The 121,866-nt window shown below is 37.5% G+C and overlaps 7 protein-coding genes across 20 annotated transcripts; 6 read left to right on the forward strand and 1 right to left on the reverse strand.

Moving 5' to 3' along the window:
- Window positions 1-16,594: 16,594 nt before the first annotated feature.
- On the forward strand, window positions 16,595-58,199 carry ccbe1 (collagen and calcium binding EGF domains 1). The gene is made up of 11 exons (XM_056731844.1): window positions 16,595-16,833; window positions 16,987-17,067; window positions 44,344-44,396; window positions 45,295-45,429; window positions 46,171-46,308; window positions 48,251-48,357; window positions 50,893-51,001; window positions 51,274-51,413; window positions 55,811-55,846; window positions 57,577-57,612; window positions 57,769-58,199. Exons 1-11 carry the CDS (start codon window positions 16,727-16,729, stop codon window positions 58,027-58,029), a joined length of 1,203 nt encoding a protein of 400 aa, XP_056587822.1. The 5' UTR covers window positions 16,595-16,726; the 3' UTR covers window positions 58,030-58,199.
- An 8,695-nt stretch (window positions 58,200-66,894) lies between these two features.
- Window positions 66,895-76,564, forward strand: lman1 (lectin, mannose-binding, 1). Its single transcript, XM_056731619.1, has 13 exons — window positions 66,895-67,116; window positions 68,147-68,301; window positions 69,182-69,289; window positions 70,003-70,064; window positions 70,367-70,466; window positions 70,576-70,699; window positions 70,822-70,880; window positions 71,075-71,207; window positions 71,722-71,909; window positions 72,126-72,196; window positions 75,307-75,466; window positions 75,601-75,722; window positions 75,982-76,564. The coding sequence occupies exons 1-13, from the start codon at window positions 66,924-66,926 to the stop codon at window positions 76,016-76,018; spliced, it is 1,512 nt and encodes a 503-aa protein (XP_056587597.1). The 5' UTR covers window positions 66,895-66,923; the 3' UTR covers window positions 76,019-76,564.
- A 3,621-nt stretch (window positions 76,565-80,185) lies between these two features.
- Window positions 80,186-83,543, forward strand: cplx4a (complexin 4a). Its single transcript, XM_056731770.1, has 3 exons — window positions 80,186-80,349; window positions 82,583-82,670; window positions 83,316-83,543. The coding sequence occupies exons 1-3, from the start codon at window positions 80,186-80,188 to the stop codon at window positions 83,541-83,543; spliced, it is 480 nt and encodes a 159-aa protein (XP_056587748.1).
- Window positions 83,544-85,744: 2,201 nt separating this feature from the next.
- rx3 (retinal homeobox gene 3) lies at window positions 85,745-87,608 on the forward strand. The gene is made up of 3 exons (XM_056731628.1): window positions 85,745-86,136; window positions 86,314-86,540; window positions 87,180-87,608. The coding sequence occupies exons 1-3, from the start codon at window positions 85,887-85,889 to the stop codon at window positions 87,606-87,608; spliced, it is 906 nt and encodes a 301-aa protein (XP_056587606.1). The 5' UTR covers window positions 85,745-85,886.
- A 1,850-nt stretch (window positions 87,609-89,458) lies between these two features.
- grp (gastrin-releasing peptide) lies at window positions 89,459-94,804 on the reverse strand. Of its 2 annotated transcripts, none has more exons than XM_056731065.1 (3): window positions 94,708-94,804; window positions 90,073-90,332; window positions 89,459-89,704 (listed from the first exon to the last, which is right to left on the reverse strand). In XM_056731065.1, the coding sequence occupies exons 2-3, from the start codon at window positions 90,322-90,324 to the stop codon at window positions 89,663-89,665; spliced, it is 294 nt and encodes a 97-aa protein (XP_056587043.1). In that variant the 5' UTR covers window positions 90,325-90,332; window positions 94,708-94,804; the 3' UTR covers window positions 89,459-89,662. The 2 variants fall into 2 exon arrangements, with proteins under 2 accessions (XP_056587043.1, XP_056587042.1); XM_056731064.1 differs by lacking the exon at window positions 94,708-94,804 and adding an exon at window positions 91,186-91,343.
- znf532 (zinc finger protein 532) lies at window positions 94,789-109,682 on the forward strand. 13 transcript variants are annotated; one of them, XM_056731058.1, is made up of 10 exons: window positions 94,789-95,009; window positions 95,701-95,837; window positions 100,299-102,579; window positions 102,816-103,000; window positions 103,713-103,889; window positions 104,899-105,061; window positions 105,819-106,118; window positions 106,699-106,811; window positions 106,939-107,071; window positions 107,601-109,682. In XM_056731058.1, exons 3-10 carry the CDS (start codon window positions 100,324-100,326, stop codon window positions 108,108-108,110), a joined length of 3,837 nt encoding a protein of 1,278 aa, XP_056587036.1. In that variant the 5' UTR covers window positions 94,789-95,009; window positions 95,701-95,837; window positions 100,299-100,323; the 3' UTR covers window positions 108,111-109,682. The 13 variants fall into 13 exon arrangements, with proteins under 13 accessions (XP_056587036.1, XP_056587039.1, XP_056587030.1 ...); XM_056731061.1 differs by lacking the exon at window positions 94,789-95,009 and adding an exon at window positions 95,527-95,601; XM_056731054.1 differs by lacking the exons at window positions 94,789-95,009; window positions 95,701-95,837 and adding exons at window positions 97,346-97,413; window positions 98,864-98,969.
- A 741-nt stretch (window positions 109,683-110,423) lies between these two features.
- Window positions 110,424-116,080, forward strand: oacyl (O-acyltransferase like). Its single transcript, XM_056731699.1, has 15 exons — window positions 110,424-110,571; window positions 110,942-111,075; window positions 111,224-111,302; window positions 111,437-111,572; window positions 111,842-112,077; window positions 112,280-112,447; window positions 112,544-112,646; window positions 113,466-113,567; window positions 113,645-113,810; window positions 113,905-113,984; window positions 114,067-114,177; window positions 114,294-114,417; window positions 114,635-114,821; window positions 115,074-115,216; window positions 115,389-116,080. Exons 1-15 carry the CDS (start codon window positions 110,424-110,426, stop codon window positions 115,488-115,490), a joined length of 2,019 nt encoding a protein of 672 aa, XP_056587677.1. The 3' UTR covers window positions 115,491-116,080.
- Window positions 116,081-121,866: the final 5,786 nt, after the last annotated feature.

The raw sequence follows: 121,866 nt of genomic DNA on the forward strand, positions 1-121,866 counted from the left end.
GTGTGAGAAGCATTGCCCGGTGCGTTCAAATGAATGGTTTTGGCCTTTTCAGTTTTGAGGGCCTGAAGGAAAAGCATTGAAGCATACACAGAGGATTCTGCTCGAACTTTAGATGTTTGTTTGATGTCAGTGAACATATATATGTGTGCAGGCATATACACCTCTTGTCATATCCATAACATTTAGAAGATAATGTAAGGTGTTGGATTAATGTAGGCTGTAGCCTTTCTGGAAGAGAGACAATTTACTGTTTTAGATGTTTACATTTCATTAAAAATACAAAAGTGTGGGGTTTAGTTGTCTGTGTTAAAGTCAGGGCCCTATGGGGAGCAATCTTGAGTACCTATAGAGTAGTTTTGCTCACTTTGTATCTTCGAAGAGTTTTCAGTTTGATCGCATTTATAAAAGGTTATTTCTGAAAACAGACGAGCTCCTGGAATACAGGATCTTTTATTCTGCTGTGTTTCTGTTCTGTTGGTAAGTTGCTTTGGGTGGTTGCCAGTGTGTTGCTAAAGTATGCAGGCGAGGCTGGAGGGCAGAAACTGATTTTTCTCCATAAGAATTCACTATCACAAACACAAAGTACCTATGTTTAACAAACTCAACAACGACCAGGAAAGGCCAAATTTCTGTCAAAACCTTACTTTTGATAAACACTTCTGTTAAAAGAACGAGACCCTTTTCAGACGGATAAAGTGAAAAATCTTGCGTTTAGCGATTCTTCCCCATAGAATAATAATAATAATATTATCTATAATAAGGAAACCTCTTAACATACCAAAACAACAACCAGGAAAAACTAATATAAAAACATTTGTTAATCATTGATATCAAACATAAACATGATAACAGAAAAGTGTTATGTTCTCAGTTTGTCGCTGCTTGAGCCACGTTATCTGTTTTCTTTATAATTCAATTGAGTGAAGAACAAGCTTTACATTAGACAATTCTCATTCCTGTAATAAGTGCTTGTTGTTTTAACAGTAGCTAGTGTTTATAACAGAAATTTGTTTTTACGTGGTCTTTGTTTCGGTATGTTAAGCCGGTCCATTATGGATTTATAAGGGGGAGAAATGTTTAACGCAAGATTTATCACTTTATCCGTTTAATCAGGACTCGATCTTTGCAGCTAGTGTTCATGACAAGGTTCTTGAGCAGTAAATTTGAGCTCACCTGGTCGTTGTTTAGGTACATTAAACCTTATCCCGACTTTCAGGTTTTCAAGCCACGTTTCTCTCCGTTTCTCAGTCAATATTCGCATTTTCCCCCTTTATGAACATCAACTTTTGCTACACAATAAAAACATCCTTTCATGGTTTGATCAATTTGAACAGTCAAAAACGATGCAAAGCAAGGGTATTTTGTTTTCGTTATAGTGAATTCCTATGGCAGTGATGTCATGTGCAAACAACCTATTGCTTTACTATTGCTATTGCTAAATTACTATTTGGTTGCTGTCAATGTGTTGCTATGGCGCTCATTGTGTTTTTACCCTATTGCTGTGCTGCTGCTAAATGATTATTCAAAATGATCTGATAAAGGTTGAGAACTCTCGTCATTTAGAAAAGTAATCTGTCCAGATTCATGTCCAGAGCACATTTTGTGTCAACTGAGTTAAAGTTTATTCAATGCCAGCCATAAGTATGAGCAACAATAATAGTGACGCTTGTCTTGGCAAACAAAACTAATCGTGCAACAAAAGATTTGTTTGTATATTTAAATGAGAAACTTGGCATTTACAAGTTGTTTTTCATCCCAAACAATTCAGAGTGTGCCAAGCGGCGGTACAGTCCCTCTGGATATAACCACAGTTAAGTGATTTACTCAAGAGTCTGAGGTGCAAGACACCAATCTGCAGTTTATCCTGGCACTTCTGTATGGGCTGATGCAACTTTGTTTTTCTCTGTTACGATTCTTCATTATTAAGCCAGCAGTGGTCTTGTTTGGATGATGATCAATGTTAATGAGAAGTGGGAATGAAACATGCAATGACCAAGCACATTCAAGTCTTCGCCAGGTCATTTGGCAGTTAGAATCAGGACTGCATTGGCTGTCACATTAATCCAAGTCTTATTTGAGGGATTGGTTGTGCAATTGTTGAGGATTAAGGAACCGCTGATCTTAGAAGATGCCTAAAATAATTACAAATATATTTACATCCACATTCATGCATTTGGCAGATGCTTTTATCCAAAGCGACTTACATTGCATTATCATATTCGCAATCCCTGGGATCGAAACCTACGGCCTTGGCATTGTAAACGCCATGACCAATAGTCATTCAACACATACTAGACTGCGTCCTGTTTAGATCGCCTTTCTCTGCTCCTTATCAGCCGCTTAATCGTGCCGCACTAAAATCCCACCTCCATCCCCATCTCCTCAATATCTGCCTGCATTTGTCGGATCATTTTAATCTAATCCTGTTACGCATGATGACCTGTTCCAGTTCCCCAGGTGGGGGGACATGTACTGCTGCGCTCCCGCTCTGTCCATGCAAGGCTGCATGGACAGGTGGAGAGTTTGCCCAGAACAGTTTCATCCCGCCAACCTTAAATATTGCAATTGTTTAAACATTTGACGACAGTGGTCCTACAGAAAAGAATTTATTGACTCCTGTTTTTTTCCTGTAATTTTCTTTATCAGATTCCTTTGGATTGTCATTGGGACATGTGCTTTCGTATTTCTGCAACGGCTCCATGGATTAGGGTCTATAAAGCAGCTTTGTTTTTATTCTGCATGTGTTTGTTTGTGGAGGTGAGTGTGAGGGCAGACCCTGGCATGGGCTGGGCTGGTTGGATTACCGCGTGCCCTGTCTCATTGTTACCGAGCTGGGATGTGTTTACACACAATTGAAACACAAGCCACCTCACCTGCCTCTCACATACACCCACAGGGTTAGACTTACCGGGGTCTGTGTCTGCAAACAACAGCATTTTATTTCCTGTGTAAGTGTAAATAAGATTTCCTTCAGGTATTTTTATTCCTAAACAACAGAACACATCAGCAAGGTTAAAACTACCAACTGTATGTATCTGGCAGAAAAACGCAAAATACTTCAAAAGCTGTGAGAGATAATAAGAATATTTGACGACATCAAACATACACCGAACCCCACACTGTTGCCACGGTGATGAGAACGTATCCTCCAATGTTATGATGACTTCCTGTTGGGAGAGGTTTCTTCCTGAATCAAATTAGAGCATTAGGGTTGGCAAAGTTGGTTTTGTTGAATGTGCAGATTTTCAAGCTACGCACAAACGACGTAAAGCCTGGATGTGATTTATGATGTAGTTATCTAGGCTGGGGTAGATATATCACCGACACCAAGCCTGCTGAATTATGGCCCTGCAGATTGTGACGACAACCTCGTGTAAGGCAACATATATGGGCCAGAGAAACAAATGACCCGAGGACTCAAAGACTTAATGCAACATTATATGCAGCGGGAAAGGAATTTGTACCTTCTGTTTTTCCATCTCTTTGCTTCAAGTGATGTCTTTAAAATAGCTCTGCTGATATGACCAGCGTTGAAATTTTGTTGAAATTTATGTTGGTTATGATAGTCCAGCATTTGGCCAAAACAGCTTGATGTTTCTAGGTAAGTACAGGTTTTTGTAATTCTTTGAGAACATGAATAGATGTTATCATTGTGTTCATAAAAACATGCTGTTTTTGTCTGAGACATTACTTCTGTGTTTTTCAATGTGAAACATGATTAATTTCATATTATTCACTTCCATTGCTAAGGGTCCAGGACTTTCTACTCTTTTTTGCACTGGCCTTGGTTACAAGTTTCTCTTTTTCTCATTTCTTTTCATTTCACAGCTATACATTCCAGCCTTGTAAACTTTACAGCATCGCCCAGCTGAAAAAGACAGTAGAAACCTATTACAAAATTATAATGGTTTCCGTTAAAAGGCATTTGAACTATCACGTTTTTCCATTAAAACAATTACGATTACATTCCTTTTGTAGTGTTTTATGGGCATTATTCCAACAAGATTAATCTGCCAGATAATATCCCACCGAATAGAATCCATCACACACCAGTAGACATCATTATAGTTTCCATAAAAACCAATACAATTCCCCATTATAACCATTAAATCCATACAATTTTAGATTTTGTTTGGGCAGGGTTCCATTGATTTTTTTCAGCAAAGTACTAATATACGTAAAAACATACCTAGCACATGCAAACATTGGGGATATTAGACAACAATTGAAAAGATTGAGCTTTTCATATCAATGTACATTGTGAATCGTACACAAATGTACAATTACTATTAAAAAAGCAAAACTGAAGCCCCGCCCCTAAAACGGCAAAATAGCCATATCGTAAAATGTAACGTTTTTGCCGTGAGAGTGTGTATGCTTTTGTGTGCAATTTCTAAAATGTAATTGCAACATCTTTTGTTACTTCTAATGTATGTTTTTACTGCATTGCAGTCAGTCAGGGAGAGCTTTTCATATTCCTGTGACTGCATTTTCTTCTCTGAAATGCCTCTTATGGCTTCTTGATCCTGCTTATACCAACATCATCCTGTAACTTTCATCCTGGCCCTTTCCAAACCCCTCTTTCACTCACTGCAGATTTTTGTCACCTATTCAGATTGCGTGTATTGGTATGTGTGTGTGTGTGCGTCTATGTCATTGTATTTGCATTGAAGACATCTGACCTTCGGCAACATTGTTGTCTCACAACCCTGCCTGTATCAACCCCAGCATTAATACACAAGTTTTTTTTGTCTCTAATCTCTATGTCTCATGCACACATCATTGAAGCAGATGGGAATCACCAGATGTTCATGATTTCAAAGAATACAAAATGATTCCGGATAAAAACAGACTTTTGGCCTGGGTACTGTGAAACAGACAAGGATGCCCTTCATGTACGGCTGTCATTTAATCACAGATGATTATATGGAGAAGTCAAACCGCTGCTCAGCAGATGTTATGTAAAGCTGGACAGAGAGAGAAAAAAAGAGAGAGAGTTTCCTGTGGCAGGACTTCTACAATGGGTGATTTTATGCCATGCTGTTCCACCATTGGTTGGTACCCGGAAGAAACTCGTTGGGAGACAAAAATAAGACACCCAGAGATGGTCAGACATAAATTATCTATGTGTGTGTAATGCACCTTGTGTATGATATTCTAAGCAGACTGTAGGAAAAGTCTCTCAAGGTTTATCAAGTAAATCTGTTTTTTTACTTTCCCAGAGGAAAATGATTGATTTTGATTATTAATATTTTAGAAAAATGGACACACATGACAGAATTAGCTATTATTTATTGATAAATGAAATGTGTAGCTTAAATACTTTATATATATATATATATATAATATTTGATGAGAAATGTTTTTAATGTTTTTTATATTTCATTCCAGACTTTTGATTTTGTCAAATCTGGGCAAAATTGCGAATCTCATTTTTTTAACATTTTCATTTCTCGCTATGAGGAAAACTTTCCCTCTATTGAATCTCGTTCATCTCGCAAAAACAATTTGGATATTAAAGACATTTAATTTTTCTTCACAAGTGGCTGCCTCACACCAGTGTAATTGCTCTCCTGAAAGTTTCCCTAATAAAACCGTTTTGTGTAATGACTGACCCGAGGGCAGTCTTTCACAAGATAAAAGACTCCTTTGACGTCTTTACTGACCACAACTGAGCTCTTTCTCCCTCTCTCTATCTGGGGAAACCGCAAGCAAGCGTCCAGAAGTGTGGTGGGTTGAGACCTACTTAGAGCCTAAAAATGTCTCTTTGAACATTCTTATTAGCATTTTGCATTCAAAATCTTTCATATAGTTGTTCCGTGTTTAGATAATTATTATTTAATTTTGAAAAATTATAAATTCATATTACAATAAATGTTTTTGGGGATCACTTTTAAATGTAGGTTATATCCAATACAGTATATTTACAAATACAATCTACATTCAATAACTATCTACTATCTGGTCTGACCTTTTTCTGAAACCTTGTATTTGATTCAAATTTTTGCTTTTTTAGTAATATAAATAGAGTAATATTGCTTGAACTAAATGTGAATATCAAAAATATGATATGTATCAAAATATTGTATATATCCCTTACATCTAGTAGGCCTACATGACAAAACACTGTAGGGTTAAGCTTCACCCTCAAGGGCAGTCATAGGTGGGTCCTTCCGGAATTTGAAAACACACAAGCCGCTGAACCAACACCCTAGGAGGTGTTTTTTAATTACATGAATTGAGAACGGGATTTACAGATAACCTGGACTTTCTTATTGCGTAACTGTAAAATGCAAATACACACACATTTACACGCACATATACTGTCTGAACAGAATTGGCGTGTGTGTGTGTGTTTGTGTGTTGTCTGGTCTTCCAGCCAGGAATGTCACATTAATGTGAAAGAGGATTCATGACTGACAGTCACCTACAGCCATATTTCACCATCCTGCTCTGAGAAACCGTGGCAGACGTCATGCCGTTCAACAAATGACTTTCACACACAACTGAAAGCGGAAAAGTTAATCAGGAAAAAGGTTGATTGCTGATTGGGGGAAGCTGAGTGGTTGCTAGGGGGTTTTAGACGGTTGCTAAGGTGTTTTCAGTTGTTGCTAGGGGTTCTAAGTGGTCATTTTGTCTGGTTGCTAGGTAGTTGTCAAGATGTTTAATGTGGTATAAAAGAGTTGCATGAAGGTTGCTATGTTTTCAGAATGGATGGACAGACATACACGCACACAATCAGGTACACAGTGTCTGTTTCTCACACTTGACCTTGTCGCTCGAAGCACCTTGACCTAGTCTGATCAAAGTCTAGAATATCTGTCTAACTGATTTAGGTAGAGATCAGATGACCTGTCTCTCTGACACAGCATTCTCACACCAGACACCTGCGAGACTGTAAGTCGTGAATTCCTGGGGCCAATGAAAAATTCAGACTGGTGTGAGAAGTCACTTCTTCCAGTGCAACGGGCCCTGTGAGAGGACACATCATAGAAACACAGAGGATATGCTTTTCCACCTTGAGAAACTGATACTTCTCACATTTTCCAGACACTTACGTCCAGTCAGAGCATGTAAAAAGATCATGTGTATCGCCATCCTGGACCGGCCTGTTTTTAACTGGTCTAGTGCTGGTCTAACTGGGGAACAATTTTAGATTAATTTATTAAAACCTAAATAAATAAAAGCCGTTAGCCAAGAATGATTGTTTTTAGAATTGTTAAAGAATATATATTATTATTTTTTAAATATAAAAGTCAGTTAGCCTACATGTTATTTGGGACCTGACAATTTATTGTCTAAAAAAGAATCAAGGCTGATGATTAATTGTCTCAAATTATTATTATTATTATGACAATTATTTCAGTGTTTTAAGACTTTATTATTACCATTATTGAATCCTGCGATTAGCTTAATTATATACATGATTAGGCAGTTATATAGTAATTGTGACTATTGTGAAAATGTTTTAAAAAAAAAAGCTCAAGCCATCCCACATGTACAGTATGACTTCCTTGTTTAGCTTAACACATATGGCGTCACATTACTTAAAAATGTAATCTTATTGGTTCTTGCATGTCTTATGACAAAGAACGAATGAGATCTGTACTGTATGTTACTATGATTAGATGACATAACAATCTAAAAAATCTAAAAAATCTCAAAATATTTATTTTCTGACAGATTTTCTACTTTACAGAGCTCGCCCAGTTTACCCCATATACGAAGATAACAGATACATTTAGTCATTTATTAGACGCTTTTATCCAAAGTGACTCACAAAGATTTTAGGGAGCATAAGCGATGTCATATTGGAGCAGTAATACAATAGGTGCCAATACAAAGTTACTGGTTCCAACAAAAGCTAGACATCTACCTGTTGAGAAAAAAAGAGAGGAGGGTTAGTGTATTTTTTTGTAATGTGTATTGTAATGGCAAGCATTTGTGACTTGAATCGGTTACGGGCTTCAACAGGTAGCCAGTGGAGAGATGATGAAAACATGATGCCGTTTTAATATAAAATGATTCATCTGTGTTCAGCTGAAAAAAGATCATGTACATCTGGAATGGCATGAGGGTAAGCAAATTATCAGAGAATTTTCACATTTCTGTGAACTATTCCTTTAAATGTTCCAGCACACGTTAACGTGCAAGATATACGTGTAACATCGCACACAGCACATCTTGCAAACACATGTCACACCACCCCTCTTCTCTTCTAGTGTGTGGTAAATGCGGTGACCTCCAGGGTCAGGTGAACTTAAAAGCTCTCCAGGGGTTAGAAACACTCAACCCTCAGGCAATATATGCAACAGTGAGAGGTACAGCCTTGACTGAAGGGGATTATGGGATATCACAAATGTACGTTTCCTTCGTCTGCCAGATGAGCTTTCATATGTCCATTCTCGTGGGGAGAATAGAAGGAGAAGCATAGCTGTCCTCGAAAACCCTTTGTGCTGAGAACGTTAGAGGTGTAAAAGGTTGTGTTTTTCATTGCCTTCGTCTGGTCAGGATGTTACTAAGGTGTTTCATTTTCTCTCCGGGAGCTGTTAAATTTCCCGAGGACAGAAACACAGGAGAGCCGTCTTTCAATTTGTGTTGTGTAAGGTAGAAATGTTCACCCATAGGAACAGAAGCTTGTCACGGGGTAGCAACCGCACTTAAGCCCTTTGTACACCAGACAGGATGTTGAATTGAGGTATAAACCATCCTGTCCCTCTTATGATTCTTTTTGTTTATCTGCATATGTTATATAATAGTATATATTTTAATAATCACCTGATTAGTCCACCTTAACAGTGTGTGCGGTATATATTAAAGTTGTATTTGGATTACATTTGTGAACACAACTCATTTTATAATTTTGCACAGAGCCTATAATGGAGGAGGCGGCAAACCTGCAGCTTGTGATTATGTTTTGTTATTCTATTTTAAATGATTTTTTAAAGGTACGGCATCATAACAACTTGCTACGTGATGTCAAATAAATTGGTAATGCAATGGAAAGGTCATGGGTTCGATCGCAGCCATAACACACATTGATAAAAGAAATGTATACAATGTGGGTGAAAACTGGTGTGCCACATAGGTAAATGTACGGGTTAAAAAACAGATCGCCTCAATATGTCCAGCCTTGGATCACTTATATTATTAATTTAATGATACAAAAATTCCAATATGAAAAGTTCAAAGCATTAAAAACTAGATCTTCACAGTTTCTCTGGAAGAAAATTGCATGAAGGTTTAACATGCAAGAACAGATCTGACTTGTATGTATTTAGAATTATTGTATAAATATATACATCACACCATATTCAGAAAGACCACTGAATAGATCCGATCAAACTAGGTCAAAAGCCACTTTGGTGTAATTATAAACATAGACACCTGTAGGTCTGCAGTCAGGTGTATTGATTGAGGTTGATAGAAAGGTCACTGCAGTCTATTATAATGTAAATCATTCATTCAAACGCACAAGCAGGTTCTGTGTGGATATTTAACGTGTTTTATAAACTCACTCTTACAAACAGATTTTCAGTCTTTGTTAATTCGCTGTAATTGTAATTGTTCGCTGTGATAAATCTGGACTTGTTCTTGCTTTACTTTTGTGATGAGTTTCTGTGTTAGTTTGCTAATCATTACTGTCCTTCTGATACGTTGTATCTCCATATTTCGTGATTTTTATTTTTTAAGATAAATCATTATTATTGGTCCCGTTTGTCACTAGGTTTTGCAAATATCTCACCAATAAAATGTATTAAAAAGTGCTCGTCAACTTTGTACTTTTGAATTGATTAAGTAATGTAAATAAATAAATAAATAAATAAATAAGTAAATAAATAAATAAATAAATAAATAAATAATAAATAAATAAATAAATAAATAAATAAATAAATAAATAAATAAATAAATAAATAATGTGTCGTCATTGTTTTTTCCATTTTCTGAAAAACGGCAAATTTGGACATCCGAGGTTTCGGAAGGACAGTAATGTTATACTGTTTTATACTGTTTTACTGTTTACATTCATATAAGCTATCAGATGACTGTTTTAAAGACCCAAGCAAACATGCCTGTTCTATTGGTGCCGTCAGTGTCACTTTTCTCTCCAAAACATGTCTTTGTATTACACTAAACTATGAAACAGAACTTCAGTTCGAATGATGATCAATCAGTTTAACAATCTTCAAATAAGTAAATGAAATAGTTTGATTGGAAACATTAGACAATAATTTACTGTAACACATATCGGCCTAAAATTGTCATTGGGCAACAAAATATCAAACCCTACACGTCGAAGAAAAATAACTTTCCATTTTTTGAGTAGACAATATACTATTCCTGACAAAGTACACTATAATATACAACGTGAGAAAATGTCTAGTTTTATTTTTAAATGAGTATATTCAAGTGGCAAATAGTTTTTAGCCTACATAAACTTTAAAGTTTTAAATTGTTTATTTTATAGTTACATAACCATTTCATTGTCCTGTCTTCCAGAAGACCTCTCAATTGTGGAAGTGGCAGATTTTAGACCTGCGCCTCAGGACAACAAGCAGACGGTTGTCTTATTCTTGAGTTACACAAAGCAACATTTAAAGTGGGCTTATCTTTTTCTCTCACTGTTCAAAAACCAAACAATTAAACTGTGTACATGATAACAAATTTATATATATGTGACCATGGACAACAAAAATAGTCTAATGGGTACATTTTTCGAAATTGAGATTTTGAAATCATTTAAAAGCTGAATAATTAAGCATTCTATTGATGTATGGGTTGTTCGGATATGATCATATCTGGTGGATAAAATACTTAGGAATCTGAGGGTGCAAAAGAATCAAAATATTGAGAAAATTGCCTTTGAAGTTGTGAATAAGAGGCACTATTACTGGCCACTCACTCACAAAAATAAAGCTTTGATATAAGTAGCATAGGAAATTGACAAAATATCTTCATGGAACGTGATCTTTACTTAATATCCTAATGATTTTTGCCATATTAAAATCATTTTTTTTACCCCTACAATGTATTTTTGGCTTTAACTAAAAATGATCCCCTGTTAGACTGATTTTGTGATTCAGGATCACATATATTATACATATTTGTAATATATAAACATGTTTTTGCATCATTTTAATAAAGTATGATTTAAAATATACAACTACTATGAAAAATGCAGTTAGATGCACTCCCGACAGCTACCAGAATCTTGACCCCTGGTCTGTTAAAAATAATGAGTCAATAGAAATAAAAAGAGCGAGTTGATAATGCTTCCATATCATCATCACAATGGGAATAAAAAAAATCACACTGCATTTTGGAATATGTTACTTTATGTTAGGTTTTATTACCACAATCACCAAATATTAAACATCTTCAGGTGGCCATCCAGTCTGTTGGTTTGTGTGGGTGGGTAGATTGGTGGGTGTTTGGGTGGGTGGATTTCCTTGGCTGTAGGAGACTGGATGTTCATCTGAATAATGCCACCATGGGTTGAACCCACATATTTACTGACAGCTCTGTATGACAATGATGGATGCTGATGTTATGACAGCATCCATTTGCTATACCAGCACTGGGTAGATCTACAGTTTAGCAGGAGTAGAGCTGGCATGTTTACAAAGAGATGCTGTAAACAGATTACCATGCGGTTCCGTCTCTGCCCAGTTAATCCAAGAATCCTTACAGCGTCATCCTTCTAGAACAGATTTCTATATTCGTCGCCCTTCTATAACAGATTTGCAAAAGTCAAAACCCATGTTGTAAACAGTTGCCATTTGTGTCCATGGTAAAAATGACATTGAGATAAATAGCTGATACCAGCATTTACTCTGTATGAATAAAGACATTTTAATAAACATCAACATAAACTTTCTAAACAACTGATAACAAATGTTCTAAAAGGAGCACTTTCTTTCAGTAGTTTCACTTTATAAAAACTAATATAAAAAGAATATGCAAAATGTCAACCCTGTTGTCGCATGGGTTGAGCTCCTTCCTGATTCTGCCCTCTCTCCTCCCCATCGCTTCCTGTCTGTCTAAACTGTCCACGCAAAAATGGAATAGCATAAAAATGTCGACCCTGTTACCATACTATGCATGAAACCTTAAATGCATTATTAAATGTATCCCATAAAAAAATGTATTCATAATTCCACATTATTCTGATTATTTTGCAAAAAAAGTTTTAAATCACCTTATTCAACTTTAATAAACTTTAAAGAGTGGACCTCCATGACAGACAAAAAAGAAAGTGACTGTTGCAAAACAGAACAGAAGGGCAAATTGAAGAAAAAAATCATTAGTTTGTCCAAGTGTGTGTCCAAAAGACAGCATGATGCCCGGCAGTGGATGTGCCAGGCGTTGTGTAATCACCTTATGCCCACCAGAGAAAAGCTTCCCTGAACACCCCAAGGCCATATGTGACAGAGAATATGAGCAGCCATGAGCATGGGCAAGAGAGAGAGAAAGAAAGAAAGAAAGAAAGAAAGAAAGAAAGAAAGAAAGAGAGAGAGAGAGAGAGAGAGAGAGAGAGATTTGCACGTAATGACTGCAGGCAATAATTTGGTGAAGTACAGCAGTTTGCACACAAGCTCTGACACATTTTGTGGGCAAGGGGAGTTCAAATCCAATACCTTATTTTTGCCAGTTATTTGCACTCTCTTTTAAAAATGCAGTTGTTGTCAGTTGCATTGATTATTTTCAATGCAGTTTTGCACCTCGAAAATAAACGGGCTCCTTTCGTAAACACTGTCTGTGTGAGAGATGTTTGCACCTGGAGACATAATGGCCTCGCTCACTCTATTTATCTGTCTTCGATTTTCCTCCCCTCTGCTGAGCCATCAAAAACAGCAGAAACTTAAATGGCACAGCATGCACCTCCCTAGCCGTGACGCACCCCGGTATTAATAACACCGGTCATCCATTTTGTCAGTGACGACCGAGGAGCAGCTCTACTTTGAGGTTAAAGAGACACCTGGTGGCCTTCAGTGGGACTGCAATTGCAGCTGTTTTTTATGCCTGGTCAAGGGGCCTTTTGTCAGAATGATAAACAACATCAAGAGTAAAAATGTGTATCCTAGATGATAAAGTGCACATGTACGACAAGGCGAGCATTTTTATGGGTAATAACTGGATGTGTGTAGCGACAAGAAGAGTTAATCTTAGTTCACAGATTTAGTGTCCTCTGTGGGTCACGTGAGGTGGAAAATCCCACAGATTGTGAATCTCAAGATTCTAAGGAAAGCAGGTTTAAGCCCTATATTGTGGGAACCGCTACAAGGAAACATACTTAATGATGTGACGTCTTACATGTTAAAAGGTTTGCGTGAGTGTGAAAAAATGATTAGATAATAATATTTAATAAACTGAAGTTACTGGAAGGTGACCGAAAAGTGAAATGTGTGCATTACAGCACACAGTGTGCTCAATATATCATAGGTCTTGTCCTGGCCTCAGATTGCATTGATGCAGAGTGGTAATAAATCCCACAGTCTCATTTTCTATCCACAGACTCTTTTAACATCGTTCACATTGATTCACAATACAGAGCAGTCATTTTAATGTGTCATCCAATGAGATGGTGTGAAGAAGAGAGAGAGAGAGAGAGAGAGAGAGAGGGAGGGAGAGAGTGCAGCACCCCAGGTTGACCTTGATTATGGACCATTGATTTAGGTAACCTGAAGGTCAAAATGGCAAATGCTTCCTGTTCTCACGCACACACATGTAAATGTCATTAGGCCAGTGATGCAGCCTGTATGATGTGCTTTTTGTGAAAAGGAAACATTTCCAAATCCCTTTCGTATAAACTATGATTGTCAGTGCATTTAATAACAAAATATTTCAAACTAAATTAAAGTGATAGTTCACCCAAAAATGAACATTCTGTCATCATTTACTCACCCTCTTGTCATTTCAAACCTTTATTACTTTCTTTCTTCTGGAGAACACAAAAGAAGATATTTTGAAGAAAGTAACCGAACAGCACCAGCATCCATTCACTTGCATTGAACTGCGCCATACAATTCTATTGTATGGACACAAAACCGGTTACTTTCTTAAAAAGACCTTCTTATATGTTCTGCGTAAAAGTTTAAAATGACAAGAGCGTGACTAAATGATGACAGAATTAATTTTTTTGCGTGAACTATCTAGAGTTGATTGAACTTGTCCGCATAAGTTATGCCTGAAAACTTTGTGAACTTGAAGGGAACTGACTTAAAAGTGCAAAAAATGTCAGTGATAAATACTGTTAGTTCTGGGAAAAGCTCTACTATCATTTGTTGGCTGATGCCAGTTTAAACGTCTACACATTTGGTGGTCTGCTCAGAAAATGTGCCTAGACGTCAGATGTTCACAGCCAAGTAAAAAAAATGTTTTTGCACAAAACAAAGAGGCTTTATTCAGAATCAAAACAGCACTTTATTTTAAACTTGGCTCTCTGGAGCTCGAACCGGAAATATTTACATGTCACATTAACATTCAAATAATAGACTGTTTTAATGGCTGCGCATATTTTCCTACATTATTTCACGGCTCTATTTCTTTAATTAAAAACAAAACTACAACAACGGATGCGAAGGGCGTTAGTTCTCATAAGCACAGTTTCGAATTTGGCTGACTAATAACTTTGTGTCAACTCAATTCTTCTATTTGATGTAATAGAGACTATCCCTTTTGAAGCACAAATGTTAAATTGTTGTTTTATAAGTAATGCAGTTCTGTTACACTGAATAAAATGCCTAGTTAAACCATATAAACACAACAAATAGCTCATCGGCGTTTGATTAGATTTTTATATCCTAAAAAAGAGCAGGTGTTCTCCGTCTGAAAACAATTTGTTCTGTATTTATTTGTTCTGTTCTGTGTTTGGATGTTTGAACAGCGCAGCATGAATAATGTAACCACCTGAGACATTCAAAGGATTGTACGTCAACAGCTGGACAGAATTTAAAAACGGGGTCAGTGCAATTAAAATGTGATACCCACCCTCATGCTTCATCTGACAGGTTTAGAGAAAGTCTTCTGTGTTTTATTTTCCAATGTGTTTGACCTAAATTCTGCTCAGATATGCCAAGATACCAAAGTCAGAGGTTTTACACATGTACAAACACAAATCAAACCTTCTATGGCTCTATATTGTATGGTATTTGTATACTAACTTTAAATTTAGAAAGATGTAAGACTGTATCGTACCATATCACTTTTAAAATGGCAAGGAATTGTTAAAAAAAAAATGCAATACAAGCAGCTGCATGACGACTCATCTTTTTGCAAGTAGTTCTAGGATGGCCTGTTTTGATACATTTGGTCATACCGGATGATTCTGAAATGAGATGTGAGATTATTCATCAGGAAGGATTGCTGCTCTATGGACTCTTGTAAAAGGAATGAGATCATTTTTAGTCTGGGCTGCAAACAATGCACGGATGCTGCTTTGTGAGCCACTAGAGGGTGACACTGTGTCCAAGAAAATCTGGCCCTGAATCAACAATGAAATATGTTATGAATGAAAAAAGCAACTCAAACCTAAAAAGGAAAATATATCATGTAAAAGAGAAAGTATATGAATAATCACTTTTTCTGATAGCAGCACATTTTTGTGACCTGACCAGGGCCGTCAGACAAACAACCTCATTCAAAACAATCATTTAAAAAGGATTTAAACATGCAAACTGAGAAATGATGTTGTTATTCTGGTCTAATCCGTTTTGCACTTCATTTACGATTTAAAAGCGTCATTAAATAAGATCACAACCTGCACACACATACACAAATTACTGAACGGCCTAAACACTACAGATCTCACATGAAATAGGCAACAAATGACGTATGTCACGTACAGGTAAGGTAATATTTAAGAGTATATCAGTGAACTGGCATGAGGGATGTAAATTGAGCTTTTTCACCTCATGGATGCCCGGATTTCTTATACCGTACATACAAGGACACATTTTGTGCAGACACATGCAGGAGAGACACCAGTGGCCGAGGCGCCTGATCTGATGCGCATGCGCTAGATCGCAGCATCAAACGTATTTTCTCAACCTGACGTTGTAGGAAGCAGAATATAGTCAATTAACAAATTAAGGTGATTTTATAGCTGCATGACTTATTTGAGGCCATTTCTGGTTTATGCTGTTTATTTACGCGTTGAATCCCTAATGGCGAACACATGTAACAGCGGCTGAAGGTTTAAAACGTAATATCGTAGTATTTTTAATCCATGAAACGTTAATAAACTAAAGTGCTTAAAACGGGGTGTTCCAACAAATTAAAATAATTAGAGACAAAACAAAAATGTCTTATTATTTTCAGATTGTTATGTTGTATTTAGGGTTTAAAAGTAATGGATATTTGTTTAAAATTTGGATCAGTATGTAACGTTAGGGTTATTAGGTTAACTAAATTAAGTTTTTGATAGTCATTATGTCAAAATGTGTTTATTTACCTGAATGTATCCGGTGATGCTAGAAATATAAACGCAATTGTTATTTGTCAACAGCCTCAAACCGTTGCACACAGTACATACATACAGGTGTAACTTTTATACATGTAATAACTTTGGTGTAGAAGTTGATAAAGTGTGGCAGTGGGAGGGGCCGGACGATATTCGTGAACTGAAGAATCTGCGCTCGTGGCTTCGCGGGAGGTAACCGATCAATACTCTCCCAATTCCAATGCAACGCAACGCTGGCTTTAAACGGACAAATATCTGTTTGCGATGAGCTACACGGGCAGAGGAACTCTTCTCGGTCTCGCTGCTGTGGCAATATTGTTCTCTTTGGGGACGTCGTGGACTTTCCGTGAGGAGAAAGAGGATGCAGACAGGTAAAGTGCGCGCGGAGGGCGCTGGGTCTCCAAAGACGCGCGCGGTCAGTTTGCTCTTACCGCAAACTCAGAGGGAATTAAAGTTTGTCTGCTGTGTGGCAGATGTGTTTATATGAAAAAGAAACAGCTGACGGATCATTTGTGTTATTGCAGAGATGTGTGTTTAGAGAACAACATCGCAACGACGAAATATCCGTGCGTAAAGTCCACGGGAGAGCTGACCACATGCTACAGGTACGAGACTGTTTCTTGGACTAGTTTCAATGTTTCGCATTTTCTTGAATTACCTTGTTTATATTTTCTATAAGCTTTCTGTGATTTATTTAATACTGTGTTTATGTGAGCTGGCGGCTCTAGTACATCACAGCTTTTCCTGTAGGATGAATTTACCTGTGAATAAACTTTTCTCTTTATATTCAAAGTGCTGCATTGTCAGAAATGTCCTGTTGTACTTTAAACGCTTCATGGTTTTTATTGCATAAACTTGTGTTGCCTGAAGGTTATCTGGAAATATTGGCAGGATAGCTTCCAAGAAATTATGTATTGTAATAGCTTTGTATTTGAGATTTAATTTAGGTCATTGGCTTCATTGCCAATGGCTGGTTTTAGTTTGTTAAATGTATTGGTTTACCACAGTTGTGGTTCACATATTTTGGTATTCTATATCACCAAAACATTTTTTTTAGAATGAAGCAACCATGAGTTTATTTTAAGGTGAGATGGTGTCGTCTTAACAGTTTTGCTCAGTGAGTGTATTGCTATTCGCATAGTTTTAGTCGATTTGTTTATAAATAAGACAAGATGAGACTTTATAGACGGTCGGTCACCAAGCATGTTCTCAAAGAAGGGACATCTGTCATTTCCGTCATTCAAGTCTTTATTAAAGTCTTTCTTTGTAATGTTGTTGTCTGTTAGTACTGTGTTTGTGTCCTTTGAGGCAAATAAAATAATCCGTTTTTTCATCCTCTGTGTGCGTTCAGAAGTAGTTTAAGAAAGCTGTTACTCTTTGAAGGTTAGGGATTATGATGCTGGAACTTTAAGCTGGCTCCAGGTCCAAATAGACCCAGGCTCATCCAATTTACCATGGTAATTTACTTAAGCCAGTTTTTATAGCTGGTCTTATTGTTCTGGTCTGGACTGTGTTACCTGGGGATGGATATTATTTTTGAGGGGTTATTGTGTTGCAGCTAATCCCCTCAATTGAATAGTAATTTATCTGAAGTTGTTGAAGTAAGGGTTTTGTTTTCTATCTTTTACTCTCTCTCTCTCTCTCTCTCTCTCTCGCTCTCTCTCTCTCTTTCTCTCTCTCTTCAGTGTTCCAGTCCACCTGCATGCCAGAGGTTGCACGTTAATGCACAAACTACTACAAGTCTTTTATTTCAGCAGGCGTTGACGGCAATGCTTTGAAACTCTTGCCAAAATCGTTGTTAAGCTTGTTCTTGTTAACGTTGGGCGTGTGTGGTGCGCCGGCGCTAGTGACCTCCCGAGTCCCCGGTCTCTCAAGCGTGCAGGGCGAGCATTTGTGCGCTGCGTCTGGAGTGAGAGGGCCTGTCATTACCATCTGGTCTTTAGCAGATCACTGAAATGACTCATGGGAGTTTTAATGTGAGCTCATTGTAAATCATCAGGTGCATTTAATTTTACCCACCACACCTCTGTTAGGTTGTGGCTTGGCAGCTCTCAAAGTCATTACACGGTTGGTAAATATTTGTGTTATTGTTCAATTCATATATTAATGCTTTAATGTCTCGGGTTTTGTGCATTAGGTTTTTGAGCATCTTTCATTGTATACCGAAGAGCCGGGGTTGGTCTCTTTAGTAGATTAAAATGTCTAACAAAGGAGCAGTCCGCTGTATTGCGATATTGTTGCTTGGTTGTGATCCATTTTGGAGTTTGACGGCTGTGAAATCTGGCTTGACATTCTCTTAATCATAAAGATGGGGTTACGATTTTTACTGAATATGAAAAACACCTCTGCTCTGTAAGGGACAGTTCAGCCAAAAATTAAAATAAACTTGCATGGCTTTCTTCAGCAAAACACAAAATTATTTTGAAGAATGTTGGTAACCGAACAGCATTGGCCCTCATTTACTTCCATTGTGTGGACGTAAAACCACAGAGACATTTCTCAAAATATCTCCTTTTGTGTTCCACAGAAGAAGGAGTCATATACAGGTTCTGAAGAACAAATTTTATTTTGTGCTGACCTATCATTGCCTGCATTTTTTAGCATTCGGCTGTTTTAGGACAAATAGATCACAAAAGTGATTTGTATGACCCATCAGTCAACAACTGCAAATGTGCAGTTTTGTGTCTTTACTCAATCATTGAGTGGATTTGAGCTTTCCTTGGCTTCAGTAACTTCTGTCCGGTCTCACAAACTACCTACACATGTGTGCTAGTGTAAAGCTATTTTTAGTGCTTTGTTGGTCCAGTATGAATGCGTTCGTCTGCCAATGCGCGATTGCTAAAACGTGTCCCAAAGATTAATTGTGCAGTCAATGCTAGGTTTTATTGAGGGTTTGAGTTTTACAGAGGAAAGCTCGGTTCTCTCAAAGACCACTGTGCAGGTTGTTGATATAGCTAATCCAGACTAATTTATAGGCCTGCCGTTTAAATGATCCACAGCATACAAAATGAGTTAGCGTTATAATTTTTGGATTAATAGATGTATTGTTTCTAAGAACTTGAATCAAGGGAAGTATTAAAAAGTCGGATGAAAAAGATCAGGATAAGCCTTTCCAGAACATATGAGAGGTGTTTCTAAAAAACGGCACCCTTTTCAGCACTGCAGCTGACTCGTAATAGAAATACGCTTGGTTGTTCTTCCAAATATTTCTGGTGGTTACAGGCCTGTTCTGAGTTTTGATGTTGAAGAATTCCAGGCCAAAGGCAAATAGATCCAAAGACAAAAGCTGTATCGTATAAAACTTCATGGATATCATTCATTTGATTCCCTCGCAAACTCCCCCAAAACAGCCTTGAACTTACACGAGAAGTTCATCTGACCACAATCACTTGTTCATCGCCAGCTGAAAGCTTTTTAATTATTCGCTCAACCAACAAACTAGGCGTCCAGGCGTCCTTCTCTGCGAAAGACTTCATCTTTATGTCCAATGATATTTCAAGAAAGTGTTTCCAAAAGCAAAGGCGAATTGAGACGGGACCATCTATTCATATGATGTTTTTCAGGTCAGACATATCTAAAAGCTCTGTTGAGTAAATGCAGATGTGTCTGTTCTATGCACAGTAAACTAAAACCTGTTAGATGGCTTGAAAACAGTAGTGGTTACCTACCGCTCAACAGATTCAAGGTTGGTGTTCAGGCAATATAAATGTACTTTACAAGATTGTAGCATATGTAGCCATTCATTTTAGCCTCCTTTTTATTTAGTTGTTTGCAGGGTTTTTCCTGGCTCAAAATGAGGCGGAGGTGGAGCCATCCTGATCTTGTACACACTATTTTGAATCAAATAATCAAATAAATGTGTCATTTTCAACTAACTTTTCAGCCCATTATAGCCAACTGAATTAATAAGTCTTACTAAATGAGCAAAGCTCATTCACATTTCGTATCTTCTGTGGTTCACTTTAAATCATTTAATGATCTCTTTTATTAGCTAGTGTCTCAAATGACTTTTGAACTCAAAGGTATTCATAACTTTTATTTCAATATTTGCTATTCTTTTTGGCATTGCCAATAATTTAACGTCTTTTTTGTGTGTTGGTGTAACTGGATGTTGCATCACATGGCATGCCTGAAGTGTGATGTCCTGGGACAAACTGTCTATGGATGTCACAATGAGGCTAACGTTTTATTGTGAGGGGTAATGTCATCCCACCCTATCCAGAAACCAGAAAGAGAGACAAAAATTGAATCAATGCTTGAGATGAGGAATGTAATTGTCTTGTTTTTTAGTTATTTTTGGAAGATTTTCTTTTATGCTTGTGGTCATACTTGAGTTACTTTAAGGTTATCTCAGTTCACAGATGTAAATGAGGTGTGATCAGACGGAGCGTTCAAGCGAAGTACGCACTTTATATCGGCATGATTCTTGCCCAAATTTGCGCCATGTTTCCTGTCTGTGCATAGCAGAACTGATATATTGCAATTGTGAGTGAGTTTTACAATCGATCACTTTTAATTTGTGTAGACGTTGCCATCAACAGTACACTAAAACGATTGAACTTTGGCAGCTATTAACACTTGTTCGCTTATGAAACGGAAGAACATTTGAAGCATGACATTCCCGTCCCAAATACATAAGACATCTTTGCATGTTAATTGCCAGAATATTTAAGGATGATTTATTTCCAACAAACATTTTGGGAGGTTTTCTCTCGGCTTTAATATATTTAACAGACACAAGCTGGAAGCAGTGGATGCAGTTCGCTCTCCGAGCATCTGCCCTTCGGATTTCCAGTATATTTAGTTTTACGACTTGGGTCAGAAATATTACGCAATTTTACAGTGATTAATGCCGTTCTTTGTTAACTCCAGCAGATGGTTCCTATCAGCTAAAGACTTCATCCATCGGTTCAAGTGGTCATCAGGCAAGTTCTTAAAAACGTTGTCATCCAGACGAGCTCGTGAAAATTTGGCGGATTCGGATATTAGCATTGTTGACTCGTGTAAGAGAAGGGCGATTTGTTTAACAGGAAATCCTTTGTATTGTTCTCTGTCTCTTTACGACATCTGTTGGAATAAATGGCAGCGGATCAAACCATGCTCTTTGGGCCCGTGTTTATTTGTGCTATTGTTTTTTGAATTCCATAGGCATTCCTGTTAGTTTACTCACGCAGGACAACTCTTTAAGAGAGTTCAGTGGTCCAAATGCTCTTATTTCGGCTAAAGTATGTGAAGGACACAAATGCACTATGGGTGTTTATTTACCTAAATCAAACGCACCACTGACCACTAAGACAACACCACTTGAGCATATTAACAGGCCTTTTAACTTGTCGGTATTTATGACAGGGATGACCCCCTATCTTCACCATCGGTTAATAAATGTCCACTGGAGAACGCAGGTTTTCAATAACCCAACACCGAATGTTGAAGAGAGAGTTAGATTGAATGTCTGATTGTTGTCGACGCAGCCAGAGTTTACTCAGGATCAGTTGAGCCGAACTAGTCAAAGCATGGAGAAAACTCAATGCATTACCCAACAACCTCTGGAATTTACACATGGTGCACGCAAGGCCCCGATGGAGTCGGTGATAATTCGAAAGAAAGCGGTGCCAGTGGAAAAAGCCCTTTGTTTTTCAGTGCGCTCCTTGAATCATTTTTTCTCCCTGCTTTCTACATCTTGTCACGACGGTGGTTCTCACAACGCCGGGTTGAGCGCTGATGTGTGTACACAGCTGTAAGCTACACATTCATGAACTTTCTTAAAAATATCTTGAAGAAATGATTCAAGGTGAAAAATTGTAACGGCCCATTGATATCTAAACAAATTGTGTCAAGTTGAAAGATTAGCTCATGCGATCTTATAAATATGAATTTGGCGTGTTATGGTATTGGCGATGTAATTGTCTTATTTGACCAATTATTCGAATCTGTCATAATAAAACACATAACGCATGAAAGGCATCTGAGGGAAAATTGGCTGAATTAAGAAACAACCACAGTCACTTTTGATGTATGAATGATGTGAACATAATATTAAAAAAGCTCATGTTTTGACTACAGCTACAAGCTCGCCGGACTGTACGTGAATAGCTTTTGAATGACCCAATAAATCACAGTTCTTTGTCAGAAGTAAAGCATGCCGATGATGAAAGCGATTTAATGTTATTATAATATGATCTGATGATGTCACATACAAATAATGGCCATCTCTCTTGCATTCTTGCATTCACAAAGGTTAATTTCAGAAACAGTTTTACAAAGATTGGCTATTAGTCGCTGTTCTCATTTCAGTAGTTGGAAGCAATGGTGGTCTGTTTTGTCTCACTAGTCAAACCGATACAGACTCTTGGTTTGGCGGGTAATGGTTTGCTCATGCAATTAGAAGGTCAAAGGTCAACAACCTGAATAATTGTGGCCTGCTGTTGTAAATCCAGTTAACCATGTTGCAGTTTAACCAAAGTTCTCAACACTTTAGATCTCTGTTTTTAAGGAGCTAATGTTGAAGTTAAACTTTTACATAAAGAAAATAAAAGTTCTATTGAAAAATAGTTCTGTTTAAAAGTTGAGATTGTATGATCGAGGAGAGGGGTTATCGCTAACAGAACATAACTGATGACTCTCGGCTCTCAAACCCTGTCGCCAGTTGGCTGAATCCTCCCTTCTCGACTTTTGCCAGTCGTTGGGTGATGAATAACTCCACATCTCAGCTCATTGAGAAACCTCTCGGCTAAAGCAAATCTAAAATGCGTCTGTCTCCATTCTGGCATCATTTATCCCCTTTCCTCCAGTAGTTGACTGAAAAAAGCATCTTTTCATCACACTCTGTGAGCTCGATTGAGCCATGCGGAGTCTGCAGTGTTGCTGTCGAGTTATCTTAGCAGACATGCGGGGGGAGAGAGAGAGAACGTGTTGTTTTTGTTGTGTTGCATTCCTCAGTGATGTATCAACTCTGGTCTTGCTCTCGCTAACATTTGCTGATTATGTGACATGATTTTGGCCCTCCATCCCATAATATCCACATCACTGTCTTTTTTCCCGCTCATGTCACATGATCCGGGTGCGCTCTTACAAGTACGCTGTGGTTAGGAAGACGTGACGAGAGCCTTGAGGCGGGGCCGGTGGCGTGATTGATAGTTTGAATCAGCTGTTCCGGGTTTCGGCAGCAATTTAACGAGGTTCAATAAAAGGAAGGAAGGAGGCGGGAACTGGAAGACACTTAAACAAAGTTTTAATATAAATAATAACAGCCGGCGGCCCCTCACGGCCGACCGCCGGCGAACAAAACAAAAACACGAAAGTAAAACAGAAGAACATAAATACAAATACAAACATGTTCTGGCCCGGTCCTCTCTCGTCAACAGTCCCGTCGCTCGTCCTCTTATGTTCCCAATATCCACCGTGAGATATCAGGGACCGTTGTGCGCACAGCTGATTCAAACTATCAAACACGCCACCGGCCCCTCTTCCTAACCACATGCACAAAAGTACAGTTTTCCAAGTTAGCCATTTATGATTTCCAACTTGGTAGGTACAGATAACTATTATTCCAAATAATATTAATAAGTATTATTATTAAATATATTAATATTGTTAAAATAAATGTTCATATCTTAAATATAATATTGTTATTCTTTTTTGTCTAGTAAAAGTTTGAATTTGACCTCAGTTCTGTGTAGAATATTATTATTGTTCTCATGTCATTCTTGTAAAAACAATGCAAGCTTCAACAAAGCGAAGGCACTAAAAACCTTGTTGTATTTTGCCCAGGTTTGCAGCTGTCCACTTAAAAATGGCTTTAACTGTAACCAATCACAAGGCTTGGAAATTGTTTATACTCTGTCAGTGTTTGTTAAAAGATAAAATCATTGCATAAACTCTGGATTGTGAAACGCTGTTATTCTACTGTACGTTCTTTGTGCATGAACCTATTTTCTCTGGACTTTCATAGCTGTAAAGATTTAAAATGCCTTTTTCTTGATGTTTTTGGATAGCCTTTGATAATTTATTCTGTATTGTAACAAAAATTATAGTCTTGCTTCCTTCTGCAAAGAGCCATATTTATTGAATTAATTCCATTGCGGTTTATTTCGTTCATAAATGAAATGCACAAAGACATACGCATTTCTGCTTTTATCTAGAATTCTCCTGGATTTATTGATTCATTTATCATCAGGAGACGCTTCTGCATAAAGAAATCCTTTTTGAGCTCGCATCAGATGAGGTCAAGCAGCATTTATCTGGGAGACGGAGGCAATGATTGATGTTCCCTGAATTTAATAACGTTTTCAGAAAGAGCCGTTGGCAGGGCTAATTTGAACACTTAATCGATTAGAAATTTGGATGAATGTTGCGTTTGACAGGTATCTTACAAACGAATGAATTTAATATTGTACATACAGCAGTGTTAAATCTTGACAGACTGATCTCTTTGGATTTTTGCCTGAGCTCATGTACTGAAGTGAACTGGTACAGAAGAATCACAGCAGGATATCTCATCATATGCCAAAGCATTGGCAAAACCACTGCAATAAATGTCATACACGTCTATAAAGTCATATTTATTATCAGGAGTGTTCTTGGTTAGAGCTGTAGGCAATGTATATTTTATGTCAGTACTATACCATAGCATGACTATTTATGGTAAAGGGTTTCAATATGAAAAAAACATAATCCAGTTTTAAGTTGTTCACTGTAGAGAGGTTCAATAAAAGGAAGGAGGCGGGAACTGGCAGACATTTAAATACAGTTTTAATATAAATAATAAAAGCCAACGGCCCTTCATGGCCGACTGCCGGCAAACAAAACAAAAACACGGATGTAAAACACAAGAACATAAATACAAATACAAACATGTTCGGGCCCGGTCCTCTCTCTTCGACGGTCTGGTCTCTCGTTCTCTTATATGCTCCCGATCTCCTACGTGATTTGAGGCCCCACCTACTCCACTACATTCACCTTTGGTGTTTTTGTGTTTGTTTAGTGTGTAGAACAGAAAAAGAAAGTTTGGCTCTATTTATAGGCACTGTTGTATCTTGGAAGGTTGTAGTACAGTATTTATGGCATTACAGTAGTGGGGAGGTTTAAAGTGGCCGTGCAACAGTGTTTCATGCATTCTGACTTCTTTACAATGTTAAACGTGCTTAACATGGTCAACTTGTCAAAAACGAGTTGGGCGTATTACGTAATACTTGTGTGCTCAAAAAACTCCCCCAGCGATCGTACAGGTTTCAGAAAGTTTTTTTTGAACATTTAAAACTGTTTCATAACAATTTTTCTTAGTCCCTTATTGGAGAATTCTCCCGGAAAAGCATGCGACCAGGAGAAGGAGCATGGGCAGATGTCACTTTCACTTGTGTGCAGGAGAGAGACCAAACGTTCGCGAAGTTCAGCTGTTTGTTTGATCAATGCATTTGGGTGATGAATATTATATATAAACGGTGGATATAACGCTTGATTTTGAGATCGTTTGAAACCGATATATGTAGCCGCCCCAGCGCTAAAAGATGCCGGACATGAAATGCATGCTGTGAGTGAAACTGATGACTGTGTTTTGTTGTCAATGGGTGCGCACGTGCTTTAGTTCAGCCTACCCCTCCCCCCGCACGCACCGTATGCTTTCGGAAATAATCGTACAGCTGTATCTATCTTTTATAAATGTGATCAAATGAAATACTCTTCAAAGATACGAAGAATGCAATACTACTCTATAGGCACTCAAGATTGATATGAAATAGGCAGAAACCGAGTGTGTTACGGCCGCTTTAATGTATACAGAACTGCCATTATAGTGACCCATTAGCTATTTTTTGTTTGTAGCTTATTTGTGATATAGTTTAGAGGTTTTAATAATGAACTGTCACATCACTTCTACTTAGCTTAGATCAACATACCTGAAGAGATTCCACCGCACTACACCGTTGTGCCGGTGAGTTTTTTACATGTATATATCACTTGTTTTTGCAACATATCTAAAAATGCAGCATATCTAAAAGTTCAGTTATTATATAAGTACCCAAGTGACACTTTTAGGTTAGCTTTGATTTCATTGTTTGTATTCAAAGCTCAAGGGAAAGTTTTTCTCTTTATGAAGAAAAAACTCCCATTTGTCCTGGCCGGGGTCCTGCCAACTCAATTTCAGGGCCAATGAAGTGAAGTGCAGCTACAGGTTCATTCATATTACAGCTGCAATCTGTGACTTTTATTGGTTAAATGAACAAAAACCATTACTGAGAAAGTCAATCATCATGGTTTTAAAAGCAATAGTTAAGATTTGTAGCTTTTTGTGAGCAGTGGCCTTTTCAAGAAACAATATTAACACAATTATTTGTAATTTAAAACTAATAGAATCACCAGTGTTTAAAGTAGTTTTTATATTCGTTAAATAAATAAAAATATTTTTAGTTGTTTTTGGCGCACCATTACCTCCACCACCCCTGGTATTATAATACATTCATTTATGCTTGTGTTTTTATAAAACACTGTTTATAGTTAAGTTGAAAACAGCTACTCTATGTAATCTAACATGCTTCAGCATCATTATTGATTGTACCAGACACAACTTTAGCTGTCCAGACCTGTTAGCCGGACACTGAGTCATCTTTTAATCCATGCCGTTAGGGGGCAGGTCAGATGGGATGTGACAAGCATGTCTGTAACTTTAACCAATAAGACACACACGCCAAGCCATGAAACTCTGATTCACAGTTGTGCTGGTTTATCTTTTCAATGCTAGCCTCAAGGTTTTGGCTTGGCAGAGGACCACTCACCCCAATTTCAAGCTTCTGTAGATCACGGGCAAAGTCATGGATGAAGTGCCTCTCGCTCATTATTCACAGCTACGAAGGGCATGTGTTTTTAGAAAACTAGTTTTATTTGAAGTATGTTGTCATAGGTTTATTTACTCTTGTTTGGACTAAAACTTCCTCTTTTTGACAAATATTTGTGTCCTGCTTGGAAAGACTGAGGCGCATAGCTTTGTGACCATTTGCCTGACATCAGTTTGTCTGGGAGTTGTAAACAGATGTCGAATGTTCAATTGAAATCTCTTTAATCTTTGTCTTTGCCCTTTTGGTGACTAATGGTACAAAGAGTAGCCAGAGTGCATGAAAAGAGGAGAAACTGGAAATGGCGTTGACGTTGCCCATGTGAGCTCCAGAATGACAGTATGTGTTAACTTTTGGGATGGTTCACCCCAAAAATTTCTCATCCTCATGTCATTCCAAACCTGCATGACTTTCTTTCTTCTGGAGAACACCAACAAGATATTTTGAAGAACGTTGGTATCCAAACAACGCATACATACAGTTGATAAGTTTCATCTTTTGTGTTCCACAGAACATATAGAAGTTTGCTATAATAACTTTTTAGAAGTAATTTTTTTATTTTAATAGCACCGTCATCCTGATTGTGCCACGTCGTGCTTATCTGTTTCTGACAATATTAAATTTCCCCTTGCCATGGTTTGAGGGGGTTCATATTGAATAGGTGCCAGTAGTTTGAATAAAAGCTACCCAGTGGATTTGGCCATGTAAAAAGAAACAGATGTGTGCATCAGTCTCAATTAAAGCAAGAGGGTCTGAACACAGGTTGATGATGTGTAGGGCTTTGTACTGTGTCAACATGCTGCATATGTGCGTTCATTTGGTTAAGCGTGCTTTGATGGAAATAGTACCGTGAACCTAATGATAAGCTGTGAATTCTGGGATATCCTGAGAATATTAGAGGACTGTGATTTGCATCAACATGACCCCCGCGTGCACCCTCTGAAAATGTGGTATACATACTCGAGTTAGCAGCATTAAGCCCTAAAACTAAAGCTGAGTTCTTGTGCTTTTGCTTGATGGAAACTTTAATTGCTTTTTCTAATTTATTGTTGAAATTGGCTTTTTGTTATGATTTTGGAAGGAATTTGAGCGTGTAAATGAATTGCATTCGGTTTAAAGTTTTATTAATGTGATTTACATTTGCACACATCTATACGCAATTGGGAGGCACTTTAATCCAAAGCAATAAACAGTGATTTAATGCTATATAATTTTTTATGACTATGTGCATTCCCTGAAAAACAAACCCATGATTTTGCCGTTTCTATCGCTGTTCTCTTTAAAAAATTAATCCGTAGGAAACCTTGACAATTTATACAAATTTTACTGGACTTGAGCTTTTTCCCACCAAGGCTATAAAACCTTGAAAATTAGAATTCTGATTAAAAAAATGAGAACATTAATGTGAATATTGTGTGATTGATATACACCGGATGATTAAATCAAACTTTGCGATGTTTATGTGCACAGGAAATTATACATGGTCTTGCAAAACCGCAGTCTGCTTTTCTTCTCCTTTAGGTGGTTAACCATTCGCATGTTATGGGATTTACAGCACATATTTCACTGACTGAATGTTTGGCTGTTTTGGTCTTCTTTTTTTACAAAGTTCGTGGTCATTTAACTTTTTATTTACGCTCCCATTAGGAGAAAAGAGGATAATTTATCAGTCCTTTAGGATTTTAGCCAGCAATAAGAAATGTTATGAATGGTAAAACGCCACGGTACCAATCCTTTTCTATTGCTAACATCTGGATATTCAAAGTTAATAAAGAATTTGCATGCTGTAGCAAATTTTGACGTGACTGACATCGTAGCGCTATTGTAATCTTGTACGCTTCTGAATTTCAATATTTTTGTCCGTCAGATAGAGTTTGCTGTAAATGCCAGTTCGTGCATAAATTTGGAACGTCAAGCTGTTCTCTCAACGAGACATACGGGTCTCGGTTCTGGACATGCAAATCACAGTCGTCTCGTTGTTCTCTAGCGCGAAAAACGCTGGACATTCGATACCTCGTAATCCTGTGACTCTCTGAAGGTTAGATGTGAAATCTGTGAGAATACTTGAACAGTGCCCATCTTTAAAATAGCCTTGTTGATGTGTAGAATGTATATTTTCCCCTTAACCGATTTGTCCTGATTTGGTGTTTTTGTAAACTTTACGTTCCCAAGGTCAACGCTTGGGGACCAGTTACCATTCGATCAGTTTCTCTGCTTTTCTGTTAATTCATTAAGTCCATCGTTTATTCACGTCGACCACAGCGTGTCCTCCGGCAAAGGAAGGTGTCGCCGTTTAGGTGGTCAGTCCATGCACTTGACGTTTTCCTGGAAATGTTGCCCATTACTGAGAAAATGGGCTGCCTGTTGAGGGCTCCACTAGTGAAAGCCGTCTCTCCGCAGCGAATATGGCCCCGGGCCAGGGGTGCAGTATGGTTCGAGTTAAAAGTATAAAGGCGCAGAAAGGGACGTCCGTAAACGTGGGCTCTGTTGAACAACTTATAGACAGACGTGTTCTCTGTAATTTCCGGGGTTGTCAGGGTGAGAGACATCACGCAGATTCGAGACAGTGCCAGGCCTGCTTAACGTGCTTCTAAAGATACCTCGACTTCCTCCTCCTGTCGTATATTGAAGCCAGACGCTGCAGTTCTCAGCCCTGTTTATCGCGGTCCGTGTTCGAATCGAAGACGACGGACATCTTTTCTTGGTTTTGTTTCATTAACCTTCTCTCTAGAAGGCATCGCCTTGTGTTTAGATCGCGCGGATAACGAAATTGGTTACTGAGTGTGAAGACACAGATAGACATCGCTCCATATCAAATTTGTGTGATTTCTGGCCAAAGCGAGATTCAGAACTGCATCTAACTACAACCACATGGGCTTTGGGGGGTCCTTTCTACAACCACCGACTCTTGTCAAAATGAAATAATCCGACTTTTTTAATGCCAGAGAGCATGTGCAAAAACAAAAACGAGATCTTTTAACATGTGAGTATTAGGTTGTAATTCGGATATTTTAAAGCCTTCGAAAAACAATACCTCACACAATTATGATATAAATATTCTGCATTTGTGGGTCGGGAAGAGTGTCATTTAGGGCCAAAAAGTGGTTATCAAAGTGCTTTATAGTGTCTGTTTTCAATGACATGCTAGATGTGTGTGAATATTGTAATGTTTTTGAGCGCAGTGGCCGTGATGTGTTCGGACCATTCGTCTGCACACAGGTTACACATGAGAGAAAATATTGACAGAGCGTTTGATGAATATGAATCTCTCTTTAAGATGTGGAAATGTAGTTCGTCATATAGTTGCAGTTTGTCGACCATTTTAATAGAATCTGCATCTGACAGTGTTTCACTTGTGAATGCGCAACTGAGCATGATGTGCATGTTAAATTAAATTAAACCAACCATTCATGCAAAATTAATATATACATAGTTGCTTGTTTGAGATGAGACCAGACATGAATAGGAATTGTTGAGAAGCTGCCAGGGTGTGTTTTTAAAGTTGTGTTTTATAACAGATGTTACTTATCGTCCACGACACACAAACATAACTAAAGTTTAACTAAAAGTTCAGTTTTCGATTATTTATGTTTTTTCTGTTTTTCATTCAGGAGTTTGTCCTCCGGTCTGTGTTTGGTTATCAATCTGACTAGTGGCTAGTAATAATATAACAATTATTTTATATTTATTATATATAAATTGAATTAAATTAAATTAAAACTACTCTACAAATGATTCTTTGCAAAGGTCTACCGAAAGTTTAGTATAGGCATTATAATGTTTCTTGATGTTGTTGCCACTGAAACTATATGATGTTAAAATCTTTACAAACTGAGGACAACTAGAGACTTGTACAGAAACTATAACATAAGGTGCAAACATTTGCTGATGCTGAAGAATGTAACACAACACATTAAGAATCAGGTGGATGTAAAGTTATGAACAGTATGATTCATGTCAATTGTTTTATTTTCTGCTAAATATGTACTGTAAATACCTTTTTTCAGCTTGTTCAGGATATTTCTAAAGGAAAAGATTTTTATCAAAATTATAATTTACACATATTACCCATATTTCAATATATAGAGGTCCGAAGGTTGACATCACGCAATCTAAACTCCGCCATTTTGGCAGGCATTCAGGACAACGCTAGAACCGCTGTAGCATTGATATCGACACTGGTCGAACAATAATTTAAAACCAGACTGTTAGACTTACTATTTCAACATGATGTACAGTTGCTGTGCACAAGGATACCCTCACAAGCGGGGGGAACGCAAAGGGGAAATCGTTTTATTTTGATTTCATGAATGATGTCTACTGTAAAGTTACTCGGTGCAATTTAGCTTCGCTGGCTATACAAACAAGAGGGTCGATTACGTTAGCTAACAACACAGTTGCCCTTCCAATGAAGACAAAGCAGGTTTTAGCCGGCAGACTCCAAACTGTTTCCATTTGTACCTCTCCAGGCTTTTGTAGGCTTTTTTAAAGAGTCTCCGGAGTAGGACGAGGGAAAGTTGATGAGGTAGTTGTTGGATATCAGGATAGTGAAGGTCAGGAATGATATCTGTTTCTTTAGCACAGTGATTCTCAAATCTGGCTTGTGACATTTTCCTGCCGAAGTGAGCCCCAACTCTGATAAAACACACTTGAACAAGCTAACCGCGATCACTCTCGTGTCTCTTTATTGTCATATGCCAAGCCATATGCGCAGCCCCGCATTAAGTCGAACGCAACATATTCTTTAACATTTTGATAAGTTTGTTCAGGTGTGTTTTATCAGAGTCGGGGCTATACATGGCAGGAAAATGGATCTCGTGAGCCAGATTTGAGAATTACTGCTTTATTGATACACGTTAAATGCATCCCGTGGGCATTATAGGGACCTATTACGTTTAATCTATTAAATTTTGCTATGTACATGCTTTGTCTTTTGAATTAAAGTGGCAATGCACTCTGTTGCTTTGAAACTCATGCTGGTGCCTTTCATTTCATATTCGCTCCCGGCTGTCCTTGCCTAACAGCATGGTTGTGTTAAAGAGAATGGGTCACATGACCTCCGGAGCTCTGTAGTATGTATAATGCAAGTTTTATTGGTGACAGGTTTTTTAGATTTTGTATTGGGGAATAATAATGATGGATTATTTTTATTATATACCACTTACTTAAAGGGATAGTTCAGCTAAAAATGAAAAACCTACCATAATTTTCTCACTCACATGTCATTCCAAACCTGTATTACTTTCTTTTTTCTGCAGAACACAAGAGAAGATTTTCTTAAGAATATTTGTCACCAAAACATATTAGAATCCATTAACTTTCTTTCTGGGAACACAAAACCACTGAGACATTTCTCAAAATATCTTCTTTTGTGTTCCACAGATGAAAGCATCATTTACAGGTTTTTGACCTTTGTAAAGTGCCCCATGGAGATTAAACAAACAACCGTTGCATGCCTAGAAAATTCAGAAGCCCAAAGATCTGATCTAGAATTATTGTGTTACAAAAGAGCAAAAGCTACACGGTCAGAGCCTGTTACACACCAATCTGTGCACAGCTGGTCTTCAGAGTCATATCCTTTTTCATGACAAATTGCCTTGTCCTCTGTACCTCGTACAATTATATCATAAATGCCAAAGTCAATTCAGAGTGTTGGGTTTATGTAAGAATCCCAAGGCAACCTTGCTGACTGCAACTGGACTACGCAGAATCAAAGACGTGAACGTAACAGGAAAACATTCTGCTACAGACTCCCACCACCAAAAAAAGACTAGATGAATTATACCTTGCATGTGTAGTTCCTTCAAAAGATTATCTACAATCTGTGATAAAAGGTATTTTTTGACAGTTTTCTCTGGTCTGCGAAGCATCCCGCAGATATATTTAGCAGGGATAGGAAGAAGGATTATAAAAAAGATCGATAAAATATAAAGAACAGAAAGGTATCCAGCTTTGGTAGCTATGCTTTGTAATTTATGTCTTCCTGTAACAGTATTCCCAGAAGTCTGCGTGTTTAAAAGACGAAACACTAGTATTTTCCACTGAAATCCTCCTTTCTGGAACGATCTTGTGAACTTTTTCTGGCATCGACTTTTGTTCTCACAGCTCGGTTGAGTAACCGGCGTAACATGGCAGGCACTTCGCTAACCTCTGTGGTGAAGATCAGTTTATACTTAGAAGTTCATGTTTTGACAGATAACTCGCTGTGGTTTTGCCATTGATTACATAAAGCGAGTTATCGGAGCAAATCGACCAAACATGACCCCGTTCTACTATAACACATTGGGGTCTTGAGATTGTATTCTTAACCTGTGTGACGATGTAACCAGAACATCCAGAACCGCCGAGGAACTGTGATGGATATCAAACTTTACTCGCTTAAAATCAAACAAGATTTGGGGGATTCCTAATTATTTGAACATAATATGCCCTGTGGTTTTACATGAGCCTTCATGAAAATAACTTATTTCGCGAGGTATATAAACCTTTTGAATGATTTTTGGGATAGTTGAGCTACTTGACAGATATTTTGATGTTTATGTATAGGGTAGACTTTCCAGACAATTCCCAACGATGATCACATGTGTTTACTGGCTCCTTGTTTTTTGGCTGCTTTATTCGTGAATGGATCATAGACATAAACATCAGAAAAGACCAAACTGCGAACATTTGTTTAAAACAGCAGACAGATTCAGTCATTTCATGCAACCAATATGTTAAATGTAGACAGTTTCTGTTGAGCTGTTTATTGCAAATAACATAGAACAATGCAGGGAAACAGAGAAATGACTCAAAGAGAAACAAAGAAATGACTCAACACTGATATTGGATTTCTTGAATCTCTCAGGTTTCCTGAAATATGTCCAGCTTGCCAGTCTTGCATTGGAATTTTCTCAGACTCAAATTTCTTTAAAGCCTTGTCTTCCCTTTTCTTTTTTTAGATGTAATATTATATGTGACTTCTTATTATATTAAAGATATCCTTAATATCCCTTTCATTAGTGTCAATAGAACAGATATGTTCATCTTCTGGTAGTTCATTTTCCCAAAATTTGTAAATTTAAAAGTTTCCAAAACCATTCAAACGAAGAAAACATTTCTTACCTTTTCATAACCTAAAGAACCTTTTTCCTCTACAAAGCACCAAAGGAAGTGAAACAGACTGGTTCGTTGGATGTTAAAGATGGGGTAACACTCAGTTTCTGCAAATCTCATAATCTTGACTACCTATACAGTACTAATGCATACTTTGTAGGTATTTCCAGAAAAAGAAAAGATTTTGGAGTTAGGCAGGGGAGACTAAACTACAGCACTAGCATACAATACATCATCGCATTATCCCTTCGTGTTGTTTACATTATGCCGATTTCCAACAAAACGCAGACATATGACTTAGTTTGACTTAGCAGTTCATATCTGGCATCTTTTAGCGCTGGGACTGCGCCATTTATCAGTTTCAAACGATCTCCAAATCCAGCAATATATCCACCATTTATATAACATTCATCACCGAACATGCAGTGACCAAACAAACGCATCTAAACTTCCATCAGCCGAGTGAAGCGGCATTGATGGGCCTGCTCTTTCTCTCACTGTAGGGTGTGGGCGTGGTCTTTCACTCGCTGAATGACACGTGGGCGTGCTTTTCCAATATAATTGCCAATAAAAGGAATAAAATCCCTGTTACGAAACAGTGATCCAGACCTATAAAAAACTTTCCGAAACAAGTTGAAGTGCTGGGGGAGTGTATCCAGCACAGACATACTACGGCATATCTCCAACTTATTTTTTAACAAGTTGACCATGTTAAGCATGATAAGCCTGCACGATTAACAGTGTGAAGATTTCAGAATGCATGAAATAGTATGGAAACCCATCTTTTAAGGTTCTTACAGGCAAAAATGGTTCTTGTGTTGCATTGTGTAGCATCTTTATTGTAAAGGATATATAGCCACTAAATTTAAGAATATCATAAATATTTATATTATTAATAAAAATATTACTCTTTTTTCTGCAGTATAGCTATGTGATTCCTTTTTAAATTATTGAAACCCGCTGTCAGACATTAAGTACTACAGTACTGCCCTAAACCCACACTACTGATGCATGTTGGAACTCTCAAAGACATATGGCTTTCATTTTATTCTGCAATGTGACAGCGACCCAAACAGATTTAGCATCTTTAGTTTTTATAGGACAATGAAAATTGACTTTAAATTGAACTGCACTGTCAAACTCTCTTTCAAATGAATTTGATTTACAGCAGTTGCTGAATAATATAACGTAAAGAGGCGTTGAATATAAGTGGATTATATGGTGCCAATTCTAACAAAAGGCCCAACAATCTTTCTGAATTTATCATCGCTTAAGCAAAATTTAACATTTACAGCCCTTTAAACGAATGCTAAATGAAGCCCCAGTGAATGCTTGATACCCGATTGAGAACCAGAGGACTTCAGTCCGGTGGGCTACCAGGACAAACAGACTCCCCACCCTCATAAAAGAGCCGTGGGTGGTGTTACAGTACGCATGCGAGAGATGGAGATGTGGAAAACAAGGACTCACATCTGGGGCCAGTGTGGAGGAATGTGCAGAGGGTATTAATGTGTGTTTGTGTCTGATGCTTGATCAGTGCTACATTATCAAGATTCCTCTAAGCATTAGAGCAGAGAAGGTGAAGTGGCCTTCTGCGTCAAAGCTTCATCAAAACATTCAGACCCCCCCTGAATACACACAAGCACACACACACATTTGGCACACAAGCACAAAATCGAACCCGTTTTCACAGGTCCATGTCAAGAGCACACATACGATTCACAAAGGAATGAGACCGGCGGTTCTTCATTAATAAGATCAATACTCTTGTAATATTAAAACTTCAAACAACCACACGTCTATCAGGCCTCCGCTGAGTTATCCACTCATTATATATCATGAAATGCTAATGGACGACTGTATAATTTAAAGGTTCCAGCTGTAGAGCTTTTTGTTCATGAGGAGGGGAGAGAGATGCCCGCCATAAATTCATATTATAGTTCGACCGCACTCCATGTACAGCTGCTAATGACTCAGGCATCAGGCCAATAATCTGGATGTTAATTATGAAATAAATTTTCGGTGGTGTGTTGCAAGTCTGTGATCTCCAGCTGTGAGCGTTTGAAGACTTTTACCGCTGTGCGTGGCTTGATAGTGGTCCTCATTTTAAATATTTTCCCAGGTTTCCCAGACGTTCTAAGTTTAAACTGATTCAATAAAAAAAAAATTATGAAGCACTTGTCATGGGTTTTACAGAAAACACATTGTAGAATAAGTAGTGGAGAATTAAAAAAGAATTAAGAAAGTAAATAAATAGTGAAGACATACAATGAAATAATAGAGACAAAGGGAAAAAAGAAATCATAGAAAACTGCAAAATTATGAAATAAATAGTGGAGACATAAGAAATAAATAATAGAGAAATAAGGATAAAATAAATAATAGAAAACAGGACAATTATGAAATAAATAGTATTACAGAATATATGGTATAATAGAACATTATAATACATGTATGCATTCATACATCCTGCGCACGTAGCGTTCAAAGGATTTTTCACTCGACCACTTCAAGATGCTTGTAGGATTCTGGTCGACAACGTAAATCAAATAATCTAAACACTACGTCATACATCGACAACCAAAAAGGATGTACTTTCTCAAGACTTGGTCACAGAGCTACACAGCAATTCTCAGCTGTAGAGCTGTCGGTTTGCTGAAATTCTAACGTTTTCTTACTAAACACATCATTATCATTGAGAGCAGAAGTGGCTTAGCTGGCTGAGATTTTAGTGGAAGAACATCATCGCCCTGTGTGCACATACCCCATTGTGATGAGGTGAGGAGACCCGTTTACATTTTCCTCAATAACTATTTTTTTCACAAAAGTCCCAGTTTGCACCTTTAATTGAATTTGAATTGAAGATATTGTTGATAAACACAAAATGTCATGGTATATTTCTCAGTGTGTCCAGTATAATGTCATTACCGCTGTGTTTTGTAGTGTCTGTGTGTGTGTTTACTTCAGGCCTTTACTCAGTTTGTTTTTAAGGTAATTAGAGATCCAAGAGCCCAGCATGTGGGGTTGAGGTCACACTAATCCAGACCTGATTTTCTCCTGGTAACCAGATCTCCATCAGCCTTGGAAGTCAAATAAACAGAACATTAGGAAAGCACAGGTGCTACCGAAGCCGCTAATAACATCTGACGTTCTTAATGGCTCTAAAGAAGAAAGAACTATGTGGGTGTCTGTGTAAAACCAAATGAGACTTGTGGTAAATGCACCTGTTTTGTTTGCTAATAGTCTTGGAATGTCACTGCTCATTCATTGAGTTCCCGTGCTTTGCGTCTTTTGTTTAGCAGAGGTCTCTACGTCTACTAGTGTATCGAAGCAAAACATTCCCAGGTCAGTTTTGGGCTGTCTAACATGTCTCAGGACAACCTGACTTGGCAGAATAAGTAAACTTTTCTGTTTCCCCTGTGAGTATTTTGCACCTGTGATATCACCAGAAAAAATTATATTGAACCTTTCTCTTCCTCCTTCCCTCTCTTTTACTCTCTTCCTCTCATATAACATGGATTTAGTTAGAAATCTGGTTCTTTCTGAGTGAATCAACCTGAACTAATCCTTTTCATCCAGTTTTAAGCCTCCTGAGGTCGTGTTCACATCTGGATTGGACCCCTAACACATGCACACCGTATCAGAATAATCGGACCACACTGCAATGCCCCACTACTTTTCAATTTGATCTTATCTCTGTGATCTGGCCCTGAGAGGATGTTAAACAGTAAATGACGCTGTGGTGTGCTATTGCAAAGTTTTTTTATTTTTTCATTAGCATGTTCTAGTTTAATAATCTATAAAACTAAAACATAGGTTTTGCGAGATTTCTAGTTGCTACACTTCTTGCTATCATGAAAGCAAATAAAGAATGATGCAAAGTTTGTACAAATGTTGTTGTTTGTCCTTCTCAATAGGGTGAATGCAAATTTTTTATTAATTTTGGTTAGATGTATTCATTTGCAAATGCAAGCATCACTATTACTATTTTTGACTATGCTACAAGACGGGTGGGTTTTTTATCCAATTAATTTTATTGACAAATTGGGTAGGTGCTAAAAACCAAAGCACTTTTTCTGTCAAATATCATACAGCTGCTTTTCTACGAAACAGGTGCAATGCATGTTCTCCTGACAGAGCCTTGATTCCCACTTAAAGGAACAGTTCACCCAAAAATAACAATTCTATAATTTTTGGAAAAATGATTGTAGCCTTACTAAAGAGTTCTTGGCCACCATTGACGTCCATATTAAGAAAAATGACAATGGAAGTCGAAAGTGCCCCAGAGCTGTTTGCTTTCCTACATTTTTCAAAATATTTTCTTGTGTTCAACAAAACAAAGACATTTATATAATAATTTCTCCAACTATGGTAGTCATTGGTGACCAATAACTGTTTGGTTACAAGCATTCTTCCAAATACCTTTCTCTGTATTCATCAGAACAAAGACATTTATTCAGATTTGGAACAACTCGAGGGTGCATAAATGATGACAGAATTTGCATTTATGGGTAACTGTTCCTTTAAATTGACAGATATAAAGACAGCTATACAAATAGCCCACAAGAGTGTTGTCTATATAATTCACCTGAACGTAACCAGGTCAACAACCCAGTGATGTCGGTAGCACATTTTTGAGCATGTAAAAGATGACAACGTTGTCTTTTAGAAATGTAATCTAGGACACATTTAAACACTTCAATAAGCAGTTTCAAATTCTTACATAATGTTATGAATTTGTACAGGTTGATGACAAAGAAACCATTCTTGAGTCCTGTGGTGTGACAGCAAAAATTTAGAAAAAAACTAACAATGCCTTTCTATGTTATAAATATAAATATGTTTTATTAACAGTTTTTTTCTATGTTTGCTGTCACACCATAGGACTCATGTATGCTTCCTTTGTCAACAACCTGTACAAATTGATAACATTATGTAAGAATTTAAAACCCGTTTAACTATACAGTATGTCTATGAGCATTTGTGAAGACAGTAGTGAAGTGTCTTTTCAAGGTCTGGCCTCCATCGGCCTGTCAACTGATAAACACTTTTAAAACAGGGAGTGATTCAGGGGTTTTACATCATTATATGCTATTCTGTTAAATGCTGCTGTCATTGACCTTATGTTCTTGTTTCTTGGCTGTCTACATATACAGCTTATTGTTTAGCCACACAGTCAGGTGTTTGGTTTTCTGTTCTTGTGTTTTACCAGCGATGTGTTATAAAAAATACTCACCAAGTAGTCGTAGTGTATGGCGTCCAAATGAACATCTGTGGTCGCTCAAAGCAAAGTATAAGAACCTTGTGAAGATTTGTATATTTACGTAGTTTTGGATCGTGTGATGTTTAAATTGTAATTTGATTTTATGTTTGAACGTTTCTGCCTCTGTCTGTATCTAAATCCCATTATGTTCTAAACACAGACTTATAAATGTTCTCCTGCAGTCCAGATGTCTTGCGCAAGAGCTACGGTACTAAATATTTATATAATGCTACATATTTTGTAACATCCAATACATTAATAATAGCCAAAGGGTCAATGTGGTTATGCATATATCATAAAGATGCAGGAAACATCTTTGCATTTCTTTTTTAAATAATTTTTTTATGAAATAATAATATTTGGGAGGCAGTCATGTTGAGATCACATGTCCAACCGACTGCAACTCCCATCTTGCACTTTTAAAAGTGAAGCATGCCGTTTCTGCACCACCAAACAAAAATGCATGAATAATGGTTGTTTCCAAACTGCTTTTAGATGCTCTTTCCATCTGTTGTTGGTTGAGCCAGTGTTGCTATGTCCATCCCCTTCGGGACGTTTAAACAAACAGATTTTCGCTTTTCTGCTGATGCAGAAAGGACACAATTCACATTTAAAGAAACCAGCTGTGAGCGGTACAATATTAATTTGATTAGATATTGTCTATATGATGACATCATCGATATATCATCATGACATTTTAGATCGTAAATGAATTGCCAGACCCTCAAACTGTAACCAATTTGAAGGCACCAGATGGATGGAAACCTGGACGTAAACAGCTCGGAGAATCAATAAACAAAGACCTAAAAATATTTTTGGAAAGCTTAGCTCTGCAGACACGGGTCCAGGGTCAGTTCTGAATGTTCTCTCTGTGTGTGTCCTCATCTAAATTTTGTGGTGCTTTGCTTGTTTGTTAAATTGCATTTGAGTTTTTAAGGGTTCGGGATTACTTTGCAGTCAGCATACCAGAAAAACGAACATCTTTTGAATCTCAGCATTTTTTGTGACTTGTGTTTACAACTCTCCATTCGCACTCATTGAGAAACAGTCGACACATTAAACAGATTTGTGTATAATTACAGCTGTCGTGTAGCACGTGCAGTATACATTTGTGTTTGCAAATTGATTTTGAGCGAATCTGACACTGTAAGCCACTGTGTGCACATGACTACAAACATGCATAGAAGTGTGAAATTCACCTCCTGCTCAGATCACCATCATCACCTCCCACAACAAGAGATTTGTGCGTCTTCTGTTCTCTTCGGCCCTCCTCTTTTACTTCTCAACCCTTCTTCCCTATGGACTCTCTCCCTCTTTGCCGATATCCACCATCTTTCACATTAAATGTGAGTTATAGTGCATGCGTGGAGCTGCACAGTTAGTATTAGAGTTTGCCTGAGTCAGAAGAAGGATCTCAAGTATCTTTTCAGGATCTTTAGTTCAGAATTTTTCGGTTTATTTAAAGATTTAGGTTTCCCGGACAGGGATTATCTTAAACCAGGACTAGGCCTTGGTTAAATTAGGGTATTAAAGTCGTTTTGAAAAAACATACCTTACAAAAAAAATACTTCAACATACATTTTCATGATAATTTACTCACCCATGTTGTCATCCAAGATGTTTATATATTTATTTCTTTAGTCGAAAAGAAATTAAGGTTTTTGATGAAAACATTCCAGGATTTTTCTCCATTTAGTGGACTTCGACGGACTCCAAACGGTGTCCTAAAAAGTACAGCTTCAGGGGCTTTATACGATACCAGACAATGAATAAGGGTCGAAACGATGGGTCATTTTTAAAAAATATAAAGATGTATATGCTTTATAAAAACAATGCTCGCCTTGATTTTCTCTACGATGTGCGTTCCTGCTCTGCTCTGTGATGCGTGTTCATGACTTCACTTAATATGCAATTACGTTAAAAATGTCAACGCTTGACGAAGGCGAAAGTACCGAGTTCCGCCTACGTCAAGCATGACCTTTTATGATGTAGTTACGTATTACGTGAAGTTTTGAACGCGCATCGCAGAACAGAGCAAGGCGAGCATTTGTGTTCATAAAGCGTATACATTTTTTTTATTTTTAGAAAATGAGTCATTTTAATAACATTTTAATAGTTACGCTTTAAGATAATCTGAGGCTAACCCAGTCCGGGAAACCGCTCCTTAAAGTATAAAACAAAGTATAACATGTCCTGTTTAATAGTTGCTCTGTATCTTCTGTTAGCTTTTAAACCCTCCTGGTCTTTCTGAAGCAAGATTTAACCCATGGAACTTAAAAAAGGTTTTACCGAATTATAACAAGACATTTAAAATGTTCTTTTGGCATCTTATGAAGTCAAAACGGTTCACACTATAAACCTTTTTTGGAATGGTTATTTGGAATATATAGTGGGCAGAAAACACCTTGAGTCGAGGTCTCCGTTGTGTGAATATTACAGGTTGTTGTTAACGTTGTGGGAAAAAACTGAGTTTTTTATGGAGGTCCATAGACAGTCATTAGTTCTGGGCAACATGCAGCAGAAAAAACGAGCAGGATGTGGAAAAAGGGCAAATCTTGAAAGCTGCCACAGATTGTTCTGAAAACAAATAAGAAAGTTTTTCCCGTCTGTTAAGTTTAATGCAAATTGTGCTTGATAATTGTTTTTAATAAGCAGTAATTTGTGTAAATGAAATCTTTATTGCAAAACATATTCTCTGTGAGTGCATGGTCGTTGAAGTCTGTTCTTATTATTATTGTTATTTTGTGCCTTATGATATTGGGAATAGTGTTTTTGTTTTGAGTGTGTATGAGTGAGACTTGTGAATGATTTGCTTCCCAATTTTTTCATCTGAAAACATCAAACCAACCGGTAAAGCCTTCCCTGTGTGAATCGGACCAGCTCCATGAACACAACTCAGATCGCCTTATCTTGATCTCGCCCTCGTCTCTGGCTGTGAAAGTGTTTGTCTGCAAATATATTAGCTTTTTATTCGCTTAATGCTCGTACTATGACGCATTTAAAGGTTTATCACGGTAATATTCTTTACAATACCCCATTAAATTCTGTTTATCAAGTTGCATCCAGATTAGACCAACAGAGCCACTCAGACTAAACATCCCTGGAATTGATGAGTAATACATTTGGAAATGTTGTTTTACATTACTTATCCCCCTGGTTGTGGTTTTTTGTGTTTGCTTTGTATTGTTGGGAAACATTCGGGAATCGTTGTAGCATAGTGTTGAAATGAGTCATTTGTGTTGAGGCTTCCCTCGCGGTGCCAAAAGTAAAACCGCTCCACAATGGACAACCAGACAAGAGGAAGGGTTTGGCACAGATGTATTATTGTTTTTTAAATGTGTTACCTTGGAGGTGAGCAGTCCATCACTGTCTAGAAGAAGGTTTATGGGTCTTTTTTTTGTTCTGGCTCTTCATTTTGTGAACCTGGATATCAGATTAAATGTCAGGACAATTCAAAACAGAGGAGACACTTATACATATTAATAATGTCTGTATTACAACCATATGCTGTGTTTCTTTAGACTCATACTTGGCTTAAAAAACAACTCTAATAAATATGACTATTACTCTGAGTTAGGATTTGAGGTCTGACCAAACACCTTTAAGTATTAAATTTAGATGCAAACATCATTTGTGACCCTGGATCATAAAACCAGACTTAAGACGTTTATAGTAATAGCCAAAAATACATGGGTCGAAATTATAGATTTTTTTTCATGCCAAAAATCATTAGGATCAAAAGTAAAGATCATGTTCCATGAAGATATTTAGTAAATTTCTTATCGTAAATATATGAAAACTACTTTTTTTGGAGCCTATGCAGCAAAATAGCTAACAAAAATGCCCAGAAACACGCCTACAAACTTCACTCGCAGCTGCCCACTTTTTAAGAATTGCCCACTCAAGTTTGGTATCTATGTGAAGCTTAGATATTCAGCTTCCGGGTTCATGTAGTCTTCACAACGTCATTACAGCGGTAAGCCAAAAAAGAGCGTTAAAACAAGCGTTTCTTATTAGCAGCACCCTGCTATAGTGCCTCTGATGGACAACTTTAAAGTCCCAGTGAAATAAAAAAAATGACCATTCTTATTTTTTCATGAAATATCGCAGCATTTATTGTAAATACCTTATCAATGTGGGTCATTTTTTTTAATTCATGTATCCTCATAATCTTCAGAATCCGCCCTGAAATTACGTAAACTAGTCTGCTTGGGCAGAGCATCTGTTAACTCCTCCCCTTCAACTGTTAGTCTGCTGCCAGTTACATTTCAAAATGCAATGGCTGTTTTTACACATCCAATCAATTTGCAGGGAAAAACGCAGGCCACGCCCACTAATTTCCTCCTTTGAAATTCCTTTTCATTCGGTAATGTGTCAGAATACGTAAGTAAAAACGATCGCAACTTCCGGTTCACGGGGACATTTTAAGGCGATTGTCTCAATGTTTCGCTTTTTTGCACCCTCAGATTCCAGTTTAAATAGTCATATCTTGGCCAAATATTGTCCTATCATAACAAAAAAAATATGTCAATAGAAAGCTTATAAATTCAGCTTTCTGATGATGCAGAAATCTAAATTTCGAAAAATTGTCCCTTATGACTGGTTTTGTTGTCCATGGTCAATTACTCCACACACATTTGTGACCACATAGCAGTGACCTTGAAATTGCAATAAAAATGTGTTTTTTTGTCTTTCAGAAAGAAGTGCTGTGAGGGTTTTAAGTTTGTGCTGGGACAGTGTATACCAGAAGGTAAGATCTCTCTCTCTTTCTTTTTCTCTCTCTTTCTCTCCCACTCTCTCAGTCTGGGACTCCTCTGGGTTTAACTTTCCCTGATATTTCTGGACATGGTTTCCCTTGTCTACCATTAGCGTTTTAAACAGAATCATTCCGTTTGGAAAGGCTCACATCGTGCCTTTTCAATGTTGTTTTAACTTTTCCCGAACACCTTAAAAAGCTTGGCAGCGTTTTCTCACAAGTAAGGATTGCTTGATTACCCTGTCTGTGTTTTTATAGTGGGAAAAGGTTTGCTTGTTATTATTATAAGCTTATGAATAAAGTTATATACTAGAGTTCAAACCACTAACAAGTTTTTACTCGTAACCGTCAAATAAAGACGGCAATTATAAGGTTTATGTTCTGGAGGTCACCCAGCCTGGTTCTGCCACATTCAGAGGGTGTAGTGTTTTCTGGAATAGTCCTGTGAGAGACAGTCGAAGAGTTGTTTTTTTATTTTGTTTCCATGCTGTTTTTGTTCTGTGGCGTCCTCACCTGCTCCCTCTCCACTGATGAGAAACGCATAACCGCTTCTAAAGAACCGCTCGACAACGGATACATATTTCTCGATGTTCATGCTGTGCCGGGGATTGTTTGGCTCTTTCGGGAGAAATTGGGGAATAAGATGGGAGACATTCTTGGGCTGGATATTGCAATGTTTGTTTCCCAGACTGCTGTCTTTTTTCAGCGTTATGATAGAATGTTGAGGGAAAAGATGTTTGCAATTATACATTTGATCACAGGAGGAATGGAGAGACTGATTGAGAGATCTGTAGAGATTATTGATTAAATGTGTGTTATCATTTATCAATAATCCTGTGGTTTTTGTTTTACACTTTTTGATTTGCTTTCACTCTGTTGTGTGTGTATGCAGACTACGACGTGTGTGCCGGGGCTCCTTGCGAGCAACAGTGTACGGATCATTTCGGTCGTGTGGTGTGCACTTGTTATCCCGGTTACCGTTATGACAGGGAACGACATAGAAACCGCGAAAAACCATACTGCCTGGGTAAGACGTTGCTCTTAGTTAACATGTTCAGAAATTACATTTGAATGTTAATTCATGATGTCATTCTCCTCACAAAATTCACAAGGGTGTTCTTAATTTTCTATCTTAAAGATATTACAGTTATTGTTTCTACTAGAATATTTTGTACAGTTTACATTGTATTTATATACAAAATTAATGCATTGTATTGTATATTGTTGCAAAACTAAGGCAATACAAGTTTGTGACAGATTTAATACACAAAATGATACACAGAAAAAAGATATAAAATGAATGAAAGATTTTTAAAAGAGAATGTTTTAAATCACAATAAAAGATACTTAAGATTAAAATAAAAAAAAATGTTCCCAAAAGGGATGAAAAAATATATACTTTTATAGAGATATTATAAATAAATTGAATATAATTAAAATGATTTTATCCCAAACGGGTTGAATACGTTTATTTTTATAAAGATGTTATCAAATAAATGGAAACATAAGTGCCATCTAAAGGTTGTTTTTAAATATCTGTGTTTGATTTCGCAACATCTCTACCATCAGAAAGAGTGTTTCTTAAAGATTCTGACCTCCCAGACGTCAAACTGCTGAAGTGTTAAAAGTGGATGTGACGGGAGTCAAATTGTGTTTCTCTGGCTGATCTCACAGAAGCGCTCCATACCGCCCGAGGAGCAAATATTACGTCCATGCTCTTTGCCAACTTTCCGTCTCTCACACTTTCTCACTCTCCTCTCTCTGTCAGACATTGATGAATGTGCCAACTATAACGAGACTGTGTGCTCGCACATCTGCGTGAACACACCCGGCAGCTACCGCTGCGAATGCCAGCGAGGCTTTTACCTGGAGGATGATGGGAAGTCATGCACCAGGGGCGAGAGAGGTGAGTGGATACTGTATGTCGCCTGTCTCTCTTCTGCTCTCTGGATGATTGTTAGTATTTCATCTTGTCTACTGTAGATCAGGGTTTCTGATCTACCGTAGGATCCTGTTAATGAAGTCTGACTTCAGTGTGATTTTATCTTTATTTTTAATAAATCATTTCTCTTTCAAATATCAAGTCAAGCGCATGTAAGTTACACCAAGTTGTCTTTAAATTCTGTCCTGAACTTTTCCATTAGTTTTTTATTTCAAATAAAAGAAATAACATTTTATTTGACTCTTTCTTTTGTTACTATCCAGTTTGATACTGTAGCTCTCGAAACTGCCAGTGAAGAAATGAATGGAAAGTAGACTTTGGGGAACATAGGCCTCTGAATTAGTGGGAAGTCCGGTTGCGTTTTTATACATCGCTTGCCATGTTTTTTCCACGAGGAAAAACAAAAATTCAGGAATTTTCCACAGATCCTCAGGGATTTGTTTCGTATACCCAGGGGGGCCGTAGAAAATTCCTGGATGGAGAAAAAAATCTGGAAAATCCTAGTTTGAGAAACATCAAGGCATCTTCTGTTCAGATTCTCTAAACACCTGGGAATCTCTGCCATTATAAAAGCTTTTTCCCGTTAGCTGCTGATCCAGACCTCACAGTTCTGCTTTGATTCACCCGATGCTTTTCCGACAAACAAAAGCAATGGAGCACAGAAAGGCGAACCGCTGTGGTTTGAAATAGAGCGCTAAGAACCAGAGATATTATTTTCCTGTCTGGGCCTGAACGTTCACAACTATCTCTCTGTCACACAGGTGTAGAAAGAATTATGAAATGGTCGAGGTCATGAATCTGCCAAATGCATTGTCAAAACTCGCTGTCCATAGAGCATTTGTGGTCTCCATGCAGAGACAGACTTAGATGGTGCGAAACCGATGTGAAGTAGAAGGATGTAGAAGTTAAAGTTGCAAACGTTTTTGGTGAAAATTAAACATTTTGTAACAAATATATAAAACATCCGTGTTACTTTAGTCCCATTCGCAAAGGTAAGCTTTTGATAATAATTGGTTGATCTGTCAGGGACGATTTGATAGAAATGTGCGTTTGACATCATTTTATGTAAAATGCAATGTTCTGATTCAAACAGAGGTGGCAATAGAGAAACAAATTGAGTCATACGGAGTCTGCTTAGTTAAATTTGTTGGGTCCTGAATTAACTTTAGTTATAATAAAAGATAAATATAGATATAAATATTATGATGGATTTTGTTGCGTAAATCAGGTGCCACTTTGAGGAAATGTGACGTATATTTAACTTAAGTAATCATGAAATTGTGTTCTCTTCAGAAGAGTTAATTTGTGGAAAGACGTGTAAAGACATTCAGCCCTGATCAATGTCAAACATGGCTTAGTTCTTAAGCTCTTTGTGTATAAAAAATCCAATCCGCATCCTCTTCTGCTTTGACACATTTATAAGACATTGCTTCCTGTCTCCCTCCAGGAAGTCCAGTGACCCATCACGGTTAATGACTTTGGACACCAGCTAGCGGTTAGCATTAGCATCCATCACCCCCTCACATCCATCTCCATCTCTTAGCCTTTCTCGTGGAGCGTGTCAGTCTGTCTGTTTCCTGTGCGCTGTTTCCTCTCTTTCGGGTCAGCGTGAGCGCAAAACAAGACGATCTTTCAGGACGCTCCGGCTTGCCACAATCCAGATGTCCTAAACAAGAATTCTGGGAATTCCGGAACGCTGATTATAACGTGTGGTTCAGAGGAGGTTATCTGTTACAAGTCAAACTAAACTGTAGGGAGTCTCAAAGAGATTGTGATGGAACTCAGCAGACATTTGACAGGAATGGCACCAGCTAGCACACTTCTGGTTTACCATGTGGTGATTTAAACCTCGGAACTGGTTTGAGAGACAGATTTTCACATCCACACATCTTTTGTGTCTTTGCAGCGTCCCTGTTTGAAAAGTCCGACAACGTCATGAAGGAAGGAACATGTTCGGCCACATGTGAGGACTTTCATCAGATGAAGATAAGCGTTCTCCAGCTCAAACAGAAGGTAACCTGTTCCAGCTCCCACCATTCTTTTCTCCATCTGTAGGACCCTGCCAGGGCTTGTTCACTAAAATAAGCAGCAAATTTGGTTTTATATTCATATCCTCATCCGCAAACCCGAGCCGACCCACTGAGAACCTACCTGCCAATATTTCACAAGCAAGTCAGACTCTGGTTATACGGGGCCTTCGGGGACGTGTTGGCGACTTTATTGACTAAATAAAAAGTCATTAAAACAGAGCCCGAAGGCTTGAGCAATTTAGTAGTTTGACTTACGATTTGTCCTTGCTGCAGGCTAGTAAATCACGTTGGACGCGGTAGTGTGGTTTAGATGGGTAAGGGCCCAGAGTCAATGTTCTGCAATCAAAGCGAGACTGTCAACAAATCCACTCAACGCCCTCATGGTCACGGCTTGATATATAGCTCTCACGTGTGGTCCTGAAGACTTTGAGGGAACGGATTGAGGGGATGAAAAGAGAGTGAAAGTGAAGCTGGCCTATGAGAAGATGACGCACAAATATAATAGAAATTGATCTTTCGTCTGAGCGCTGCTGTAATTTATGCCCTGTTGCTTTGTTTGGAACAGGTTATATCAGCAGGCTTGAGAAGCTGGGTTAGATGTGTTTGCTGAGGCAAGCATCCCTATTGTTGGGGAGGGGGGTTTAGACACGCAGAACATTGAACGAAGGACACAAGCCATGTCTTGAACCAGAATATTATACAGTAGTGTTTTTTATCTTGGGAATGTGAGCGACCAATGAGCAACTGCATTGCCATGCTAAAGCAACCATCTAGCTACACCATGCCAACCATATACATATACTAATAAGCTTTATCAACACTCTTAAAACACTCCAAACATCTTACTAACTTCATAGTGACGCTAAAACAACCATCTAGGAACACCTTGCCAACCATCGTACCAACTGTATATACATTTACATATATATACTTTTATCCAAAGCAACTTACAGATGAGGGAAACAATGGAAGCAATTCGAACAACATAAGGACAACAAAAAGCATAAGTACAATACAAACTGGTCTTATATAGCCTACCACAGTATACTAAGTTTTATTTTTAATATATATATACTATAGAAACATTCTTAAAACAGTCCAAACATCTAAGCAACTGCATAGCAACGCTGAAACAACCATCTAGTAACACTCAGCCAACATTCCTGTATACTGTAGCAACCCTCCAATCACCTTAGCAACTGCATAGCAACGCTTCGCCACTGTAGAAATCTCTTGCCAACACCATCACATTGCATTTCTTAACTATTTTACAAGGATGCTATGCTACTTCATATAATTATATACATTTGTATAAATCTCATTTGTATGTTTTATTCATTTTACTTTTGCGCCAATGATGGTTAGGTTTAGGGGTGGGACATCGTTCTTGTTTTTAAAATAATTGTACATTTTTGTACATCATGATTTAAGTAGTTTGAATTCATACGAGTGAAACAAATGATCTAACACCCACCTCGACTCACACATGTACCCCACAAAAGTAGATATTTAGAGAAATGTGCGAAATTTTGTGTCCATACAATGGGAGTCAATGGGGCCAATGATGTTTGGTTACCAACATTCTTCAAAATATCTTCTTTTGCATTCTACAGAAGAAAGAAAATCATGCTGGTTTGGAATGTCATGAGGGTGAATAAATGATAAACACATTTTCATAGCTGCATTATTATGTTCCCCTTCCGTTTAAGTGTCTTTCCTCAGAAAATGAAGTCTCAGCTTTTTATCGGTTTAACAATCGAATAAATAAACGTGAACTTGTTTTTACCTCCTTATAGTCACAGAGTTGTAGTTCTGCAGATCTTCTGTGCAAAACGGATTGCTCTTCACGCCACATGATTCTGTTAATGGCTTGCGCCATCATAAGTGGTTGACATTGGCACTCAGTCCAGTGCCGGATTGAAATATAGGCAGTCCGAGAAACCAACACAAATCAAAAACAACGACAAATGGGATTTAAATTGCTTGCAATGGGCTGATTGCAGACACTTACACAGATTTATGCACAAGGCCTGAGGCTGTATCTACCGTGTGTGGCGAGACCTCAAAGGCCTGTTTGTGTGTGTGTTGTCCAAAGCTCAGAGGTTAGAAGGGAATGGATACTTCCAGTTCACCAGCCAGCCTTTGAAGTGAAATACTCTAGTAAAAGACAGGTACTGATCCCAATCTGTCCCGCACCGACCTGAATAATTCAAGGTTTTCCTGTTTTTGCAGATGGCGTGTGTGCAGATGTTACAGTTTATAGATCAGATTTCACTCTGAATGTTACTCCGCTCATATGTTTTCATTACAAGTCAGTTTTGTATGCCTTTATTATCAGATCATTTAGTCATTTGCTCCTGTCTGATTGTTTTTAGGAGAGTTATTCCTTTGCAAATGACATCTAGTCGATTTCGCTCTGGATTCTGTAGAAATCTGGCTGACTGGTGCAATGTTTTAGCCGGCTTGTTTTATTATTTTTCCGCTGTTCTAGAGAAAGCCTTTGAATATTTTTCCTCAGATCGCCATGTTGCCAAGCAACGCAGAGGTCAGTAAGCAGTTGACCAATGAAAAGATGCAGACTACACATCCCTTCTTACCTGGACCTCCGGGGCCACCTGGGCCCTCGGGTGAGACTTTGAATTCCTATTGAAGTTACAGAGCTACTTTGTAAAGGTTAAAGAACATATGTTCTTTATGTTAAAAAGCATATGTCTTATGAACGTTAAATATGTTTTTTATTAAAAAAATGTGACGTGTGCTGTTCCTCTGTATCTTGGTATCTGCAAACTATTGGTTTGCATGTACTGTAGTTGATTAAACATATTCTGTTTTGTTCTGCAATAAAAAAATGTTTTTTATTTATATTTTTATCTCTATTTGTACTTTCTCTGTCTCTCAGGGAGCTCAGGACCCAAAGGTTCTCCTGGCCCTTCAGGACAGATGGGGTCACCAGGCCTGCCTGGTCCCCGGGGCGACATGGGTCCCATTGGGCCTTCACCGGACCTATCGCACATCAAACAAGGACGACGCGGTTCAATGGTACGCATCATTTCGAGCCTCACGACTAACAGGAAATCATCACAAATCATGTTAAGAGCGTAACTGGGCATCTCAATGTTCAATTGGCAATACATTTGTTACGATCCACAAGGCATATATCTCTTCTCAAACCTTTTATCTCTATTTTTCATGATTTTTGCCATCATTATATTTAGTCTCCATTTATGTTTGTCACTTGGTTTTACAAATATCTAACCCATAAAAAGTATTCTAGATATCACAGAATTGAATCGGTTGAAGAATACAGTGTTTCCATTTCCTGAATATGAATTTGTACATCTGATGTTTTCAGAAGGACAGCGATTATATGAAACGGGTTGTAAGGATGTGAAGCGTTGGTCTTAAGTTGTGTTGCTACAGGGTTTACTTCCAAGCGGCTTGTAAAACAGAGATCTGTCATTGTGAAGTGAACCGGTGAAACCTTGTTAAGACCTGGTCACACATGAAACAACTAAATGACATTTGGTAAATATTGTTTCTTCCTTTGCACTTTCACCTTTGGCTTGTTCACAGGAAGCTGTAAGGCACTGTTTTCCTTAAACGTTGCGTAGAAATAAAATGTATTATTAGAGGAAGAGCTTTGGATACTTGGGTATTTAAACAGTTAAAAAGCGAAACCTCGCTTTTATAAATATAAAGAATTATCGGCCATCATAGTACAGTATGATGTTCTGGATGGAGGAGTTTATAGAGATGCATTTGGTTCTTTGTGTGTTGAAAATCTGGAATTTAACTGGCTATGAACACAGCAGGACCGAGCACCCCGGCGTACACTTTTCACATGTCACAGCGCACTTACATGGCTAAGATGCCGTCGAGTTTCCTGATAGAAATACTTACTCTTGACCCGAGTTTCCGCTGTTTAATTCTTCATTCTTTATTTGTATAATGTGACTGTTACTGCATCAAGCTACATTTCAAACCCGTATGAAGGTGTCAGAGCTCATTGACCTGCGGTTGCCGTCCACGATGACATGCTTTACACTTCCTGTTACGGCCTGTTAACCCTCATTACTCTTTCGCACATTCTTCCTCAGGCCGACAAACATAATGAATTATCATCTCGCACACACACACACTCAAATTACAAGCGCTGTGAATCTCACCAGACTCTCTAATGTTAACCTTTCATCCGAGTCATCACATTGCTGCATGTCTATCTGGCCTCCGGAGACCAGGTCTTAGTTCACGACCAGGAATATTTGTAGCTGTACTGTGCGATGGTCTGTTGTTGACAGTGAAAATGTCACTAAATGTTTTCTTTATGCACTTAGGATGTGCTCATACTTGAGATGTTTTTACTCTGAGGTCACGCATGCTGAGTAAATAATGTAATGGAGGGGCGCAATTGCGACATCATGCGTTTCGTTCATTCTTAGTCATGGAATTCCACTTCATGCCTGCCTTTAAAGGGATAGTTCACCTGAAAATAAAGCTAGATATATCAGTTATCGTTTATCGGCCCTCATGCCGTTTCAAAGTTCTGTGGTTTTCTTATTTCTGTTGAACACATAAGGAGGTGATAGAGGATGGTTTTCATTCTGCCTGTTCAACACAATAGAAAAACATACAAAGTGAATGTAAACCTCCAACAATTTAAATATGAATATAGTCAATATAGTCAAGTTAAATTATACTGTTTTGAGATTTATTTTGAATTAGGTTTGACTTGTATATTTTTAGTTTTCGTGTTAATTTTTGGCTGAATTTTTAGCATTTTTGTTACATGCTTTTGTCATTTAATCTTTTTTTTTGTTACATAAATTTACTCTATATTTTTCATTTTTAGATTTGGTTTTAATTTATTTTCAGTTAATGATTTTATTGACTCAATTTATAATTCTTTCAGTTTATTGCGGAGGCAGCATTTCTCATTTTTGTTTAGTTTTCAGAAATAATATTAAGGCTGATATTTTGATTTCAATTCATGTAAATGTTTTAAGAGGTTTAGTTTGACTAAACTTTATAAACCTAAATTAACAAAACGTATTCAAAAGCATTACAAAAGTAATCCGTGTGATTCTTTCAAGTTTTCTAAATTCATATAATAAGATGAATGCGTGAAACTAAAAATGTTTTTCTAGTCTCCATTCACCTTCATTGTAGGAAAACCAGCGGTATGATGGTGGGTGTTGGGTATGGGTTTGTGGTAAGTGGTAATTAGATGATGACTTATTTTTTGTGAACTATTGCTTTAATAGCTTCAGCAGCCGTGTAAGAGTGAAACTGGATCAGCAGGTGCAGGATCTGCTTCATTTCCACTTAACTCATTTGCAAAGTGTTTGGACCAGCAGCACCGGAGATGAAATGAAACATTCACGTTTACGTCACGAGGGCTGATGGCCAGATCTAGCATTTTGACATGCTTGATTTTTATTTCTTTTTTCTGTTTGTATTAACTTGAAGCAGATTTTCGTGAGTTATATAATCGTGTTACGTTTCCATACTTGGCTCAGAAACAGATTTGTTTTAAGAGTCTGGCTGAAATCAACCAGCAGGATTGTAACTGCGTCTCGCAAGCGTCCCTGTATCAGAATATGCCTAGCTGGGTCACCTCCGTCTGGGCTAGTGCTTGAACACGTGTACCCTAAACCTCCTGACCTCTTCAGCTGGATGACCCCTGACCCCCGGAAGGAGGGCAGCCCTGCAGGTGGGCTTGAAACTAGGACACAACATGATTTACTTTCATCATTTTTTTCTTCTTCTGTTGTTTAGTTCTTATGTTTGGGCACATCTATCTTCCGTCATAGTTTACATAGCAAAACTGTTGTTTATTTACAGTTAAGCACTTATTTAGCTTTTTTCTGAGCTGGTTTGGAGCCAAAGCGCGTACTGTACAACGGTACGTTTCTCAGTATGGCAAAAAGCAGAATCCATCCTATCTTTGAGATGAAAAATAATAATGGATCTAACAGAGAAAAGAGACGAGTGCGTTACGGCTCAGGATTGCTTTCTTTGGCCCGTGCGGTTCGTCCGATAGCATCGACCTCACGCTTTAAACGCATCGGAGCACGCCGCTGAAGCGCGAGTCGTCAATGAAGAAAAATACCGGATTGCTGTTGTGCAATAATTTACGAACCCTGGATGTTGAAACACGAGACCTTCAATGCTCCCAAGTCGTAGCTCATAGTGTGAATTTAGGTTTAGTACACAGTTGCTTTTTTATTTGATGAATGAGAAGTCATGCGGTTTGGGGTGCACTGCTTGGAAATGCCGAACAGGAATATTCCATTGGTTGAGTTGCATGTGACTGGGTTCGTGTGTAAGGTTGGAGACTTGTGTTTCTGTTTGTATCAGTAAGCAGTCGTGGGGCTCCCCTGTCACAACCACTTCATCTACGAAACGCATGTATTCTGTGTTTTCACTCGCAGTTGTTATATAAAGACTGTTGACGTTGCCAGCGGCCCCCACCAGCTTTCCATAATCACCCGCATAAAGACGCACAATCAATGCTGTATTTTTAGATATATGAATCATATTTTCCATGTTGAAATGCATCAGATTTACCCTCGAGCTGTGGACAAGCATGATTTTGTTGTGTGAAAATATTTGAGTTGAATGAATAGGACCATCAAATGTAATATTCTTTCAATTTAAATGTGACTTTCACGGCGCGCCAAGGGTCTTTTAATTTGGCTTTTGGCTGGCATGTGGTTTTGTTCAGATAAGGGTCTGTTTTCATGAAGCTTGTTGGAAGACTGATAAAGTTAATCATTCAAACAAGACTTATCCTGTGTTTTTTAACATGTTTGACGCTACACTTTCCATTCATAAATGCAGTTTTTTCTGGACAACGGTATGTTTAATATTAATTTGATAACATAACTTTCAGTATTGTTTTTCAGGAATGCTATGAAAGTAATATCAAACCTTCACTCATAAAAACTGGAGAGGAATTGTATCCCGAGACATTCGAGATGGAAATTATTACCTTGTTTGCTCTATGATTAATAGAAACAAATAGAGATTATTTATGGAGGAGATGGAGGGACGCAGAAGAATAATAAATTATATAGATCTCATCCAAAAACAGTTCAAAATGTGCAAATGTAACAACACACTGTACTGCACCTAGTGTGTCTGTTTTTCTCTTTTTGTATTTTGATTTTGATTTAAAAGATTAGAAAATTAGAAACATAATATGTATGAAAAACTACCATTAGCAGATTTGCTGGACTTCGTTGGTTTAAGATGATCTGGTTTCATCAAACTGACAGACCAGCAAATCAAATCATTTTTCTCAGCTGGGACAATAAACATTGTATTGGTTTCCATTGTAATTGCCCATTACATGCGTGTTTGTTTATAGTGTTAACATATACTATACATTAACGTGTAAACAACATGTTTTCATGTGTGTTTGTGTGTGTCTGCAGGGTCCTCCTGGAGCTCCAGGGAGAGATGGCACGAAGGTACAGTATGTTTTTATCATTCTTTAACTCTATCTTCATGCTAAAAATCAAGATATAGAAGATTAAGATTAATGTATCAATAATGAAATAAGCTCAGGTCATAGAGGAAATATGATCAAATATGACTTCATCGATGGTACGATTAAATCTTAGGTATTTCAAAACACCATTATTACATTTTGAAAATGGGAAATTTGATTAGTCCAAATATTACAAATGTGATCATAAGAATATCTCAGGACTGTATGATACAGAAACAGTAAACTGTACATGTCGGTGTATCTATCATAACTCTTTATGATGTACAAATACAAATCCCAGCAGGTCGAAGTTAAATGTAGTAAATATTACATTACTCACACGTAGAACTATAACATGTCATCTGCCAATTCTATATAACAGACTGTAGAAGAACAATCGGGCTGTTTTCTTGTTTTGCAAGTTCATGTTCTTTTTATAAGTCCATCAGAGAAAGTTCACTGAAAATAACATGTTCTGCAAGTACACAAATGCAGATGCAGAACTCATAAATACTTAAGTTAATAACCAGATTTGTTATTCAATTATCTAGATTTGGTTTGTACATTGCTGATAACCGATAATTGTTTCACTTTGAAAGCCAACAACCGATATATTGACTGATATACAGTCTCTTGATATTAATATAACATTTTCTGAGCCTGAAACAAAAGGCAAAAAGTTTTTTTCTGAAAATCATGCCTACTTTACACTAGTTAAAGATTGTTAAACTTTTTAGCTTTTCTGTTATAATGTTTATTTAATAAACAAATTATAGATGTTCTTTCAGTGCAAAACAGAAAGGTGTTTTGAATAACTACAAACAGGTCTCAAGACAGAAATCATTCAACTGGAGCAATTGATTATAATTTAATATATCGGCCTATTTTTATTAGAAATGTCAATTTATCGGCCAATACCGATATAGCCGATATAGGTCGTGCATCCCTTATCTAGATGTCATGTAGACAGAAGGCGAATTTCAAAATGTGTAGAATTAATCGTTCATTTTTATTCTATCATCTGACACTGTTGCACACACTTGTTAAATTATGAATTGCATTTTTCATGTGAATTAAAATTTATGTAACTATAAATGCATGTACATGTTTAAAATAAGTTTCAGGTCAGAACCCCCATAAAAGTTATTTTCCAACGTTTGTTTGTTTAAGCGTGTGTGTGCAAACAGAGTGTTAAGGTTCATCATATATACATATTGTGTGTGTGCACTTCTGTTACATGTTTGTATAGAATTTTTCTCCAGCTTTCTGCTCAAATCAAAACCATCTGGCCCCGCTCTTTACCTCTGCGCAAAACCTGACCCTATATAATCCCAGCAGAGGGGTCAATATCTCAGTGTCTGTCTGTGTGGTACCTAGTGCCATGCCTCAACCCAAATGAGCTATAGACCAACTCCAAACGGAGCGCAGAAACCGAGCTAAAATAACATTTAGATACACTCTGATGCTCAATAAAGCACCCTTTACGTCTTTTGATTTCGCTCACTCGCTAAATCTTTTGATTAATCTGCTGGTATATGAGACGGAGAGAGTCCGAATGAAGAAGTCTGATGTTGACGTGGATAGCGATGGCTTGTTTGCTCGCATGTGATCGTGTTACTGAGAGATAGAGGCCAATATCTGTCCCGCTGGACTTCTCATGGCTTCTTTACTGTAATCCTGCTAACACAAATATTTGTTTGGATTCTCCAGGGGGAGAGAGGGCTTCCCGGGACTCCCGGACCACCAGTAAGAACCTCTTATCGTGTCACGTTCTCTCATACTGTTTGTGTTCAGAATATTTTAATCGGTATTGAGCCCTTAACAGCTTTTTCTCACAGCTTTACCTCTGAAATTAAATGTCATATTATAATAAATAACATTTTGATGATGGGATGTTTTCAGGGTCCGCCTGGATCCTTTGACTTCCTGTTACTGGTGTTGGCCGACATCCGTAATGACATCGCCGAGTTACAGAATAAAGTGTCTGAAAGATCGTTAGACTCTTCAGGAGAGGATTTTAATCCCGCCACCGACAGCTGGAGAGAAAACCAGGACAGCCTGGATTTGGGATCCGGAGAGGACTACAAACCCCAGAGTTCCCCCAAGAGCACCAGGAAGAGAAAATTGCGCCGGACCTTAAATAATCCTGATTGGCCAATTTGAGGATATTTCAATACTGAAATAAAGAACTGAATGAGGAGCGATTGAATTATGTAAATATCACAGAATGACTGCTATTTAACGGTATACTCTCTGAAAAACGGCTGAATGTATTTCATTGTATGAAATCTCTATTTTTATAACATAAAGGATGTACATTTTTGTAAAATCTGCATTGTGAATGAGTCATTTTTTGTCAAATACTCACAAAAATTGTGTGAACAAACATGAAGGGAAAGAAGTTATTGTATAAGTGATAGTAATTTAGATTTTTTCTTTTTGAGTTTTATGATTTAGGTCACGCCAACATGAAAATAAACATTTAAATATGCACATGATTTGGTATTTAAATCAAAGTTTTATTTTAAGGTCCCACCAGTAACTCGAAGCCTGATTCCGTCTTTTGAAGACAGTAAATCAAAATCAAACCCTTTCGGCTGACATCTAACCTGTACAGAGTCGAAGATTCCCATCTCTGGGTGTCCATCTGAGTCTAACACTTTCTTCACATTTTACGGTTTAATTGCACAGATCCCTGTGAGAATCGTACAACAATGACCCGTGAAAAGAAAGCTGTATGAAGTAACCTGCCAACATCTGCGGTTGGTTCACCCTGTCGGCCCTTTAAACAAAGACTTCATCAAAACATCAAGTCAAGAACAACTTTGGCTGCGATTACTGCGTGTTAGGGAAAATAATATTTTGATTTGACTGAATAAAAAGATGAAATGAAAATATAAAAATGGTTTGGATATGGCCGGAAGGTTTATGTTTCCTTTATTAAATGATGTGACTATGGGGTCAGATGTCAAAAGTAGTTGATTGATATTTTGTATTCTTGATCTCCAATAAAATAAGGTGGAAGTAAAATATATCTGCAATGCACAGTATAACAATTTGCATGTTTATATTTTATACAAATTAAAGGTGCAGTTTGTAACTTTTTTGTTTTAAAATATCCAATAACCAACATGCCAGTTTTCTTCAGATGAGTACTTGGAATATCTCAAATGTGTCCCAACTATTTGTAAATCGTGAGAAAATTGCCATTTTAACAGTGACACGGAGCGTGTCTGGCAGTCCCGTGTCAATGCCGTCATATCCGCATTACCAAAGACACTAGATGGAAATGTAGAAAGCAGGAAAAGTCAAGGAGACTATATAATTATACTTATATAATCGCCTCATGTGCCTCACGTGATTAGTGTAAGCCATTATACTTTCTTCAGACCTTGCATCTCCCTACAATACAGTCTTTGGCAAACCCCTCCGTTTCCGCTTTTACTGCCGTAGAAATCATGACAACACCGTCTCTTGGACAGTGTCACCTATAAATTGTCATGTATATATTTACTGAACAAGCTGTAAACGTTTTTAAAATCATCTGACTAAATAGTAATAAATTATTTTTATGAATTACATCTAATGCGTAATTCATTATAATGATTTAAAATCATGTCATCAAACGCAACATTTATAAAACCTTGATTATTAGTGGTGAAGTTGAAGACGACAGCTCCCATCATTCCACGCTCCTTCACGCCGTTGTTGTTGTTTTGAACATATCTGCTTTGAATGAGCACCCTCTAGCGGTGGATCTTACAAACTGCGCCTTTAAGTAGATTTTATTTTGAGTTTCACACATAATCCACAGGTAAAAAAGATGCAATTCAAAGCTTAAGAATTAAATATGTTGTGTAGCCGTAAAAACACATATGGATCTTGAAATTTTTATATTGTTTATGCTTTTCCCACATACAAATTTTGCAGTATTTACTATCGTAAATTATGTATTCTAAGTATTCTATTTGATTATGACTGTAGTAAATAGTGTAATATACTTCGTAGGCTATATAAGTATAGTAATTAATAACTGAAGTATTTTTCATGTGGTTTCTAATGTTTTTATTAAATTGGCCTTCAATTTAACAGAACTTTCCATTTTTAAAACAGAGGATGTACATTTTTGTCATTTATTCAACAAATCACCAGAGTGATTATAGTTTTGATTTGTTTTATTTAGTTGTATTAATTATTTTAAACTAGCTTTTATTTTTAGATTTGAATGTTAATTCTAGTTAAGGTTTTAGCAATTTTGGTATATGCTTTGGTCATTTTATTATTTCTATGTTTATTTTTTCTGTTTCTATTTAATATTATTTCATTTTTATTTTATTTTTGTTTATTATTATAATTGTTGTGCTTTAAACTTATTTCAGTTCATGTTTGAGACAACATTTTAATATTTCCGTTAGTAAGTTTTCCCCATAATTTTTTATGTCAATGTTTTATGTGATTTCAATGAACCGAAATGAACGTTTTCAAAGTTAAATGTTATTCAACTTAAATAACCTTGCAAATAACGAGTTTGTTCGTCTGTTTAACCGCCACTTAACCACAAGATGGCAGCAAAACTTCATATTAAACTTCTGTAGCATTAGAACAGATGATTGCTTGGTGTCTGTCCACAAGGTGGCAGCAAAAAATGATTTGAAAGAGAGCAAACTGTTCGCCTTTCTTTCTTTTACTGTTGGAACTATCTACACAATCAGCTACAGTGACAGACACAAAATATTAAAGAAGAATAGTGCCTAAACCACAGCCAGTCTGTTTGTACAGAACACTTCCCTTCATCACAAACAAATTATTCAAACCAAACAACAGATTTCATCAAACTGATCAAATTCTGCTCTTAAACTCATATTTTAAAGTATTTCCTCTGGTTCATTTTTATGTTTGGTGAAGGATGTTTTGGCACGGTGCACTGCGAAGTCCATTCAGAACTTCCTTGGCATGCTTTCCGAGTGGCACAATCCCCAAAAATCAATCCATGCTCGCTCCGATCTGGTCCCAATTATCTCCTCTCAAAGGCCTGACACCCTTTACATGTCCTCCTTTTGATAGATTTTGTGCTCCATTTCTCTGACCAGTAATTAAAGTCCAACTCTGTTTAGATCTGTTTCACTAAAGTAATTATCACAGCAATAACAGGGTCAGTCTGCTGTTTTCAAAATCAACCTGAACTGAGCTCTTGTTTTGTGCTGGTGCACAAAATTCATGTTATTAGATAAGTCTGGTGGTCTATTTACTATTTGCAATTTCCACGAATGTAATGTTGACTTTATGCTTGATTATACTCATAGATGAAATATAATTGTTTATAATGCTAGTCCTCATAACATCAAAGCACCATTTACTTTTGTAGCACACACTATTTATGTTCTAAAGATTAATATAATTGAAAATATATTTATTAAACTTTGATGTTCATGTGCATACAGAGCATCAGTAAGCACATACAGGGCCAATGAAATCATGTGTCCTTTCTAATATAACAGTTCACCCGTTCTATTCTGCAATTACATTTGTGACCAATGAATGTATTCATAAATACGTAATCTCCTTTGGCAAGAAGTGAAAACGCATCATGTTAGTCCTATGCAAGAGACCGTAGTGCTAAAAAAAAGGGAGGAGCCGATGATTGCAATTCGCAACCTCATCGCTAGATGCTGCCAAATTTCATACACTTGACCTTTAAAGGGTCTTTAAAAGGATACTTCACCCCATAATGTAATTTTCTGTCACCATTTACTCAATGGTTTACCTTCGAGTTGTTCCGAATCTGTAGAAGATTGGAAGAATGCTTAGAACCAAACAGTAGGAATAATTACTTTTTTTAATCTTTTGATATGTGAAGAATGTAGGAACGCAAACAGTTCTGGGGCACTTTTGACTACCATTGTATTTTTTCCTACTATGATAGTCAATGAATGTAGTTATAAGCCTTCTTCAAAATATCTTTCTCTGTGACAGATTTGGAACAATTGGAAGGTGAGCTTTCCTGTGGCTCAGTCCAGAGCATGGCACTAGCAATGCCAAGGTCATGGGTTCGATCCCAGGGGATTGCACATAGTCAGAAACAAATATATAATACAATGCAATGTAAGTCGCTTTGGATAAAAGCATCTGCCAAATGCATGAATGTAAATGCAAATGATGACATAAATGCCTAATCCATTCATGACAGCATTTTGATTCTGTTTGTTTACCCTTGTCTTGAGGACTTTTAGTTTGTACGAGTTCCTGTTTCCTGTCCTGTGTTGTAGTCCTTTGTAGTTCATTGGTCCTTTATTAATTATCTTCCCATGTGTTTCTTGTCACTTCGTTTTCCCCAATGTCTTTACACCCCCGTGTTTCGTTGGTCTGGTGTGAGTCGTTGAATGTTTGATCATGTTCCTGTGTCCCGGTTACTAATATATTACTTTAATTCCTTGTTTCTTTGTTCTTTGATTATTTTCTCTTCTGTTTAATAAATTCTTATCCGCATGTGGATCCACTGCCTCGCCTGCCATTCGTTACAGTGACATTCGAAGAGAAACATTCGTCAACATCCCATCTGGAAGTAATTAATGGACAGTGTACAAGAGCCAGCCTTAAAAGATTTCAAATATTTGCTGAAGTGCCCCTTGTTCCTAATTATATCTCACTGGGTGCTTCCCTCATTATTTAGAACTGCCCACAATGAAGAAAACACACAAGTGAGAGTGAATGCGCCCCCCCGGGGTCCTCCCGCTCAGGCCCCGTTCAAACAGCATCAAGCTAATTCCAAATGGCAGCTCCTGAATGAGTCACTGTGCTGGAATAAAAGTCATTAATGAGGCAATTTTATTAACGGTACTTGCTCATCCAGCCACGGTATAAGACGGGAGAGGGAAAACGTACAGCGTCGACGGAGAAAATTAAGGTTTCACTCCGCGCTAATTAATGCCTTCAAGAGATTAAACGCAAGCACCAAATTAACTGCCCCAAAAAACCTTCATTGAGGGAAAGAAATACATTGTTGCCCTCCCATGTAATTACAGGACACTGCAAATTCAATTTTAATGAGGCGAAAGCCACTCCTTCAGCCTCGCTTTTTTCCCCTCCTCTCCACTCCACGGAAAGAAAAGGGAGCGCTAGTGAAAGCTTGCTCTTGTTGAGCCTAAGTTAAAGGAAGCAGTGGGCGAACAAAAGGCGATTGTGTGCAAACCGAACGCTTAAGAAGCTGTAAACAGGTACAGGGGATGAATAGCCCTCCTTCTGAGACTCCTGGGAGGCCTAGCTTCCCATCTCAACGACACAGGACTCTCGGAGAAGGAGAAACGGGTTGAGGAGGGTATGTCGGCACTGAAAGGGCCTCGGAGCAGCGAGCGACCCAAGATCACACAGTGTTACTCTCTCCATCCCTCATTGAGTTATCTTTATACTGGTTTTGTCTCTTCAAATTGGAGCTGATGGGTGACTAATTGGTAGCTTTCTTACGCAGCGCGGTACTTAAGCCACGGCAGGCCGAGGGAGACAGCATGAGCAAAGTTAATGAGAGGTTTTACACAAATAAAGGTCTTAAACTGGGCCCTCTACCTCGGCGAGGGGGCCGCAGAGAGAAAGTTGAGGATATCCTTTTGTTGTGAATTTCTCTCTTTTTTTCCGTGCAGGTATCTGAAGGGGGAGGAGGGCCGGGGAGAAATTCAAAGGTGGAGTACTTGTGATGATAAAGGAATCCATTCCATATTGTTTCGTTTTCGTGTGTCGGTAAATAAGTACGGAGTACGGCCGCTACGGTGAAACTTCTTTAGTTTGGACAGATAATGAGAGAACACTCCACACACATACACACACACAAGACCGCGTTGAGCCACTTTAAGGCAATGTGTTGAGTGCTCCAAACACAGCACACACATGCACACACAAAGGGCACAAATCCTTTATGTAGACATCCACACTTGAACACACTCCTCGCATGGAAAATAGGTGCCACAAAAACAAAGCATGCAGGGAAGAACCACACTTGGTGCAATTGCCACATATTTTAAATATGAGCAACATTTCATAACATACACACTTAACTAAATATAAAATAACATAGGCTGTGCGTGATCTTAGGTTATTTATTCAACAAATGAACACTCAAAAGTCAATGGCTTACAAATCACTAATGATGAATCTATTCATAACTAGACTTACTACTAATAGGACCTGAGACTTCTATCCAAAAGGGGTCAAATCTTTTCTATCACTTCTGTGCTATAATGAATAGCTCATCCAGAACTGAAGTGGTCACCATAGTGATGTGAACTCCCTGCAGGTGATGGATAATAAATGCGACACGCTGTTTTTCTTACAAGCCGTTTTTATTTACTCGCGTTTTGTTGTGGAAATACTTGTTGTTTTTGTGTGTTTGCATTAGTTCGCCGATTCAATGCAAAAGACGCACTGAATACAGAAAAGGATACCCAGCTGAGGCACGACAAGCCAAGCTCAGCTGCGCCACATGGAAAGAACCTTTCGAAGGGGGGGAGGGTTTACGCACGACGCTGTCTTGTGTTGAACGCGCAAGACGCAGCGTGCTAGACGCAAGATTTCCTCATGCATTTTGATAGTGAATATTGAAAATTGAATTTGTTTTTAATAGTTCTTTTGTTAAACATGTTGCACTCTAAAAGAGAAGCGAGGCGCGGCGCAATGGTTCAAAGGTTTCCAAATGGCAAAGTGCGCGCCGCAGCGCAAAACGTGCGTATTTTAGTCTTATGCACAGAAATACACACGACTTCTATTTTGGAGACATTCTTAAACTGTCATTGTTGCTTGGCACTTTCTATTCAAACATTAAACTGCGACGTATCCACAACCGCTTTCCAAAAATAACAAATCTGTGATGCCAAGAGCGCACAATTAGCTGGCCAAATATTTGCGCTGACTAATTTGTAGAGGTATTCTCCCAATGTGTAATCCATTAGCTCCCTACAGGTGCCATTGTCTCCGATCCAAATGAGGTATTTGCATTTCCTTTGTCATTCAAATCGCGCATTTCCTCGAAACTGTGAGAATTAACTTCCTAATGAACTTCACATAAAGGAGAAAGGACCTCAATTACAAACTCTCTCCTCGGGCTAAACTAATGATGCGAACAAGAGAGACACTTGTGATGATTAAGGGAGTATCGTGAGCTGGAGAAAAGGCCACAGGAAGTAGGCAGCTGGAGTGATGCTGTTTGGCTGATGGATTACTCACAAGCAGAGGGAATCCAGCTTGGTTTGTTACAATGACGCATGACTTAGGGCTCTCCAAATGCATTGAAAATGCACCGTGACATTTGGTTTGGAGGCAGGACATGTCAAGAATCGAAAAAGCACCTGATGTTGACGAGAAGATTTCTATAAAACACTCAAAAAGGAATCTGACGACACCAACATGAGCTTAAATATAGGACATACACATTTATTTTTAATATTAAATTTGTATGCATCTTGTATGCATTCAATCATTTTATTTGATTTATAACACTGTTTCATACTTCGTATGGTTGCAAAGCAGCACTACAGAAAACATTTGAGCACAAAAACATGAGAAAAACTGGAACATTTCTTTGCCTTTTACTATTTAAAAAGTGCAGATAAAACATAGTTTTATAGTTATATAAACAATATCATGTGTAGCATGGCTCCTGCAGGACGTTCCTGTCATTGTTTGTTATGTGTAAACCATACAACTTTACCACAAACATACATTGTGTTGCTTTATGGTTGACATTTGTAACAAATTACACAGGCTGTCATCCACAGCAGCTCCCTCTATCTCTAAAGCTTTTCAACTGTGACAGGGTCAGCTGATTTTAACCTTAGAGCGTGGTCGTTCCCTCATTAGTCCTGAGCAATTAGCATAGAAAGTGAATAGGGAGGATTATGACCACCCCCCGTGGAGGATCCGGGACTCCCCAATGAATGACACCTCAGGAACCGCTGCTCTCCATTCTGCTCTGATCCTTCCACAGGGTGCTGGTACTGACCTGAGACCAGGGGGTGGATCATTGGACAGAATGACAGGGAATCATCTACCTGGTGTCCCCTGAAGTGACAGGTCACGCCATCCTCACAATCTCATAAAGATAGCACTCATTAAGTCCTTAATTACAGGTTCACTTTAGCCGGACAAGTTTTGCTGAGAGAGTCTGTTGTTGTGTCAGGGCAGGTGTGTGTGTGCAGCTGTTCTGAGAAGTGTGTTTTTGTAAATAAAAGTAAAAAAAGTACAGAACGTCATGCTAATGTTGAATGCTGTATACATTCTTTAAAATAAAGGGAGGCTACTGAAATAGGTTCCTCGCAGCGATGCAATAGAAGAAACATTTGTGGTTCTCCAAAGAACCCTTCAGGTCTTTCTTAAATAGACGATTTTGGGGAGGGCGGTGACAGATGTGCATATCATATTGTGTTTCCCATAATGCAATTCATAGATATGTTAAATAAGTACATTTATATTCAATAGACATTCGTAACTTGATGTTTTGTAATCTACTTAGGGTTATGATTTCCACATAAAAGGGGTAATTTACAACATATACCTTATATTAAGATATACGAGCTATATCAAGATCTCAAAAAGTATTGCCAATTTTTTTATCAAAGTATCGTGCAAATTCAGACAGTTAAATTGACAAAAAATCTATAATATAACCATTACTGTAAAAAAAAATGCATATAAAAAATGCAGAATACTGTTATGGTTCATTTTGCACGCAATGACACGTCATAATAAAAAAGTATGACCTACAATTTTATTAGAAAACCGTGACAGAGTTTTGCACAAAGTAAGTACTAGAAAATCAATAATCAAATGTAAAAAATAAAAATAAAATAAAAAGGATTACGTGTTATTTTGTTGAAAGTCTACGGTTACTATGGTTACCTTGATGTACGCAATGACACATCTCCAAATCTGAAAACGAGGCAAAAAAGCACTCGCCGCTTCAGTCCTCCGTCGGTCAATCAAACGGCTCAGCCAATGAGTAAGCGCCCTGTTGGCCCTTCAGCTGTTCCGTCGTCCCGCCTCTCTTTGCGCTACGTCAGCACTCAGACCGAAACATGGCGGTGCCCATAGCAAAGTGCCTGTCTGCTCATGTCTATTTATTACTAATATCACTAATATTTCACTTCGTTTTCGCCGACAACACCGCCGGGGACACGCCGCATCGGCGCTTCGAGTATAAATACAGTTTCAAAGGGCCGCACCTGACACAGAGTGATGGACGAATCCCATTCTGGGTTCATACTGGGAGTAAGTTTGTAGATGGGCAATCTCTGTACTCTCTCATCCAACTATATCACCTTCCGTTATCTGTCAGCACATGTACACGTGTGCTTTAAATGCAAGAACAAGTATAGACAGGGATGCATTAAAATTAATTCATGTTGAGAATTGTGCACAAATGTTAGTATTGTATTTGCATTATACCTGTTTCTTGTAAAAATGCATATGTTGAAATAAGCTGGGAAAGCACATTTAAAATCAGTACTTTAACTTTCAGTTGCTGTTTTGTTTGGTGCTGTGTAAGTTGTGTTTGTGAAGCCACCAGCAATATGCTTTGAAACTGTGATTTATTTTTGTAAAACTTGTGCAGATAAATGAATCATAGTTCATATAATGACTTTTGATCCCTAATGCCGTTAAATCTGTGGTTAGTATATTGAAATGTAGCTCGACAGCTGGAACCTATGAAAATCACCTGTTTCGATATTATGTGAAAGTTGTTCAGTTTCAGTATTGGAAGTTATTCATAGCTGTCTGTTGAACCGTGACAAATCAGTATAATGCAAAAAAACAAATGATGTCTTGGCATTTTACATCCACGGAGTTGTGTTAAAGGGATCTTTCCTGGCGGCGAAAGGAGCGACGTTCTGTATTGCAACACTTTACAGCCCTCCAACATTCACCTCTTCATATTAGCTTGTGTTCTACATATTTTTGGTCATCGTGTGACTTCCATAGATCTATCTCAAGTCTGTTTGTCACTCGACCTCTAACTGCCTCATGTTACATGTTGGGATCTGATAATGATGATATTGCATAACTTAACCCTTTGCAGTCACAGATTTTTTCTTTTAAGGACAAATGTTACAATGCATTGCATTTCCAGATAAGCAAGTTCATGATGCAGTGCTCGAAATCAAGCCTACTTCACTTTATACCTTGGATTCTTAATAATCAGCCTGAATGTTATCAGTTCAATCGTGGTTATAGTCCCACAATAGTATATATCAAATATTGCATCTATTGATTTGCTAGGTCTTTTATTTTCTAACTCCAGATGCCATTCCAAGCGCGGATCAAGTTCGCATCACTCCTTCTCTGCGGAGCCAGAAGGGTTCGGTGTGGACAAAATCCCCTGTGAGTTTGCAAAACTGGGAAGCTGAAGTGGCATTCCGGGTGTCCGGACGAGGCCGGATGGGAGCAGATGGATTGGTGAGAGAGAAAAAAACTATACATTTAGATTCACATGCACAGGCCTAGTTGAAGAGTTACATGTTTAAAGAAATAGTGATGAAACAAGGCGTGTAGCTTTTTAGAATTTTGATATTTAAACACATTATAATAAAATTATTCAAATTGTTTGACATCCTCACAAAAATGTATTTTTTAACACCTGTTGTACTGCTGTCATTTGTGTAGTGATCTCTCTTCATATTGAGATCGTGCCTCTTTAAGGAATCGGGGAACATTTCTTTTGTCCTGCCATCTGTTGTTGAAAAATGGCTTGTTTTGTTCACAATGCAGGTGTTTTGGGGATTTGTTTAACCCATTTCTTTCTGCCTCATCACACCTCTATGCGCTGTATAGAGATGCAATCGTCTTTAATCCATTTCGAAACACTGGTCTCATTGACCATAAGAACAAATGTGTCCTACAGAACTGTGTCCGGGTATATATACAGATTCAGGACATCAAGGAATTAAAATGTAAAAAGTCATTATAGTGAGTGAGACAGGAGGGCACCTTATTTCATATCATGCATTTGTACCTTCCTCATACTGGTTTTAAGAGCTCAAGTGCACAATTTCCTTAGTTTTTCCACAGTCTGTGAGTTTTAGATATTTCCTCTTATCATGAGGGGGAGGGGCTTCTTTTGCAGAGAAATAATTTTATCAGAACAGGAGTCCATAGGTCGGTCTTGATAAATCTGCAGTGTAGAACGAGTGTATTGTGAAGTGTTGTACTAGTAGCATGTCCTTTCTTGAAATTGTCCCACAGTCCTGTGCAGCAGACCACACCGATCTCAAGCACCACTTACCAAATTACCCATGCTCAATGAAGAGAGTCTGATGTGTGTGTGTGTGTTCTGCAGGCCATATGGTTCACAGCCAGTCAAGGTCTAGAGGGTCCTGTATATGGGGCCGCTGATCAGTGGAACGGTGTGGGAATATTCTTTGACTCATTTGATAATGATGGAAAGGTGAATGCACACAAAACTTTTATAGTTTAAATCATTAATTTTGTTTTTTAAAATAATTGTATATTCAAGTTATATATATATATATATATACCATATATAGTCATTATTTAATACGTTTTTAAAATAAATGTTTCCCTTCCACTAGAAATAAGATCCCTCTACTTTTTAAAGAGATAGTTCACTCTAAAATAAAACTTCTGACATCATTTATTTACCCTCAAGTTGCTCCAAAAATGTTTTTGTACTGATGTACGCTGAGAAAGATTTTTGGAAGAATGCTTGAACCAAACAGTGACAGAAGTTCCCCTGAACTGTTTGCCAACATTCTTCATAAAAATCTTCCTTTCTGTTCAATCTAATAAAGCATATTTTTTTTATTTTCTACTTTAAACGAGAGTGCCATTTTTGGGTGAACTGTTACTTTAAATTGAATTTTAGAAACGATTTTAATGCTTTTTAATCATTTTGAAAAGCATAAATATTTATCACATTTTGTTTGTGTCAGAAATCATCCAACTGTGTTTTTTTAAATACGACCTGTTTTTTTTTCACGAATAAAGGCTAAGTAGAGTTAATATGTATTTATATAAGGATTATTATTATAGGTTGTGCTTTTGTCAGGAACAAATGTCAAAGCACCTCTAGAGATCCTCTTGTGTTTTCTCTATGCTAAACAAGGATTTTCTCTCTTCTCTGTTACCTTTACATTATAGAAAAATAACCCTGCTGTCTTAGTCGTGGGTAACAATGGAAAACTTGCTTATGACCATCAAAAGTAAGTAAACATTTCCTCTTTGCTGGCATAAGGGCTCTCATTTGTGACAACTCAGAGAAGATTAAGAAATATGATTATTTATGAGAGAGAGTCTAATCCTCGGTCCATCCTAATCTGAGAGTGACAGTGAAAACCAGCGGGGAGAAATGTTGACAGCATATGTTTGAAAAAAAAAACACAAAAGAGAAATAGTGACTTTTTACCAATTACATTTTTTAAGTATTTGTGTTATTATTTTTTTAAGATAAACCACATGTTGTCTGTGTCTGTTTATTTAATAAATGCACATTTGTTTTCCTCAGTGATGGCTCGACTCAGTCTCTGGGTACATGTCTTAGAGACTTCAGAAACAAACCCTACCCTGTACGAACAAAAATCATCTACTACAAGCAAACTTTATCGGTACTGGCTGTGTACTTTTAGACTCATCCAAGTGTCGTCCAGTTATTAGAGTTTATTCGATTTATTAGACATAATCTAAAATGTCCAACCCAAATCTCAATTCCTTCAGGTGTTCATCAATAACGGTTTCACTCCTGATAAAGAAGACTATGAGTTTTGCACCAAAGTTGAAAACATGATAATTCCAGAAACCGGATATTTTGGCATCTCTGCAGCCACAGGAGGACTTGCAGGTGCGAGTTAAACACAAGCTTTTCTTAATTTCTCTGTGTAGAATTAAATTGAATAATGTAAACGTTCGCAAAATATGACAAAGTATATTGAATCATATCTTAAACAAATGTGATTTTCGCAGATGACCATGATGTGCTGTCGTTTTTGCTGTTCAGACTCACCGAGCCCGGGCAGAATCTGGTACACAATTTTCTCCCCATACCCCCCTCACAAACACGCACACATTTCGGTGTGATTCAAAAGAATCGGCCATACTTATTTCATAAGTGTCCAACTCCTACTCCATTGCTCTTGTTCATTATAATTGGAGTATGCGTGAGTGTGTCTGTGTGCGTGAGCGGGTCTGAATGTGTGTTTTGTGTCTTTCTACAAAGCCACCCCCAGAAAAAGAGATTCCCAAAGAGGAGAAGGACAAGTACCAGGAAGAATTTGAGAATTTCCAACAAGAGCTCGACAAAAGGAAAGAGGAATTTCAGAGAGAGCACCCTGACGTCCAGGGGCAGCCCAGTGAGTCGTTCGTAACCCTTCTGAAGTTTCGACCTCAGACTCGCATGCAGCTTTGTGCGTTCGTGTTGTTTGTAGCCGATAGAAATGTGCTGCATTGATGTGTCAAGAATGAACTCAGCTTAAAATAAAATAAGACAGAAATAAAGTTGTGATCAGGCCCAGGTTGCCAGATTTATTCTGTTAAAAATGGTCATTAAATACAGATTTAAATTTTATACGTTTTTTTTTCAACTATGCTTGTAGGACTAGTTTCCTGTAGATAATTTATTCATTAAATAAACATATACACGTGTTAATTATTATTTATTTAGTTTAGTATATTTGTAACCATTTTTATCCTCTCTGGTTATCGTAATGAAACATGTTTTTGATACTGTAATTGTTCAAATTCATTGTAGTGATGAGAATTGTGGGTAAAATACTGTCTTCTATAAGAAAGGCCCTTTGTAATGAAATGGAAGATCTGTTTGACTTCCGTCATCTTCAGTTGTTATGTGATTTGCTCTTCTGACAGTTGAGGACCTGTATGAAACCGTGAATGATCGGGAGATCCGTCAGGTGTTTGAAGGTCAGAATCGGATCCACCTGGAAATCAAGCAGTTGAACCGGCAGCTGGCCATGATTCTGGATGAACAACGGCGATACGTGTCGGTCCTCACAGAGGAGATCCAGAAACGCGGGTCACAAGCACAGTCAGGACAGGTAGGTCGAGATGTATGAAACGTTCATATTGTTAATTGTTCATTTGAATTCTGCTTTTTACTTGCTTATTGATAATTAAATGCTTAAATAATATATAACAAGTTAAACGATTGAATGGAATATGGTGGAGATTGAGACATGACACTCACATTCTTGATGAAAGACTGTGATTTTGAGAAAATGTATGTTTTTAACTTTAATTGACTTGTTTTTAAGGCTCCCAGCCATGACATGGACACTGTTATAAACACACAACAAGAGGTTTTGAGGAGTCTTACTGAAATAAAGTAAGTAAAGGAAAATATTGTTCACCAGAAACAAAAAAAAAACTCCCACTCAATGAAGTCTTAAATCTCATACGGTCTCTGAGTAAAGCAAGAGGTCTTGGTGAATTACGAGGCGTTTCATTGGACTGAACAATGCGACAGATTAGGTTTTGTTCCAATGTTTTGTGCCATTACATGAAAAGCTAAAGATGTTCAGTGTTTAATCCAGATTAGATACATTTGTTTGTTATTCTGTTTTGGCTTCGGCGATGTTTGTTTTTGTTTTGTTAGTGGAAAGTTGTTTGTTTTCCCCTCAGGTGTTTTCGAAGCGAGGTGTAGACGAACAAGGTTTTAAACAGCAACAATAAAGCTTTGAGATTAGACGGCAAAATACAGCATTTAAAAGTCCTTGATGTGCAAGTAGAGGATTAGCCAACAAAAAAGTGTTTTTACAACTCTTTAACTCTGATGTGATCAAACTATAATGATTGTTTAACTGATTTTTTGAAAAACACTTACAGATGCTTTTTTGTGACAGAGAGCAAGAGATTTCTCTGTAATGGATGTATTGAGATTATGTGCTTTGTTCAGGAGGATTGCATTGCTCCTCCGGAACAAAACTCGTATTTGCAATATATATATTGTATATTAACAATATTGCTATTTAATTGCAGGAGCATGTCTTGAATGTTAAATATAATTAGGCTGATTTTATTTGGGTTATTATCGGTTAAATTGTTTGTTTATAAGGTAAATTCATGAAGCGTATTCTAAAACTAAAAATCTTTTTTTAACCTGTCCTCCCAAATCCCACTCAGTAATGCTCTAATATGGCCAGATATTATAATTGAGTTTAATTAGATGTAATTTTTAAGCACAATTTTTTTAGTTTGATTGTAATGTCACTGGTTTTAAAATTTTGGGACAAAAAATAGGAAAAAGACATCATACCGTCCTATTAAAGAGCACTGTTGCGAGAAAGTTAGTTTATTTTCTTTCTTTATAAATTTACAATGCGTCAAATCTGGTATTCGTTTAATCTTTTTAAAGGTCTAATAATTTTATTTAAAAGTGATAATGTCGGTTTGTGTTTCTGTTATTTTAGGCATAAATTAAAACCGCTGTATTTAAGATTAGTTAAAATAACTAATCTGTGTCGCTCAACACATGCAACATATTCTTTCTTTTGTCTTATCAAGGTCAAGTGGTGTGTATGTTTTAATATGAATGTAAGCAGTATATAATACAGTTGTCTTTATTAAAAAGGTGGCGTTGTGGTCACATTTACCCTCTTATTGTCAGCGAAACAGATTAGTAATCTGTGCTGATTGTTCATTTGGGTTTAATCCTGTTGGTGGGTGTACTTAAATGACGATCCAAGACCAAACGCTCTCATTTGATCGAATTCATTTGATAGATTATGCCCATATTAAGATTTTAACCCTTTCTTCGTAATTTGATTTTCTCATTTTGGGCCAACAAAATTGTCAGAGAAAAAAATGCATATAGGTCATTTGAAGTGGATAAAGATTACGGGAAGCGTTTCTAAACGTTCACTTTGTGCCTCAAGGGAGATTTATGGTTAATACATTTTTGTCCCTTAAGAAACAAATTTGATTTTGTTTAGGCTCCTTACAGGGGTTCTGTTGGGTGGATTAGATGAGTCTTTAAATATATCTATCATACAGCAGCTCAAACATGCTCAGCCTTTGATTGATGTCTTGTATTTGTAATTCCCTGAGGAGTCTGTACTTATGACGTTTTCGCTGCCCTCATATTTTTGTTTTATCGGAGTAATCATCTTAGAATTTTTAAAGCGAAAACCAAAGAAATGAAGAAAGTTAACCAATAGAAAGTTGTGAGATGTGTTGTTGGTTAAATGGTTAAACAATATTTTGCTCTTTTAAAGTTTTTCTACCAAGCATGCTTGAACATTTACTTGAAACCTTTATTATTGAAGTATTTTGGGTTTGTATGTTTACCAACAACATAATTATACATTTTTATTATATATATTTTTATTGTAAATACTGTTGCGTTAAAAACAACACAATCTGTCCTTAAGTGAGCCCATCTTTATCTCGTTCATGACAACAGATTTTGTGTTACTTTTAATTCAACTCTGTGTTGTCCCTCGACACAAGATCAACATAAAATGACTTGTGTTAAAATGCGTTAAAAATCGCAATGTGTTAAAATTCAACATCCTTTTTAAGAGTTTATATTTTGTTATTTTTTCAGATTTGTATGGATAATTAATGGCCGTTTATAATCGTTTATGAAAGTTCCCTCTCTGGAAAAGCATGGCATGCCCTGAATGGGTTTGTCCTAATCATTTGAAATATGTTTAAGAAAGGAAGATTTTAGGAAGATTAATTTAGCAATCATCCCGCTTGATCTGCGAGGTAATTTCATTTTTTCTAGGAGGCTAAAGGATATATGGCCTTTTGCGGAGGCTTAAAAGATTAGATCAGGACAATTCACTGTAATATTAAGATTTTCTTGACTGAAGATCTTGGTCAGAGTCATTTGGCAGCGAAATCAAGGCCAGCGGTGTTGGCATGCAGTACTGCCAGACTACCACTAGAGGTGTGACACAGAATCTGCATTAATCATTTGTTAGGTTTTACTGCTTGAGTCAGTTGTGGTTGAACATTTCATTGAAATTTGGAAATATGAACTTTTTATTTGGAAATGTTTCACTATAGCTCACTTGTGATATTTATTTTTAGTGATGCATAGTTTAACCCAAAATTTTAATTTGTCGTCATTTATTCACCCGCATATCTTTAAAAACCTATAAATTACTCTTTATTCTCTGGAACACAAAATAAACATTTTGAGAAATGTCTCTGTGGTTTTGTGTCCATACAATGGAAGTCAATAGAAGCCAATCTTATTTGGTTGCCAATGCTTTTCAAAATATCTTATGCGTTCTGATAAAGAATAAAAATATAGGTTTGGAATGACATAAGACAGTGTAAATGATAAAATAATTATTATATTTGACCGTTTGTAATGAGCTTTGTTATAATTAATAAATGACATTATTGCTCATGAGCCCTGTTCTGTGACTTTAATTTACAGCATAAGGGCAGGTAAAGGTAATGATGTTGTGTTGTTCTTCACAGGAACTCACTGTCAGGTTCACTGCAGCAGTTAGCAGTGGGTCAGCAGCAGGGTCACGCCGGCGGGATCGGCTCGTACGAGACGGTCCAGCACTTCAATGACATCAAGGAGCATTTGCATGTGGTCAAGAGGAACATCGACCACATCATACAGAAAAATGTGGTGAGGTTTACATGCTGTAAATATTTCATTAGTTACTCTAGCCGGTATGTCTTTCGTCTTGGACTTGATATTCATGCTGATGCAATAGATTTCAGGAAGGACTGTCTGGTAATGATGATGATGGTTATTTTTAGAATCCTGCAGAGAAGGTGAAATGTCCTGAACTTCCTCCGTTACCCAGCTGCCTGTCCTTCACACACTTTCTTATGTTCATCGTCATTCAGTCCCTCCTCTTCTTCGGCTACGTTATGTACAAGTGAGTGAGTTTTTTTGTATTGCGGTGTGCTTCATCACTTATAAGAAATGTTTCAGTGGTTTGTGAGATTCCTTCGCTGAGCTTCCAAAAACTTTCCTCATCATTTCATGTTCCTAAAAGGGTAATTCAGTAGTTTTAAGCAGAAATGTTTACAATAATGTGTTTAGTCTTCTAAAAATATGATGATGTGTGTGCAAATTTTTGTTATCCAACTATATGACATTATTAAAATGCACTACATTCTCTCTCTCATCCTCAGGAGTCATCAGGAAGCAGCGGCTAAGAAGTTTTTTTGATGACGTGTACCTCTCGGTAAACACAGCACAACGTGTAAATGAGCAATTGTCCATTAAGTTTCATTTCCAGTTTGTTTGTTTTCTCAAACTGTAAATTCTTGTACTTGAAAACCGAAGTATTTGATTTTTCTGTTTTTATTTTAACTTGTGGTCTTTAATTTGATCAATGCTGTACAGGAATTGAATGACTGGGATTTTTTTCTCCAAGTGTGTGTGACGATTTTGACTGAAGATCTCTGAATATGATGTAATATATTCTTTAGAACACTGCCGTTATATTTACTTTGGAATATCGGTCCAGGAAACACTCACTGTGCGACGAGCGTTCTGAACTGTGGTAAAAGTTGCAATTGGATAAAGTATTTTATTACATTTCCTCTGGTGTAACCTTTACAAAAAGGCTGTTTTTTTCTCCAAACGTGTTAGAGCCTGGTTGTACTGGTGCCAGCGAGCGTGCAAAGGTTGTGATTGTGTAATTTGAATCTTGAAAACATTGAAAAATGTTTTTCTTCTCAAACAATTTACATAAAAGACGAATCGAATCACGTTCTGTGTGTCTCATTCTGTTAAAATAGACCATTTAAAGAAAGCATTATAAATGTGTAAATGATGCATTAGTATTACCGGTTATAAAACCACAGGGTGGCAGAGGCTTTAACTTGGTCTTTAAACTGACGTTTTATGCGGTCAGCTACATAGCCCGAAGCTCTTATATAACAAACTGATTGTTTCCTAACAAGTGGGGGAAATGTCCTCCTCTGTTATAATGGTTTCTATGCCTCTGGCTAAATGTAAAGCTTTGAGCTCCTGGATGCAGACGTAACTCTGCCTGACACGGATGGTTTCGTGAAGGGGATTATGTGAGGAACCCCACTGAGAGCTATAGTGCTGCTGTATGGACGCTTCTACGACCCGGCCATTGTTAGGGATTAGATCAGAGACAGAGGGCTTTAACACACTTTCTCCACCTTTATTCAGCTCCAATCATCACAAACGACTGGTTGGATGTTGATTTAAAGGCTTTGTGTCAAAAGTTAAAGAAGCCAAAGTGATTGACGACCAAAACATTGTGTAAACGACAGGTTTTAGGATTTTTGATGGAGAAAAAGTCAAATAAAATGTGAGTTTAATTAATAGTGTCAGTGCAACAATATGTCAAATGCACAGGAGTGACGTTATATACCGGCATTGAAAGTAATTGAGATTTTAATAGCCATGTTTATTGATATTGTGTAATTACTACTCGTATGGTAATATGATAAAGAATTCTGTACCATTATCGGATTGACTCTCTAACATAATAGCAAGTGGTTTTGCATTTATTTAACATTTTGTGTGAAATCTGGTGATTCTCTGTTCATGATTTTGAGTGTGGCAATCAATTGTCTGTTTTAAGGCTTTAACAATTGTAACGATTCATGACAATTAATTTAACAAATGAAGAAAAATATTCTTTAGAAATGTAAATAATTGGCAACATTCACTGTAGAGTGACCAGCAGAAAACTCTCTTGAGCACTCAAACTAAAAACGAGATGTGAGGATGTTGCCGTCTTGCTGTGTAGAAGCAAGTCTGGAATCACTTTAATAAAACTCAAGACAAAAAATAACTGAAATGAAGAAATGTCATTTGAATGTACCGGTGAGTGCATCAAGGAGGATGGATGTATAATGCTCCAGATACTGCAGATCACCCATGCTTACAAGGATTTAGTTGTGAAATAATTGCGATTATATTAAACTATCGCGATGAGACGATTATTTAATAATTTTGACATCCCTACATGTGTTTTGAATTTTTCATCGGCCGAAAACCCCCCAAAATAAATCATACCCAAAGATGCATTTCACTAACTGATCGCTTTTTATCTTTTTGTTTCAATATATAATCAGATGATTTTGTCATTGTGTTATTTTTGTTCTGTTTTATCGAGAATCTTTTGTAGTAAAAATGTAATATTGTGACAGCCTTAGTACACATGTAATGTAAGCCTATAGAGTCTATAGATACACAATCTAAACATGCATTCGTTTCTGTATTAAAGGAGTAGTTGAAACTGAAAATTCTGTCATCATTTACACGCCCTCTTGTCATTTCAAACCTGCATGTCTTTATTTCTTTTGCAGAACAGAAAAGATATGTTTAAAAATGTTTGTAACAATGTTCTTCAAAATATCTTCTGTGTTCTACTGGAGAAAGAAAGTCATATGGGTTTGAAATGACAAGAGGCGTGTAAATGATGACAGAATTTTCATTTTGAAGGTGAACTACGCCTTTAATGTCTCATTTGCTTCAGGAAGACATTGTTAAAAGCATTACTTCTATAAATATGTTCATATAAAAATAAGCACATTTTCATCTTGTGTACTGTGAGACTTTTTCAAGTACAAGGAGTAGAATTGCTGATACTTCAAAATAAGCCCAGAGTATTCATCTCAGGTTTGTTCCTGTTGTGTAGGCCCACTGCTTGAGCTATGATGACATCTTAATTTGTGTGATATCTCAAATTGTTAACGGTTAGACTTCTGATTGGATTGAAATATTAGATGGTAAATAATCCCCTAGATTTCAATTTAAGGAGGGACCCGAGCCATATCTAGAGATCTGACAACTGCATAGCAATGTGTTAAAAGCAGTTTTATTTGACATTAGATTATTGCGCTGGGGTTTGCTGATTATTTTGGTTATGCTTATCAAGCACTGAGTCCGTCTCTCTGCTCTCTTCTTTCTATCATTGTTCGGTGTTTGGGATTGTGGGATTGTGTTTTCTAGTTCTCTCTACTCACCCCCACAGGATTACGCAGAGAAACGCAGTGTAAGTGTGGCCCATCTGTCATTCCAAACCCATCGTTCTGCCATCAATCCAACCCAAACTCACACGCACTATCATCTGATTCTAGCACTGTTTTCATTTACTGCCATTGAATGAATGGCTCATCAAATAAATATATATGTATTTTCTCTGGGAATAAAACCCACAACCACTGTGTTTCTAATGCAATGCTCTGAGCTACAGAAACACGACTCGATTTATCTTCAAATCAGCATAAAATTAAATCTGTTTACTTTCATTTCTTTACATTATTTAGAAAAGAGGTTATCATCCCAGACATGTATACCACATTTCATAATCTAATCAATTCCCAATGGATTAAATCAAGTCACGCCCATTTCTTTCCTTCGAATGACACGTATCACATTCAAAAGCATGTGTCCCTTTATGAACGTTAAAGATTGACACTTAAATCTACAGCCTTCTCTTTAGAAATAATTAGTTTTTACTTCATTTATGCTTCCAGTAGCCTCATAATGGAGCTGTTATGGGATTCTGGAAACACAATGATGTCTTTATTGCTTTAAGTGTCTTAACCTTGGACGAAAAACATCAGACCCTGACAGTGTCAGCGTTTTGATGAGATGATGAAACAAGAATTGATCTTTCAAGAGCTGTTTTGTGAGAACTGACTTGAATTGAGGTGCATGGACTAAGGTACTTCTAACAGAAAAATAATTGAATTAAATGGAACTTTCTGTAATTGCCTTTATCTTTTTTCAAGGTCAGGATGTCTTTGTGATGGCTTTGAAAAGCAACTTCACCATCTTTGAGCTTTTGCACATGTAATTGTGTTCAATCCAGGTTTTATATCATGTTTACTAGCAGCAATGCGTGAATCTAAACGGCTCTGGTTCTGCATGGCTTCACAAAGAAAACGGATGGAAAATCTCAGAAACGGTTGGTGTTAAAACCTGGGTCAGTCTCTTATAAAGTAATGTGATTAGCAGTCAGTGGGTGGATACGACAAATGTGACGTCAACACTAGACACCAACCTAATACCTCCAAAAACCCATAAGTCATAGTTTTCCTTTTGATCGAATCAATATTATTCTGACATTGTGATTGACAGCAAATCTGTAGAGTTCTTTCACTTTTACCGTGTAGAACAGAGAGATCACAGCCATCTGCCTCAGTGTAGACGGTCGTATCCTAATCCAGATTATGGCTGCAGCATAAACCTTTTTTTTTTTTGGCTGCGATTGGTAGTCTACAGTGTGTCCTTGATAACGCAGACAGGCAGGTCGGTTAGCCTAGCTTCAATTACACCACCAACAATACGTCCAAGGACCTCTACTAGAAAACAGGAATTTAACACAAAGGTTAGGTAAAAATGGCTTTCTTAATTAAAAGTATGGTGGGGAACCCTTTGAAAGGAATGGGTTTTGGAGGAGGAGAGGAGAAGGCAGAGGAGGAGACCCCCAAGGACCCTGCGGCGGCCGCCGGTATGACCCGAGAAGAATATGAGGAGTACCAAAAACAAGTAGTAGAGGAAAAGTGAGTAAAGCTCTGGCCAATGTCACTGAAGCAAACCTTTTAAACAATTGTTTTAAACTCCTCACTGTTGTTTATTTGGACTGTTTATTGAGTATGTACTGTTTAAAATCTTGTTTTTGATGTAGCTTTTAAAGGGATTGGGGAATTATTAACATCAGTCTTAATAACAATTAAACTGTTGCAATTTTGTATCTGTATAGATTAATTCCTCACCGACAGAATATTTCACAGAAAAAAAATCTCCATCTTTATTTCTGAAGCTCAACTGGTAGATAGTTACATACCAGTGCGTTACCTGCAGGTTCGACCTCTAGGACACGCACCTATTGATAAAAATAAGTACATGCCTTGAATGCAATATAGTCACTGTGAGTAAAATGTAAATCACATTGAAGAAAAGCTTCTGCCAAAAGCATAAATGTTAATGCAAATTAAATTTAGGAAGTTAGTGTTTAGCAACTAATGGGCCCTAAATTTTTCTCCATATTTCATATTCCTCTTGTGTTTTAAATAACTTTTAATCCTTTTTCATGGGGTAAAAGAATGTAAAGATGACAATCTTATTGTTTGATCTCACTTCATGTTGATATCAGAGAGTAAACGTCACGCGTGCTAGCTGCTAATCAGTTCTAAGAGCAGGGCTTAGCTTAGCGCTCAGTGCAGGTTATCCTGACCTTGTTGAGCTGGATAACGCTATTTTTAGAAGCAATCGTAGCAGTAAACAAGTAATGAACCCTATGAAGGCATCAGAGAATTTTGTCTGGTTAAATTTGTGTGTTTAATTCACTGTTTAAATAAAAATGAGTTTTTTGTGAACGTAAAACATTTTTTGCGAAGCACAAAAATGCACATTGTTTGTCATTCTGTTCCGGCCATGAACAGGGAAAGTGATTACGTAAACAGATTAAATCATGGAATTATGACGTTTGTTTCAGTCATGGCAATGCCCTTATGGATGTATTTTATGCCAAAATATATTCAAGAACCTTTTCTAAACATTCAAAGATAAATAAAAGTTTAATAGATTTTCAATAAAACACAGTATATACTGTACATACTAAATTGTTTAATCAATTAAAAAATTAAGTTACCTGGTTGCCTTAAATATTTGAGTTAAATTAACTTAAAAAATCTACTCAACTAAACATGTTTAGTCAACTAAACAGGAATTCATTAACCAACAAAAAATAAATAATTTTTACTGTGTAAAGTACATATATTTATACGGTGTATTTTTTGCCTAGAATCTTAACTGTTATAGTAAAATGCTAAAAGTATTAAGGTTTAACTTCAGCATTGTTAACAAAGTCTCATTGACTTTATATGCAATTTATATATATATTTCTCAATATTTTAGATTTGGTTTCATCCATGAAAACTGTGACTTTAATTACAAATTACTAAACAACAATAAGTTAAGCTGTCCACCACCACACTGGAACTGCAGTTATACGGATGTTTAAACATCTAATGTTTAGTGCTGTTTTGTGGATGCAAACATTTTAATTGCCAACTCTAACACAATACAAGATAAATGTGTTAGCTAAAACGACACTAAAAGTAAAAAAAATTTAAGTGTTAAAACCTGTATCCTGTATAAAAACATAAACCAACACATTAGAAAATGTAAGTTTAACTAAAAGTGACAACAGCAACAGAAATGCGGACCGTTCCAAAATGGCAGATGCATCACATGTGGCAGATACGTATAAATAAAATATCTGAAGTAGGATTGATGGTTTCCAGGTTAATCCAAGATTTGACACAATTCATGTTCAAATAAGAAAAGACATCTACACGCAAAACCAGTCTCAGTTTAGTAGACATATGTCCAGGTTGGAAACAGATGGCTCAACCAATACAAACATGCATGTCAACTGTGAGATTACATCCAAACATCATAAGATCTTTGTGTTATTTAAGATCTAACATGATCCAAAAGACATTAGGATTTATGGTTGTTTGGTTTGGTTATAGTTGTTCTAACAAACTAGTTCGAGAATAGCTTTGCTTTGGGCATAGCAGAAGTGACTCAACAATGACACCCTGAAGCTCTTTATCTCCATTTAAGCTCCAGCCAGTGTATTGTCATGCTAGTCTTTAGTCTAAATTACACGTTTATGGTAATATGGAATACGGAAAAAAAGAAATTTGTATTCTTTGTAGATGGAATTGAAAACAGATTGTTTTTTCTTGAATATGTGATAACCTGATCTTTTTTTCTGACCCACAGGATGGAGAGGGATGCAGATTTCTTGCACAAGAAAGCAGAGAGAGCGACTTTGAGGGTGTGTCTTCGGGATAAGTATCGACTTCCTAAAGTAAGATTCCCCTTTTAAGAACAAAAGTTCTTCTGTCTCAGTAAATTCCTCACGCCTTTTATTCCATTTGGTACGAAACGTTAAATCTAATATAATGATATAAATACTGTTTTTTGCACAAAGTTTAGGCATACAGTACATCAAATTTAATATTTAGAGTTTGCATGGACTGTTTTTGGGTAACACTATACAATAACGTTGTATTTGTTAACATTAGTAAATGCGGTAGCTATCATGAACTAACAATAATCATAGTTTGCAGCATTTATTATTTTTAATAAATGCCAAAACAATTATTCGTTGTGCGTTAACTAATTTTAACAGTACAACTTATTTTGAGTGTATCTCAAATAAAATTAATTTCATGAGTCATTTTTTACTTTTAGACTTTTTTCCATGCTTTATCAGGTAATTGAGTGGTTTGTATGTTCTGTAGCTCTGAGCTTTTGCCACTTGCTGTAAAGACTAATTAAAAGTTAGACTTAGACACAAGTTGGCTGAGATGGCAATGTTATGGTTATGGATAACTTAGTTATGGATCTAACTTTTATACTTACATTTTTTGTATCTATAAGTAATAGTGTCACTGTATTTGATTGCATTCAAATTAATTGTGGCCAATTCCTCGTCTGTGGTTGCCCTCAGAGTGAGCAGGATGACAACATGATCCAAATGGCTGGAGATGATGTGGATGTTCCTGATGAACTACTGAAGATGGTAGATGAAGATGCCACAGAAGAAGAGGAGAAAGACTCCATCCTGGGACAAATGCAGAACTTACAGAACATGGACATGGATCAAATCAAAGAGAAAGCATCTGCCACACTCACGGAGATGAAATCCAAAGCTGAGGAGAAGTGCTCAGTCATGTAGTGTTTTAACAAATCCCCAAAATTGTAAAAACGAATGTTGTTTATTAAGATATATTACTTTGTCTCTCTCTCTCTTCACATGTGTCATAAAGTTCACCCCAGTTTGCTGATCTGGGGTCTGTTGTCTGAGAAATATTAAATTCTGAGCTGTAAGGTGGTGACTTTTCGATTCGAGTTTGACTGTTTCTTAGTTCACCCACATGTGAATGACATTTGTAAGGCCCCAATTCATTTGTCAGGACAGATTTATTTTCTGTTATGTGTTGTTTACATAAATTATTTTAGTTGCTGGTTTTCCATTTTCTCTTTTCCAGTTTGGTTCACAGTATTACAAAGAAAGATTGATGTTTCAACATTGTCTTTCAAACTATTTCAAGTTGTTACTGTAAATATGGGGTCAAATAAGTACTATTGTTTTTATTAATAATAAACATATGCGAAAAACTGCTTAAATTCTTTCTCCTGTTTTTTTTTGTTGCACAGAATGAGATTATTGTATTCTTGGTATGACAGCAAACAATCTAGAATTGACACGTATTACGTTGTAATGCTTAAGGATTAAGTAGTTTTATGTATTAACATCAAGTTTTTATGTAAAATAAAAAGGCATAAGAAGTTTATGTGTAGGTTGTTTGTGTAAACAAATTGAATAAAATTGTTAAAACACAGTTGAATATTAAGGGTCTGGTTTGTCTTTATTTTTTATTTTAATTTTGTTTATTTAATATATATTTAAAATAAAAATGTTTCTGATGTTACATAATATGATCTATATTTAAACAATAAAAAATATACAATAATAGTTCTTAAAAATGAAAATTTGTGAGATTAAAATAAATATAGAAATTCAAGTAAATAAAATATTTATACTAAATCCAATTGTAATTTAAAACACTGCTTGGATTTGATTTTCTTAGTAATTCATTGTTGAATTTTAAAATAAAATATGCTGTTAATAGATTTGTGTGACTTTAAGAATTGTTTATTAAAAATTACAACACTATAGCAAGGCAGAATATTGATTCAAATGAAATGTGACAATATAAAAAATAGGTTAGTCAGCACAAAGCCCAGATTCTAAATTTACACATATTTCGTGTGTGTTTGTTTGAATAAATCTGGGAATACTAACATTATCTGTTGTAATTAGGGAAAAGCCAAGCAGTTGAAAGGATTTCAACTGTTTTGGATAGAGGGGGGAAAGTGTGTAATCCCTTCAAACCAGCGTGTGTCCAGAGGATTATCAGACTGCTGTCAATCTTTGTTCGCAGTTAATTACACGTATCCATTCAATATTAAGGAAGTTTACAAATTCTTCCAATTAACTGCACCTCAATTGCAGGGCAGCTCTCAGGGGTCGCGCGCTTGCTGCTTGAGATCATGTTTTGTTCATGTAACAAAATCTTCTAATGGCCCAAACCACTCGAAGTGAAGATTTAAAGTACTTCTGGGGCGCAAAATTATTCTCTTTATCACTGTTGAGATTTAGATTTAGTTTGTTGGGTGCTGCGTAATAAGGCTTGAACTAAACGACTTTAATCAACGTTTTTGTTGATTATCAATACCCTTATATATAATAATCTCCCACCTTAAAATATTTGATTGTATAAACAATTCAATTTCTTAAACTTAATTTTATTTTAGATGTCCACAACTCTTACAAAAACTGCCATGCAGGTTGGTTATACCGCAGCATTACTTTGGGAATGTACTTAACAATTAGGCCTACTATTGTACCATTTTTATATCAGGGATGATTCACGATCATAAAATTACAGTTGTATTGAAGTTACAATAATTACAATTTAGCTGTGATTAATTTTGGCTATTTTAAATCAAAGCGAGTGCCTGTCATTTTGATTTTCTTTCTGCGTAAAGTTATAATCCTTCCCCGTTTTTTATTTATTTCTATGGGCCATCGTGATCTTGACATCTGGAGCGGAAAAATATGATTTAAGATTTACGTAAGGCGTTTTCAAAGCTTCACTGTAGTCCACTATCATCTCTGGGAGGAGTTAAATGCACCGAGACAATTCTAAATCCCTAATTTTGAACATTCTGACGTTTCTTGACGCGTCGAAAGGGGATGTCACTCGCACAATAGGGTCCCGGTCGAGGGGGCTCCATAAAAGGCCCCTGAGGGTCACTGCATCCTCACTGAGTTCGGGTCAACCATTGGGGAAAGTTGCAAGATTCGGACAGCCTGGAATATTGACAACAGAATATCTTCCTGCATTTTTCTATTTATTATACAAAATCAGAAAAGAGTTGCTTTGTTCCAGTGTAAGTTTTGTCTTTACTTTGGCTTTTTTGCGTCTGTTTTTTTCTTTTCACGAGAAGATCAATGCGGCTTGTTGGATCACAGTCCCAAGACATGGATGAGCGTCTCTCCCCAACTGCGCGCTTGGGTCGCAGTCCTGGTTCCCAAACGCGAATCCACAGCATTGAATCCATTTTGGGATTTAAGGGAGAGAACATGTTTCACCCGGCTTTTTCCTATGGTACAGGAAGGCCAATAAAAGACATCGAACACTCCACTAACGGGAGTTTGTCGTCTACCCAAAAGGAAACTACAAAATCAAAGCACTTTGAAAGTGAGTACCTAAAACACAAATAAGTTTATTGAGCATTTACAGTGTTACTTTTTGTATATGAATGATTAAACATTCAACAAAATTAAATATAGTTAACAGTATGGTGTGTTTCAGTGTTTAGAAAATATTTTGTTATAGTTTGACAGGTATCTAAATTGTAATGCAATTATTTTACAGGTGTATGTAATTCTGGGACCATGGTCAGTCCAGATTCACTGGACGGGGACAGTGGGAAATTATCAGACGATGAAAATCCCAAGAAAAAACACAGGCGTAACCGAACCACGTTCACCACATTTCAGCTTCACGAGCTCGAGAGGGCTTTTGAGAAATCACATTATCCTGACGTATACAGCAGAGAAGAGCTCGCGCTCAAGGTCAACCTGCCTGAGGTCCGAGTACAGGTGTGTGAAACAAAACATGCACCCTACAAAAATCATTGGTGTGGAAGCATAACTTCTTACATGCATAAAGAATTTGCACAGATCAGTCATTGGAGTGTCCAAGTTAAATTCAGTTCGCAAAAACTGCCGCGTAAAAGTGATAAGCTGGACAGGAGACAATTTTTTTATATAACAAACAATGTATTTATAAATTCAATGAGGAAATTATGCATTTTTGTTTTATATGATAAATATCGCAGCTGTAATGTTTTCACTTACAACCAAAGAAATGATCACATTTGCAACTACAATTTTTGCCAAGGTATTCAAAATATTAATTTACTTTTTTAAGTAAATGTTTATTAGTTTCTTCGTTGTATATTAAGACAAACAGTGCCAGAATGTGCTTCTTGAATTCATTTAGACTTTTGAATTTTAATTCCACTTTTTCTAATTCCCTAAAGTGTTTAACTCAGGCATTGGACAATTTTATGTATGTAGTCATACTGTTGAAATACATCAATTTATTTTGCCAGTATATTAATGTGTATTTGAACTTTCAACTTTGATAACCGTTTGACTTTTTGATTACATCTCTGGTACATAAAAAACATGTTGATTTTTCAGTGTCACTCAATTTAATTTTATTCTCAATTCCAGGTGTGGTTCCAAAACCGTCGTGCTAAATGGCGCCGTCAAGAGAAACTGGAAGTGAGCTCCATCAAACTCCACGAATCATCTATGCTCTCCATCCCCAGATCCGGACCACTGTCTCTGGGTAGCTGTTTGCCTTTAGAGCCCTGGCTTACTGCACCTATTTCCTCCTCCACGTCTCCATTACAATCATTACCCAGCTTCATCACCCCTCAACATGGTGTGCCAGCCAGCTACACCCCTCCACAATTCCTCGGCTCATCCACACTCAACCACTCTCTACCCCACATTGGAGCCGTGTGCCCCCCTCCGTACCAATGCACTGGGTTTATGGACAAATTTCCTCTGGAAGAGGCAGATCCACGAAACACAAGCATCGCTTCACTAAGAATGAAAGCTAAAGAGCACATACAGTCTATAGGGAAGACATGGTAGAATTTGAATGTTGCAGGACTGACACATTTTAGAGACTGAATGTTGCATTTTCTTCAACTCTGATGTCAAAGACATCCGAGGCCATCATTGCACAATCCCCAGTTCAAGGATGTTCATTGTGGATGTCTTTATTTGTATGCAATGGACATTTATTTTTGTTGTTTTTAAAGTTCATGAATGTATAATAAAGATTCTTTGCAGATGGTAATAGGCAAACAGAGCCCTTTTTGTGAGCACAGAAAGCCTAAAGATTTAAAAAAGAAGCATTTAATTTGAGTAATCTGCCAAAGTCTCCATCTCCCAAAACCCATTCAGTATTAGAGAAACAATGTATTTATTAAATATTCAGACAGTACAATAAAGCTGGCCATTTTCAACAATATTTTGCTATATGTTCTCACATTGTACAGATCAATTTTGATATTTTATAAAAACGTTCATTAAAAACATTAAATGAAACCTGTCTCCAGCTCCTGTTGAATACTGCCATGGCTATATGACTGTGAAACATATTTTATTTATATCTTGATTTAAATCTTTGTTTTAAATCTTTCTAAATTTTATATCTGTACGATATTATGTTCTTTGGAAATTTGGGCTTTTATATTTTTAATAATCCATATATTTACGAACATTTAATGAAGGTCTATCTGTTTAAAAGTGACCAAGCTTAATAAATTCTTTAGACATTACTCATTTAAGGATTTATGAAAGAAATATTGATCGTTTTTTTCTATTGGGAATCCGTTCAGATAATTTCATAAAAATTCATGAAAGAATGAATGAAAGAAATGGATGAAAGAAAGAAAGAAAATTCTGATTGAACAGAAACGCATCATTATTTTAATAATTATAGCGCCCTCTTGTGTTCACATATAGAGCACTCTCGCCGGTTTCTCCTGCTAATAATGCACCTACGAGTGTGCCTACTAAAACCACCCAATAAACACTTGGGAGTTTCTGCATTTAGTGTTTTATTTCCAAATAACAAGTGCAAAGTATGTTTATTAAAATAAAAACAAAATAGTATTTTGCTGATAGCCTACATTGCTGTTTAAATTTACCCTTTTGAAATGTTTATAACAATTACCCCTCCAAATATTTTAGGAGGGGCAGTTTTGTCTCAGTGGTTCCATTACAGTGTTTCTGGAATTCCCAGTATATGGAATATATTGTTCTACTAAACATATCAGATCATTGTGTCTGTATGCATGACTTTAAGATCGTATATCACTGATCATAATTTAACCAGACGAAAATTAAACTGGCATTTGTCTAGTCTAGTAAAATTGATCAATGTTGCAGTTAAATTCAGGTTGATGGAGGTCACATGAACACTGAATTCTATTACCTTTCATTCATATGTGACGAACAACTGTTAAGCAAACGTCGGAAAGGAAACAATCGCTCAGGCTGTGTAAACTAGATGAGCTTAAACAAATAAAGTGTCTCCAATTGACATTTTTCATTGTGAGAAGAAGCATCAGGGTCTATTGGACCCATTATTGTGCATGGACAGAGAGCGGGGAGACAGACCATCAACAATTTCCTGTCAGTGGTCACAGACAATGATGTAGTCATTCGGATGGTCATTAGTGTGTGGTGAAGGGCTCCCCTGTCATCTACCAGCATCTGTTAAATGACTGCTTAACTTAAAGGCAATTTATGGCCAGTCAAGCCCAAGAAATCAATCATAACCAATTACAAGAGTCTCATTTGACACACTGTGTGTTGGGATATAGGGTTTTGACTCATGTTGAGTTTGGACTGTAGAAACATAAAGCATTTTTTCATATTATCTCAGTTCCAAAGTTTATTACTCAGTGACTAGAATGGTTACCACAGTTCATTCATATAAAACATAAGCATAAAATATACAGAAGAATAGTAACGATGAGTTATGTAATATAGAGTTTTACATACAAAAATATAGCATGCATATGTATATATTGTGTTGGATACAGAGATTCATTTCTGATAGTGATGATGTCATTTTCAAGAACTTCAAAACACAGTCTTAAAGGCATTTGTGTAGAAGCTTGTCCTCAGCTTGATCAAGGTTTAATACCGAAAGCTTGTAAAAATAACTGCTCCTCCTGCATATAAAAAAACATTCTGTAACTTTATGACACTTTAACTCATTTATCTGTTTCATGACAGAACAGCAAGCCTGCATAAATCCCTGTATGTTTACATATCATTAATCTGATATCATTTTATTTATTACTAACATTACCCTACAAATGTTTTACAATTTGTTATTTTTTTTAAATATTCTTATTTTTGACTAAACATAATTACAAATAGTTCAAAACAATAGTATGTTATTTATATTAGTTATATAACTGGTGTACCACCTGAAAAGCACTTTTATTACATGCGCCTTAAAAAACATAAGCTTTAACAAGTGTTTATTAATAAGCTTGAACTTAAAAGCATAAACACACCTTCTATTCTTTCTTACCTGTTTAAGTTGTCTGTCTATCTCTTGATCTTCCTCCCACTGACGTGCAGTTGCCAGCAGCCGAAGGAGCAGCTGTGACGCGCCAGTCTCCCGCGCGCTCCCTTGCGCGCTCCTCTGTTCCGTCCGTCCTCTTACGAGCGCTTCCAGGGCGCTCAGGAAAAGAGGATCCATGTCGTGCTGGTCTACAAACCTCTCGACATCGCCGCCTGGGTCCTCGAGTCTGCGTTGCTCATCTGTACTTTTCTTGCCCATTAAGTGGCCTAAAACAGAAATAGGCCATTAACATGCGAAACGCAAAAAACCAATACAACTATTGCAAACGAGATAAAATATGCTACGAATAGGCCTACAAACAGAAATAAATCACAATATATGATCAGATTCAATACTGCAAACGCATGACATAAATGTTTTAGCAACTGGAATAAGTGATGTGCGTTGCTGTTTTAATATAGAAATATGTCATTTGAACTAAAATGATTCGTCCCTTCTCAACAAAATGAATTCAACTTTTACAGTGAGTGATACATTAGCCCAACATAAATGCACATTATCAGATTATTTGTTTTCTTTAAAATGATCGAATAACATAGAAATGAACAGAGTTGCACGGCACGTTTTGTCCTCCAATAAAGACTCTTGTACGCGTTGCCTTTGATGTGTCAAGTTAACAATGGCATAAGTGACACTTGAGGAAATTGCAATCACTTCACATTTTGTACAATTACCTTTTGTACAATTAATAACGGAATTTTAATAGCACCCTGAAATGACGTAATGGCTGTGTAATTATATAGATCGGATATCAAGGTTTATGAGGCGTTCGGTGTATGTTCAAAGTGAAACATGCATTTTAAATTGTGTATTTTTTATTATTATTATTGTACTGCACATCGAAAGGATTGCAAAGTGAGAAAAACAATTGCTTTGCACAAACGTTTTCTATCTTAAAAATATACTACATCTTATGTACATATCCTCTCCATTACAAACACTCTAAATTACAGCTTTACACACTCAATTGATCTTTTAACTATATATACACATGTTCAAATTGTATCATAGCATTTAAAAGTGTGAGCCACAGTTATATCTCTTGTGCATTTTGCTCACCTACTGCCCAGTGGTTTCCGCGTGAAAAAACTTTTCCAATTGGTTGTGCACCATCTGACGCATACGCACCACAGACTACCAAAACCAAAAGAATTGATACGGCTAATCTGTATCTCCATACGACGCACATAACGCTCATATAAGTCTCTGCTCTTGCGTGTCTAGTTATAGGTACAGGTCCCTCTAATGTTGCATGGGCATAATCAGCTCATTTATATCCTCCCGTGACGACAAGCACTCAGAAATTGAGAAGATAATGACGCCATAATTTCGTGCGCCATAAAAAATGTCGTGCCAAACTATGGATTATTTGGGTGTAGGGAAATGCGCTGAAAGTTTAATGCGCCCTCCCCGGGGATTCTGCGTCAGCTAGTTAAGAGACTTGACATAAAAAAGAGTTTGTCATGTTGAGCTAACCTGTCATTATCTCAGCCACAGGCTATTATGCTCGCCAAGACGGATTGAATGTGAAGTGTCATCGGTATTTCATTAGATGAAGGGTAAAAATAGCTTGATAATGGTTGCTCATTGTTTGCTTGTGCACACTTGCTGTATTTTTCTTGGAAAATATTGAGGTGTAAAAATACAAAAAGTCAAAATGATGTTCCTAATGGCTTTAGGCCAGTAACCCAGTTGCTCTATCCTTGTCAACATATCTCCTCACTAATCCATTCATATTATAATATTTTTGAATATAAATGGGTTTGTATGACGCTAAAAGTAAAAATTAAGGTCTTGACAATGACCAGGGTAGCCTGAAGCCAGTGACCTCAGTTGCTCTATTCTTTCTCAACATAGCCTATCTCCAAATCAATTCATATGATAATATTTTAATTTGGATGCATTTTAGATATAATGCTGTACAAACAACACTATGCTCTCTAAAAAAAGTTTCTTGGATGAAAATCTGCAAAACAAGCACGTGATCTCAATAAGTGATTAATGAAATATAATGTTTTTGTTTGTTCTAATGTTTTAATGAAACGCAAATAAAGAAGGAATCATAACCGTAAACTATACAACTGAACATTTTCTGTTTGGATTTACCTATACTTGACACTCATCAGTAATATCAGCTGTTATCTTCACAGGCCTCAGCGAGCAAACAATGGCAGAATGAAGGTTCCTGCAAAACCTCATTACAATCAAACACATGACATATACGCAATGAAGAAGGAAAAAATGTTCTCATTATAAGTCAAACACTGCTCCTAAAGGTCTGCATTCAAAGCCACTGAACGAAAATGTCCCCGGCAACCTCTTATAAGCATGCATTGTTCTGTACATCTAAAAGAACAGATGGGCTGCTTTTGCTTTCACTTGGATGGAAAAATCAACATTTGCACAATACATGTATGGAAAAGAGGTGAGATGTGGACGTTTCTGTAATTATGTACTTGAGTGACCTCATTGGTATAATACTCAGAGATATTTGTATGCATATACTATTTCAGGATAGCGTGACACAAACATACCGATGAGATCGGTCAGGCCTACTTATTTTGCATGGAAGATGTGTCACACGTTGATGTCACTGATCAATCCTAAATTTGCAAGGTCATAGCATTTAGTGTGAAAGCACGTCAAGGTTGCGATTAATTATAATGTTACTTTAAAGTGGAATAAAATGGTGGTAGAGAAAATAAAAACACATTTCTTGAAGAATCAATTAATTCGGCACTACATACTTTTGTGTGTGCCTAAATTTTAACACTGCATTCATTGTATTCACCATAAACAATTATTCAAAGGTTATATTACATAATATATGTAGTATGAAGGGCATGATCAGTTTTTTGGCAATGTTACCACCTGAACGGAAATGTCATTGTTGCAAGTGCATAACATTCACCACTAGATGGCGCTGTTTCCTTTCGGTTGAAACTTTTAACAGAGAATTCGTTTACTTTGGTGTCAGTGTTGACAAGACAATATGTCAATTTACAAGTGTCAAAAGTTCAGTATAACTAATAATAAATATACCTAATAACAATAAATGATAAATCTTTACAAAAAACTAGTGACAGCTGAGCATTTCCTATAAAACGCTTTAAAGAACAATATATATGTGACATTTTGTATGTAGAGTATATGTCCATTTCACCGTTTATTTGTCTTTATACAATAGCTGATGAACTAATTTTTACATTCATTTGCATTTACACATCGTGATATTTTAATATAGTGATATTATTTTCATATGTGACTAAAATAACCAGCTATCTTTTATATTATTTGATAGGACGAAATGTAAACAGCGTAACTGAAACAGTGTTTCGTTATTAAAAAGGTTAAAGACTTTCTGTAATGGTGAGAAAGAATGTTGGATAGCCTGGCTTTCAAAATGTCGATTATCTGCTTTAAATGTTTTATAGTTAAGGCCTTTGAATGATAGACTGTCTCAAGGCAAAATAACTTATCACATGCTTAAGAAAAAACAACATTTTATCATCACAGTCAAATCGCCATGTTACATTTCACCACAAACAAGCCCTGTTGTGTTTGCTGTCACTGCAAGAAACAAGGCCATGTCACCTTCAATGACAATAATAAAATTGGAAATTTTATAAGGTCTGATATTAAAGGTAGCTCCCAATGCCTCAGGCCCAGTAAACAAATGAGTAATTGTTTTATGAGACACAGATTAAAAATGAAAAGGTCAGACATTATGCTACGAATGCTGCCCTTTAAGACATATAGGTTAAATCTCCTTGCTGCCTGTTGTCAATCATCTGGACACATTTGATGTCCTTCTGTCCTTTAGGATGGTAATTTGGGGGGAAAAGTTTAAAATCAACTCTCACAACCTGTGTTTTAAACGGAGCGCGACCCTCCCAGGAACGTTCTCTGAAGGTTCTCTCAAAGTTATCAGAAACGTTCTTGCAATAACGTTTCTAAACGTTATCTGCAATTTATAAACGTTCTTAAAACGTTAGCATTAAAAACGTTAGGGTTGCATTGTTAGAGAAACGTTCTAAAATCATTTGCATTTAAAACGTTACTATTGCATTGTTAATGTAAGGTTCTTAAAACGTTAGCATTAAAAACGTTATAGTTGCATTGTTAGCAAAACGTTCTAAAAACATTAGCATTGAAAATGCTACCTATGGGTTGTTTATGTAATGTTCTTAAAACGTTAGCATTACAAACGTTATAATTGCATTGTTAGCAGAGCGTTCTAAAACATTAGCATTTAAAACGTTACTATTGCGTTGTTAATGTAACGTTCTTAAAACGTTAGTATTAAAACGTTATAATTGCATTGTTAGTGGAATGTTCTGAAAACATTTGCTCTTAGAACATTAATATAACAAAAAATGGAACCGTTCTAAAAACGTTTTGAATAACGTTCTTATAACCAAATAATTACGTAAATACAACGTCTAAAAAACTGGACGTTTCTAAGAACGTTAAAACATAAACGTTTTTAAAACTTTATTGAAACGTTACAGGAACGTTTTTATAACGTAAAATTGTTAGCTGGGCTGTCCTCAGGTGTGATATTTAAAACGATTTACTGACATTTGATCGTGTTTATTGGAACCACAACCACTGCTGATGTGTGCAGCAAAGACTCATGGGAATCCGGTTTGATCCGAGGAGAAGCCGAACTGGCAACTGGGTGGCTGTCACAAACCGTTCATGAACAAGAGATATCGTTCAATAACGTGCAGTTGTAATGCACTTTAATCCGAACATATCACCAATATCCCATGGATAACAGCTACACGTTAAAACAAGAATGAACAGGAGCACAAAGAGACATCAAATCCGCACTGAAGACAACAAGGAGCGAATCTCGGCATCACCGCAGTGATTCATGGGTAAGTGTGGCACCAAACAAATCCACAAACATTCCCCGGAAATCGTGAATTGGGCTATTCCATCCTACGATAAATAAAGTAACAACAACATAACACGTTTTACGGATTTATCACGAACCGACAGAAGATGTCAATGTCCGCAGATGCTTTTGAAAGAGCACCACATTAACGCGGTGAAAGGCGTAAAGACGCAAATAAGACGCAAATATCCGTCCCAGTCCCAGACCGAAAGACCGGCAGCACTGCATTGTGGGAAGTCCGTGAGAGAGACACTCCAAATGTAAAATCGACACAAAAAACCGACAGTTTCGTTCATTCCTTCAAGAAAGAAACGACTTAATCATCCGGACTTTCCAAAACTCGCCGATGACGTCACTGCGCGTCCCTAAACTTGAACGTTAAACGTTGCAATCGGCGATATTGTGACACAATATGAAGAATCAATAGGACACCGCCGGTCACGTGACCGCCCTTACATCTCGGGGGGTGGGCAGCAGCAGCAGCATCCTCTCCATGTCTTACTGCTGTATTCTGCAGGCGGGCAGGGGGAATGCCATGTATTCTCCATCATTTTGAGCTGTGCTGTCATGAGGTCTGCGTGCACCCATGAGCAACGTTTTGCCATGCGTTTTGTAAATATTGTTCCTTTCAATCCCTCTAACGTGCATGTTGATGTGGTCTGTCATTCCAGGTTCTGCTGTTCCGATGCAAGCACAGCTGATGGCACAGCAGGAATCATGGCTGGCCTTCTCGATATTTCCTTTCGGCGCCCCGCTGAGAAGAAGAGCCGTTGGAATTGAGACACGGCCCTTGCAATAACCCACACAGGTAGGTCAGCATCCGTTCTTTGCTCTTTGAATAGATCTTTCTGGTTTTCCTGCTCGCACAAGGCCTGGGTGCTTGTGATTATGGCGCGTATCGGAAAGGGATGTGCGGATTTTGTGAGCTGCCGTCATGGATTTTCCGTCCTGTGCGCTTAGAAAATGTGAGTTTATTTTTGCGACAGTCACATGCATTCGTGTTCTTCTCATTCCAGTTGTCCAAAGTCATTCCAGAAGTGAAAAGCTCAAAGTCCTGTAATGATTCAGGTGCCTGAGCCGCAATAATCAGCAACAACCATCGTCACTTTATCATATAGGATGTCCAAAAAATAAATGCATTTTCTTTAAGTGTTTTTAGGGTTATCTGTATTGTTATTTAAAGAAAAACATGTGAAGTGTTGTTTGTGTGTTAGGGGTCAGAGTTCATAAGTTCACCGCAGTCTGGCCCTCTATTGGCCGCTCTGTTTAGTGTTTAAAGTTGTATTCAATTTAATTGAAGTTTAGCATGTTGTTTCTTTCCCAAAGAGCATATTTGGTTGCTCGTTCAAAACACCATATTTTTTTTGCATAATTGCAGCCGTTTTGCAGTGCAGGGGTGATGTCATATGGCCATAATGTGAGAACACCCTCATTGCATTTACAGATCATTGCAAATCACATCCGTAACACTGCAGCTGGCCTTAGACCGTGTCGTACTTTAGAAATGGCATTTGAGAATTCGTAAAACACATGACATCTGTTTTAAAATGTGACACGAATCTGAATGTCATACTGTCATGTATGTATTAAAATGATCGGGATGTGCACCTGTGTGCCAACACGAATACATTTCCCTCCATTCTTTCCTGTTCAAGCCCACCGTGAGCTTTTGTTTCGCCATGCTCCACTCCTACACGTCATTCCAATGGATCTTTCTTTTTCTCCCCCCACAGCCCTCCCTTCTGTCTCGTCTCATATTTCCTCATTTCTTCTCCACCTCAGCTTCATCTCCGTCCGTCACTCCTCTGCGGCTGCAGTCGCGAGCCGGGGTCCCACCGGCGCGTCCCCCTCCCCCAAAGTGCACGCACAGACAAAAGGCCAGGGCTGCTTGTCGGCCCCCTTCCTCCCTTCTCTGCCTTCGCCGAGGCTCGCAGGGAAAAAAAGTCACAATCACAGAATGGGGCCTGGTCGGACTGACTTCTTGCGTAAGCCTTTCTACGGAGTGTTCTGGTAATGGGAGAATGGAGAACCCGGGTAGGGCAAGAGCCGAGTTTTTCGCTGCGTTTCAGTCTTGTGTGTGTCACAGTCATTGTTATCTCTTTAAACTGAAGGCGGTTGTCCAAGGCTGGAGAATTAGTAGGAACAGCTGATATGAATTGACAGAGATCCGTTTTCTTTCTCCTCTCACTTGTTTTCCAGGAAAAACGAGAGGAAGTAGGGACAGTGGATGAAAGAGAAGAACAGGGACCATGGAGAGTGTGTGTCTGTGTGTGTGTGAGAGAGAGAGAGAGAGAGAGAGAGAGGGAGAGGGTAGGCTGAGAAGGAAATATGACCAATTCAGTGCTGCAGAATGGGGTAAAACCGAGAGGCACAATCAAAGAGAGGTCAGGTACATTTTACTCGCTATCTATCCGTCTTGTTTTCTCGTATCTGCTCATCATCCTAGCCGAGCTTTTGACATAAACACACTGTTCGTGGTTTTCCTTTAGAATGTGCATCCGTCGCTCGTCTTTCTTTTTATTGTCTCTCACCATCCCATCCATCTGCGTAAACCGGTTGTGAACCTCTGACGTGCATGTTTTTTGTTTGTCATAAACTCCCTAAGTAGTCTCTGTTTTCAGGCCTAGCTTGTGCTCAGCGCTCGAGCTCAAAAGCATCAATCGCAGACCACAAACCTCTTCAAAACAGCAAGCCGTAACATTAACCCACTCTCACAGTCAGGTTTTTGCAGGGATCCTGACGATTTAACGGTGAACAGGCACAGAAACGGGCAGCTCCTGGGTCTCCAGTGTGGCTGCACTGCAGCACACATATTATGCAGGGTGACCGGAACCGGCTGAAACCGGTTTGAGGCAGACGAGGAGGCACGGAAACAATACAGTCACTGTGCTGCAGCCAGATAGCCGACCGCTGCATGGCAGCCAGAATGGCAAAGGGGTCTTCAGACGTGACGCGGCCCCAGGCCGGGACATCAGAGACTTTTTGCACACCTTAACATGTTAATGCACGTCAGGGCCGAGCTGGCTGCCATGAGCCGAATCTATCCCGCGTGCAAACTCGATGACCGGCTGTAGGGCCAGGTCACTGTAATTTGTGTTCACGGTGGTCACTATGCACAATGACCGTGGAGTGCTGGAGTGTTTCCTGGTGGGCCTTTCCTTGTGCAAAAGTGGATTTTTTTCCCTCCGCTGTAAGGGAGGAGGGAGGTGGTGGTTTTTTGTGGAGGTGGAGAAGAGGGAGAAACAGAAAGAATAAAGGAAGGAAGGAAGGAGAGAAGGGAAGCAAGATTGCTTTGCCGTAGATTTGTCGGAACGCCGAGGGTGAGGAGTGGCTCTTTGCATGTTTCCACTTCTGTGTTTTGCATTGTTGTGTGTTTGTTCTTATTAGGCCTTGTTCATGCAACATGAGCAGAATCTGCCATAAAATCTGATATCCTATTTAATCGAACAAGATTGTTTATGTAAATATGGTTTTGCACACGGTTTACACATACAGGTTGTGCTCGTGTTTGTGAGTAAGGCCCATTGTGTGCATTTTTCTGTCGTGTTTTCATAAACAGACCACTGTGCCTGGTTTTAAATACCCTTTTGATCAAAAACAATAAATCAGAGGCTAAGAACCACATTTGTTTTTCTACAAATGACACCGTAGATTAAAATCAGCAGCACGGGTGCATGGCTATAAATTTGTTGAGGCCTCATACCGGCTTTGACACTTCGATGTCATTTCAACCTCTTTTTATTGATATTATTCTCTCATTCTGTCTCCGTCCTTTTGTTTGTTGCTCCTCGGCTTACAATCCTCACCACATTGGCTCTATTGTTTGCTGGGAAGGCCGTCTTGGCGCTGCGGATCCTGTGCGTGCAGATGTTATGAGCTGTAATGGAGGCAGGGCTGCTGTGCACTCTTCCATTTCAAGAGAGAAGCAGAAGCGAAAGGGGTGACTAACCATGCAAGCATTACACAGCGTTGCTTGTTTTTGCATCTTCGCAGTTATTTAAATGTTGAAATAGTGGTTGAGGTCTTTGGCGAGTTTTTGTCATTGCTTATGTTTCAGGATGTGAATTAACAGTCAATGTTAACACGATCAAGAGTAGGAATTTTGGGGGTGACTTTCTGGATTAAAACTAGTATGTACTTCGTTAGGGAATAAAATTGTAATCCCATATGATACAAAAATATATAGGTATGGGTAGTTGATGAATAAACCGTAAATGTGTCCTGTGGTGTGAATGCAAAAATGTAGAAAACAATACAACAATATATTATTTTATGTTATTATTACTTGTATAAATAATATAAAATAACACAAAATGGTTTTATGTTCATGTTTTTCTGAATTTTGCTTAGTCACACTATAGGACACATGTATGGGTATATCTGTCAACTGCCCGCATATACTGAAAAATACAATGCGATATATTAAATAATACATTTTATAAATTGGAATAGAGTGTTTATATTGTTCATGTACTATAGCAAATATATATTAAATGACATAATATTTTGACATTTAATATACTTACAAATATATTTTCTTTGCAGGATAATATTGTCTTTTAAAATATATTTAATAAGGAATTAGTGCCATTTGAAATTCACCTATAGTTTTTGTCAGTTTCAAATAATTTGCAATGATTTGCATTCTTATTTAAATGCAGTACTTTTTTATCTTAGTAAGAGGGGCCTTAATGTTATCTACAGGCATGTGCAAATATAGATTTAAATGACTTTAGTAATATTAATAAATAGCTTGTCACCCTTTTCAGTAGCTCATTAACATTTTATATAAATAAACATGAATGAATTTTTATCTAATGAAATAAGCAAAATTAAAATCTATTTGTGTATTTTTCTGGAGGATCTGTTGACAGAAATAAATATAATATACAAAACAATGTCTTCAGACGTGTATAAAGGTCACGCAATGAAGAGGTATGTTTTTCTTAACTTATAATTAGTTATACACCATGGGTCCATTTACGTGGAATTTGCCATGTTGTTTCCACAGTGATCCAAAACGGACAAACTTCTCTACAGATACGTAATCTCCTTCTACAAATAATCGAAGAAGCGACAACATCTTTGTCCTGTGAGAGCCGTTGTAGTGCTTTGTAAGGGTCGGGTGGACTGAGCCGTTGGTTGCTATTCAGAGCCTCACCGCTAGATGCCGCTAAAATCTCCTCATTGCTCCTTTAAAATATAATAAAAGTTCTTGTTGCTGTTCCTTTTGCCTGTCTAATTAGTTATTTTTATTTGTGTCTTAAAGGTTTTTAGCTCAATCTCATAAGACCATGGGCGACATGAAAACCCCAGACTTTGATGACCTGCTCGCGGCCTTTGATATTCCTGATATGGTCGACCCCAAGGCTGCCATTGAGTCCGGCCATGATGACCATGACGGACAGGTCAAACACAATGTCCACAATGAAGATGACTCTCATGTCACCTCTGGTCCAGACGTTGGGGTAAGTGTTATTGTGAAGAACGTCCGGAATTTCGATGCTATCGATCAAGATTTCTCTGAAAAAGACGTCCACCCCACTGTCGGAAATGGACTACACAATGGCTTCTTGCCCATGTCACCCAACAACAGATACAGCAAGGAAAGCAACAAGCTTCAAAGGACTGAAATTCATGGGATGGCTGGGAATATCGCCACATTCAACCAGTTTAGCCCCATCTCAAGTGCTGAGGAGTTTGACGATGATGACAAGATCGAAGTAGACGACCCTGCAGACAAACAGAGTAGTTTACCTTTCAGACCAAATCCTCTAACTGGTCTGAGCACAAAGACAGAAGAGCGCCGTTCTCAACATGCCAAACCTGCCACACCAGAAGGCCCATCAAAGCCTAAAACAAACAGCAACTACAATCATAGGAAAGATGAGAATAATAGTTCCAATGGCTTTTTGGGAAACTCAAAGCTAAGTGACTCTCAAAAAACAAGAAAACCTGAGGAGCAACCCAGAGAAAACCTACGATTCCAAGATGCAAAAGAGCACAAAGAATCAATTGCTGGGTTGAATGCAGCAAAAGCTAAATCATCTGCAAAGCTCTCGTCCTGCATTGCTGCAATTGCTGCCCTTAGTGCAAAGAAAGCTAACACAGAAGCAAACTCTCCAGAAACCCTTACCACACCTCAAGATTCACCTAGAGAGACAAAAGAGACTCCGAAAGTTACAGAGAAACCTTCAGGACAGGAGGTAGCTCTGGAGCTTCCCAAGAAAGTGCTCTCCAAACAACCTGAAAGCCCATGCAGTGTAACGAGTGAAAGCAGTAGCAAAGGGTCTCCTTCATCTCCAGCGGGGTCAGTCAAGGTCATCCCTAAAGTCCGCATCAAAACCATCAAGACATCTTCTGGGCAGATCAAGAGGACAGTCACCAGAGTTTTGCCGGAGTTTGATCCTGAAGGATGGAAAAAAGCTATTGAATCTTCATCCAATGTCGCCTCATCCCTGCCACCCTTCGTCTTCTCATCTCCCACCAAAACATCTCTACCCACCACAGTATTAGCAACGTCTGGAGGTTCTGCCATTGAAGTTACAAAACAAATGACCATCAAGCCGGTGGCCACTGCCTTCTTGCCAGTCTCAGCTGTAAAGGCGGCCGGTTCCCAAGTAATCAATCTTAAGCTTGCCAACAATACGACAGTGAAAGCCACCGTCATACCGGCGGCATCTGTTCAGAGTGCCAGCAGTGCCATCCTCAAAGCTGCTAATGCCATTCAGCAACAAACTGTCATGGTGCCTGCTTCCAGCCTAGCCAACACCAAACTCGTGCCAAAGACTGTTCACCTAACCGGCCTAAATCTCCTGCCCAAGAATGCATCAGCAGCTGAGCTCCACAAGGTTTTGACCAAACCCCAGCAACCCATTAAGCAATCCATGTTGGTCCAACAACAGCAGAAGAAAGTGTCCCGAGTTCAAGTTTTAACCAGTTCCCAGAGCTCGGTGGTGGAGGCCTTCAACAAAGTTTTAAGTAGCATAAACCCTGTGCCAGTTTACGTACCCAACCTCAGCCCTCCAACCGCTGCCTGTATATCCTTACCGTCCCGAGGCTACAGGTGCTTGGAATGTGGTGATTCTTTCGCCCTGGAAAAAAGCCTTACACAACATTACGATCGTAGAAGCGTCCGCATAGAGGTCACTTGCAACCACTGCGCCAAGAACCTGGTCTTTTACAACAAGTGTAGCCTTTTGTCTCATGCCAGGAGCCACAAAGACAAAGGTGTTGTCATGCAGTGTTCACATCTCATCTTGAAGCCGATTCCTGCTGACCAGATGATCTTAGCGCCCTCTGTAACCTCCAGTGCTCCCATGTCTTCGTCTAACCTTGGATCAACTATAGGAGGGAGTCAGGGGAAAGGGAACCCAACCACGGTGATCTCTGCCCCTTCTTCGGCCCCTGTTACGGCTGCAATGCCGCTGGAAAAGGACTCCTCTAAGGTCTGCAGATCGACTCTAAAGTGCTTGGAGTGTAATGAGATGTTTCAGGAAGAGTCATCACTGGCATTGCACTACCAACAGGCTGTTGAGTCCAATGGACAGGTGGGTGTTATTTGTCATTAATGAAAGTTGCGATGTTTCTATATAACCAAGTGTGATTTTTTTAAATGTTATAATATCTCCTAAATTGGTTTTAACTAGCCTTAGTTGGTTTGCTAGTCTGTTAGATGGATACAAAGGCGTTTGGAAACATTTTGGCAGATCAGGATAGCTGAGATTCTGAGTCTAAAAACTGTAAATCATTTTTCATCTGTGTTGTTTTTATCTTTCAACTAAAGCAGAAAACCTGCACCATTTGCCAAATGCTGCTGCCAAACCAGTGTAGTTTTGCCTCCCATCAACGGATCCATCAACACAAGTCTCCATATATCTGCCCAGAGTGTGGAGCTATCTGTCGATCTGTCCATTTTCAGTCTCACGTGACCAAGAACTGCCTGCACTACACACGCAGAGTCGGTTACCGGTTAGTACGCATCACTTACTGTAACTCTCAAAAATTAAAAAGTATCTGTTTCTTAGAAATGTTGTAATGCTTGTTTGACATGGCTTCTTATGTAAGTGGTTCTAAAACTGGGGACCCCAAGATGGATCCAGGGGGGCCACAGATTTTATGGAATATACATTTTTCAAATTTTATGCAATCAAACATCAGAAAAGTAAGACCACCAACCAAAAGATTGATGATCCAGCGTTGTGTAACTCAAGATGTTTCTGGTTAAAGTTTAAGATTATACTTATCTACTAATCTTTATCTGGGGGGGCAACAAAGCGATGGACCCTTCACAAAGGGGTCCTTACAATGAACAAGTTTGAGAACCACTGTTTTATGGAAATGAAACAAATCCACTTATAAGCACATATCTGAATAATTATTTAGGTAAACTGGGGAGTTCTTTCCTCCCACAGAGATTGGCAAGACCGACTAGATTCAAACTTTGTTTTAAAAGGTTCTGTTTATGCATAAAAACAGTGTCATTCAATACAAAGTGTTGCTAAGTGTTTAATTGGTTTTAAGTGGAGCACGAAATGACATCAGTCATGCTTTTAAAACAGCAATCACAGCTACTTACCGTTATTATTCTGCCATTCGCACTTGATTGATGCAACATTAAAGGTATCTGACGCTGACTGTCGAGGTCATTATTGTTTTTTATTTTATTCTTTTTTGGCCTTAGCTGTGTACACTGTAGCGTCATCTTCGCTGATGTTGCTGCTCTCAAGTCGCACATTCAAGGATCCCACTGTGAAATCTTCTACAAATGCCCCATCTGCCCCATGGCTTTCAAATCGGCACCTGGCACACATTCACATGCCTATACCCAGCATCCAGGAGTTAAAATCGGAGAGCCTAAGTAAGTCTTTTTTTAGGTCCGTTTAAAAATAAGTGAACAATGTTTTATTTTTGTTTTGTTATAATGCTATTATCCTTTTTGTCCTTAAAACTTCGTGATTTTCACTTATTTTAAAACTTTTTAGAGTCTACAGAGCTTGATGTTATTGAAATGTTTGTTTAGAGATGTAACAGCTGTTAGCTGAAACATTTCTTGTCATATTTACCCAAATCCAGATTATTATACCTCATGTAGTTTAACAATTGGTTTTATTTTTTAAGCAATCTTAAGAAGCACATCAGAGACAGTTGCTATGTTGATATGTGAATATAAATGAATCAACTGAGAACTCCATCAGATCTCCTGAGCTATAAAACGACATTTCAGTGATTTTTCCTCATATGTTACACGCTATTCGGTGCTCAGCAAGGCTTTGTGCTAAGCCCTTCCATGTTTTTGGCAAAACAAGCTGACAGTAATTCTTGTAACACAGAGGATGGAAACTCAATAGGTGTGTCGAATTGGTTCCTTTACAACACATTTGACCTTATCAGCTGCAGAAAGAAATAATGCACGGGGACTTGAATTACCATGTCCTCTGTATGAACCCGACATCACCGTCCCAAATGAGGCCTGTCGTGTTCTTCAACACTTGCTAATGAAAAAACAAGATGGGTTGTTTGCACTTCCTGTGTCACCTGTAACCATGTGAGAAACACGATCATCTAGCTCATTGACAAAGTAAGCGATTAATTTAATAAATGAGCACGAAACTTTCAACAGCCCAACAGCAGTCCTTCAACACAAAAATATATTTAAGGCATTTTGGAAAATATTGTTTTTTCTAAACTGAACTTGAACTGTTGAACCCTGTAACCGGAAACTACACTGAAGTATTTACGTTTTTGCATTTGGATGAACTTTTTATTCAAAACAACATTTAAAGTACATATAAGGGACTGAACCCATGACCTTGCATGTCAGAAAATATTCTCTTGTTGATGTTTTATTTATATTTGGTACGTTACAGGTTGATCTACAAATGTTCCATGTGTGACACAGTTTTCACCCAGCAGACGTTGCTCTATACGCACTTCGATCAGCACATATCTAATCAGAAAGTGTCCGTCTTCAAGTGTCCTGACTGTTCCACGCACTACGCCCAAAAGCAGCTCATGTTGGATCATATCAAAGTAAGTCAATAACATCAGTTTTGGAAAACGTGGCAAAGCTGCACTCTGTAGTTTTTTGTGTTAAAAAAGAACAAAATTCAGTTGAGTACATAAAAATATGTGTTGAACACTGTATTTTTACTACAGAGATGTCCCGATACTTCATTTATCCACCGAGACCGATTACTTATTCAGTGTCACATCTGCTGGTAGAAATTTCGATTAATATTGAACATCAAACTGGTAATGATTCTTAACATTGTCCATTTAGAGAGCACAAATTCATTGCATTTCCTCTCCTCTTTTGATCGACAGTATATATCATAGGCTGTTAATAAACTATCGGCTGATAGTGTGAAAAATCACTTATATCAACCGATACTGATATTCGCCAATATTTCTGTGCATCTCTACTTCACTTCACTGTGTTTTACAAGAGTAAGCTTATAATAATGATTTATAATTTTGCCAAAATGTCAATAGTTTTTAATGAAGTTACCTGCAATTTCACGTTTCAAACAGATGGCCATAGAGAGGCAGCATCAAACCTGCAATTCATTATTTGGCAACAAATTAACAAAAACAGTTATTAAGTACAATAGTTGTTTGAGGATATTTTCACATCAAAATGTGAAGCAATCCAAAATTTCCAAAAGAGTAGGCGATGAGTTGCAGCTTCAACCGTTGTAAATTGTGCAGTTTGTATTTGTGGTACATTATCTTATTTTTATGTTATGTTAGTATTTAATAAACAGTTCTGCTCTTCACTTTTTTTAAGTCCATGCACGGCACCCTAAAGACCATTGAGGGCCCTCCCAACCTGGGGATCAATCTTCCTCTCAGCTGCAAACCCACCAATTCCATGAGCCCCAACAACAAGGAGAGCGGTTCTGTCAACAGCAATGAGAAGAGAGAGAGGAAGCCGTCATCACCAACAAAGAAGAACAGTAATGGAACAGACCTTCCCAAAAAAGTCCATACTTCCACCTCCTGTCCCGGCTGGACCTGCGGGGAGTGTGACCGCCTGTTCACACAAAGAGAAGTCTTCATCGCGCACATGAAGAGGGAACATGGGAAGGTAAAACCTAATCGCTGGAAACCTTATAGTAGTGCAAACGTTTACTTGAAAAATAAGAAAATTGTTACATCAATGTAAATGTTGGTTCATAGTGGTTGTTCACTAAGAATGAATTGCGCCCTATAAATTGCGTCCACTCGATTCGTTAAAGCATTCCAGCATTTTCCAGCATAATGGATATGAAATTTTCAGTCAAAACTTGAAATAAAAATTCTAAGAGAACGTGTTTATTACCAATATATTGAATCATCTGTTTTTATTTGACTAAACCCCTGACGAAAGTCCAGACATTAGAAAAAAATATCGGTCCATGCACAAGTTTTCAATTTTCAAAGAGAGAAAAATCATTTGTTATGGATGTACAATGTATACACAACAGATGAGCATACGTATAGGCACAGGTGAAGAAATATGAAACGAAAACATGATATACGTATCTTCAGGTTAACAGTTGCATGGAGTTTACTCTGCATGTCAGGGTTTGTGTCTTCCTTATCATTCTCCTCATGGTTTTATGACTTATTGCTGCTATAATTTATTGAAAAAGGTACAAATGTGGTTCTATCTCTCTTTCTCACAGCAACTTAAAAAGCATCCCTGCAGACAGTGTGAAAAGTCCTTCAGCTCCTCTCACAGTTTGTGCAGACACAACAGAATCAAACACAAGGGCCTGCGGAAGGTCTACTCATGTCTGTGAGTATTGTGTGTTTCTTCATCCATCGCTATGTGATGAATTTAGATTCCCATTAAAAACAGGCCACAAATCTTCCTGTTTGCTGCCGTGCTTACAAGTGTCTGGCGAATCTCTTGATTTTCACAGACAGTGTCCTGAACCCAGTCGCACGTTCACGAAAAGACTGCTGCTGGAGAAACACATCCAGCTCATGCATGGCATCAAAGACGCGGAGGCCAAGCTTCCGGTGGTGGAAGAAGCCGCTGAGGACAAAGAGCAGGTAACACAATACATTGGATAGTCTGTACTGTTTCGTTTTTGTGCATCAACCTTAAAGGTCCAGTGTGTCATTTTTTTTTTTTTTCTATTGACAGAAATTCAATATAATATACATGTAAAAAGACCTTGTATAATGAAGCATTGAATTTTTATTACCTTAGAATGAACTAGTTCTATATACACACACCGCGGGTCCCCTTGCATGGAATTCACCATGTTATTTCTACAGTAGCCCTAAATGGACAAACTCGTTTCGTAAATACATCATCTCCTTCGGCAAAGAAGCAAAAACGTTACAACATTTTAGTCCTGTGTCAGCCACCGTAGTGCTTCAAAAGGGTAGGGGGAGCGGTGGAGTGAGTTGGTTGCAATTCGCAACCTCACCACTACATGCCGCTAAATTACATATACTGGACCTTTAACATACTCCTGGTTCAGGAGTCAAAGGCTCCTGAACAAACAACCTGAAACAATGATTTTATTAACCAATCAGTTCTTTTAAGTTTTAAATAAGCATCATTGTGCTTCAGGTACCCCGTCCCAAACGCAAGCTCCACTCTGAAGATGAGGAGCCCGGGGGTGAAGAAGAAGCCGAGGAGCCTGGAGAGGAGGGGGCACCCGTTAAGACCTCACCCTCACAACCTTTAAAGAAACTTAAGATCAACGTATTCAAAACACACAAATGTGCCGTGTGCAGCTACACCACCGAAGATATCGTGCGTTTCCACGAGCACATTCCCCAGCACAAGACCGATGTCTCGTCGTACCAGTGTCGCGAGTGCGGGCTTTGCTACACCTCGCACCGTTCCCTCGCACGGCACCTGTTCATTGTGCACAAGCTAAAAGAGCCGCAAGGAATCGGACGTCACAACGGTCAACAGGAGAACACCCCAAACCCTGAGGTCAATGACGGTATCCCAGATACTCAATGCAAAGTGTGCTCGAAAACGTTTGAAACGGAGGGAGTGCTGAACACACACATGCGGACACACGGAATGGCCTTTATAAAGTCTAAACGGTTGAGCGCAGCGGAAAAGTGAGAGCGAGAGGCAGTGCCCCCTGGTGGACAGAAGGAATTACTTGTGTCATAACAGAGACTGTTGAGAAGCTTTTCGTGTCATATTTCTTCACTCTTGCCTCTTTGTATGCGCATCTGTTGTGCATACGTATACATATATATATAAATACAAATACATATAAATGAAATGTATAAATCTATACACACCAGAGACGGTGTGTTTAAAGATGTGTAATATATTCAGATTTGATTTATGCGTATTTAATTATCTACAAGAACACATTTTGTATACTTTATGACGTTTGTATGCTTGTTGGATAGATCTTTTTTATAGATTCTTTATTTCTACTTTAGACTGTTCTCAATGTTTTCTGATGTGAGACGATATCAAAGGCTACGTCTCGATCTTGGGATGCGCATTCATTCCTGAGTCACTGCTGCTAAAAGCGCCCAGAATGTCACATTACAATTTCTCTCAGTGAGACAATCAGTCAAAAACCAACAAAACAAATGCGAATTGTGTCTCCTAATGCAGTCGAGGAATTGTGTTGGCCATTGTGTTACCAAATGGCATTTGGTTTAGTGTCGAAAGGTTTTTGTTTTAGTCACATTTTTGTTCTGTGCATTAGTCGTCGTTTGAAAAACAATACAACCCGACGGACTTTACATACGTCTACCACTGCCAAGAGGTCATAACGTTAAATCTATATGTGCTTTCTGATTTCACCGTGGTGTGATGCACAAACACGGTTGGTATCTTTACGTTATTTGTTTTCTTGAGCAAATGTTTCAAATCATAATTTTGTGGTTATGTTGGATGCATTTGTTTCTTGAAATAGGCGACAACGTCTCAACTTCAGCTTTTTATCAAGAACAGCGTTTTGCAGATATGTTCTTTTACCTCACTTTGGACGGCGGGTTTAACAAAACCTATACGTCCCTTAGTTGGCTTTATGGACCGTTTTATTTACACCAAAGTTTTACCCAATTACACATGCTCTTCAAAGTGAGACACACCACTCTTAGTTGTGTGTTTTCTGGTTCTTGAAATCAGTAAAAGTGCTTTAATATCGTGCTGTGTGGTCGAGTGCCTCTGGTGCTTGAAAGCCAGGTGAAGATTAGACATCAGCGTCCCGGTTTTATTTTGATGGCAAATCACGAATGGAAAGTGTTCGAAGGTGTGGAGTTTCCCAGACGCGTTTGTTTGGCCACGATGTTAAAAAAGGACTAAAGAGCGAGAAGTTACAAATCCTGCATTTACTATAAATGAATGTTTTGGGGAAAATGTGAAACAGGCTGTTTCTTTGTATTTTGTTCTCACACTACTTCCTCTCAAGTCAGCTGTCTGCATATTTTTAACATAACAAGCTGAACAATTGTGAAGCTATCTTTTATTTCTTGGATTTCAATTGTCCTTGATACAATCTTTATACATCACATGTCGGTTCATTTACCTTTTTTCTGTTTGCAAGCATATGTGCATGAGAGATGCATTAATGGTGTTTGTTCTATTTTATAGAATGTCTTTGCTGCTGTTCGGTAGATATGTTCTATGTTTGTGAAAAAAGCAGTTATCATTAATAAATGATACATAAACAAATGTCTAGTATGCAGTTTGTGTGTTTGAGAAGCGATGGTCTCTGGTTGTCTTATTTTAATTAGCTTAAAAGCAATTCTGCAGTGGCCACTGTGTCTTAGTCACCATGGTTACCAGGGATGTTAAGATTCAGGCACTAATGTGAAATGCTGTCAGGTGTTTTTTTGATGGAGGACCTTTTTATGTTTTATGTCATGTTACAAGGGCACATCATCCAAAAGGTAAATTACTGTATATGATTTGTGAATAATTACGTGAACACTTTGAAGAATATTTTTGAACATTCTGATCTTGTTCTTATTGCTTATTAGCCCAAAAACCTAATGTAACCACAGCTGTTCCGGAAAGAAATTATTCTGTAATGCTTTAGAGCGAATGTACCGTAAATAGTAGCGAAATTTGATGGTTGTTAAAGTGTAAAGCTACACATTTCACATACTTAACATCATTTGCGCTTTTGACAATTTTAGACCCAAAATGTCTAATAATATTGCAAATAATGTGCATTTTTCTTCTTCTACAGAACAGAGATCTGTTATTTAGCAGTTGTTGACATCCATATACGTTGTAGGGCTGATTGTATTTGGTTGTGACAAGCAGTCCATTATTAAAGCGTGGAGTCTTGATTTTCATGCTAATTTTGGGTGGTGAGAAAGCATGACCAAAACCAAACATGTCACATGTCCAGGTTTCAAGTATTTAAAAGGATAAAAAGCACAAAATGAAATGCTGTACAAAATGCAGCGGAGATGGTCTTCAGTCCTGATGTTTCTGTTCTCATGCCACACCGCATGTTCCTGGAATGTGTCCCTAAAATGCCAGCAGGACACAAAAGTGTTTCTGAAGGAGTTGAAAAAGGAGACACCCAGCAAATATGCAGTACTGAGTAAGTCACAATTTTATTTAATTAATTGTTTTTAATGTCATATTTAGACACGAGGCCGTGTTTAAATAAAATTATAATATCTAGTTTTGCTTAATAGTTTTTTAATGTAGGCTACTTATGTTAGCACTTCTTTGCCTCTGTGGCAATAATTTTTATTTGAAAAATAACATCTTAGTATCTTGAATTACTTTCATAAATGGATGAATTTATTGCAAGTTTATTGCAAGTGAAAAAAATATTTTATTTCCCTTTATTCACCTTAATTTCTCAATTTTTTATGTATCAAGTAAAAGAAAAAAATTCTTTGCCGCTGACAGTAGGACTTTTAGTTTTTCAGTTTTCATTTCTTTTTCATTTTGATATACTGTAGTGTATGATGCGTTTGGTAAGATGGGCAGTGATGTGGAGGGAGGGAATGTGAACCGTCCGGGATCTCTCAGAGAGTGTTTGTCTGTGGAGGGTCCGAACTTCAGGGGTCGGTACTGTCAGGTGTTCCTCCATCAGGTACCATCGCACAAACAGTCCAAATGCTTAATATATAAATTGCTATAAATTGATTCATAAATCTCTTTTATTTTTTATTTTTATATTAAAACAGCATTACTGTCCAGATGTGAAATTAAAGCGTTTGGTGATGTTTTCTGATTCGCAGGACTGGCTGGAGTATTTTGTGGGTATTTGTGTGCCGGATTCCTGTGAGGATTCTGAGGTTCAGACACTTGTGATTTATGGTGAGTAAAGTCAATATGTTGCATTTTTCAGATGCATATAATACAGTGACCCCTAAGAATTTGGATACTTAAAATGTATCAGTGGTGTTGTGTAAAATAGAAAGATAAATATTTAATCTTACGTGTGTCTACAGATGCGTTTGAGCAGGGACGAATCTCTCTTCTTCCTCCTGTGCCTTCAGTTTTACTGTCTAATTCCACATTAAGCATCTTAATGACTCAGTGCATTAGTGATTTGACCCATTCTGATCCTTCTGCTGTGGTCTGTTTGTGAGTAGCACAAACACACACTTTGTACACTCACAACTCAAAAAAGTAATTTCATGTGCTTAACAGTGATTTTCTGTTTCAGTTGTACACGTGCATGCTTCGGTTGTTCAAGTGACTTTTGTATTATTCCTTGTGAATGATAGTTTTAAATGTGATGAGATCAAACTCATTTTGATTAACAGTAGTAATAGCAATTCCAAATAACTTCATCTTTATCCTTTTTTATCAGTGTTGCTTTAGGTCTGAATTTGTGTGTTTGTCTTCCTCAGGTTTGTGTGTGCTGTGTTGTTGACTCTTCCTCTCGTATCTTCCATTTGTTTGGCTTTAATGAAAATGAAAAGACAAAGAGAAATTAAAACAGAGGCCCTCACCTCAAACACCAACAAATACGGAGCCATCTTGGCTAATGGCTCAGCCAATCATAATAAAGAATATGGTGCCACCCTGGAAAACACAGAGACGAGGGATCAAAATGTGGAAAATAAGCGACAGGGCATCGCTAAGAGCAAGTACACTTTTCAAATCACATTCAAAACAAGTGAATTGTTTAGCATCCGAATGTAGATTGGTTAATAGTCCCCTAACAACTCGATATATATTCACAATATAGCACAGCTTTTAATGCGTTGTTATCTAAGTTCCTCCTTCATTCTTCGTTCTTACTTCTTCCTCTCCTCCCATGTTTGCTTTCTCCTCCTTTCCATTAGCTCTCTTGTTGTGTCTGCAGACTCTGTCTGTACAGAAGAGCAGTGAGGGGATTCTGACCACAGAAGGTTCTAGAAACGGTTATTCCTCTCTAAACGGCATCCGTATCCTCAGTTTGTTCTGGATCATCTCAGGACACACCATGCAGCTCAGTGCCTGGAGCAATCTGGGTGAGAACATGAGGTTTCAAGCAGAAAATCTTTGATTTGAGAAACGTGTGCTGGGTGGAGATTTTGTTCATGTTTTGAAGATTTGTTTCTGTGCAGATAATGACAGGCGATGGAAAGAGATGGTAGAGAACAACCCTCTGTATGTGCTGGCCTTCAGTGGGCCGGTGTACCTGGCTGTGGACTCTTTTCTGTTGCTGGGGTAAAACCATCATTTATTCATTTGGCACTAAAGCTGTTCAGCATTAAAGCTGTTGTGTGTTATTTTTGGGAGGATCTATTGATAGAAATCCAATATAATATACATATGTCTTCAATGGTGTGTAAAGACCTTACATAATGAAGCGTTATGTTTTTATTACATTAGAATGAGCTATTTCTATTTGCATACACTGCGGGTCCCCTTGCATGGAGTTCACCATGTTGTTTCTACAGTAGCCCTAAACGGACAAACTTCTAAAGAACTTGTTTTGTAAATACGTTATCTCCTTTGGCAAAGAAGCAAAAACGTGACGTCATCTTAGTTCTGCGTCAGCCGCCGTAGTGCTTTGAAAGGGAGAGTGAAAGGGTGGAGCGAGCCATTGGTTGCAATTCACAACCTCACCACTAGATGCCGCTTAAATCTCCACATTGCTTCTTTAACACAAGCCAGAAAGTATTTTTCTGGCTTTCCACATTTTCTCTGTTATGCAGTGGGAGGGGCATTTGATATATTGTAAGTTCATATAGAAGAAAATATTCTGGGAGCCATCAAAGTTCCGTGAAAATGACCAAAAATGCTTGCTGTGACTTGCAACCTTAAAAAAAAATGCTGGCGGAGAAGTAGAATATTCAAAGACTGAGACATGACATTACATGACGTTGATATTAAACCAATTTCCTTACATAATTTAACTTAACAAACAAGAAAAGATCCATTTATTCTCCAAACCCTGAGCGCCAAGAAAGCAGTGATGATGCTTATATATCCCAATTTTTATTTTTTTATAATTTCATCACCATTTGTGTTTGGTTGTGTCAGTGGTCTCCTGAGCGCTAAATCCCTGCTGAACTCCATTCAGAGATCAGAAAACACTCTCAGCTCCAGACTGGTGGCTCATTTCCTCTTCAAGAGATACAAAAGGTTTGTTTGATGTCTATCACTTTCTATCAATTCTATTTCTATCCGTCTTCACGCAATGAAATTCCTCATGTGTCCAGGATTCAACCTCTCCATCTCTTCATCGTGTGCTTGACCATTGGATTGTTCTCTGTCGTCCAGAGAGGAGTCTTCTGGTTTATAGCTGAGGATGCAATCTTCAACTGTAAGAAATACTGGTGGTCGAACCTGCTGCTTATCAACAACCTCTTCACTATAACAGACATTGTATGTATACATAAAATACAGTTATTCTTTGATGAGAATTCATTATTGCGTAATATCAAACCTGATACACATTTGTTGTCTCTTTTTTTCCAAGTGTGCACCCTGGACGTGGTATCTGTCTTTAGACTTTCAATTCTATGCAACGACGCCTCTTCTGATTTTACTCTATAGAGTGTAAGTTCAACACTCTTATCTGCCATATAAATATGTACAGCTTTAGAAAAGAAAGAAATCATCTCGGTTTGCTTGTTTCCAGGAACAAAAGTGCACTTATCGTTGTTTCAATGGTACTCCTGATGATTTCCAGTACCACCGGGGCCCTTATTACCAGTTTTCTGGGTCTACCCGTCCACCAGCCCACAACACTGTAAGAGATCCGAATTTTTTTTTTTAAATACCAAAACATTTTTCTCTTATTTCTAAAAGTTGATTCACATTTTTACTTTACTTGGCTTATTTTGCGTTATTATGTTGTTTTTTTAGAGAATATAAGACATACTTTCAGTATTATTACAACAAGCCCTACACAAGATATGGGCCGTATTTACTGGGTATTCTTGCTGGAATTTACATGACAACCAAGAAAGAGGCGCTTATAAAAAAGAAGGTACTATCTTTCGTACAAGTACCAGTAAACAGTTTTTTGTATTTTATTACATGTAAATATACTTTATCTTAGCATGTATTTTAGAGTTAATCCTAAATGTCTTATAAAATGATTTTTCACTGAATATTATAGTGAATATAAGATGTCCCTTGCCACTTTTTGACTTATTTTACTAAATTTATAATACTAAATATAATAATACGGTTTATTTTGACAGTGGCAGGCTGTCATAGGTTGGTTGTTCTCCCTGTCAATCATGGCTCTGTTAGTTGGATTGGCTTACGTGCTGCGAGACGTCCCGCCCCACCCGTCCCTTCCTCATGCTGTTTATCAGGGGTCACATCGCACACTGTGGGCTGTGGCTCTGATCTGGATCATCTTGGCCTGTGAGGAAGGATATGGAGGTCAGAGAATATAGAGAAGAAGAGTGGTTCAATGCTTAAAAATCTACTCATATTAATATAAGTTAAAGTTATTTTGTGAGAAGAGACAATGATTCATTTTTTGACTAATCTCAATCAAGTATTTCAGATCGAGTGAAATCTTTTTGTAAATGAAATATATATATTGATGCCTCTATAATACAATAACTGACAGTCAGAATAACACATAAAAGAGATTTCCGGTGAAAAGTAACAAAATTTGTATTTGTGCAGGGTTTGTGGATAAAATTCTGTCTCTAGGATTGTGGGCTCCTCTGTCTAACATCAGCTTTGCCTGTTACCTGATACATCCCATCTTTATTATACTGTACAATGGCAAACAGGAGACAGCAATGCACTACACGGACCTCAACTTTGTAAGTATTTCCTTCACATACAGCTACATCATTTTATATTATTTTCCTATTAAAATGTAAAATTATTCTATTTCAAAGTATTAAAATTAATGCAATTCATTTTTAAAACGTATTTTTAACATACTTAACACATACTTACTCTCTCTCTCTCTCTCTCACTCTCTTTTCTCAGTTTTACCTGTTTCTGGGTCACCTGCTCTTGACACTTTTTGTTGGTTTTGTGTTAACTGTTGTAATTGAAAAGCCCTATCTTTTCCTGATGAAATCAAAATGATTAGACCTGCGTAAAGGACTGAAGGTAGAATTAAACATATATATATTTATCTCGGGCACATTTAATCATATTCAGGATGAAAAATGTAGAACACTGTTTGTTAATTTGTCTTGATGTAAAGGTATGTAGTTCAAGTTGTATAAAAAATACCATAAAACAATGTTAGTACATTTCAAATCCTGTGATCTTATATGACCTGTGTCACTGTCATGTAGTAAAAGCGCGATGATGTCATATTTGACAATCCCTTGACCACTGCCAAAACAATGACCAAACGTCACTACATGACCATGTCTCAATAACAAATGAATTATTGAAGTGAAGGGAATAATTAATAACTCAATGCGAAAGCTGTGAATGAATCATGCTTAAAGAGAAGACTTTTCTATCTATAAGTTTGGGGGTGTGTGGTTAGGTGAGGCAAACCACAAAACACATCTGCATCACATCAGTGCAATCAACGTCAAGAGGACTATAAACTGTAAGAACGCAATCACATAACTTACAGCAATTGAGTCATTTTAAGTTCATAAAACTAATTTTTATAGTTATTATACTATTATTTATAATACTCTTAATGATGTACTTCGTTCAAAAGGAAACAGTGGTGAATTTAGTTGAAAATATATAGTAGGATATAATGTATAGTTGTAATAATAATCATACATTCAGTATACCATATGCTGTTTAATATATATCTTTGAATTATGTTTTACAAACATATATATACAACAAAAGATAAAAATACAATTTACATACAGTGCCAAAGGGTTATTTAAATCGTTCACCTAGACGAAGTACAATTTTCACAATATTGTTAAGAAAACTAGAAGAATATTTAAATGTTATTGTTAACTGTAATAATAAAAGTGATTACAACAACAACATCTCAAAATGAGAAAAGTCATGTAAATGCATGTAAATATAATGATATCTAAATGTAACCGCATGAATGTGTTTATCCTCAATGTGTAATACGTGTACATCTGTGAGATCCTTTTTTAATCAACCCTTTTTTATTTGTTTATTTTATTTGGAGTTCTTAAATTACTTGAATCGTTTGAGATATTTAAAGGAATGATTTTATTATTTTATACAAAAAAGAACAGGTGATAGATACCTCCTGGCTATACGTTTTATTTTTCCCACAAAACATGTGTTCATATTCTGTATAAAGTTCAAATATAAGCTTTTATAATGAATCGGCATCTTAAAGGTCATTCAGCGCCCTATTAAATATCAAATAAATGTATTTTATTATATTAAAATAATTGCAATGAGACAATTTTTTCTTCATGTTCTGAAGAAAGTTTGAATATATGAACATAACAAATCCGCATCTAAAAAGGTCATTCAGTGGCATCTAGTGGACACAACAGTGAATGACATGTTTCCATAAGAAAACTGTTACTTCTGTGAAGCACATACTGTAAATGGTGACTAAAGTCATTCATCATGGTGGCTTACTACATGTGGTCTTGGGGACGACATGACCCATGCACTGAAGCATGTTTTACTGGCACTGTTCTTACACCATTAGTCTTATATAAACATTATGAGAGCTTTGATACTGCAAGAGGTGTTATTGTCCTCAGAACTACAATGTGACTTGATCACTCACAGTTTCTTGCAGTGAATGGATGCTTGATAACCACTTTCAGATATGAGTATTAGATAAAATAATTTATATTAATTTTTATTGTAAAAATTAATAATAATATCATTAGATAATTATTAGATAGTGTATTGTGTACAACTGTGTATTATTATTATTATTATTATTGTTATTATTTTTTATTTATTGTATTTTCTTTGTTGGACTGCACCGCTGTGTGAGTGTTTTTTATCACTTTTGAAAACTTGTAGTCCTGAGTTGCAGATTGTTAAAAGTAACATGTTGTGTAGGATGGTCAGCATCCCTGTCCTCATGACTCACTTTCCCTCATTTAACAGCCGGAATGCGTCATCTTAGTAACATTGGCGTTCCATGACCTCATGGTGACGCATTACATTTGTAAACTCAGAGTCTTAAATGGTTGCTGTATACTTTGAGTAAGGTCATTCCAGCATGTGACTAATCAGGTATCTGGCGTATAGGACTGAAAATGATGTCAAAGGGCGATCCATGAAAAACACCCTCGCTGAATTTTGACCTCCCCCCAACTGTGCACGTATATCGCGTACAGTGATTCCGAGGGTGTTACAAACACTGCTGATGGCCTATGCAACAACACATACTAGTGAGGTTATATTTAACTAACTTTAGTAAGTTGACACGCTGGATGTTTTCCATTTCTCCACTCAAGCATACTTCAAGTTCTGTGCCAAAACAGGACCGGGTCTGTGAGCATGTGTCTGGGTTGGCAATCACAACAAAGTTAAACCCACATTGATTGTGTGTGTTCTGATGAAGACAACGTTCAGAGGGATAGTTTACTTTTTTTACACACTGTTCAGTTCTCTGTGGAACACTTTAAGGAAAAATTTGAAGAACGTTGACTCTATTTTTTGCAAAAGCAACGTAAATTTAATTGTGTTTTATAGACGTAAGTCACACTGGTTTGGAAAAACAAGTAACTACGCATTTTTACTATACCTTACATTTTTAAGCACTTATGTTATTTTTCATTTTTCATTTTGATTTTGAAAAATAAAAATGTTTGAAATTTAAAAAATAAAAAAGTTTGAAATTTAAGAAGGTAAGGTACTGTAAAACTTTAAAATAAAAAATAAACAATGTTTCAAAATATCAACTGCGTTTGATACTTTAAAAAAATGAAGCAGCAAAAATCTTTAACAAGCTGTGCAAATTATTTAATATTTTTAAGAGTTAATAATACTATAAGTTAAAGTTTCTATGTCAATGTTGCTATGACTTATGATCACCTTATTCAATACAATGTAATGACGATTCAATTTTATGGGGCGATTTATTTCTTTGTTAAACGTTCATGATCGGCTATAAAAGATGATAATCAGGTGAAAAAATGATCTGAGACCAGTTTAGCATTAGAAAGAATACTACAGTTTGTAATCTCACTTAAAATGGATCTCCCCAAAATGGCACTTTGAGACAAACCCTGGCCGTTGTCCTCAACCTAGAGTCAAACTGTTTCACACTGTCAGACTGAAGTGCTTTGTATCTGCAGTACTCTGTTCTATGATAACACATTACAGTGATGGAATCGGTTAACACACATCAGTGTTACTGTGATAATTACACACTGCTATCAGATACACGCGTTGGCAATATTCTCTTATGGCACAACTACACTTTCAAAAATAACATGTTTTTGCACATACACCATGCCAGGGAACTCTATGAATATCTTGGACTAGGCTGACATCTGAATATAGTAATCGCTCTGTACCATTGAATCTGATACCACAGTATAATGTAGTACGCTTTGATCTATTTATTTAAACTGTTGCATAAAACAGTGTGTAACTTATGAGATGTGACATTTTGTGAAGTGACTGTTAAGACATTGCAGCCAAGCTTTCAAGAAAACAAATTTGTCCCAGTTCTGATATCAGTGTGCTTGTGACAGACAGAGATTGTATGAGGTTGTGTAACTACATTGAGATGGAAGTAACGTTTCATATTTTATTTGTGCAAAATAACTAAATTGAATAAGGTGTGTGTGTAAATGAATAAAACCATTGTGTATCGATGCAAAAACAATTATAATCACGTCCAACCGTGATACGAAAAAAAGTGTGTTTGTGGGTGGGTCTGTCATGACACCCATATCTGCCCAGCAACGCTTCAGGTCAGACATGCAGATTAACACACATACACACACACGCACACACACACACACACACACACACACACGAGAAACATCAACAAGCCTTGTTAAACACATGGGAATGGTCACGCTGAGGTTACAAGACCTCCAGGATTTACACACCTGTTCTTGTTTCCAACACAATGCTGTGAATGACCGGCTCATAAATGTATCAACATTACAAAAGAATACATTACATTACCCCCCACACACACACACACGTACACGTTTACATCTCTATGAGGACATTGCATAGACCTGACCTTAAACCAGAATCCACAATCTATTCCCAACCATAAACTAAAACTGCAAAGCTTTGTGTGGAATTGTCAGTGTTCAGTTTAAGATATGGGTGAATTCACAAACAAATGAAGACACTTAATACAACATATATTACATTATTATTATTAAGAAAATATATTTGTTTTATTATTTATAAAAATAACAGAATAATTATCTGTACCTCAGGTCATGAATGTGATCCTCTCTAAATTGAGACATTTCTTTGTCAGTAATCTAAACAAAACAATTTAAACACATTTCTCAGATTGCGTGATTTCTTTATTCCGTCAATGCAGTGAATTGATAGATGAAGATGTCAAAATACAACACAAATCCCATACTGCAATTTGCATTATTCCACAGCTTTGATGTGTTTGCAGTTATTCTAAAATTGCAAAACAATAATGTAATAAATAAATAAGATTGTAATAATAATTTAAGCTATTCCTAAACCATTTGTCTAAAATAAATATTTCTATAGTTACGTTTAAATATTTTGTTAATGCAATATCGCTTGTACTGGTGTTTTCCAGCACAAACATTTATCTGCACAGATAATACTTGCATGTTGTGTGTGTTTGTGACACAAAATCTGATAACTGGGTCTCACTGGGAACGTCAGGTCACACCACTTGACCTGCAGCTGTGTGTGCGAAGATAATAAACACAGTGACCCCAAAAACCATGACACTCGAGCTATATTTAAAAAAGGCATTCTTGAAATTGCATTTAAACATTACATATACAATAAAGCAACATGAATTAAACGGTTTAGAATAGTAAAGATGTACTGAAAAAAGTACAGTAAATTATTAAAAAATTCAATTAAATGTGGGTATTTTTTATTATATCATTTGAGGTGAAAAAAAGAGTCTTAATGTTAATCCGAACCTGTATGTGTGTTTATCTGTGAGCATAAGGGTTGTGGGTGACCTGGTCTCAGGGTGCACACTAGACTCGGGTCTACACACCCTCTGAGGTTTAAAACAGGACATTAAGACACAGACGGTGTGTTGCCGCATGGATCAACACACTAAAGCAACACATTGTAAGGACTGAAACCTCAGCGCAGTTTTAACAGTGTGTGAATCTTAGAGCTTTCATTACTTGCCAAACCTAAGCTGAAGCATGTCTGTAAAATGTGTTGCATCCAGAGGCAGACGTGTAAATTGACGGAGATATTTAAAATGACCCTGTAAAGAACCCACCTTTACCTTTATATGAATTGTTCTGACGTTTACAAGCAAATCATTTTGAATCATTCGTATTCAATCTGCGAGAACAGAAACATGCTTAAGCTGTTTGTTTTCTGTATTCATTCTAGTGTAAAATCCATGCACCACATAACAACATTACTAACAAAATCGAAACAGAATATCACGCAAGCGACGTGCTGACAGCTTCATGAATCAGATCAAATAGATGTGGAGACTGAGAGGGAAAGTTTCCATAAGCCAGATCTTAACAACTCTGTGTTCCTCGAACCACGTGCACCTGTTAGTAAAGCCACCTCACATTACACGTACGTGCTCTGAAGAGAGCGAGGAATAGAAGGGTGAGAAATGTCTTAAAGGAGATGTACATGTTAAGAACTGGACTTCTCCTTCCGCCACGTAAGGTTGCATCTGATCTCTCCTACGGAGCTTCAGACATTTCTCCTTAAACAAAAAATCCCTCTGGACGTATGTGCCACAGTGATACAGGATAAACATTTCTCCTGAGAGGCATTTAAATACCCTTAAATGTCAAATACGCCTCCACTCTTCTGACAGCATTAATCTTATTGTGGTTGTTAAGTCTCGGGTTAAGAAATCTCAGATATCTTCTGCCTGATGTTTGTCAACTCTGACGTATCCAACGCAGTCGAATATAGCGGCCGAGTGATAAACTGTCTGGCATGGCACATGTCAGGCTATCAGGTAGCCTAACCCACTTTGTACTTAGGGGGATGTTGACTAAAAATAAAACCTCTCCCTAAAGCCCAAGACAACCTCATATTCTCCAGACCTACATCACCGTTGAGAATTATTTCCCTGTTGGATGGACAAAAAGGTATGTGGTTTACTTTCTGAGATTTGCATGTTTTTTTTTTGATGTATAGTGTATCCAGAGAGCTGAGGTTAAGGTCTCTCTCGTGTAGTGGGAGATGTTTGAACTTGCTCTCATGACAGATGTGTTGGAGCAGTGGTACTGTCAAAGGTCGTCATGTTTTACAACTTTGACTTGTATGTGGACTCGCAAAAATCCTTCGATTTTTTTGGTTTGAAATTATATATTTGCTCTCCATAGTTGCGTTAACTGTA

This window comes from Triplophysa dalaica, chromosome 19 (assembly GCF_015846415.1).
Source record: "Triplophysa dalaica isolate WHDGS20190420 chromosome 19, ASM1584641v1, whole genome shotgun sequence".
Lineage (NCBI taxonomy): Eukaryota > Metazoa > Chordata > Actinopteri > Cypriniformes > Nemacheilidae > Triplophysa > Triplophysa dalaica.

Coding starts and splice junctions, on each gene's coding strand:
- ccbe1 (XM_056731844.1), top strand. CDS start 16,727: ATGAGCTACACGGGCAGAGGAACTCTTCTCGGTCTCGCTGCTGTGGCA. Junction 16,834..16,986: donor GAGAAAGAGGATGCAGACAG/GTAAAGTGCGCG, acceptor GTGTTATTGCAG/AGATGTGTGTTTAGAGAACA. Junction 45,430..46,170: donor CGAAAAACCATACTGCCTGG/GTAAGACGTTGC, acceptor TCTCTCTGTCAG/ACATTGATGAATGTGCCAAC.
- lman1 (XM_056731619.1), top strand. CDS start 66,924: ATGGCGGTGCCCATAGCAAAGTGCCTGTCTGCTCATGTCTATTTATTA. Junction 69,290..70,002: donor CATTTGATAATGATGGAAAG/GTGAATGCACAC, acceptor TTTACATTATAG/AAAAATAACCCTGCTGTCTT. Junction 70,700..70,821: donor AGCCACAGGAGGACTTGCAG/GTGCGAGTTAAA, acceptor TGATTTTCGCAG/ATGACCATGATGTGCTGTCG.
- cplx4a (XM_056731770.1), top strand. CDS start 80,186: ATGGCTTTCTTAATTAAAAGTATGGTGGGGAACCCTTTGAAAGGAATG. Junction 80,350..82,582: donor AAACAAGTAGTAGAGGAAAA/GTGAGTAAAGCT, acceptor TCTGACCCACAG/GATGGAGAGGGATGCAGATT. Junction 82,671..83,315: donor ATAAGTATCGACTTCCTAAA/GTAAGATTCCCC, acceptor GGTTGCCCTCAG/AGTGAGCAGGATGACAACAT.
- rx3 (XM_056731628.1), top strand. CDS start 85,887: ATGCGGCTTGTTGGATCACAGTCCCAAGACATGGATGAGCGTCTCTCC. Junction 86,137..86,313: donor AAAATCAAAGCACTTTGAAA/GTGAGTACCTAA, acceptor ATTATTTTACAG/GTGTATGTAATTCTGGGACC. Junction 86,541..87,179: donor TGCCTGAGGTCCGAGTACAG/GTGTGTGAAACA, acceptor TCTCAATTCCAG/GTGTGGTTCCAAAACCGTCG.
- grp (XM_056731064.1), bottom strand. CDS start 91,324: ATGAGCGTTATGTGCGTCGTATGGAGATACAGATTAGCCGTATCAATT. Junction 90,333..91,185: donor CGGAAACCACTGGGCAGTAG/GTGAGCAAAATG, acceptor TTTCTGTTTTAG/GCCACTTAATGGGCAAGAAA. Junction 89,705..90,072: donor TAGACAGACAACTTAAACAG/GTAAGAAAGAAT, acceptor TTTTATATGCAG/GAGGAGCAGTTATTTTTACA.
- znf532 (XM_056731050.1), top strand. CDS start 98,704: ATGGCTATAAATTTGTTGAGGCCTCATACCGGCTTTGACACTTCGATG. Junction 103,001..103,712: donor ACACGCAGAGTCGGTTACCG/GTTAGTACGCAT, acceptor TTTTGGCCTTAG/CTGTGTACACTGTAGCGTCA. Junction 107,072..107,600: donor CCGCTGAGGACAAAGAGCAG/GTAACACAATAC, acceptor ATTGTGCTTCAG/GTACCCCGTCCCAAACGCAA.
- oacyl (XM_056731699.1), top strand. CDS start 110,424: ATGCAGCGGAGATGGTCTTCAGTCCTGATGTTTCTGTTCTCATGCCAC. Junction 113,811..113,904: donor TCTTCACTATAACAGACATT/GTATGTATACAT, acceptor TTTTTTTCCAAG/TGTGCACCCTGGACGTGGTA. Junction 114,178..114,293: donor GTCCACCAGCCCACAACACT/GTAAGAGATCCG, acceptor TTGTTTTTTTAG/AGAATATAAGACATACTTTC.